General features: G+C 37.7%; 3 protein-coding genes across 8 annotated transcripts; 1 reads left to right on the forward strand and 2 right to left on the reverse strand.

The window, feature by feature from the left end:
- Positions 1-346: 346 nt before the first annotated feature.
- On the forward strand, positions 347-49,276 carry GPSM2 (G protein signaling modulator 2; the record flags this gene model as incomplete). Its single annotated transcript, XM_079726269.1, has 14 exons — positions 347-402; positions 9,896-10,117; positions 10,498-10,633; positions 10,991-11,133; positions 11,666-11,789; positions 11,903-12,018; positions 14,510-14,665; positions 15,776-15,884; positions 16,754-16,883; positions 32,516-32,586; positions 35,003-35,179; positions 37,482-37,641; positions 38,750-38,967; positions 48,465-49,276. 14 exons carry the CDS (start codon positions 347-349, stop codon positions 48,690-48,692), a joined length of 2,046 nt encoding a protein of 681 aa, XP_079582395.1. The 3' UTR covers positions 48,693-49,276.
- Positions 49,277-52,192: 2,916 nt separating this feature from the next.
- On the reverse strand, positions 52,193-65,445 carry CLCC1 (chloride channel CLIC like 1; the record flags this gene model as incomplete). 5 transcript variants are annotated; one of them, XM_079727558.1, is made up of 10 exons in its annotated part: positions 52,193-52,596; positions 54,066-54,407; positions 56,022-56,168; positions 56,451-56,548; positions 57,844-57,937; positions 59,302-59,442; positions 59,709-59,930; positions 62,548-62,655; positions 64,802-64,903; positions 65,305-65,445. In XM_079727558.1, the coding sequence occupies 10 exons, from the start codon at positions 65,431-65,433 to the stop codon at positions 52,336-52,338; spliced, it is 1,644 nt and encodes a 547-aa protein (XP_079583684.1). In that variant the 3' UTR covers positions 52,193-52,335. The 5 variants fall into 5 exon arrangements, with proteins under 5 accessions (XP_079583684.1, XP_079583682.1, XP_079583681.1 ...); XM_079727556.1 differs by having other exon boundaries at positions 59,709-59,780; positions 65,305-65,433; XM_079727555.1 differs by lacking the exon at positions 64,802-64,903 and having other exon boundaries at positions 65,305-65,433.
- Positions 65,446-81,037: 15,592 nt separating this feature from the next.
- On the reverse strand, positions 81,038-120,846 carry WDR47 (WD repeat domain 47; the record flags this gene model as incomplete). Of its 2 annotated transcripts, none has more annotated exons than XM_079697418.1 (14): positions 120,680-120,846; positions 117,042-117,125; positions 112,699-112,783; positions 110,115-110,917; positions 105,944-106,067; positions 100,482-100,660; positions 96,565-96,825; positions 93,422-93,497; positions 91,464-91,621; positions 88,179-88,348; positions 87,216-87,386; positions 86,175-86,306; positions 82,884-83,102; positions 81,038-81,180 (listed from the first exon to the last, which is right to left on the reverse strand). In XM_079697418.1, exons 1-14 carry the CDS (start codon positions 120,835-120,837, stop codon positions 81,038-81,040), a joined length of 2,763 nt encoding a protein of 920 aa, XP_079553544.1. In that variant the 5' UTR covers positions 120,838-120,846. The 2 variants fall into 2 exon arrangements, with proteins under 2 accessions (XP_079553544.1, XP_079553545.1); XM_079697419.1 differs by having other exon boundaries at positions 112,678-112,783; positions 120,680-120,840.
- Positions 120,847-144,179: the final 23,333 nt, after the last annotated feature.

Raw genomic sequence — 144,179 nt, forward strand, 5'->3', positions numbered from 1 at the left:
CTGTGAAGTTACCTGTGTGATTATATACAGCTTGGAAGTACTTTAGGTTATTCTTTGAAAATAGGACTTCAAGCAAAACATCTTGTATTCCTTTTGCAGAAATGTTGCTGAAGTGCTGCTGAAAGGGCCAGAGACGCAAGGATTTGGGACACATTTTGAACCTTTAAGCTGTCTGACATTGACCTCCTTTCATTATTAATAAAGAAGAAGCAGGAGCTTAGGTTGTATTAACACCAACTCATTAATATACTAACCGGACAATGTTCTGCAACGACTCTACATTGTAGAACTGGATTGGCACAAAATAAAATAATTTCTTATTATACCCAGCTTATAATATGATTCGATGGAGGAAAATCTGATAAGCATGAGGGAAGACCATTCTTTTCATGTTCGTTACAGGTAAGACTGCTGCTTTCTTAGTGGGTAATTTTTAATACTTATTTAAACGTGTATTTAATTCTGATCATTTCAAATTTAAATTTGAAAGTACTAAAAATATACTAGCCATAGTTAGAATCTCCTTTAAGCAGTGTTTTCTTTCTGTTGTGGTTGTTATAAGTTTTTATATCCTTTCTATAGGAAAATGGTAGTAGAGACCAATTATTTACTATAGTTTGTTTATTAATGTTCTGTGGAAGAGTTTATGAATAGTTACTTTAAGCTTTGTTACTCTTTATATAATGCAAATATAAAAATGAAATATATTTCTGAATCTCTGAGGGCAGAGAATGGATTTTGTAGTGTGGTTGGCTGAATGACCTAATTTTTCTGTTAAAATTTTTAGTGATCTTTTATAAATGAACTTTTAAAAAATGGGTATTAATGTTGGAATGGGTGGGTACTTTCTAAACATGATAAACTAATAGTTTAATATTTAGTGGTAAAACTGGGGGCCTCCCTGGTGGCTCAGTGGTTAAGAATCCACCTGCCAATGCAGGGGACATGGATTCAAGCCCTGGTCCGGGGAGATCCCACATGCCACGGAGCAACTAAGCCTGTGCGCCACAACTACTGAGCCTGTGCGCCACAACTGCTGAGGCTGTGTGCCACAACCACTGAAGCCTACACACCTAGAGCCCATGCTCCACAACAAGAGAAGCCACCACAGTGAGAAGTCCGTGCACTGCAACGAAGAGTAGCCCCTACTCGCCGCAACTAGAGAAAGCCCGTGAGCAACAACGAAGACCCAACGCGGCCAGAAAAAAAAAAATTTAGTGGTAAAATATTAATGACATTTCTGATACATTTAGGAAGAAAGCAAGAATATCTGCATCATCATTATTTAACATTTATTTTGGAAGTTCTGGTCATTGTACTAAACTAAAATAAAGACAAATATTAGAATGGAAGACAGTTATTAGTAAAGTGATTAGATATTAATAGATTCCTTATCAAAACTATTATAAGTTAAATATTATTGAATAATATTTAAAACCATCAGAACTTATGGCTTTGAATAGTATTCAAATCCCTAATGAGTGAAGATGTTTGATACCAAATTTTGGATGTCTTAACACATGCATAGGAAATAATGAGATTTACTGTCCTTTGCTTTGGTCCATGTTAGGGCATGGTGCCAAGGAAGTTTATATAGGTAAGCTGAGAGCATTTCTGTTAAAAATTTAAACTTTTCAAATAAAAGAAAATGGAAGACATTCACCATAATTAAAATGAGCTTTTAATAGAAATGCTCTCACTCTACCCTCTGGGGCATAGTTCCAGGAACCTCTGTATCCAATGTGAAGTCTTGCTGGTTTTACCTCCTAAATGTTGCTCAGATTTTATCCATCCATCTGGATCCTCCCCACCACTGCTACAGTTCAGTGTAGCAGTGAACTAAATCATCTTCCCTCCAGACTCCCTGCCTTCTCCATTCTCTCCACTTGGAATCTGTCTTTTAAATTTGCCTCTAGAGGGGTGGGATAGGGAGGGTGGGAGGGAGGGAGACGCAAGAGGGAAGAGATATGGGAACATATGTATATGTATAACTGATTTACTTTGTTATAAAGCAGAAACTAACACACCATTGTAAAGCAATTATACTCCAATAAAGATGTAAAAAAAAAATTTGCCTCTAGAGGGCTCTGTCTAAAAACACAGAGTTAACCATGTAGCCTTTGGTGGCTCCTAGTCACCTGTAGGGCAGAGCCACACTTAATATAGTACACGAGAGCGTCCATTGCCTGGCCTCTACCTATTCCTTCATCCTTTCTTCCTTCTAGTCCTCACCTTGCACTTTGAGCTCTGGTTCCCTGTGCATGACTCAGTGCCTTTGCTCATGCTACACCCTATGACTTGAATGCCCTTCCCACTTTCTTGGTTTAGCTAATTCTACTCAATATCTAAGATTCAGTTCAGAAATATTCTCCTCTTAGAAACCATTTCTAAACTCCATAGTTTGGCTATATGCCCTCACATATTGTGTGCATATCTCTTTCTTAGCACCAACTGTATTAAAATTCAGTGTATCTGTTTATATGTTTGTCTCCTCCTCCCTGCCACTCCCTTCTTTTCTTTTCTTTTTAAAATTTTTATTTTTTGGCTGCACCGTGTGCCATGTGAGGTCTCAGTTCCCCTGACCATGGATAGAACCCACGCCGCCTGCAGTGGAAGTGCAGAGTTTTAATCACTGGACCACCAGGGAAGTCCCCGCCACCCCTTCTTTGATCATTTAGCTCCCTTAGGGCAGCCATGATGCCTAGCCTGTGGTCTGGCTTGTAGTCCACATTTGATGGAATTGTCCATTGAACTTCACTGGACATAACCATCAGATGAACCTGGTAAGATGTTTATCTGTCTTGCTAAACGTTTTTAAGAGTGGTTTACTTCTTAATACTGTAACAATAATAGATAAGCAGGAGCGGATTGTACCTCTGCCTATAAGAAGGTCTTAGATTCATCCTTTTTTCATGATATAGCATAGGTCAAACATGGTTATACATTGATATAGGACTTCACCAAAAGAAATTTAAGACTCAACTGCTTGTAGTAAGACTATACCAAACAAATCTCTGGTTTCATCAGTGCTGTAAGATCAGCATTCTATACACTGACTGGATTATTGTATAACTGCAGGTAATAGTTTATATCCCTTGTGTTAGGAGTTATGGCCCAATATAGGTTATTTTTTTACTGTGGAAAACACTTAGCATGTAAAGTTTTATCCATCTGGTTCTTCCATTGAGGAGGTCCTCATCTATCTCTGAAGGAGCTTCTGTGGCACAATAAGTTTGTAATTTTGAAGTGGAATAATTCTTCAGACACTAAGAAACCTCCTGAGAGATATCAGAATGCTTTATGAAATAGTTTACAACTTATTAGTGGAGGCAGAGAGAAATGGAAACTGATAGTAAAATGGGATTTGTTTCTAAACTTTTAAAAAGTGTGCAATTGATTTTAAATAACTATCATTAAATTTTTTAGGAATGATAATAGTACTGTGATTATATATTTTTAAAAATTTATTTATTATTTATTTTTTGGCTGCGTTGGGCCTTCGTTGCTGCGCGCAGGCTTTTTGTAGTTGCGGCGAGTGGGGGCTAGTCTTTGTTGCGGTGCACGGGCTCCTCATTGCAGTGGCTTCCTGTTGCGGAGCACAGGCTCTAAACGCACAGACTTCAGTAGTTGTGGCACGCGGTCTCAGTAGTAGTGGCACACGGGCTTAGTTTCTCTGTGGCATGTGGGATCTTCCCAGACCATAGATCAAACTCATGTCCCCTGCATTGGCAAACAGATTCCTAACCACTGCGCCACCATGGAAGTTCTGGTTATAATTTTTGAAAATGGCTCCTTATCTTTTAGAGTTACATACTAAAATATTTACTAATGAAATTATATGCATTCTGGAATATACTTCAAAAGAATCTGAAGTTGTAGAGTGAGGGTGGAAGTAAAGATGAAATATATATTGATAATGTATCATATATTGGTAATTGTTGATGTAGAAGGATGGATGTATCAGGTTCATCATACTAGTTTCTCTAGTTTTATATTTATTTGAGAAATGTCCTTGTTCATACTTGTTACTGTGAATAACAAACATTTCAGTACTTTAATGTAAAAATTAGATTATTGCACATAAGTTGTAAAGGAATACAGTTTTGGTGTTGAATTCTTCAATTTTGATAGATAAATACAGTTGTTAATAATATTCTTTCTGAAGAATAGTTTGAGGTAATGTGGAGTGGTGGAAAGAACACTGTATTTGGAGACAAAGACAGGATTTCACTTCTCAGATTTGTCATTGTATGATCTTAAGCAGGTCACTGAGCATCAGTTTCTGCTTCTGTAATAATACCTATCTCAGAGCATCATTTTGAGAATTAAATTTGATATAATATATAGTTAGAATCACTTTAAAACTAAGTTACCAATCAAAATTTAAATTTAAATCAAGATGGTTTTGCACTTTCCCTTTTATAAAGTAAACTGGAATAATTAGATATATGTGGTAAATTGGATGGATGAAAATTGTTTATGGGGGCTAGGACTGGTAATGGAAAAGATCCACGCCCAAGTAGAACACATAGAAGGTGGAGCTAAGGGCTGTAATGAGAGTGGACTGCCACAGAAGACAGCACAATGGAGAAGGTGCAGGGCACTCTTGCTTTGATCTTAAGTCCTGAATCCCATCATTTATTCTTAATTAGTATGTAAGCCCTTAGAAGGGAGAGTCAGATTTGGACAAAATCGGTTATTAAATTTTTTAAAATGTTGTAGCATCAAGATTTTAATCCTCTTTTGCTTTCGTTGATATACTATAAACATAAGAAACCAAAAATAAGGAGATAAAAAAATTGAGTTGTAGAAGTAAAAAATAATAAAATATAAAAATTAAAATAAATTGAAATGACATGTTTGTGCAGAAGGTGAGGAATTAAAGCTATAATGTTCAGTCTGTTAACAAAAATGAAAACATTTCAGTCAAGGATAATAAGACTGTCTTTATAGTTATTAGAAATGTACTTTTTTGATTATGTAATTAAATAGGCCATTAGTTAGAATAAAAGAAACTTTGTATGTGGGATGTATTTTAATGGAGAGCTATTTTCCTGGTTTGTCTTCTACTCTGGGTATGTTCTTTGTTTCCAGCCCAACTGGTAAACAAATGAAGTAATTCTATTCTCTCATAGAGACAGAGAGGATATGAAATTACTTTCTCTGTTACTATTTAATGATCTTCTAAAAAATTTATAAACCAACCTGCTTTGGCTGTTTTGCAATTAGATAGGTATATTTGAGGTGTTGGAGATTTTGCCAGAATATTGACTTATTTTCCAATAAAATATACCAGAGCCATACTATGTCAAAATAAACTCTAATAAGCTAGAGAGTTTTGAGCTTTATTTTGGGCATTCGTTACTGAAATGACTTTTCTGAGGTAGGTTCTCCTGTAGGGCAGTCTCACCTCATGCACTTTAAGGACAGCTGTGTAGCCAGCAGGGTTCCAGGTGGCTATCACTATTTCCAATGAGAATTATGTAAAGTACCTTTTTAAAAATTTGTAGCTCTTATGATACCGTTCAGCCTTATAGCTAACTTTTGTTAGAGGCAACAGCATTTGGATTGATGGTTCCATTGTAATGTTGTGTAAGTTTAAGTCCAGAAGGTCAAATATTTGTGGTGAAGATATTTATTTGAAGAAGATGCTTCTGTGTTTTATATGGATATACTGTTATTAACTTCCAGTTTTTACATATGAATAGCGCTGACAAAAAATTAATCAATAGTTAATCTTAGAAAGAAAGGGAAAATTTTATTTGCGCCAACCTGACTGAGGATTATAACCTGGGAGACAGTCTTTCAGAAAGCTTTAAGGACTGTTCTGTCTTTGAGAGGTTAATGCACAGTCATAAAAGGTTTTGAGACAAAGGGTTTTACATCAAAGTAACATGTTGACAGTTTACGTAGTCCAGCAAGGTTTGAGTAGTGGATTATTGTGACCCTTACAGGATTGAGAAAGGAATGTTGTGTCTTTAATGAGTTACCTGCTGGCTCCAGGAGGAATTGCTTTTTTTTTTTTTTTTTTTTTTGGCAAGTAGGCATTCCTGTGTCTTCTAAGGGGGTCTAGTTAATGTATAATGCAGGTGCACAATGCACACTAAAGGGGAGAGGGTAATGGCTCAAATGGCAAAGAAAATTTTATGTTAATTTTTTTTGTCCTGCCTTAAAAATAATTTTGTTTCATCAATAGCCTTATCTCTAATTTCCTGGCCAGCAACCTAATCATCCTGAACTGATGGTTCTGGTGTGACTATTTCTCTACCTCTCCCTTGGTGAAATCATGTGCCATCATTTAGTATTCCATTGTATGGTGGCATGTAATTTTTTTTAAACAATACTCTAGTGATGGGCATTTAAATTGTTGGTAGTTTTTTGCTGCTGTGACTATCCTTTTACATATATCCTTTTGAATTTGTGTACGTGTAGCTTTAAGATAAATTCCTAACAGTGAAATTGCTTAATATATAATTTTTTCCATAATTGGTATCATGCTTAAATTAAATTTTGTTAATAGAAAAAAAGTAATGTATTTTATATGTAAAAATATCTTTTCCAATTTTTTTCCCTATGATAATTCTTAGAAGTTCAGTGGTTTTAGTATTTAGACAAATAAAGGCAAGTAGTTCAGGTACTTCATCTAGCGAAAATAAAACCACATTTTTACATATTAATCTTTTGCTGACTCATTTCTCCTCACACATGCAATACACCAGTAACCTCATAAAACCTTAAACAAAAAAAATCTTTTTTTCTTAACTCTTTCATCTTCAAAAATACAGTTCCAAAGGGCAGTTGTCACTTGCGAAAGACAAAAATAGGCTTTTTTAATTTGAAATGACCTATAAAGAAAAATAAATACAGCAATTTAAGGTTTCCAGTAAACTGATTTATTTTAAATTTATTTATTTATTTATTTAAAATTTAACATTTTAAGCAAAATGTTAAAAAGAGGTTAACTTTCAGAAAGAGCGGCATGGACATATATACACTACCAAACGTAAGGTAGATAGCTAGTGGGAAGCAGCCGCATAGCACAGGGAGATCAGCTCGGTGCTTTGTGACCGCCTGGAGGGGTGGGATAGGGAGTGTGGGAGGGAGACGCAAAAGGGAGGGGATATGGGAACATATGTATATGTATAACTGATTAAATTTGTTATAAAGCAAAAAAAAAAAAAAGAAAGAAACCCAACAGAAACTATAAAAACTCAATAGAGAAATGGACAGTGGCAGAGACCGCTGGCTATCACCAGGTATTTGTTCTCCCATTCTTCTACAGTAATAGGTTTTTAGCTCAGCAGGTAGGTGTCAGCTAGATTACATTTCCCAGACTCCCGGACAGCTCAGTGTGGCTATGTGACTAAGCTTCCGCCAGTCAAATAGGAGTAGAAACAATGTGTACCACTACTGGGTCATGACCTTAGGAGGAATGGGCTGGCCTTCTCCTGCCTGAATTCTATTTTTGTTGGCAGAGAGGAAGGCATGCAGGTGGGAGCTGGAGTAGTCACCTTGACCCAGGGACAGAGGCTGTGTGTTCAGGAAGGTAAATGAACAAGATAAGACGGATCCTCAGCATTTTGGCAATGCTACAGCAACCAGGACTGCCCTTGCTATTACGTGAAAGGGAAATAAACTTCCATCTTTATACGCCAAAAAAAAAAAAAAAAAGAGGTTAACTTTCATTATTTTACTTTGACCCATAAAGTGAGGGTGAAGTCACTAGTCTAACTGTGAGCAAACAGTAGCCTTTGGCTAAATCACCTGAATTATTAGAAAAAGATACCTGGATGTAAAACTTAAAAATTACCTGTCAGAGATGTCTACTTTCATCTGCTGATTCTGAGCCAGAAGTCTGCTTTGAACCTTTGTTAATTGGCTCTATTAATCTTAGTCCAGACTTTTCATTTAGCTTCACCTGGTTCATTTTCTACTTTCACAATTCCATTTTAATTTATGACTCTAAGGAAACTTGAAGTTTTATAGACTAAAAGACAGCACCTGAAGAAACATATTAATTGATCTGCTACTAAAAATACAAAGTGTAATCATATTTGAATGAGTTTAGGGTGAGTGGTGGTTTAACTCATATTTCCTGTTGAAGCAGTGATACTCAACCTGCCTTGTGCATTGGAATTACTTGGGGGCTTTTAAACAATACTGGGGACAGACCTCACACCCAAGGGAGTGGGACCCATCATTGAGTTTTAAAAAATGCTCCATGTGAGCTCTGCTGTTGTGCAGCCAGGATCAAGAACCACCACTCTGGTAGAGTTGCTCAAAGCTAATTGTAGTAAGGAATAATTTAGTGCTGCTCCAAATATTAAAATGCTTGATGAGCTAAATCAGAGTCTTCCAAAGGATGGTGTTATACCACTGGTGGTACATAAGGTAATTTTACTCGCTTTTTTTATTTTAATACTTCCATATTTGTTTTGAGGTGCATTAGAAAATGAATGTAAGTATCACATCAAACTCACAGTTTCGTAGATACTGCTTTGGATGAAACCAGATTTTTTTTTTTTAACGGCATGTGCCAATTTAAAGGAATTTGCCAAATTTTAGAAACACATTTAAGTGAATGATTATGTAGTACATAGACATGGCAGAAATCATAAAAATATTGAAGAAACACAATGGCAACTTCGGTGAAGGGCACCTACTAAAGGTTAGGATTAGAATCGGAAGTAATGGTGCTTTTTCTCCTAGATATATTTATAGTAACTTAATTTTTCTGGCTTTTAAAATTCAGTGACGGACTTTGAGAATTAGAATTTCTGCAAATCTTTAAATCATTGCTTCCTAACATAAAGTTTCTTAACACTTAGTTCTTTCATAGGAGTGTACCTTGCGCATCAAGATACTTTGCTCCTCTATTTTTCTAAGGTATAGGTGATCCTGTGGTGATAAAACGGGGAAGGGGGTGCTGGTGTGTGTGCTCATGCACGTGCATGGACACGAGTATGAGATAGGGTTGATGGACAGGTTGAGTAGATCACCTGCATACCTGGATAGAGAAGAGTATTAGTTATAGGACTTCACCTCCCACAGGCACCCCTATTCTCCCCAAACTCTCAGAAAGTCTGTAAGTCTGCCACAGTTCAGAACAGTTTAGGAAAAACTACTAGGTTCTCTGGTAAAGTAGGTTGCTCTGGGTGAGGCAAGTAAAATGAGCTCTGTCGATGAAAAAATTAATCAGTGGATCTAAGAAAGAAATGGAAAATTTTATTTAAGCCAAATTGAAGATTGTAACCCAGGAACACCTCTCAGAAAACTCCGAGAATTGTTCTACCTGTTTGAGTTATGTACGTTTTTGAGACAGAGGGCTGTACATTAGATGACGTATTATTGACATTTTACACAATCCAGATTTACACATACTAAGCAAGTAATGGGTCAACAAAGCAAGTAGTGGGTCATGGGGTCATCGTGGCCCCTTAAAGATTAAGAAGGAAGGTTATCTCCTAAGGAGTTGTGACCCTTGATGAGATTAAGAAGGAATGTTGTCTCCTAAAGATGTCTGGTTAATGCAGATGTACAATACACAATAAAGGGGAGGAAGGAGGCCAAATGGTCAAAGAAAAATTTTATGTTTAAATTTTTCTCATCTTGCCATAAAACACGAATTTTATTTCATCAGCTCCATATAGAGGTCTTTAGCTATCATATAAAAAAGACCTCTGTAGCTGAGAGACATTTGAATAGGCAAATAAGCATTTGCTATAAATAATAGTTTACTCTTTTATCAATAATGTGTATATACTTCAATTATAGAGGCTGCTGTTGTAAGCAAGAGTAGCCACAGTCCACATTTAAATTATATTACTGGAAGTTAAAACACTGTGGTGCATTTGTAATGTAATCTTGTAAATGTCTGTCCTATATAATTTTATAGAATGGAAGCTTCTTGCCTAGAACTGGCGTTGGAAGGGGAGCGTCTGTGTAAATCAGGAGACTGCCGTGCTGGTGTGTCCTTCTTTGAAGCTGCAGTTCAAGTTGGAACTGAAGACCTAAAAACACTTAGCGCTATTTACAGCCAGCTGGGCAATGCTTATTTCTATTTGCATGATTATGCCAAAGCATTAGAATACCATCATCATGATTTAACTCTTGCAAGGTAATTAATTTAAGCTGAATTCTCCCTAGATTAACTGTCACTTTAAAACACATTTTCATTCAATTAAAAAAACTAACAATTCAGTACATTTAGTGAGTTCTAATTTATTAGCATTGAATTTTAAAACTAATCTTTAGGCTGAATACAGTTTAATTAAGTAAATGAATAGTAGTGAAATGCTAGAGTTTAATTAAATGAATGAAAATTAATTAAATTTAAATACAGAAATGTAAGTTTAAGATTTTTATTTAAAGAAAGTTTCAAGGCTAATGGGTCTTTCTTACCTTAAGCATGTCAGCTGTTCTCTAGGGAAAACTGTATTCTGGCTGCTTTATATTTTAACACACCATTTGCCTTTTTTTCTTTTTTTTTCACCCTAGGACTATTGGAGACCAACTGGGGGAAGCTAAAGCTAGTGGTAATCTGGGAAACACCTTAAAGGTTCTTGGGAATTTTGATGAAGCTATAGTTTGTTGTCAGCGACACCTAGATATTTCCAGAGAGCTTAACGACAAGGTAATAAGGAAACATTAGATGGTAGGCCAAATGTTTTTATTGAAATTGCTTTGTGTTTTAATCCTGTTTAATTATACTGTAGTTTATCTAAAAGTTAATACCAAAAAAAAAAGTATTTGTAGAAAAATGGAAGAAAAAGAGAAACATAATGAAAAATTTTTAATAGATGAGAAAAAAGAACTAATGAGAAGTCCTTCTTTCATAGGTAGTCATGTGTTTGGTTCTGTATGGATGGCTAATGTAAACATTTCTTTCTCTTGACCGTAATATCAAGGATATTATGAATAAATATATGTGATAGCATTATAATACCTGGCCTCTGATTTCAAATTGTAAACTGCTGTTATCTTCATCTAGGTGGGAGAAGCAAGAGCACTTTACAATCTTGGAAATGTGTATCACGCCAAAGGGAAAAGTTTCGGCTGCCCTGGTCCTCAGGACGTAGGAGAATTTCCAGAAGAAGTAAGAAACGCTCTGCAGGCAGCCGTGGATTATTATGAGTGAGTAGCATCAGCAGTCATGTGGCCCACCCAAGCCAGTAGTAAGTTTTTAAGTTTGGCAAAGGTTTTAAAATCATAGACTAGTAAGTAAAATAAACCATCAAATCATTGCTAAAATGTTATAGTGTTGTATTAGAAGTAATCCCCTCCCTCCCCAGGAAAACTTGCATTTAAACTGCAGACCAGTGCCACTTAGTGGCACAAACAAGAAGCATCAGTAGTTAGTCTTAAGTTATTTGGAGTAAACTTAGTCTTTTATCAATAGAATTTCATAGAACTTTTTAGCTATAGGGGTTCTAAGATTAACTCTGTCCTGGACTCTGGGCAGAAACCTACCTGAATGTTTGAGTAAAATGTTCCCAGTTATTTCCTGTAATCACCCTCCAGCATAGCTATATCTTTTAAATGTGGCACATTATGGTTGTAAGCTTATTTAAGTATTTTTTTCCTGATAAAGAGTTTAGATTTGTAAATAAAGTCAATAAATGTTTTTCTCAAACTCATTTTTTCACAACTTTTTATTATCACTTAGGGAAAACCTATCACTAGTGACTGCTTTGGGCGACCGAGCAGCCCAAGGACGTGCCTTTGGCAATCTTGGAAACACGCATTACCTCCTTGGCAACTTCAGGGATGCAGTTATAGCTCATGAGCAGGTATGATGCAAGGCTTTGGAGCCAGGTCGTTTTCTCCATCAGTGTTTTGAACAGTGATTAGATTATTCTTTAGTTTTATTATAGTTACATCTAATTAAAATTTTCTGTTTCAGCGTCTCCTTATTGCAAAAGAATTTGGAGATAAAGCAGCTGAAAGAAGAGCATATAGCAACCTTGGAAATGCGTATATATTTCTTGGTGAATTTGAAACTGCCTCTGAATACTATAGGTTAGTGTAATATATCTGTAGATAAATGTAAAATGGGTAGTTATGCAATCCAAAGAATCATAGGCTTTGGGTTTAAAACTTTTTTGCTGCATACAAGCAGCAGAAACTTGGGCTTTCTAAGTCTCAGTCTTCTCATCTGTAATGGAAGATATCAATACTTGGCTTTTGGAATTGTTATGAGGATTGAATGAAAGAATATATTAAGCACTTATTTAGCACAGTACCTGGCACACGGTGCTCAATACATATTATTGTACCTAAGATTTAATAGCAGCAGTATGGCCCCTTTATATTTTTATTAGCTTTTATCTTTCAAACATTATTTTTAATGAGATTCTAAACACTTAAAATCCTTTAAACCTGTTTAGCATGTATGGTGTGTATAGTTATATGCTCCCACACCACCACCACCAGTTACGGCTTTGCAGAGAGGCCACAAGAAAGCTTGGTAACAAATAGATGCCCTAGTTTTCTCTAGTGATCACTGAATTTCCCGCCATCATCCTACCATCTTATCGAGCAGTTATCCTCCCACGCTCTCTGCCCAGCTTTGATCCTTGCTGTAAGCTGAGGCCCCGTTCACTTACTCGAGGAGTTAGTACTCCCAGCTTCTTCTGTGGCAGGGTCTCTTTAATCTATCTGTAGACTTGAAGCATACATGATAGCAAAGTTTAAACTGCTTCATATTGCCTGCCCTGTGCTTTCTAGATTGTTCAGAGTTTTCTCTAATTGGTGGGAACTGAAGGCCCATACAGACCTTAGGCAGAAGCCAGTTTGACTGAACCAAAGACACAGTCTTGATTGATTTATATTTTATTGTTGAAAAATCCATGAGAGAGTTCTGGAAAGTTCATCATCTAAAAAAAAAGGTAAAATTGCTTTAGGTCCATCCAAAAAACTAGAATGTCATCCCATCCTCCTTTAAACTTCAACTAATGGTTGATATTTGTTGGTTGACTAGTTATGACTAGTTAGATGTGAAATATCCTTCCAAATAAAGTACATCACTATATAAGGAGCATATGTTTTGATTTTAAATACAAAAGTTTCTTATATTTTAAATCCAAAACACATAGAAAAGTCTTAATAAATGATGTACTTGTATTAAATACTGAAAAGTTCCGTAATAAAGTGGATGGTGCCTGTCTGACTAAAGAAGCATGAGTATAAAGTAATGAAATTTACCCCTGCCCCACACACCCACAAACAGGTAGAACTCAGAACTTTACACATATTCCAAAAATACTGATTAAAAATATTTTTGGAACTCTTCTTTGGAATTGTTTTCAGGGCCACACAAGAAAACTCTCTTAACATTATAGATCCATAATAGAAAGGACAGAAAGCAGTAGTTTGGTAAACCTACTTTAGTAATTGAGTTTGGTTCCAGAAAGACTTCCAACCATTTACAAATTAGCTGTACTCTCAAAGAGTAACAGCGTGCCAGAAAGGGTTGTGCCACAGGGCCGGAAGCAATTCCCAAAGTCTTCCGAAAGTGTTTGAGAGGGCAGGCGATGTTAGAACACGCGGGTAGCCTCCCAAGGTAACAGCTTTAAAGGTATCATCATTAAACATACAATTTCAGGTTTGTTTGCTTAAAAAAAACTATCACATTATCATATAGTTATAAATGATATGAAGTATTTATACTGTTTGGCAGAAATTATAGGAAAGAGTCATTTAAATTACTGGATCCAAAAAGCGTCTGTAGATTTAAGCACTGATGATAATAATAACAAAACATATTAACATTTATTAGCATTTGTGAGCAAGATGCTATTCTAAGCACGTTATATATACTAATTCATTTAATCCTCACAAACCCCTGTGAGGTGTTTTCCCCATTTTATGTAAAAGGAAATTAGTGCATAGAGAGGGTGAGTGACCTGCCCCAGCCAGTCACAGAGCTACTAACTGACAAAGTTGGGATTTGAACCCAGTCAGCCTAGCTCTAGGGTCCATGCTCTTAATTGCTACACTAACTTCTCGTTGATTCCACAAGGTAGAATTTGGTTAATATTTAAATGTAGCATTTAATATTTTTCATGAATCAGTGACTAATGGCCTATACATAACAATTTTAACTAATTATTTTCAATTTTGACAAAATGTAAAGGCAACAGTATGATTGAAAAGAGAGGGTATGTGGACAAACTTACTTTATGTTATTGCACTGCAACAGCGAAAGTTTTTTTTTTTTAATGTTAAAAATACTGTGTTAATCTTTAGAGGCACCTGATCTCATGCATCTGTTCTCCTTTTCTCTGGGGAATTAATAGGACTCCTACATTTATTCTAAAAGTCTGGATTTGCTTTTTGTGTTTCAAGGACATTTTTTCATTTTATCTAGAAGTAAAGGAGAAAATATGGGATATTAGGATCTAAAACAAATTTACTTTAAAGGCAGGAGGAAAAGTGAGCTTTATTTTATGGTTATTATAGCCAATATAGTTATAATAGCCATTATGTAAGAATTAATTTCTTTTTTCAGAAAGACACTACTATTGGCTCGACAGCTTAAAGACAGAGCTGTAGAAGCACAGTCTTGCTACAGTCTTGGAAACACATATACTTTACTTCAAGACTATGAAAAGGCCATTGATTATCATCTAAAGCACTTAGCAATTGCTCAAGAGCTAAATGATAGGTAAGTTATATACCTTTTTACTATAGTTATGATAAAATATGGATACATTGTTGAATCCCTAGAATATTTCCTTTAAATTTCTTTTTTTGTTTCCTTTGTTTTCTTTTTAATTCCTTTTTAAGGTATTTCCTCTGTTTCAATAATGTCCTCTGTATGTTACTGTTTGAAGGGCTAGAGAGGATTAGAATGGTTCCATATAACCTTGAACCAAGATCAGTAAATAGGTCACAGACTCAATTGCCTGCAAAGGTCCTCCTGACTAGATCAGTGTGGAAATTGTAGTGAAATTAATAGGCCCAACAGTGTTAAGGGGACAGCTGCTAGTCAAGTCCAGCTAAGTGTTGCCTGGCAGGAATGAGGATCCAGGGCCACCTCTTTTTTCAAGAGAAGCTGCAAAGTCCTGGGTTTCCTATAAAATCTTCTGATTTTTAAATGTTGGTGGTTAATTCTTTTTTTTTTAAACTGTATGAAGAAACAGAGTATCTGTGCAGGACTTTAGTCTGTGATGTTTGCTTTAGTAGGATAGATTTTTATCTCAGTATGAAGAACTCTGTACAGTTATTCAAAATGAAGTATGCTACCTCAAGAGGTGAGCTCTCTCTTCCTCATGGTGTTCAAATACAGACTGAATGATTACAGACTGAACCCTGGGAAGGATGCCATGGAAAGAAAATGGGGTAGTTGAACTGCAAGACCTATCCCTGAGACTTTATTTATAATATACTGCATGTTTAAAAAGGATGTTTTCCATTTTAAAACTTGACTCTGAGTTCATTATTATCTGGTTATTCTAACACAGTCGTCCCTTGATACCTGCAGGGGTTTGGTTCTAGGATCCCTGTGGATACCAAAAGCCATGGAAGCTCAAGTCTCTTATGTAAAATGGTGTAGTACAGTCGGCTGTATCCGGGGGGTTTCTCAGATCATGGTTGAATCCACGGATGTGGAACCTGAAGCAGGCCATCTAGTATTATGATAGTTTGTTCTTTATAAGAAAGACCAAATAAATCCAAAGCATTGTTTATGCCTTTAATTACTACCAGATAGATTTTATTCTTCACACAGACCTCCTTTCAGATAACTGCATGTTAGCTTTGAATTATTTTGTAGAATTGGTGAAGGAAGAGCATGTTGGAGCTTAGGAAATGCGTACACAGCTCTAGGAAATCATGATCAAGCGATGCATTTTGCTGAAAAGCACTTGGAAATTTCAAGAGAGGTATGAAACTAAAAAATTATTATCTGTGCTATTGTGATTCACAGATCTGCAGCCCTATTATTTCTCTAGAATGCTCCTATATGGCTGAGTAATAAATTTAATTATATATTGTTCTCTTGGCATAAGAACTGCACAGAGCATTTTGAGATACAGATCAGCGGTATGTTTGCACTGGCCTTGATGTAGGAAGACAGGAAGGAAAGGCTGAGCATGGAGGAATGGGAGAATTACTAACATGTGCCTCCACTGTCCCCCCATCTCTACGTGGAAAAGTAGCATGGTATGAAAGGAAGAACATGGCTCTTAGAATCAAGGACTGCTTCCTGTTACAGTTCTGCCATTTGCTGGCTATTTGAGCTTGGAAGCTTTTCTGAGCATCATTTCTCTCATCTGTAAAATGGGAATAATAATAATAATATCTGCTTTGCAAATTGTTATACAGATTAGAGATAAAGTATATAAAAGTACCTAGTATAATGTCTAGTGCTAGCTTAATAAATACTGTTATTATAGGATGGAAATACAGTATTCTAAGGAAATTGTATTCATGTGATGCCAAGTTAACGTGTCACAGAGTAACCTACTTTATTATTTAAGGGGATCATAAAGATTAAGAGCAATCTAATATTTAGAGAAGTAAAGAATTGGTAGAATGTAATTATCTGTCCTCTTGTCATATTTTAGTAACTTTTCTTCTTTAAAATACTATTAATGAAAAAACCTATTTCATTCATAGTATTATAATTTTAAAATAACTATTTTCATCTCTCTATAGTTTCTTCCAGTTTTAGGTTGACAACATTTTCAACTAATCTTCACCATTCTTTACTTTAAATACTACTCTAAAGTATAAATGCTTGTGGTTGTAGGTTGGGGATAGAAGTGGTGAACTAACAGCACAACTCAATCTCTCAGATCTTCAAATGGTTCTTGGTCTGAGCTACAGCACAAACAATTCAATGATGTCTGAAAATATTGAAGTTGATAACAGTTTGCATGGTAAGTATTAGGTCTTCAAAACCCAATTTCTTTATCCTCAAGATTTACATTTAAATTACTCATCTCATGTTTACCGTATCCAGAGAGATATATAACATAGGAAGCTCAACTTTTATACTTTTTTGCTTTACCACTGTCCCATTAATTTATCAGTATGGAATACAGTATTTTATAGCTTTTATCATGAACTTAGAAATGGTAAAGGTAAACTATTTTGTTTAAAAAATTTTTAAATACACTTAAATTCTGTATCTCTAGGCTCACTCAAAAATTTATAAACGTGAAGATGTGAAAATTAAAACATTTTATTGTTTAACCTCTTTGTTTCAGATGTCTTTACATATTTGATTTTTGTTTAGCTTTTATTCCCCCCATTTCATTTCTAAGGGGGAATCTCAGGATTTTTTTTTTTTTAATTCAGAAAACCCAGAAATTCTCTTTAGGTGCTGATTTGGTTTTGACATTGCTATAAGAAAAAAATATGCTATAATGTCTCTGTTTCTAAGTGAAAAAATAAACACCTACTTTTGATTAAAAAAATAAAAAGGAACAAGAGTAGAACCACATTTTTGGATACCATCTATATGTAACTCTATGTGAGATCCATTTTAAAGATCCAGCCAAGGCTTAAAAAATTCTTAGTCTGAAAAATTACTGAGACAGATGTTTTGAACTTGGAAGTCAGTGAAAAATCTAGCATTTATCTTCCCAGTATCCTCCTTTAACCCATACAAAGAAAAGGAAAAAGAAAAAGAAATTAGTGGCTAGTCATCTAAGACTTTGAAAGAACATTTAATTGAAAAATGATACTGAAGTATGAACAGTATAGTAAACTGGACCGTGTACTTTGTAATTGAATAATGGGCTAAAAGGTTTTCCTGTGTTTAATTTTCAAGTTGGTTAAGTTGTAATAGCTCTCATATTTTAACAAATTATCACTTGTCCTCATGGACCGCTCTAGCTATAGACCTATTCCTTTGTTCCCCTTTACAACAAAACTTGAAAATAATATCACTGTTCCTTGTCTTTACTTCCTCACCTCCCATTCTCTCTTCAAACCACTGGACTCTGGCTTTGGCCCCATCATGATACTAAAACCTTTTCAAGGTTACCAGAGAACGCGATTTTACCAAATACATTGATCAGTTTTAGATGTCAGCATATTTGATTTCTCAGCAATATTTCCTGTAGCTGATCATTCCCTCCTCATAGTGCTTTGTTCGTTTGGCCTCCAGGATCACCCTCTTCTTCTGGCTTGCCTCCACCTCACTGGCCACTCTGTCTTCATAACTCCCCTCTCTTCCTCATCTTTCCAATCCTTGACATTTGTAGTACCTGGGGTTCTGTTGCTGGACCTCTTCTCCCTTCCCTCTTCCCTCTCTCCTCTGTCTTCTGTCCATCCATATCCTTCCTTCCTTTCTGATTTTATTCTTTTTCCTCTTATCCTGCACTCTAGATCAGTGCTTCTAATAGAAGTTTCTGTGAAGATGGTACTGTTCTGTATCTGTGCTGTCCAATATAGTAGCCTCTAGCCATATGTGACTGCTGAGCACTTGAAATGTGGCTAGTGCAAAAAGAAATGAATTTTTAAATATTATTTAACTTTAATTAGTTAAAGTTTTAAAAGCCACATGTGGCTAGTGGCTACTATATCAGACAGCACAACTCTAGATGATTTCATTCAGTCAGTTGGCTTTTATATCATCTATATGCTGATTTTCAAATTGATATTTCCAGTCATAATTTCTCTCTTGAGTTGGAGTTTCATATATTTAACATTTCCACTTGAATATCTAATTGGCATCTAAAACTTAACACATCCAAAATGGATCAATTGTTTTTTTCTCCCCAAACATGTTCTTCCTTCAGTCTGCCCTATCTCAGGAAATGGTACCATGATTCACACCAGTGTTCAGGCCAAAAACCTAAGGGCCATCCTTGTTCCCTTTCTCCCACCCACTCCTACATCCAACCTATCAGAAACCCTACCTTCAAAATATATCCCTATTCTCTCTTACAGTGTACACTGCAACAATCTTAGTACAAGCTGCCAACATCTCCCAGTAGAGCATTAGCCTTGCAACTGTTTCTTTTGTTTCCGCCGTTGATCCCTCACACTGACTTCCACAGGGCTGCCAGAGTGCTTTTTTAAAATACGAATCAAGTCATGTCATTTCTCTGCTCAGAACCCTCCAGTGACTTCCCATCATACCTGGAACCAAATCTTCAGTCCTCATCGTGGCTAAAAGGCCCTGTAATCTGGGCCCAGACTGCTTTATCATTTCCTCCCACACACCCTGCTCACTTTGGCTCCATGAAGACAGGTATTTTTTGGTCTCTTAGGTTCATTGCTGTATCCCTAGTGCCTAGAAAAATCTGCTGGCTAGAGGAACTGCAAGAAAACTTGTATAGGGACTTCTCTGGCAGTCCAGTGGTTAAGACTCCGTGCTTCCACTGCAGGGGGGCACGGGTTCAATCCCTAGTCGGGGAATGAAAATCCCTCATGCCATGTGGTACAGCCAAAAGAAACAAGAAAACTTGTATATTTCTGGTGTTCGCTCAGGGTGGAGAAAAGGAGTCTCCCATAAGGATCTGAATTCATAAGCCTGTCTACACACTGGTTTGGAATTTGATTTATTTTACCTGCACAGTATGAAAGCCCAATCCATTAAAGTGCTTTTGGGTTAGAAATACTCCTAGGGACTTAGCAGAAGTAACATCAAATATTTTCTGGAGGTAAGCAAGCCATCCTTTATCCAGGCCTATAAAGACTCACAACAACAACAATAACAAAATTACCAAATACCTAAAGAAACAAGCCAAAATGAGTAAGAAAACAAACAAAAGCAAAATCAGGTCACCAAGATCTTCAGAGCATAAAATGACTATGATTAAATGTTTACAGGAATAACAGAATTGAAACAAAGGAATAACAAAAATGATCATGCAGATTTGAACAAAATAATAATAGCTAACAATTATTGAGTGCTTACTGTGTGCCCAGGCAGTGCTTTGCCTGTTTCAACTCATTTAATCCTAACAACTCTAGGAGGCAGGAGAGGTTAAGTAAATTTCCTGGGGTTACCTTTTTAAGTGGTAGAGATGGGAGTTCAACCTAGTCAGTCTGGCTTCAGAGTCTGTCTTAGCTGATACTTCTAGCTTAATGTGATTTTAACATACCTCTCAGTAATTGATAGGTAAAAATCAGGAGTCAAATATCAGTAATAATATAGAGGATTTGACCAGCACAATTAATGGGCTTGATGTGTTTTTCAAATTGTGTGTTTGACCCATTTAATGAGTTATAAAATCAATCTCAGGTGTTGCAACTATCATTAAATACATACACACACATACATACATATTAATGGGGTTGTCATACATAATAAGGGCAAGTACTGTTGTGTGGAGATTTTGTTCTACATTTGTGTAAGTGTATTTAGGGTTGCAATGCAAATGTATTTTTTAAAGTTATAGTGGATCTACATTATTATGTTAGTTTCAGGTGTACAACATAGTGATTCAAAATTTTTATAGATTATATTCCATTTAAAGTTATTATAAAACATTGGCTATATTCCCTGTGTTGTACGATATATCCTTGCATCTTATTTGTTTTATACATTGTAGTTTGTACCTCTTAATACCCTACTCCTATCTTGCCCCTCTCCTTTTCTCTCTCCTCACTGTTAACCATTAGTTTCTTGCCTGTATCTGAGTCTGTTTTCTTATATTTATTCGTTTTATTTTTTTAGATTCCAAATGTATTTCTTAATATGGGTCACAGTTAAAAATATGGGTCACACTGATTTAATGGACACACAGAATACTGTGTCAAGCAACTAATCAATTCACATTCTTTTAAAACATTCATGAAACAGGTCTAAAAATTTGACCACATGCCAAACCAACAAATTTGAAGGAATCTGTATCACATAGATTTCATGCCCTGAGCACAGTGCAGTTCAGTTAGAAATTAACAAGAATATAATGTATAAAACATATTCATTTGAAAATACACACTTCTAAGTAACTTATGGTATGACTTAAGAAGAAATCATAAATTAGAAAATGACTTAGGACTGAATTATAATTTATGTTGATACAACTTACTTAGAGCAAAATTTATATTGTATCATATTTTAAAGGGAAAAAGACTCAGTGACCTAAGTATCCAGCTTTTAAAAAGTTAAAAACAAACCAAAAAACTCAAAAGAAAGTAGAAGGCAAGAAATAATAGCAGAAATTAATGAATTTAAAACAAAGATTCAATAGAGAGAATTTTTAAAAACCCAAATTTGGTTCTTTAAAAAGACTAACAAATCTACAGCAAGATTATTTGAGGGAAAAAAAGAGAGAAAAGGGGATATAATGTGGATGCAGCAGACATTAAAAAGATAAGAGATTATCCTGAATAATTTTATTTGAAAACCTAGGGGAAATGGACAATTTCTAGAAAAGCAGCTTACCAAAATTGAATCTAGAAAAATCTAATGGTCGAATGTAATGTGAATGGATGGCATCTCTAATGCCTAAAACCATAGGGAAACTTGATGAGTCATTTAAAATCTTTCTACTGAGAAAATACCTGGCCAAGGTGATTTTACAAGTGTGATCTACCAAACATTTAAGAAAATTGATTCCAACCTTCCATAAAATTTTATAGGTAACTAGAAAAGTGGGAACACTTTATCAGTCTTTCTGAGAATAGTATATCCTTGATATCCAAACTAGACAAGAACAGTATGTACAAGAAAGGAAAATTACAGGCAAATCTTTACTCATGAACATAGATGCTAAAATTTTAAACAAAATATTTGCAAACCAAACCCACAGTGTATTTAAAACAAATAAATAGGAATTCAAGTGGACTGAATATCAGGAAATCAATTAATGTAATATACCAGTAAACATAGTAAAGGAGAAAATAGCTCAAATATCCAAATATATCAGTAATTCTATTAAATGTAAACGTTCCATTTAAAGGACCAGGAATATCGGATTGGTAAAAGAATAAAATCCAACTAAGCCTGAAAGTAAAAGGATTGAAAAAACATACCATGGAAAAACTGATCAAGAGAAAGCTGGTACAGCTGTATTAATATCAGATTAAATGTACTTTAAGGCAAAAGACTTTGTTAGAAATGAAGACAGTCACTTCACAATGGTTAAGAATTCAATTCACCAGGAAGATAAAAGCCTTAAAGTTGTATGTATCTAGCAAGCCTAATAACAAAGCTTCAGTGTACATAAAGCAAAACTGACTAAACTAAAAGGAGAAATGGGAAAATCCAGAACCATAAGGGGAAATCTAAACACATTTCTCTCAGGAATTGCACCTATCAGAAAACTAAATATTTTAAAGGTTGTCAGTTCTTCCCAAATTGATATAAATTCAGTGTGCTGCCAAGCAAATAATGACAGTTTTTTTGTGGAACTTGACCAGGTCGTTCATGAATGTATATGAAAGAAAAAAGGGCTAAGAACTCAAAGCCAAAACATTCCTGATGAAAAACAAGAGAAGTGCTTTCTCTACAGATATAAAGATTATAAAACTACAGTAATGAAGACGGTGTGTTACTGGCATAGAGACAAATAGACCAATGGAATGGAATATAGAGTCTATATTTATAATCCTTGCATATATGGAAATTAATATCACACAAAAATAAATTCTTGATGGATCAAGGATTTAAGTATGAAAGACAGATTTAGAGCAATAATTATGATCAGCCAGCTAACACTTGCTGAATGCTTACTACTTACCAGGCATTATACTGACCCCTTTACAGATGATGGTGCATTTATCATCACACAGTGATCTATGAGGTAGGTATAGTTGTCCTTTACAAATGAGAAAATCACTGAGAGGTAGTTGCCCAAGGTCATATCACAATGAGTGATTGGTCTGTTCAACTCAGTATGCTGTACTACCTCTGAAAATAGAGGAGAATATCTTCATGATATCAGAGAGGGTAAGGATTTCTCAAAACACAAAAACAAAACCATTACGAAAAAGATTGACACTGAAATTAAGAACTTCATTTCATTAAAAGAAACCGTAAAGAGTAAAACACAAACTGAGAGGACATTTGCCACACAGATGATTAAAAAAGGATTTGTATCCTCAATTTATAAGAACTCCTATGAATTAAAAACAAGACAAATAACCTAACTAAAAGACAGGCAAAAGTGATGAACAGAAGAAACACAAATAGTCCATAAATATGTGAAAAGGTATTTAACTAATCAGGGAAAACCATAGTGAGGTAATATTGATGGATGAGGTGGATGAAAATTAAAAGGCCTGATAACACCAGTGTTGAAACAATACAGGTAATAGAAACTTTTATGCAGTGTTGATAGGAGTAGAAATTGGTTATTCAAAAGAGTAGTCTGGCAATATTCTGGTAGGGTTGAAGATGTACCAACCGTATGATCTAGCAGTTCCACTCCCAGTTACACTCATCTGTTATCCAGACTGGAACAAAGTCTTGCTCATGTACACGAGGAGATATTTCCAAGAATTTCTGTAATAATATTGCTTACAGTGACAAATGATTGGAAGCAACCTAAATAGCTGTCACCAATAGAAAGGATATATGCTTTCCTAGTCCTAAAATCGCAATGAAAATTAAACTACTCATACCAACTTGGATGAATCTCACAAACATGAAGTTGCTCAAAGAAAGCAAGTTAGAGAACATACACAGTATGAGACCACTTATGCAATGTTATATAATAAGCTCCATTGCTTAGAGATATATACATATGTAATGAAAATATAAAAACTTAGGGAGGAAGAGGGAAGTTATGGGGGGAATTACAAAAGGGGGAGTTAATGTGTTGTGGTTTCTTTTTCTTTTTTTCTTTTTGCTTCTCAGAGTTCTTCTATTTTACAAAGTAAGCAGCACATGATACACAATTTGACTGAAATAATTTTCAGAGTTGGAAAAGTTACAGATTTTTGTGACAAGAAAACCAGGGTAGGAACTACTTATGGAAAGAAGGCAATTTCTGGAGAAACTACGTTCCCTTACCCCACCCCCATCAAGTAAAAATCTCAAAGAAAGGGACTGAAAGGGTAGCAACTGGAGAGGTTTACAGATTCACTTTGTACGCAAAGAATGACTTTACATTTCATTACTTTCTAGTGCATCCAATTTCTTTAAGAAAAATTTTTTCTCTTTATGTGAAATAGCTAAGAATAAATGAAGTAAAAGGCTTGTTACAGATGATGATTCTTCAAAAAAATTTGTAGTCATAGTTCAGATTACCTTCTCAGTGACTATGTTTTCCAGTTAAACTCTGAGAGCCCTTCAACCAGCCTCATTATTTTGTGAGCTTATTGTTTTAGAAGATGTATTTATTTCATTCTTTATCTTCAAGAGTTTCTTATCAGGGAAGAAAATTCTTGACATCATAAACAGTAACAACCACATTATGTGAGTATTTGTTTTCTGATGGTATGTATTCAAAAGTAATTTAATATTTTTAATCTATTTCCTACAACACTATTCCCAGAATAAAACTGTCTGAATAGAATAAGGTGTGGGAGCCAGTTCCTACTATCACCATGCCTCAAAGAAGATCATTAGAGCACTTCATGTTTAAAATGGAGCTTATAAAGTGGAGCAACAATCATGTTTTTTAACATATTTATTGGAGTATAATTGCTTTACATTGGTGTGTTAGTTTCTGCTGTATAACAGTGAATTAGCTATACATATACATACATCCCCATATCTCCTCCCTCTTGCTTCTCCCTCCCACCCTCCCTATCCCACCCTTCTAGGTGGACACGAAGCACAGAGCTGATCTCCCTGTGCTATGCGGCTGCTTCCCACTACCTAGCTATTTTACATTTCGAAGTGTATATATGTCCATGCCACTCTCTCACTTTATCCCAGCTTACCCTTCCCCCTCCCTGTGTCCTCAAGTCCATTCTCTACGTCTGTGTCTTTATTCCTGTCCTGCTTCTAGGTTCTTCAGAACCTTTTTTTTTTTTTTTTTTTAGATTCCACATATATGTGTTAGCATACGGTATTTGTTTTTCTCTTTCTGACTTACTTCACTCTGTGTGACAGAATCTAGGTCCATCCACCTCACTGCAAATAACTCAATTTCGTTTCTTTTTATGGCTGAGTAATATTCCATTGTATATATGTACCACATCTTGTTTATCCATTCATCTGTCAATGGACACTTAGTTGCTTCCATGTCCTGGCTATTGTAAATTGAGCTGCACTGAACATTGTGGTATATGACTCTTTTTGAATTATGGTTTTCTCAGGGTATATGCCCAGTAGTGGGATTGCTGGGTCGTATGGTAGTTCTATTTGTAGTTTTTTAAGGAACCTCCATACTGTTCTCCATAGTGGCTGTATCAATTTACATTCCCACCAACAGTGCAAGAGGGTTCCCTTTTCTCCACACCCTCTCCAGCATTTATTGTTTGTAGATTTTTTTATGATGGCCATTCTGACCAGTGTGAGGTGACATCTCACTGTAGTTTTGATTTGCATTTCTCTAATGATTAGTGATGTTGAGCATCCTTTCATGTGTTTGTTGGCAATCTGTATATCTTCTTTGGAGAAATGACTATTTAGGCCTTCTGCCCATTTTTGGATTGAGTTGTTTGTGTTCTTGATACTGAGCTGCATAAGCTATTTGTATATTTTGGAGATTAATCCTTTGTCAGTTGCTTCATTTGCAAATATTTTCTCCCATTCTGAGGGTTGTCTCTTCGTCTTGCTTATGGTTTCCTTTGCTGTGCAAAAGCTTTTAAGTTTCATTAGGTCCCATTTGTTTTTGTTTTTCCATTTCTCTAGGAGGTGGGTCAAAAAGGATCTTGCTGTAATTTATGTCATGGAGTATTCTGCCTATGTTTTCCTCTAAGAGTTTGATAGTGTCTGGCCTTACATTTAGGTCTTTCATCCATTTTGAGTTTATTTTTGTGTATGGTGTTAGGGAGTGTTCTAATTTCATTCTCTTACATGTACCTGTCCAGTTTTCCCAGCACCACTTATTATTTATTTATTTATTTATTTATTTTTTAATAAATTTATTTATTTTATTTATTTTATTTTTGGCTGCGTTGGGTCTTCATTGCTGCACACAGGCTTTCTCTAGTTGCAGTGAGCGGGGGCTACTCCTTGCTGCGGTGCACAGGCTTCTCATTGCAGTGGCTTCTCTTGTTGGAGAGCACAGGCTCCAGGCACGTGGGCTTCAGCAGTTGTGGCGCACGGGCTCTAGAGTGCAGGCTCAGCAGTTGTGGCACACGGGCTTAGTTGCTCCGTGGCATGTGGGATCTTCCCGGACCAGGGCTCAAACCCATGGCCCCTGCATTGGTAGGTGGACTCCTAACCACTGTGCCACTGGGGAAGTCCCCCAGCACCACTTATTGAAGAGGCTGTCTTTTCTCCATTGTATATTCTTGCCTCCATTATCAAAGATAAGGTGACCATATGTGCGTGGGTTTATCTCTGGGCTTTCTATCCTGTTCCATTGATCTATATTTCTGTTTTTGTGGCAGTACCATACTGTCTTGATTACTGTAGCTTTGTAGTATAGTCTGAAGTCAGAGAGCCTGATTCCTCCAGCTCCATTTTTCTTTCTCAGTATTGCTTTGGCTATTCGGGGTCTTTTCTGTTTCCATACAAATTGTGAAATTTTTTGTTCTAGTTCTGTGAAAAATGCCGTTGGTAGTTTGATAGGGATTGCATTGAATCTGTAGATTGCCTTGGGTAGTTTCTGGTAGCATCTTTAGGATTCTCTATGTATAGTATCATGTCATCTGCAAACAGTGACAGTTACTTCTTCTTTTCTGATTTGGATTCCTTTTATTTATTTTTCTTCTCTGATTGCTGTGGCTAAAACTTCCAAAACTATGTTGAATAATAGTGGTGAGAGTGGGCAACCTTTTCTTGTTCCTGATCTTAGTGAAAATGGTTTTAGTTTTACACCATTAAGAACGATATTGGCTGTGGGTTTGTCATATATGGCCTTTATTATGTTGAGGTAAGTTCCCTTTATGCCTACTTTCTGGAGGGTTTTTATCATACATGGGTGTTCAATTTTGTTGAAAGCTTTTTCTGCATCTATTGAGATGATCATATGGTTTTTCTCCTTCAGTTTGTTAATATGGTGTATCACATTGATCGATTTGCATATACTGAAGAATCCTTGCATTCGTGGGATGAACCCCACTTGATCATGGTGTATGATCCTTTTAATGTGCTGTTGGATTCTGTTTGCTAGTATTTTGTTGAGGATTTTTGCATCTATGTTCATCAGTGATATTGGCCTGTAGTTTTTTTTTGTGGTATCTTTGTCTGGTTTTGGTATCAGGGTGATGGTGGCATCGTAGGATGAGTTTGGGAGTGTTCCTCCCTCTGCTATATTTTGGAAGAGTTTGAGAAGGATAGGTGTTAGCTCTCCTCTAAATGTTTGATAGAATTCGCCTGTGAAGCCATCTGGTCCTGGGCTTTTGTTTGTTGGAAGATTTTTAATCACAATTTCAATTTCAGTGCTTGTGATTGGTCTATTTATATGTTCTGTTTCTTCCTGGTTCAGTCTCGGAAGGTTGTGCATTTCTAAGAATTTGTCCATTTCTTCCAGGTTGTCCATTTTATTGGCATAGTGTTGCTTGTAGTAATCTCTCATTATCCTTTGTATTTCTGCGATGTCAGTTGTTACTTCTTTTTCATTTCTAATTCTATTGATTTGAGTCTTCTCCCTTTTTTTCTTGATGAGTCTGGCTAATGGCTTATCAATTTTGTTTATCTTCTCAAAGAACCAGCTTTTAGTTTTGTTGATATTTGCTATTGTTTGCTTAATTTCTTTTTCATTTATTTCTGATCTGATCTTTATGATTTCTTTCCTCCTGCTGACTTTGGGGTTATTTTGTTCTTCTTTCGCTAATTGCTTTAGCTGTAAGTTTAGGTTGTTTATTTGAGATATTTCTTGTTTCTTGAGTAGGATTGTATTGGTATAAACTTCACTGTTAGAACTGCTTTTGCTGCATCCCATATGTTTTGGGTCATTGTGTTTTCATTGTCATTTGTTGCTAGGTATTTTTGATTTCTTCAGTGATCTCTTGGTTATGTAGTAACATATTGTTTAGCCTTTATGTGTTTGTATTTTTTACAGATTTTTTTCCTGTAATTGATATCTAGTCTCATAGTGTTGTGGTCAGAAAAGATACTTGATATGATGTCAATTTTCTTAAATTTACCAAGGCTTGATTTGTGACCCAAGATATGATCTATCCTGGAGAATGTTCCATGAGCACTTCAGAAGAAAGTGTAATCTGTTTTTGGATGGAATGTCCTATAAATATCAATTAAGTCCATCTTGTTTAATGTATCACGTAAAGCTTGTATTTCCTTATTTATTTTCATTTTGGATGATCTGTCCATTGGTGAAAGTGAGGTGTTAAAGTCCTCTACTCTGATTTTGTTACTGTCGAGTTCCCCTTTAATGGCTGTTAGCATTTGCCTTATGTATTGAGGTGCTCGTATGTTGGGTGCATAAATATTTACAACTGTTATATCTTCTTCTTGGATTGATTCCTTGATCATTATGTAGTGTCCTTCTTTGTCTCTTGTAATAATCTTTATTTTAAAGTCTGTTTTGTCTGACATGAGAATTGCTACTCCAGCTTTCTTTTGGTTTCCATTTGCATGGAATATCTTTTTCCATCCCCTCGCTTTCAGTCTGTATGTGTTCCTAGGTCTGAAGTGGGTCTCTTGTAGACAGCATATGTACAGGTCTTGTTTTTGTATCCATTCAGCCAGTCTGTGTCTTTTGGTTGGAGCATTTAATCCATTTACACTTAAGGTAGTTATCAATATATATGTTCCTATTACTATTTTCTTAACTGTTTTGGGTTTTTAATTGTAAGTCTTTTCCTTCTCTTGTGTTTCCTGCCTAGAGAAGTTCCTTTAGCATTTATTGTAGAGCTGGTTTGGTGGTGCTGAATTCTCTTAGCTTTTGCTTGTCTGTAAAGGTTTTAATTTCTCTGTCAAATCTGAATGAGATCCTTGCTGGGTAGAGTAATCTTGGTTGTAGGTTTTTCCCTTTCATGACTTTAAATATGCCCCGACGCTCCCTTCTGGCTTGCAGAGTTTCTGCTGAAAGATCAGCTGTTAACCTTATGGGGATTCCCTTGTATGTTAATTGTTGCTTTTCACTTGCTGCTTTTAATATTTTTTCTTTGTATTTAACTTTTGATAGTTTGATTAATACTTGTCTTGGCGTGTTTCTCCTTGGATTTATCCTGTGTGGGACTCTCTGTGCTTCCTGGACTTGATTGACTATTCCTTTCTCTTCAAATATTTTCTCAGTGTCTTTTTTTTCTGTTCTTCTTCTGGGATCCCTATAATTCGAATGTTGGTATGTTTAATGTTGTCCCAGAGGTCTCAGAGATTGTCCTCAATACTTTTCATTCTTTTTTCTTCATTCTGCTCTGTGGTAGTTATTTCCACTATTTTATCTTCCAGGTCACTTATCCGTTCATCTGCCTCAGTTATTCTGCTATTGATTCCTTCTAGAGAATTTTTTATTTCATTTATTGTGTTGTCCATCACTGTTTGTTTGCTCTTTAGTTCTTCTAGGTCCTTGTTAAACATTTCTGATGTTTTCTCCATTCTATTTCCAAGATTTTGGATCATCTTTACTGTCATTACTCTGAATTCTTTTTCAGGTAGACTGCCTATTTCCTCTTCATTTGTTTGGTCTGGTGTGTTTTTGCCTTGTTCCTTCCTCTGCTGTGTATTTCTCTATTCTCGTTTTGCTTAACTTACTGTGTTTGGGGTCTCCGTTTCACAGGTTGCAGGTTCATAGTTCCCATTGTTTTTGGTATCTGCTCCCAGTGGGTAAGGTTGGTTCAGTGGGTTGTGTAGGCTTCCTGGTGGAGGGGAATGGTGCCTGTGTTCTTGTGAATGAGACTGGATCTTGTGTTTCTGGTGGGCAGGACCACGTCCGGTGGTGTGTTTTGAGGTGTCTGTGACCTTATTATGATATTAGGCAGCCTCTCTGCTAATTCATGGGGTTGTGTTCCTGTCTTGCTAGTTGTTTGGCATAGGGTGTCCAGCACTGTAGCTTGCTGGTTGTTGAGTGGAGCTGGGTCTTAGTGTTGAGATGGAGATCTCTGGGCGAGCTTTCACTGTTTGATATTACTTGGGGCCGGGAGATCTCTGGTGGTCCAGTGTCCTGAACTCGGCTCTCCCACCTCAGAGGCACAGGCCTGACACCTGGCCGGAGCACCAAGACCCTGTCAGCCACACGGCTCTGATGAAAAGGGAGAAAAAGAAAGAAAGAAAGAAAAAATAAAATAAAATAAAGTTAATAAAATAGAAAAAAATTTATTAAAAATAAAAAAGTAATTAAAAAAAAAGAGAAATAAAGAAGAGAACAACCAAACCAAAAACCAAATTGACCAATGATAACAAGAACTAAAAACTATAACTACTAAAAAATAAAACAAAACTAAATGGACAGTCAGAACCCTAGGACAAATGGCAGAAGCAAAGCTGTACAGACAAAATCACAGAAAGAAGCGTACACATACACACTCACAAAAAGAGAAAAAGGAAAAAAGAGTATATATACATATATATATATATATATATATATATATATATATATATATATATATATAAAATAAAGGAAGAGAGCAACCGAATCAATAAATTGCCAATGATAATAAGCTCGAAATAGTAAACTAAGATAAACATAAAACCAGAAACAAATTAGATACAGAAAGCAAGCCCCAAGTCTACAGTTGCTCCCAAAGTCCACCACTTCAATTTTGGGATGATTCGTTGTCTATTCAGGTATTCCACAAGTTGACTGAGAGTACATCAAGTTGACTGTGGAGATTTAATCCACTGCTTCTGAGGCTGCTGGTAGAGATTTCCCTTTCTCTTCTTTGTTCTCACAGCTCCCGGGGTTCAGCTTTGGATTTGGACCCACCTTTGCGTGTAGGTCGCCTGAGGGTGTCTGTTCTTTGTTCAGACAGGATGGGGTTAAAGGAGCAGCTGATTTGGGGGCTCTGGCTCACTCAGGCTGGGGGGAGGGAGGGGTACGGAATGCGGGGCGAGCCTGCAGTGGCAGAGGCCAGCGTGACGTTGCAACAACCTGAGGTGCGCTGTGTGTTCTCCTGGGGAAGTTGTCCCTGGATCATGGGGCCCTGGCAGTGGCGGGCTGCACAGGCTCCCAAGAGGGGAGGTGTGGATAGTAACCTGTGCTTGCACACAGGCTTCTTGGTGGCTGCAAGAGCAGCCTTAGCGTCTCATGTCCACCTCTGCTGTCCATGCTGATAGCTGCGGCTGGGACCCGTCTCTGGAGCTTGTTTAGGCAGTGCTCTGAATCCCTTCTCCTTGCACACCCCGAAACAATGGTCTCTTGACTCTTAGGCAGGTCCAGACTTTTTCCTGGACTCCCTCCCGGCGAGCTGTGGTGCACTAGCCCCCTTCAGGCTGTGTTCACGCAGCCAACCCCAGTCCTCTCCCTGGGATCCGACCTCCAAAGCCCGAGCTCAGCTCCCAGCCTCCACCTGCCCCAGCAGGTGAGCAGAGAAGGCTCTGGGGCTGGTGAGTGCTGGTCGGCACCGATCCTCTGTGCGGGAATCTCTCTGCTTTGCCCTCGACACCCCTGTTGCTGTGCTCTCCTCCGTGGCTCTGAAGCTTCTCCCCCGCCACCCCCGCCCCCGTCTCCGCCACTGAAGGGGCTTCCTAGTGTGTGGAAACCTTTCCTCCTTCACAGCTCCCTCCCACTGGTGCAGGTCCCGTCCCTATTCTTTTGTCTCTGTTTTTCTTTTTTCTTTTGCCCTACCCAGGTACGTGGGGATGTTTCTTGCCTTTTGGGAAGTCTTAGGTCTTCTGCCAAAGTTAAGTAGGTGTTCTGTAGGAGTTGTTCCACATGTAGATGTATTTCTGATGTATTTGTGGGGAGGAAGGGGATCTCCACATCTTACTCCTCCGCCATCTTGAAGGCACCCCTCACCCACCCCGTGGTTTATTTCTGAAGCTGGCTATCAGGTATCATGTATTTCTTATATTATGCCTTTTAAAATATTAAAGATTGAATGGGTATGAAAGTTCTTCATATTTAATGACAACATTTTGAAAAAATATTTTGAAGATCTTTTTATTTAACTTTTTTCCTGACTGGCAGTAAATCTGTCATCTAATGAGATCTTAAAATGGAAACGGGTAACTCAGAAGATTACTAATAAAGTATTGGGATGTTATTTTGGTTCTTACCTCAAACTTGAAGGCCTTATGTTTTCCTTATGTTTCTACTTACTTAAACCTCTCTACAGTTTGTTTGGGTTGTGTGTATCATATAAAACCAGTTATTATAAAAATGCCTTTCTAAATTAAGGGGTAGTTAGTAACCAAAGTTAGTTTCCAACCAAAACGTTAACTTCCTTACATCAAAACGTTTTAGAGGGAGTGTATATTTTATTTTAATTTAGTTGGTGTGGAAAATTATTATTCTTGAAAGAATACATGTTTCCTCCTTCCATGTGGGTTTTTGTAGCAGACTTTAAATTTGAATAACACAGTGATGCTGAATTTTCAGTCTTAAGGGCTCCCTGGCTTACTTAACTTTTTTTTACAAAGGTGCACGCCCCAAGTTTGGACGCCGACACAGTATGGAAAACATGGAACTTATGAAGTTAACACCAGAAAAGGTTGGCAGTTTTTATTTCTTGAACAATTATAACAAAATATTTTAGCAACTTTTAATTTAAATAAGTCTTGTCATATATGGGTATCACTTTAACATTTTCCTTTGAAAAGAATCGAGTACAATGCAAAAATAATGTGTATGGAATGCTGCCATCTGTTTAAGAAAAGTTTTATGCATATATATCCTTTGTAGATGCATAAGACATTTCTGGAATAATATATAAGATACTTCCTAGTAACGATTGCCTCTGGGAAGAGAATTGCTGTCTGGGTTAGGAGAAACACTTTTATATACTATTTTGAACTGTTTGAAGATTTTACTATTTTACCACGTACATGCATTACTTTGTTTTTTTAATTAAAAGAAGAACAGGAAAATCAGAAAAGGATTAGGAAGCTTTTTTCAACTAAATAACAGCAACATTATTGGCAAGATTAATGATATGTATGATCAAGCTAGTGTTTTTAGCTGCATTTTTGAAAAGCATTTTTTTAACAAAGGAATAACTGTTCAAGATGCATCTTCTCTAGGTTTTTTTTTTTAAGTAACAGAGAAGGGGCTTTATAATTGGAAAAAGGTTATTGAAGAACAAATCTAGGCTGCTTTCTTCTACCTCCATTTATCTTAATTTTACATTGTTAAGGTATGCTCTTACTCCTTTATGGTGTATTTCTTGAAACACTTTTTATAAAATGTGTTTATTGTAGTAACTTTGGAAACTTCCAACAAGGAAATTAAAATTATCAGTAATCCCACCTCCCAGTAGTAACCAAAATTAATGTTTTTGTATTTATTTGTCTTGCATTTTCATATGAATATCATATTATAGATACTATTTTATAAGACATAGTAATATATCAACATCTTTCCATGTAATGAAATATTCTTCTGCCCTATTATAATAGGCATATTATTTTTTAATATTGACATTTTTTGTGTAAGTAGTCTTCATAAGACCAACATCTGATTTGAACTAATATCCAATATTTTTTTATTCCAAACAGTTACAGTTTTTTTAAAACTTCTGGTTAACTTCTGAAGGGCTTTATGATTTCCCCCATATATTTACCTCTTATATTGGTGAGTGGTTCTCAAATCCTTAAATCTATAGATTATTTTTTTAAAAAAAACAGAACACAAAAAACTTAAGTCAATTTAGATCTCCTTCATTTTTCTAGTAGGTAGGAAACTAGTAATAAGCAGCAAAATTAATTTGGTGCATCTGTAGTGGTACCAACAGTAAATTCCATGAGAAGCTGACCAGATTCAACCCTGTAATTTTCCGAGCCTAATGATGATAAAGCTTATGTCTAATTTAAAATATGTTTAAGTGGAATTAGTTCTTTGTGATTTTTTTTTTACCTCATAATAAATATTTATTTATTTGTTTTAGTTTTGGCTGCCTTGTTTCTTAGCTGAGGCATATGGGCTCCTCGTTGTGGCACGTGGCCTCTCTAGTTGTGGCCTGTGTGCTCAGTAGTTGCAGCATGTGGGCTTAGTTGCCCTGTGGCATGTGGGATCTTAGCTCCCTGACCAGGGATCAAACCCGCATCCCCTGCATTGGAAGATGGGTTCTTAACCACTGGACCAACAGGGAAGTCCCTAACTTCCTGTTTGGAAGTCATAATAAAGTCAAAGAGTTCAGTACAGTTTTATCAACAAAAGATTACTACTGCTGTGTAAGTTTTAGATGTTATTTTTTAGGGTTATAAATTCTACATACATCCAAAATTTCCAGTTGTAACAGATTTCTAAGTAACTCATATCAAGAATAAAACTTTGGCTTCTTCTCTGACCATTTATATTTTATTTTTATGGACTTTTTGCAAACTTTGTTTTCTTTTCTTAGGTTTTTAAAAACCTCCATTTTAATTAATGAGAAATCCATAACACACATTTGGTACAAGCTGTTGAAAACAGTGAGTTAGGGACTTTCCTGGTGGCGCAGTGATTAAGAATCTGCCTGCCAGTGCAGGGGACACTGGTTTGAGCCCTGGTCTGGGAAGATACCACATGCCACAGAACAACTAAGCCCGTGCGCTGCAACTACTGAGCCTGCGCTCTAGAGCCCATGAGCCACAACTACTGAGCCCGCATGCCACAACTACTGAAGTGTGTACCTAGGGCCCATGCTTCGCAACAAGACAAGCCACTGCAATGAGAAGCCCGCGCACCAAAACGAAGAATAGCCCCCGCTTGCCACAACTAGACCCGCACATAGCAACGAAGACCCACTGCAGCCAAAGATAATTAATTAATTAATTAAAAAAGAAAACAGTGAGATATACTGGCAAAAAGGAATATATTAAGAGATCTAAGCCACTCACCCCCCTCCCCACATCCAATTACTAAATGGCAGTTATATATAGCTTTGGTGTTTTTTTTTCATGTCCTGCTTTCCATTTATAATTGTGTAGGTTCAAAACTGGAACAGTGAAATTCTTGCTAAACAAAAACCTCTTATTGCCAAACCTTCTGCAAAGCTCCTCTTTGTCAACAGATTGAAGGGGAAAAAATACAAAACTAATTCCTCCACTAAAGTTCTCCAAGATGCCAGTAATTCCATCGATCATCGAATTTCAAATTCTCAAAGGGTATGTTTAAAATAAGTTTTGAGTATTGTGTTTTGAGTTTTTTATATTCATACTGGACTTCTGTAATATATTTTTAGATATTCAGTATAAAATATCTTTGTTATTCAAAGAAGTCTTCTGTATTTTCCTATCTTTTCTGTGTTCTTCAAAGCTAGAAACTATAATTACTCCATTCATAGATAAGTTGCTCCACTACTTTGGGTAGTAATTATTTCTTTGTGTTTTAAGTCACTGTTGTTTGCAAAAATACTACTTCATTTCACCAGAGTGTCTCCCAGTGAAAATGTCCTCCACTCAGCCAAGAAGTCAGAACAAATGAAATTCAGATGTTCAAGGAGTTTTAAATACTAATTTAAAATGAAAAGTGTCTGCATGCATCAATTTCTATTTATTTCTGTTGTTAAAATTATAGAGTTAAAAACGATTTTGTTGAAAAGTGAGCATAGAAATCAGATTATTAAACATAAAAAAATATTTAGAAGTTGAAAAATACCATGGGTTTACTGGTAGGTATCAGGGGTATTTCTCCCTACCCTACACTCTGATAAAAAGATCAAAATAAATTACAAAGAAGATACTTCAAATTATCAAGTCCATTTTTCAAGCAGTTGAGAACCTTTGAAAAAATTGTTAGCCTTTTATTTTTTAACAGAAATTTGTGTTGGTCCTGTTGTCGGCATTTTTTTTTTTTTTTTTGTATCTGCACCCTTGTAGTGTCCTTTGCCTTGGTTTTTATCAGTTTTTTACATGTTCCTTACACATGTATGACTAACAAAAGGAGATTATTATTATTAAAAATACTATGGGGTATATAAAAATGGTCTAAGAATATTTTTGTAGATCTGGAAGGCATATCTTTGTCCAAGGTTTGAGGTCTTAACTAAGCCCACTTAGCCCAACCAAAAATGTCTGTATTTTTGGAGCCTGTCTTTTGATATTCAGAATTTTTAATTAGAGGCTTTTTGCCCCTAGGAAAAAGTCTTTTTGTTAGTGATTAAGACAGTTGACTATAGCTTATGTACATACTTATTCCCAAACCTCAAGCTTGACATGTTAAAAATTGTGCTGTCTCAAGCCCTCCTGTTTTCCTTACTTCAATTAAAGGGATACCATGTATACTACACTGTCACCCAAGCTAGGAACGCGGGTGTCATTCTAGACTCCCTCTCCTTCATTGACCACATCCAGTTAATCCCTGTATCACTCAGATCTGCCCTCACCACCCTCCCCCCACCTTTAAAAAAAATCTCTGCTACTGTGTCTTAGTTCTTAATGTACTGCTTTATCTCTTACCCAGATTTCTGGAATAGGCACCTGAACTGACCCCTTTCCTTCCATTATTAACCCTTGCAATCAATTGGAAGGGCCAGTTCTGTTTCTGTACAAAACCACTTAAAATTGGCTATTACCAGTGCTTCTCTTATGTCACATAGGATGTCTTTAACTTGTATGTCATACAGAGGTCCTTATGGTGGTCTCTTCTTCCCCTCCCCTTTTCACCACCCCTGCATATCCTTCAGTTCGTTATCCCCTAAATACTACAAAGCTTTGGAATTGCGCATTAATCAGTGTGAAACATCTCTACCCTGCAAATGCTTATTCACTCTCCAGGAACCGACTCAAATATCACATAAGTTTCTGCTGTTTCACTTAAGAATTAGTTACACCCTTCTCCCAAGGCTCATAACAGTTTGTATATATGTACTTCTATTATAATACTATCATTATGAAAACTAAAATAATTACTTTTATTAAACATTAGTTATTTTAGTTTTGAAGCTTTCCAAATAAAGTATAACTGGTACCCCTGTCTCAAATATTCATTTATTTGAAGTTTATATTTTTTCAGGATCTTCAAATCTTTAAATACAGTAAAAGACCTTAGAAATCACTATGCCAGGAAAATATACATGCTTTCTTACTTTTAATCAGTTCTTAGAAAGACTAGTTTACTTAAATTCTGTTGTAGAATCTTAGAACTGAACTTTGAACCTGGGGTACATGCCTGTATCACTGATATTTGCATAATTTATTCAGTATCTGTAGCAGTTCCCCTAAGTCTGAGGTACATTTATTTAGCTTTAGGAATACAAGGATTAAAAAATAACTAGAAATGCTTTTTGTCAGTTGGATTGAAATAACTTTTTATTACCAAGTGGTTGGCATCTTGTATAAAGAAAATGTCAATTTTTTATTTTTAATCTTCATCGTTTACCATTTGTATTTGAGGTATATATGATATTGTTTCATTGATGATCTAAGGATAATGTTGAAATATTTAGATTTCCTCTCAATATTTTAGAAAATCAGTGCAGATACTATTGGAGATGAAGGGTTCTTTGACCTACTGAGCCGATTTCAAAGCAATCGGATGGATGATCAGAGGTGCTGTTTAAAAGAACAGAACTCTGGATCAGCTTCAACAGCAGCTTCTGCCACTCCCCCCAGAATGATGCTACAAAGTAAGTTATCTGTGCTTCTCCTGCAATTTGATATTCTTTTGATTTATTTCTGAGAATTTAGGAGGTAAAGGAGCCTGAATCAAGGTATATCTGAAACGCTGGTATCTGTACAGTTTCAAACAAGGTTTTGTTTCAGTTCCCCTAAGTTTATCTGTATTTCTAGTCCAGTGCACTTTCTACTAACTATATCATACTGCCTCCCAAGTTTCCTAGGGGTTGGGGGAAAAAATCTAACTTTAAAAAACTAAAAATAATGAGGGAAAAATTATAGTTATACATACCTTATGATTACATGTAAAATGCAGATACTTCATATGTGGATTAAAAAAGAAAAGCCAAGACAGACTGAAGAGGAACCTATGGCTATGGCAGAAGCTAAGTCTTGCCCGGGCCTTTGAAAGGTCTAAAATAGGTTACTTAAAATTTTCGGGCTTCCCTGGTGGCGCAGTGGTTGAGAGTCCACCTGCCGATGCAGGGGACACGGGTTCGTGCCCCGGTCCGGGAAGATCCCACATGCTGCAGAGCGGCTGGGCCCATGAGCCATGGCTGCTGAGCCTGCGCGTCTGGAGCCTGTGCTCCGCAACAGGAGAGGCCACAACAGTGAGAGGCCCACGTACCACCAAAAAAAAAAAAGAAAAAAAAAAAATTTCTATTTCAGCTACCAAAAGACTTCCTCCCCCACAGACCAAGACTTGCCAGCAGCACTTAACTCGAAGTTTAGTTAGCTGAATGTCCTATCCAGGGCATGGGATAATAATACTGTCCATTCATCCTGGTCTGAGAAAGTATGTGAGAAAAGCAATTTAGTTACCTTCTGAAATCTAGCCCCATATCTTATAAAGTTACATATTGGGTGACATTAGATAAAGGGAAATATAGTCAAGTCCGAATTACCTCCAAGCGGACCATCTGAAGCACTCTGGGATTCATTCTTCCCTCCCCATCCATTTAGTCTGGCCCCAGCCTATCAGTGACTCTCAGTGACAAAGCTAAAGCAGGAGGGCACAAAGGGTGTTGGGAGTGAATAAGGCAGAAAGAAATTGTATGTATATAATAAATATGCTTAAATAACTTTATTATTTTTGGATTTTTTTCCCTCTATTCATAGCATCATCTGTTTCCATGGTGTCCCCCAACACAGATGAGTTTTTAGACCTTCTTGCCAGCTCACAGAGCCGCCGTTTGGATGATCAGAGAGCCAGTTTCAGTAATTTGCCCGGGCTTCGTCTGACACAAAACAACAGTCAGTCAGTACTTGGCCACCTGATGACTAATGACAACAAAGAGGCTGATGAAGACTTCTTTGACATCCTTGTAAAATGTCAAGTATGTCTGCATATTTTTGTCATTCCGTATATATAGCTCAGATGTTGTTGAGAGCTTTGGCAGTATTAGGATTCTAAATTGGGAAAAGCTCATTTTGTATTAGAAAGGCAATAAGTTGATTATTCAGGGGTCCATCAGACACTGTTTCTCCCTTATGGTCGCTTCGTATTTTGTGTTCCTTTTGGCTGGTGAGATGGGATGTTGCTAATGACTCCCTCTGAGCTGTAGTAGAGACTACAGGAAGAGCCCCTCTTCTGAATTTTCGGAATAGCATCAGAAGCAACCAGTGATTAATATGGAGAGAGTCTAGCTGGGGCCCTTTCTAGACAGCTTACCATTTGGGAGAAATGTATATATTGAGATAGCTTTCATATTTTAGCTGTTTTAATAATTATTAACCAAAGTGGTTAAGAAATATCTCAAATGGCTTGGACAGGACCATGAGAAAAATAATGCTTATTTTCACTAAAAAGAGACATTTCCTGTGCCTAACCCTAGTTCTGTGTTCTATGTCTCAGTTTTCTCATTCATAAAAAGATGAGATGATCTCTCATTCATTCAATCAAAATATTACCGAACACCTTTTATGCTCTGGGCACTATTCTAGATATTGGGGATACACTGCTTTTTAAAGGATCCTACATTTTAGCAGGAGAGACGCTGAATAAGAGTGTGTGTGTACAGATAGATAGATAGGTAGTATATGTCAGGTACTGATACTTGCTATAAAGAAAATTAAAGCAAGATAAAGAGGTAATGGGTAACCAGGGGTGGTGGTGGTGGTGGTGGTTGATGGAGTGTCTGTTTTAGACGTGGTGGTTAGGCAAGACCTTTCTGGGTTGACACTTGAACACAGACCTGAATGAGGTAAAGCAGTCAGCCATGTGCATATTTACTGGAAGAGCGTTCCATGCAGAGACAGCAAGTCCCCTCTTGGATACAGAAGCTTAGCAGGTTCAAGGAATGGCAAGGTGGCCAGTGTAGTGTGACTGGTGTAGAGTGAGTAAAGGGTAGAGGAAAGTGCTACAGGATGAGGATAGAGAAGTGATCAGTGCCTAGATCATATAGGCTCTTGTAGGCCATGATGAGGTCTTATGTTCCAGATGTGATAGGAAGACATTGGAGGGTTCTGGGAGATCATCCTGACCATCGTTGAAAGAATGTAGTGGCAAAGGGTGTTTGTTTGTTAGTAGGAAAACCAGCTAGGAAACTAATGTGGTAATAAGGCAAAAAATATTGGTTACTTGGACTAGCGTGTTGGGAGCTGTGATGATAAGTGGTCAGAATAGGGATATAACTTGAAATTATGGTTGGTTAGCAAGACCTGTTAATAAACTGGATGGAGGGTATGAGAAAGAGAATCAAGGATGATTCCTACCTTCTTGGCTTGAGTAACTGAGTAAACGGATGGTACCATTTACTGAAATGGAGAAGACCAGAGGAGAGACAGGTATGGGGAGAAAAGCAAGAGTTTTACTTTAGATATGTAAACGTGGGAAACCTAATTAGACATTCAAGTGGAATAGGCACTATTAAAATAAAATCCTGGAGCCCCAGAGAGAAGTAACTTTAGGAGTCATCAGCATATAGCTGGTATTAAAGCCCTGGGAAAGAGATTACCTAAAGAATAGATAAGGAAATAGGAAGACTAAGCCCTGGGCACTGGAAAACCACTAATTGGATAAAGGAAGATGAACCACTGAAGCAGGAAATCAGCCAGAGATTTGGAAGAAAACTTGGAGAGTGTGGTACAAGCCAAGTGAAGAAAGTGTTTAAGGAATGTTCATCTGTGTCAGATGCTGCTAAGAAGCTAAGTAAGATGATGGCTGAGCCTACTAGATATGGCAACATTTATAATTGAGAAAGATACTGTTTTAGTGGCATGAGGGGGCAAAGGACTGAGTGGGTTGAGAAAATGGGAAATGTAAAAGGGGAGATAGTACACAGAAAAACAGGCAGGCAAAGAAATGAATCATGAGTTGTTGGAGGGGTTACAGGATATAGGTGGGTTTTTTCTTATTTTGAGAGTTAGTATACAGCATGTCTGCAGATGGAATGATCATGTAGAGAGGGGAACCAGTGATGCAGAAGAGTATAGGATAAAGAACAGTTTTTGCATAGGTAAGAAGGAAAACAGAGTATATGTGTACAGATTTGGAGGTAGAAGCAAGTAGGAATTATCTCTGGTTGCTTTTATTTTCTTAGCAAAGTAAGAAGTAGAGCTATTTAAGGCAGAAGACCTAAACAGACATTTCTCCAAAGAAGACATACAGAGGCCAAGAGGCACAAGAAAAGACACTCAACATGGCTAATTATTAGAGAAATGCCAATCAGAACTACAGTGAGGTATTGCCTCACACGGGTCAGAATCCCATCATCAAAGTAAATACTAGAGAGGGTGTGGAGAAAAGGGAACCCTCCTACGCTGTTGGTAGGAATGTAAATTGGTAAAGCCACTATGGAGAACAGTGGCTTTGGAGGTTCCTTAATAAACTAAAAATAGGACTTCCCTGGTGGCACAGTGGTTAAGAATCCGCCTGTCAATGCAGGGGACACGGGTTCAATCCCTGGTCCGGGAAGACCCCACATGCCGCAGAGCAACTAAGCCCATACGCCACAACTACTGAAGCCCGTGTGCTGCAACTAGTAGCACAGCTACTAGAGCCTGCGTGCTGCAACTACTGAAGCCTGCGCACCTAGAACCCATGGTCCTCAACAAGAGAAGCCACCACAATGAGAAGCCCATGCACCACAACAAAGAGTTAGCCCCCACTCGCCACAACTAGAGAAAGCCCGATGCAGCAACGAAGACCTGGCACAGCCAAAAAAAAAAAAAAAAAAAAAAGACAATCCAATTCAAAAATGGGCAAAGAGGCACAACACTGTAAACCAACTATACTTCAATTAAAACAAACAAAGAACTAAAAATAGAGTTACCCTGTTATCCTGCAATTCCACTCCTGGGCATATATCTGGAGAAAACTCTAATTTGAAAAGATACATGCACCCCTACATTCATAGCAGCACCATTTACAACAGCCAAGACATGGAAACAACCTAAATGTCCATTGACAGATGAATGGATAAAGAAGATGTGGTACATAAATACAATGGAATACTACTTAGCCATAAAAAATGAAATAATGCCATTTGAAGCAACATGGATGGACCTAGAGATTATCATACTAAGTGAAATAAGTCAGAGAAAGACAAATACCATATGATATCACTTATATGTGGAATCTAAAACATGATACAGATGAACTTATCTATGAAACAGAAACAGCCTCACAGACATAGAAAACAAACTTATGGTTACCAAGGGGGAGAAAGGGGACAGGGGGAGGGATAAATTAGGAATTTGGAATTAACATATACACACTACTATATATAAAATAGATAACCAACAAGGTTCTACTGTATAGCACAGTGAACTGTATTCAATATATTGTAATAAACCATAATGAAAAAATATGAAAAAGAAAATATAACTGAATCACTTTGCTGTACACCAGAAACTAACACAACATTGTAAATTAACTATACTTAATTAAAAAGAAAAAAAAAGAAATAGATGGACTTCCTTGGTGGTCCAGTGGTTAAGAATCTGCTTTCCAATTCAGGGGATGCAGGTTCGATCCCTGGTCGGGGAACAAAGACACCCCACGTGCCAAGGGGCAACTAAGCCCACATGCCAGAACTAGAGAGCCCATGTGCAACTACAGCGCCCACAAGCCGCCACAACTAGAGAGAAGCCTGCACACTGCAACAAAAGATCCTGCGTGCTGCAACTAAGACCTGACGCAGCCAAAAGAATGAATGAATGAAAGAAAGAAAGAAAAATAGAGCCATTTAGCAGAGATTGAGGTTGGAGCATGGTAATCATGAAAAAAAAAGGAAGTGGAGTATAGTTGACTTGGAGAAACTAAAAGCATGCTGACCAGGGAAAACAGGGTTGCTGAGCTGTGCTGAGGTTCACAGTCATGGAACTAAGGCTGGTCAGTGTAGTTGTATATTTTCTCCAGTCATAACCAGCTGCTTAAGGAAGCAGAGAGATAGATTTAATCAAGCTTTGTATTGCCAGGAGAGTAGGATAGAGAGGGAGAGCAATGTCAGGAAGTGCTTTTAGTAACAGATTTTGGAACCTGGACTGTGTCTAAGAAGGGATGTAAGGAAAGGTGTGAAAGTGAAAAGTGGCAGTGGTCTCAGTGGATTCAAGAAATGCTGAAGTTACTTACCTAATAACACACCATCAACATATATAAAGCAAAAATTGACAGAACTGAAGGGAGAAATGGAGTTTTTACAATAATAGTTGAAGACTTCAATCCCCACTCTCATTATTGGGTAGGGCAACCAAGCAGAAGATAAGAAAAAACAGAGGACAACAACACGATAAACCAACTACATCTAACAGATTAGAATAATACGTAACAGAACAGAATACACATTCTTACATGTATATGGGACACTCTCCAGGACAGACCATACGTTAGGCCACAAATTAAGTCTCAACAGATATCTTAAGATACCATACAAAGTATCTTCTCCAACCAAAATAGGATGAAGTTAGAAGCAACGGAAGGAAAAATTGGAAAATTCACAAATTTGTAGAAGTTAAACCAGTGGGTCAAAGAAGAAATTAAAAGGGAAATTAGAAAATACCTAGGGACTTCCCTAGTGATCCAGTGGGTAAAACTCCGCACTCCCAATGCGGGGGGCCTGGGTTCGATCTCTGATCAGGGAACTAGATCCCCCCATGCATGCCGCAACTAAAGAAGCCCACATGCCGCAACTAAGTGTCCACGTGATGCAACTAAGAAGTCCACATGCCACAACTAAGAGCCCACCAGCACACAACCAAGTGTCCACATGATACAACTAAAGATCCTGCGTGCCGCAAGGAAGATCCTGTGTGCCGCAACTAAGACACAGGGCAGACTAAGTAAATATTTTTTAAAAAAACACAAAAAAACCTAGAGACTAATGAAAATGAAAACACAATTTACCAAAACTTATGGGATGCAGTGAAGGCAGTGCTCAGGAAAATTTATAGCTGTAAATGCTTACATTAAAAAAGAAAGATCTCAGATCAACAGCCTAACTTTACAACTTAAGGAACTAGAAAAAGAACAACAAACTAAACTTAAAACTAGCAGAAGGAAGGAATAATAAAGATTAGAGCAGAGGCAGATACAACAGAGAACAGGAAAAAATAGAGAAAATCAACAAAATCAAAAGTTGGTTCTTTGAAATGATTAACAAAATTGACAAACTTTTAGCTATACTAAGAAAAAGAGAAGATTCAAATTACTAAAATTAGAAATGAAAGCAGGGACATTACTACTGATTCTACAGAAATAAAAAGAATTATATGAGAATGCTATGAATGACTGTATGCCAACAAGCTGGATAATCTAGATGAAATGGGCAAATAACTAGAAACACAAAACCAAGACTGAACGATGAAGAAATAGAAAATAGATCCATAATTCATAAGGAGATTGTATCAGTAATTAAAAACCTCCTGACAAAAGCAAAGCCCTGGACTTGATGGCTTCACGGGTGAATTCTACCAAATATTTAAAGAACACTAATTCCAAAAATTGTACAAAAGGGAACATTTCCTATTCCTAAGTCATTCTATGAGGCAAATATTGCCCTGATACCAAAGCCAGTTAAGACTTTATAAGAAAACTACAGACCAATATCCTTTTTGAATATAGATGCAAAAATTAGCAACAAAATACTAGCAACCAGAAGCCAGTGGCATAGTAAAAGGATTATATGCCATAACCTGATGGGATGTATTCCTGGAATGCAAAGATGGTTCAACACATGGAAATCAATCAATGTAATATACCAAATTAATAGAATGAAGGAAAAAAACACAGTCATCTCAGTTGATGCAGAAAAGTCACTTGACAAAATTCAACACATCTTCATGATAAAAAAACAAACTAGGAATAGTAGGCAACTACCATGATGTAATAAAAACCATTTATGAACCACACACACACAGCTATCTTCATACTCAGTGGTAAAAGACAAAGCTTTTAAGATCAGGAACAAGACATGGATGCCCACTTTGCCACTTATATTCAACATAGTACTGGAAGTTCTAGCCAGTTAGGCAAGGAAAAGAAACAGAAGGCAGCCAAATTGGAAAAGAAGTAAAATGATCTGTTTGGAGATGACAGGGTCTTATATGTAGAAAATCCTATAGATTTCACGAAAAAACTATTAGAACTAAGAAGGAAAGTTACAAGATCAACATCCATAATCAGTTGCGTTTCTATACACTAATAATGAACAGTCCAAAAAGGAAATTAAGAAAACAATTCCACTTACAATAGCATCAAAGAGAATAAAATACTTAGGAATTAACCAAGAAGGTGAAAGACTTGTACAGTGAAAACTACAAAATATTTCTGAAAGAAATTAAATATGACATAAGTCCCTCCCACTGGAAGACTTAAGATTGTTAAAAAGTCAATACTGTTTTGACACCTGACATAATCCCATCGCTCCTCATTTGTGGGATAGTGAAGGAATGGTCAGATCAGTATACTGGTCTGACAATTATTTAATAAAGTGAAAAATTTTTTTAAAGTCAATACCACCCAGAGTGTGATCTACATATTTAATGCAATCCCTATCAAAAATGTCAGTGATGCTTTTTTACAAAAATTTAAAAATCCATCCTAAAATTCATATGGAATCTCAAGGAAACCCAAATAGCCACAACAATCTTGAACAAGAACAACAAAGTTGGAGGACTCACACTTCCTGATTTCAAAATTTATCACAAAGCTACAGTAATCAAAACAGTGTGATACCAGCAATAATGAGACCCAATGGAATTGAATAGACAGCCCAGAAATAAACACTCTCATATACTATCAAACAATTTTCAACAAGGGTGACAAGACCATTCAATGTGAAAGGAAGTCTTATCAACAGTTGATGTTGGGAAAACAGGATATCCACAAAAGAATTAAGTTGGACCTTTACCTAATACCATATACAAAAATTAACTCAAAGTGGATCAAAGTCCTAAATATAAGCGCTAAAAAACTATAAAGCTCTTAGAAGAAAACGTAAGGGGAAAGCTTCATGCTTTGGATTTGGCTATGGTTTCTGGGTTACGACACCAAAGGCACAGGCAACAGAAGGAAAAAAAGACAAATTGGACTTCATGAAAACTTAAAACTTTTATGGATCAAAGGACACCATCAACAAAGCAAAAAGGCAACCCACAGAAAATATGTGCAAATCATATAACATAAAGATTAATCTAGAATATAGAGAACTCCAAAAGCTCAACAACAAAAAACCTGATTCAAAAGTGGGCAAAGAACCCAAATATTTCTCCAAAGAAGATATACAAATGGCCAGTAATTACAGGAAATGATGCTTGACATCACAAATCATTAGAGAAATGTAGATCAAAACCACAATGAGGGACTTCCCTGGTGGCACAGTGGATAAGACTCCATGCTCCCAATGCAGGGGGCCCGGTTCGATCCCTGGTCAGGGAACTAGATCCCCCATGCATGACGCAACTAAGAGTTCACATGCCACAACTAAGACCTGGTGCAACCGAATTAAAAAAAAAAAAAAAAAACCCACAGTGAGATACCACCTCACGCCCATTAAGATGGCTATCAAAACAAACCAAAAAATGCAGAAAATAGCAAATGCTGGTGTGGATATGGAGAGATTGGAACCCTTGTGCACTGCAGGTGGGAATACAAAATGGTGCAGCTGCTATGGAAAACGGTATGGCAGTTCATCAAAAAGTTAAAAACAGAATTATCATACGCAGTCCCACTTCTGGGTATGATTGAAAGCAGGGACATGAACAGATATTTGTACACCCATATTCATAGCAGCATTATTCACAACAGCCAAAAGGTGGAAGCAACCCAAGTGTCCATCAGCAGATGAATGCGTAAACAAAATGTGGTGTACATACACAGTAGAATGTTTTCAGCCTTAAAAACATTCTGCAACATGGATGCTGAGAAATATGCAGTCACAAGAGGACAAATACTCTGATGCCTCTCATGTGAGCTAGAGTGGTCCAATTAACAGTGACAAGGTAGAATGGTGGTTGCAGAGGCTGGAGAGAGGGGAGAATGGGGAGTTGTTGTTTAATAGGTTTAGAGTTTGTCTTGCAAGATGAAAAAAGTTCTGGAGATGGTGGTGATTATTGCACAACAATATGAATGTACCTGATACTGAACTGTACACTTAAAAATGGTTAAAATGGTAAATTTTATATTTATTTTACCTCAGTTTTTTTAAAAATGATTTACTGGGGGTAGTACTGGGGAGCTTGATCTGGAAAAATAGGAGTCCGTGGTCAACATGAGATATTTTAAAATCATGATTTCAAAGACGGTGCAGTTATTGAGAATGACTGTGTCTGGCCTCTGACCATGGGAGCTAATGGATAAGGCAGAGAGGGCAAGGATGAAACACCAGAGGAGGGGAGGTCTAGGAACTGAAGCTCCTGAGTGTTGGGGAAACTTAGAAGACAGTGAAATGACCACGAATCGTGACGGGAGAGATGATGAAGAGTGAACCAGGTGTGTGTGGAGGGTGGGATGGCACTGACTAGGAATCCGGGAAGCAACGGCCCCTTACTGGGCGGTGGGGTTAAACACTCGGGCATGTTAGTGCACAGTGCCTAGCAAAACGGGGCACTCCGATGTCAGCCATCACATTCCTACTCATATTCTTGAGTTACAATACCAGACACTGTCCTGTAGACTTTTAAGTGCTTTCATTTGATCAAAAACATTTCTGACGTACTTCTAAAATAAGAATCGTAAGTCAGAACTTGAAGGAAAAATTCACTCTGGGTTATTTATTTCCTTAACAGATTTTATTACCTAAGACGAGGGTAGGCAAACTTTTTCTGTAAAGGGCCAGAGAAAATATTTTAGGCTTTTCGGGGCCCTATGGCCTTTGTTGCAACTGCTCAACTCTGCCCTTGTAGCAAACAGCCATGCACAGTTCATAAACAAACAAGCGTGGTATTGAAATGAAAGTACTGTTTACAAAAACAGTGGGCAGTGGGTTATAGTTTGCTGACCCTTGGCCGAAGACAGTATTTATAAGGTAGTGATGTAGGGTTTTTGTACCTCACATGATATTCCTAAGGATTTGGTACATTGTATTTGGCGATGCCTATTACGGTAAGATTATAATCTTGGACATGGGTGACCTTGCATCTTAACTAATCTTACCAAAGCCATGAAGCTATGGCTTCATAATACTTGTTATACACAATACTTGTTATGCTCTGATTATATAAGTCATTTCAAATAAAAGATCTTACTAGGTTTCAGGTCTAAAGATTGAGTAAATTTCTAAGAGGCAGTAAATGTTTAAAGCTACGTTTTGTTGTGAATGACAGACGTAACATACCTTGGTGCTCTCCTTCCCTGCAGTATTTGTATTTTAATCTCTTTCTTGTAAATTTTTAGGGATCCAGATTAGATGATCAAAGATGTGCTCCACCACCTGCTGCCACAAAGGGACCAACAGTACCAGATGAGGACTTTTTTAGCCTTATTTTACGGTCTCAAGCAAAAAGAATGGATGAACAGAGAGTTCTTCTACAAAGAGATCAAAACAGAGACACTGAATTTGGACCGAAGGACCTTGTGCAGAGTAATGCTCTGTTGGAACTTGAAAATTCAGGAAAAAAATAAGCAAACCACTAGTATACAATGAATATCTTTTTTAAAGCGACCTTATTTCCTTTCAGAACACTGCAGGAAAATTCAATCTATTACTTTTTTCCTTCAAAGGAGAAATTATAGCACTGTACTGCAGCTTAAAATGTTTTTAGCATGATGTAAATATTTAACCTTTGATAGCATAGTATTAATTAACATTCCTCTGGACACTCATTTCAGGGTAGAGGTGTCTTAAAAGGTGCTTCATCAACTTTTGTGATTACTGCTTGGGATTATGTTCTTCAGCAACTTGTCAGTTTCCTTTACATAGTATTTGTAAAGTAGGAAGTTAAATGAATCTAGCCTAGGATTTAATCCTCTTGCTGAGGTAGTTTTTTTTTTTTTTACTCTTAATTGACAATGGCTCTTTTTTATACCAATGTAGTGCGAAATTATGCTATTTCATAAAAATAATATACTTGACCAATGTGTAAAAAATTATACAGTCTATTAAAAAATCTAGATTTTTTTTCCACTAAGAAAGTCTCTATTTTCAATATAATTTTAGGCCAAAACCATTATAAAAGAAACTCTTAAAAATAAACTTCTTTAGCGTGTTTTGGCCTCTGTGTAATTTTTAAAATAACTTTTATATATATACATATATAAGTACAGATATGTATATATGTACATTGTGTGTGTGTGTGTGTATATATGTATATAAAATGGTTTAAAATTGTATGTTCTGTTGCAAAATACTGTTGTAAAACTTTTTTAGGACCTAATGTCAGAAAATCCAAAACCCTCATGTGACTCTGTCAAGAACCTAGGTCACAAAAATTAAGTACGAAAGACATAGGTTAAGCCCTCAGTTGTCATTAAGCCTCTTCCCAAAAACTGAAGGTGGTTTTACAAGGGGACATAATGCAACATGACATAAGTTAAGTTTAGCAAAAGTAAGTCAACAAGTCAACAGAGCTGGGCCTGGACTAAGGCTGAATTGCATAATACAAATGCCCACGCCTGGAACAAGCTGGCAACTCATTCACCTCTGGTTGCTTCTGATTCTACACAGCTGGGATGGGATCTAGGGATCTGGGCCTTTGTTCTTTCTAAAAATCCTCCAGGCGATTTTTATGGGCAGTGAAAAGCACTTCTACAAATAGCTAATGTTTTAAAAAATGAGAAGAAAGATAATTACACAATCTGGACTCACATTAAGGGCTCAGAGGAAAAAAAAAAAAGATTACTCCTGGTTCTGAGATCAGACACAAATTTTGTCAAAAGTACTAACACCTGGATTATATTATGTTTTATGTATTATATATAGGGTATAATGTCCTGGATTAGCATCCTTTTAAAACCTGCACTTAAATTCCACTGGGCTTTTTCTTACAAGCATATTTACTGAGCAAAGACAGCATACCAAACCACAATAATGTAAAAATAAGTGTTTATTTTGTGTATATGGTAGTTCTCAGACCCTGTAAATATTCAGCGTTACCCATTCCACTTAAAAACTGCCTTTGAAAAGCTATCTCCCCCACTCCGATTTTCCTAAAAGCTCGTTACTATAATCCTTGATTTTAATGATAAATATTGGCTAAACAATAAACCAGCCTGTTTCTTCTAGCTATAAACTGGCCTTGATATGTTCAATTTGCTTTAATAAGTCTTCCCTGAATTGCTGTCACCTTTCAACAGTACCTTGCTGCCCTGCTGTCAAAGTAGATTTCATCCCCAAATGGTTATCTGTAATGAAAGAATACAAAGGTGAACTTTTTCTTAAATTTTCTTTTAAAGATTCGTTTTTGGATAGATAAAAAGCAGTCAGAAGTGCAAAACAACATTAACTGTACTCTCACAGTTACAGTCTATCAACTGAGGCATTCATTTCACAGCTCAGAGGATAATTAGCACCTTCGGAGCATACAATCAGTGTGAACAGGCCTAGTCCCCAGATGACTTTATATTCATCAGTGTTCACAAATCTATCCCAAACTGCCGGCATCCCTACATGCCTACTATGTTATAAAGTTTTATATAAAATCCTTTTGCATTTCTTGGAGGAAATTACCTTTCTGATGAAATACTAATGTTTGCAGTACTAAGCTAGAAAATAATATTAACACATAAAATTAAATTGTTACAGGCATCTAAGTGATGCTTCTGGGAGCCAAAAAGGGGTATTTCTGCATTTCACGTAAAAAATATATCAAAAAGCAAATGCTGGGCTTCCCTGGTGGCGCAGTGGTTGAGAGTCCACCTGCCGATGCAGGGGACACAGGTTCGTGCCCCGGTCCGGGAAGATCCCACATGCCGCGGAGCGGCTGGGCCCGTGAGCCATGGCCGCTGAGCCAGCGCATCCGAAGCCTGTGCTCCACAACGGGAGAGGCCACAACAGTGAGAGGCCCACGTACTGAAAAAAAAAAAAAAAGCAAATGCTTTAAATACATCTTTTTTTCTGAAAGAAATGCCTGCATGAAAATTTTAAGACTATTCCTGACTGCTATCATTTTTAGTAAGCAGCTGAATATAAATTATAGTGTGAAGGTTAAGATAAAGGATACCCGAATATGTCTAATATATGTGCTTCCTAGTTAGATCTTGTGCAAAATTTATAAATTCTTTTAGAAAGTTTAAAATGAAGAATAGTTTAAAAATCAGAATAACTAATTTGAAATGTTGATTATATCACCTGTCTAGGGTTAAAAAAAAAATCCTACTCTGTTTTCCTTATTGTGGTATTTATTCCTCTCTTTGTATAGATCTCTAAAAATTAGAACTTCATATGGCTTGGACAATATGGTTTACTGTAATATAAATAAGATATAGTAATATCTAACAATCACAACTGCTGGGATTCTGAGTAACAAGGAAAACAGGTCTTATAAAGCCTGTGTACTTCATCTGCTGGGGAAATAAAGCCATTCTCAAAGGATGTAAAACTGAGATTACTGACTTAACAAGCTATGTAATCTAAATTCCCCTGACAATCTTCAGTTCTGTCTTAGCTAAGGATAAAGTAAAAGGGGTGATAAGGAAGCAGGCCCAGTAATAGCGGTAAGAGTTGAGAGATGAAGGCTGATCTGCAGGCAGCCTACACGAGGCAGACTGACACTGGTGATGCAGACTCCGTGGCTGCACTAAAATGCTGAAGTGAATGAAGAGGGTAAGCATGATTACAGTGACTTTCCTTAAATGTTGTTTTTGAGTACCTACCACTTGAAATATTCTGAGTCCAGTGCACAACAAATAATTCTGTTAACTAAAGTAGGTATCACAGGACTTCCACGAGGCAACACACACTTTGGTGAGTTGGTTCCTATATATGCCTGTAAACAACAGAACTTCTTTTTCAATGTCCCCTAATTCAAACTGGCCTCTTTGATTATTCAAAATCATTAATGCTTGCCATATGTCATCTATGAGATCCTGTTCCAGAATTAACACTTCAAAACTTTATAGGATGCATCTTAATATCAAAGAAAGATGAAATTAAACAGAGATACATGTGCGCTTGTTAATTCTGATTGTCAGTAAAAATACTGATGTTTAAGTTGGCACCTGTGTAGTAAATAACAGAATATTTGTAGAGAAGAAGAAATAGCTGTGAAGAGTATACTTTACAAAACTCAAAGATGACCTCAGAGCTGTGGTCCATGTCTGTGTTCCTCTAGCCACATGGGCTACAGTCTGGATCCCTTCCACACACCCTCACTGCAGTGCTTGCTGGGCTGGACGTGCTGCCTTCCTCTGGGCCGCCTGTGGCGTCAGTGCTGAGCTGGGCCTTTTCCACTGCAGGGGAACCTTCCACACTCTCTGGTATCTTTTGGCCAGAGACAGGCTTAGCAGACTGGCTGCTTTCAGTCAGTGTGCTTTCTCCTGAGATTCCACCAATTTCTTTGGGCTTTGTATCCAAAATAGGTGATTTATGCTACAAAGTAGAGAATTACAGTGTTTTAATTATTTAATTAACATAATGTGAAGGTTTGTAATAAACGTGTTCAACAAGTTCCCACACAAATCTGTTATAGCAAACGTTGAACTCTTTCAAGTCCTGGTTCCAGTGCTGGACTGTAATTATATAAATGTTATTAAGCCTCACAGAACTGTACATGGAGGAATGGGAAACTCGGGATATGCCAGGTGGTCTAGTGATGCAGCTTAAGGAAGGGTCAGGAAGACTGGTGACCAGTACTGCTAACTCCTCTTGCTAGGGAGAATAATTCATTCAACAAATATTTACTGAGCATACATTAAGTTCTAGGTGCTGGGGATACAAGACAACAAACAGACAAAAACCCCTGCCCTCCCTGGAATTTACATTTAAGCTGGGGAGAGAATCAGGCAATAAATTAACAAAGTATCATGCTGGGCGTGGGAGGGTTGGATAGCTGTTTAAATAAGGGCGGTCTGAAAAGATAACATGAGCAAAGGCTTGAAGAAATGAACCTTATGAATATATCGGGAACAGCATTCTAGATAGTGAACAGCAAGTACAAAGGCTTGAGTTCAAGGAATAGGCAGGAGGCCCTTGTGGCTGAAGGAGAATGAGGGTGGAGGGGGCACAGGAGGAGAAAGCAGCGTGGTAACAGAGGTGGGAAGCCCTAGGCCTCTTGATATCTCTGGCTTTCCCTTCAAGTGAGCCCGGAACTCACTGGAGGATTTTTGAGATGAGTGACAGATAACCATTAACTATTAAAGCTGAAAGGAACATCTTAATTTTCTAGATGCAGGCAGATATGTTTCTTCTAAGGAACTCCATGGGAAGGGATTCTACAATTCCCTAGATTCTGCTGCGCTTCTTACTATTTCTCAAAGGTTTGTGTCTGCAACCTAAACTTTGCAAATGACAATACAAAGTCCTCTCTCAAACAGAAATGGAAATGTCCCTTTAAATGGCCAATAATGGTGGAAAAGAGGCCTCACCATTCCATAGGTAAGAAGTATAGTCTAGCCACAGCCAACGACATAAAAGATTTGGGAAAGCGAGGGTTTTGGTCCTTTCCCAGCTCACTCTTCCATCTAGCTAAGGCTTCAGGGCTCTCCTGCGGGTTGGCTCCCTAAGGCTCCAGGCCTTCAGTGAGGACTTCTCTCTGATCTCTTCAAAGGTAGACATTTCAGTCATGCTCACTTGTTGGTTTCCTATGAAATGTCATTATGAATTACCATCTGTTCCAACAAATTACTGTTAAATACTATTTAACATAAAAATTAAATCTCATTTCTTCTGAGGAGGCTGGACTAAGTTTCGACCAGAAAGGGGGAGAGAGTGAATAATTATTATCACTGGTGATATAATTAACCATGAAAAGTAAGAGTAAAAGCACTTAACCAAAAGCACTATAGGAAGCACTTACACCTAGTATGAAGGGACAGCGAAATAAACAGTTGCTGACTTACACTGGGTACCACGTTGGGATGCTCTCTCACCTCTGCGTCTGGTAAATCAAATGCCGGAAGCACTTCAAGGTTCTTGTTGCCAGTCTGAAATCTCAAGTCAACATCTCTCTCTCTCAAAACATCTCTTCTACCCTCACATGTTTTGTCATTAGGGCCTTGCTCAATGGGGCCAATTTGGCCCCTATAATAGAAATCTGCATCACCTGCTCCACCATGGGGTCTATCATCAATTTCCTGCTGCCATCTTCTTTCACCTGGCTGAAGTGCCTGAGGTGGTTCTCTTTCAGGGCCACCCACATGTCTCAGCATACTAACTGATTTTCCAGCACCATAGCAGAAACTCTAGAAGGAAAAGAAATACATATTCCTGAGTACTTAATGGCTGACTTACAACGAAATTTTGAGGTGCTTTCCACGGTGCCAACAAAATTTCGTAACTTGTGGCATTTATAGACATAAACATCTTAATTTCACTGGGTTTTCTCTAGATTAATACAGGGCCAGAGTAGCCAATAAAATTTGAAAAATCGCCAAGTATTAAGTTAAGTAGACATTTCAATCAGCTGGACACATTTTTATTGAATTATAACAGCAGTTAAGCTAAAGCCTAGAAATTTAAAAGGTATTAATTGTCTGATCAGTGCTCATGTGTTGTCTATATTCACACGCATCATATAAGGTAAATGCTGAAAATTAAAGTTGTACACCATTATGTAAATATTCTCCTGTAGGTTTATTTATTTTTTACAAACTCGCTTTAGCTACAGCTAAAATTCAACAGGTTTTGAGTCACACTCCAAGGGAAAAACTAGGCAGCAGCTCTCAAAGTGTGGCCCAGGGACCCCTCAGGGGATCTCTGAGACTCTCAGGAATCTGTGAGGTCAAAAGTTTTCATAATACAAAGACATTAGTCTTCTTCACTCTCCTCTTGTACAGCAGAGTCTTGTGGGGCTAGAGTGACTGCCTCACTCCAATGGCTCATGCACTGTGTGCTTGTGTATACTTGTATTTTAAAAATTTCTGGTAAATATCAATAAATAAACCTCCCACAAACAAGTGCTCTTTGTGGTGTTCAATTCTGAAGAATACAGAAGGGTCCTGAGAACAAAAAGTTTGAAAACCACTGTACTAGAGATACTACTCTTTGAAGACAGAGCAGCAAAAGGCCTTTTCTTAGGCAGCAGATGAAGCAACAAGCAATGAAGGGATTTTGCTTATAATTTCAGTCTTAGAGACTAAACTACTACTATACAACTAATGTCACCTAACAAAACCATATCCCTAAACCAATGAATCCTAATCACAAGCCGAAAAACAAAACAAGAATAATTTTTAAATAAATAGACCATAGTGAATTTTGTATCCTTAAGGGAAGACAATTCTTTAATAATTTCCCCTGGCACATCTGTTCTTTGCATTTTGTTTTACGAGACAACTGTTTTATTAGGGTAAGGGCTGAAAATCAACCAAAAAAAGAGCTGAAGAGACCATGGATGACTGACAAGTAATACTGTAATATTCCTTAATAAATGTCTGCTCCTGGATCCCCCAAATTGTTTCTTAGTATACCCACCTCTTTCTACATCCCTTTCTATGTTAAACCCAATGTTCTTCTGTTCTCAGTGTGGCAAAAATTCAGACTGAAATAAGGTCCCCTTTCTCAAAGAGGACATAACTGATATCATGTGTATTAATTCATGAAGTTTAAAGAACAAATGTTAAAAGAGGGTATTATTCTAAATCACCGCTTTGACATCCACAATCAAACTTGAGAACCGTTTTCTTGCTTAGAGGAATGCACAAGTAAGTATAAACAATCATTTATCACTTAAAAATCATCTTTTCATACCATTAAGCATGACTTAGACTGATTCACAACATAAAAGAAACCTAATAATTTCAGAGTTGCCTTTTTTCTGTAAATCCTGTTAATTGTTAACAGTGCTATATACTAACCAGGACAGCTAATGCCATAATTATCAGCACTGGAATGTGTAGTAACACTGGAATCTCCTTCATGAGTGCTTTAATAAATTCACCAGCTCCTTTTCCAATATGCTTCAATGGCTCCGTGACAAAGTTGGTGAATGTAACTGCTAGTGCCTACAACAAAAGATAAAAACAACTTAATTTTTTTCCTCAAAGGATTGAGGCGTATAGAATAAGCCAAAATCGACTGTACTGAGGCTGAAATTATGAAATTCCATACATTTAAATGTTATCATATACTTTTCATGTGAAAATCCCTGTGTAATGGAAGTATTTTTTTCTAGAACAAAGGTTTATTATTAGCAAAATGATGGTAAAAAACACTAACAATTTTTAATAAATACAGAGACTTTTTACTTGCTTTGTGTAAGTAATTTTCACAAAATATATTCTAACCTTTGTTGGTGGGACCAGCCAAATAGGGTTGACTAATAAGAGCTCATAGTATTTTTGGCATGAGTCATCCTTATAGGTCCATGAACTTCTAAGCCATTCTATTTAGAGAAACAGACAAAAACAGTCATTTTTTTAAAAAGTCGCATTTCATTCCCAAATAAGCCAATATTTTAGTTTAAACTGTCCCTCTCCCCACAACCCCAACTTTAAATTGTTTTGCAAACAGACTCCCAGTAACAGTGATTTTAAAAAATTTCATCTTATGTCCAAAATGTTTATTTTAAAAATCCATTCAAATCATACAAGTCTTATACAGGTATAATATATTTTATTAAGATTTCTAAAAGGTAAACAATTAAAAACAGTTCTTTACACACACAAAGGAATCCAAGTAAAACTGGGGGAATCTGAGTAAGATTGGTGGCTTGTATCAAAGTTGATATCCTGGTTGTGATACTACACTATTGTAAGTATGCAAGATGTTACCAGTGGGGGAAGTGGGTAAAGGGTACACAGGATCTCTCTGTATTCTTACAGCTACCTGTGAATCTACAACTATGTCCAAAAAATTTCAATTAAAAAAGTCAGTTCTTTACTTATTTTACAAAATAAAGTAGAACATTAGTTCTCTCACTTTTTCTAAATCAGACTCATGTACATTATGTACTAGCATGAGCTACAGGAGGCATTTAGTTGTTCCCTGAAGCCTGGAGGCAAGGCTGGGCTGGTTTGGCTCCCATATCTTTTCAAGAAAATTAATTTTTTGGACACCTTGATTTGTTGCTGAGATTCTATTCTGGGTCAGTCATTACAGACTTGCATTTATAAAGAGACTCTGATCATTAAACCATTCCCACTGTTAGATACCTATAACTAAAGGCAGTCAGATACCTATAACTAAAGGCAGTCAACATTAGTGAGAATGTTCATAAAATCTGTAAGAAAAAGTAAAATAATTCCTAATAAAAAAAAAACAGTATAGTAAAGCTACAATAAGATTTCACAAGTCAATACAAGGAGATTAAATCGAAGATGGAAATGAATTCATATATACATTGATTCACTTCTCTAATAAACTTCTGCTGAGGACCCAGAATGTGCTAGACACTGTGCTAAGGACTAGATGAAAAAAAGTGAGTCTAATGCAGGGAGACAGATAATATAAGAGCCAGCAATATACACACTTTCTATCCCTTTCCTGTCACATTACATGAACACAAAAGTCACTGGTCTGAAACCTACGACTCTTCTTGCCTGTTCTGATACAGTCATGGAAAGATTCAGTCATGGAAAGCCTCCTTCTGGCATTTTATCATTTCTTTGTAATTATTAATATGTTTTTTCATTCTCAGAAATTTTACTCAAAATAAGGCCAAGGGAACCAACACCTTACCCAAGAGACTTCCAGTCCAATCCATGTTCTCAGCACACACATTGTTTAATGGCTCCATCTTGGCAACTTCAGCCTGATGCTGGGCAAAGGCTAGCTGACCAACACCAAAGGGAACCATGAAAGGCTGCTAACAATGAAGGTTACACCTACACATCCTAAAAACCTTAGTTCAAAGTGTGTCTTCACCATTCATCCAAACCAGATTATTTAAAATTTTTTCACAGAAAAAAATACATATTATTTTTTAAAAGTGGCTCTTTTCAGCTCATGGCAAAACAGTCTTAATGCAACAGGTAAAGAACTAACTACAATTGCCTTCTTTGTAAAGTAATTATGAGGAGGAAGGAAAACCTTTTCACTAAAAAGATTGTTTTCAAAATTAGTTCAAATATAGTTGATACCATGCCCCCAAATATAGCTATACATATTAAACGACTACTCATTCTCTTATACAATTCATGACAAAATGGTGTTTTTCTTTGGATGATTTTTGGCACAAATGACCAATATGCCTTTTATAAATAAAAGCCCTGGGGGAAATCATTGAGAGAACAATTTTCAACCAAACTACCTTCTTTCCTCCAATTTGTAAATACTTAGTTCTAGAAGCTATAGAACTTAGAGCTAAGGAAATATCACAATGATTTAATCAGATGAATTCACTGAAAATAGTCGGATACTTGACTCACCCTGCTAAAAAGGTCTAAAATTTTCCTTAAATGATTATGCTATTTTGACAGGAACAATAATGCTTCTTCAAATTTCTATATATAATGTGGTCCTGATTTTTAAAGAATTAAAAATTTGGAAAAAGTTTATAAAGAAATACTCAAAATATCGACAGTGATTATCTCTAGGTGGTAAAATTATAGACAATTTTATTTTATTTTTGGCCATTGCATGCAGCTTGCGGGATCTTAGTTCCCCGACCAGGGATCGAACCCGGGCCCCTGGCTGTGAGAGTGCCGAGTTCTAACTACTGGACTGCCAAGAAATTCCCTAGACAATTTTTAAGAATTAAATTTCTCTGTATCTTTCTATCTTTCCTATCTTCTCTACCATAAATATACCACTTTTATATTCAGAAAATAACCTAACTTTAAAAAACAGTATTTTGGTATCACTTCTAGCAAATAAAAAGACATACCCCAAATTACCTACATGAGAATTTTTCAAGTGTGTCTACATAACTCTATTCTGATTTAGCCGTCCAGATGCCACCCATCATCAGGAACTGGGTTATGAAAATCAGGACTGTACATTTTTCCCCACTAACTGGTCAAGGACCCAAAACACCAGGGACACCTGAGCAGCTGCCAATTTCCTCACCATCACCATCTCCAATCACTGCCTCCTGCCCTCGTCTGAGGCAAGATTATATACTAGCTCTAAATGGATTACAGTCTTTCATTATGAAATAACATTTGAAAACTTAAAAACCTTCTATCTATACAATACCTTATATAAATACATCCAATTCCATCCCAAACTGATGAGAAAACTGATGAATAAAACACGTCTCAACTGGGTGTACCAACGAACATACGTCCACAGCTCAGTAGCTACTAACATCACGATGCAGAGCAGACACAGAAGTATCTCAAAAACAGAAACAGAACAGAAAGAAGGGTCACTGCCAAGCCATCCTTCCCCCAAAAAAACACTGATCGTCAGCAAAAACAAAAGAACTGGACTTGAATATGCAAAATCATTTGTACCATTTTGCTGCATGTTCGTCAACCCACTATCAGTGACTTAGTATGAGTTCTCAACATAATTATGGTGGGGTTTTTAAAGTGTTTTAAAAAATAAAAACATGTTAAAAATAAAAACATGTTAATCATGTCCCCTTCATCCCATCTTACCATGAATACATTATATGGATCCACTCCAAAGAAATCTTCAAATTGCCACTTCCATGTTTCAAAATTATGAAACTTAAAATTAATTAAAATATCACTTAGTGCATCATCCAAGGCTCCTGGCTTCCAATCCCCTCCACTGAGAAACTTTTGTATTTCTAACAAGGTTTGTCTTTTAAGGATAATCTCGGCATCATAATGCACATCACCTTTGTTTTCATCAGGCTGAATTAAATTTGCCAAAAAAAAATAGAACAGAAAAGGAGAATTTTATCATTATATTACTCAATGAAATATTTTAAGACAAAAGCTAATTTGGAACTAAATATATAATTAGTTCACAGTATTTCACAGGTATAAAATAAGAGGAATAATATCTACCTGTCTGTCTCACAGGCCAACATGAAAACCAAAGATAATACACGTGAAAAACACTTCAAAAATTATAAAACTCTATGCAAGTAACATACAGTACATTTTACTAAATTACAGTTGATTCCTGCTATCTGCAGTACTTACATTCTAAAAAGTCACCCTGAACACTAGTTAGCAAATACTGAACCATGGCTCCTACAGGAAATACAGGGTTAGGTTCCTGCAAGCACATTTTCATCAACCAATCAATTCATAACCTTTTTATGTTACTGTTTAAAGACACCTTAATATAGGGACTTCCCTGCTGGTCCAGTGGGTAAGACTCCACGCTCCCAATGCAGGGGGCCCGGGTTCAATCCCTGGTCTGGGAACTAGATCCCACATGCATGCTGCAACTAAGAAGCCCATGTGCTGCAACTAAAAAAAAAAAACCATCCCGCATGCCACAACTAAGACCCAGCACAGCCAAAATAAATAAATAAATAAATAAATATTGAAGGAAAAAAAAGAAAGAAATTTTAAAAATAAATAAAGACACCTTAATATATATACTGTGGATCCATTAACACTGAGCTCATAGCCAACAGCACTATGACTCATGACTGAACTAAGCTTAACTAACAAGGGAAGTTTCTTTAAGGCACATCTCAGCCTTCTTGTGCTTAGGAACACTAGACAGCACAACACCTGGGAGATTTTTATTTTTTAATTTATTTTTTGCGGTACGCGGGCCTCTCACTGTTGTGGCCTCTCCTGTTGTGGAGCACAGGCTCCGGACGCGCAGGCTCAGCGGCCATGGATCACGGGCCCAGCCGCTCCGCGGCATGTGGGATCTTCCCGGACTGGGGCACGAACCCGCGTCCCCTGCATCGGCAGGCGGACTCTCAACCACTGTGCCACCAGGGACGCCTGGGAGATTTTTAAACAGCAAAATTTTAAAAATTAAAAAATGAAAGCCAGAAAAAATAAACAGACCACATAAAAGTACTTGTTTATAACATGAGAGCTAAAAACAAGAAGGCAAAAAATGGCCTTGTTTCACCTCATCTGAGAATGGGCTTACTGAGCAACTCAAACGTTTTGTCACTCCGCACATGTCTGAAAGTGACCACAAAAGCAGGAGTACTGATTCTGAGGTTACAAATAAAGTTTAATATTTGAAATATTCAAAAATATGGAATCCACAAATAATGAGGATAAACTATCATTATTTTATGATTCCGTTTATGACTTTCCATTTGCTGACACAGTTTTCAAATAGCCTAAAATTTGTAGCAGTACAAATAAGAAAAACAAAAAGGATCTCAAAAAGCAGAAAAATCTGGGTTTCCATAAATATGCATGACAGTCACAACTATATTACTGAGAGTTCAGGTTAGCAAAATCATTATAAACATTATCTTTTCTAATAGTAAATACTGATATTTATCTTAAAAAGTAAATATAAAATGAGAAAAACCAAAGTGTCATGTAATATCACAAATCATCAGTAAGTATAAAAAAGTGGCCATTGATTAATATTTCTAAAAAACCAGGAACGAAATATTCCAAGCATCTCCATCTTGAGGATTTTCTGACTCTACCTGTTTCCTCATCTATAAAATAGACTCTTTTCCACATTGCACTCAGTTATAAGACTCAAACTGAAGGGTGTACATGTGAGTACATCTGCTTTTACATCTCCAAAATAAGGTGGGATTACTATTCATCTAACACCCCCCTTTTTTAAGTTTTCTTGATGTTTCGACTCCTCAAAGTGAAAACAGTGACTCTAAAAAATGGAATCTTAACATTAATCATTAACAGTATGTGCCTGATATGTAATTTCTATAAAGCAGCCTTGCCACAGTAAACAGCTAGGGGGAAAAAACTACTTAAAACACACTTTTCTTTTTCTCAATATATAATGATATTACATCATCTGAATAAGAAAGTGTGGAAGTGGTAGAAAACAAGTAGTAAGGACTGGGATAGAGTTTCCTTACCAAGTCATGAGTTTATTAAGTTTCTAACTGTTCAGTAAAGTTCAAATAGCAAATTTAAAACAATCTCCCTCTGGACTTCCCCTTCACCTTCCAATACAGGGAGGCGTGTGTTCAATCCCTGGTTGAGGATCTAAGATCCCACATGCCGTGCAGTGCAGCCAAAATTAAAACAAAACAACAACAAAAAAAAACTCCCTCTCCCTCCAACTCAATTAAGTGGTAGGGTAGTGCACAGAGTAAGTAAATCCCCATGAACTATAGGAAAAAGAGGAGGGATCTGCACTGCTCACTTGCCTTCCACCAAACCACTGTAAAGCAGGCAGCTACCTTCAATCCTGCATGAATAGGTTTTGGTAAAAGGGTGAGTCAGGTATTCTCTGTTGAAGCATAATGATGCTTTGCCACTGCTTGATATAATGTGAAATTAATAAATAATGAAAATATCCACTACACTGATTAGTATCACACCACCAAATACTCACAAGGCCAAGCTTTCTGGTTTCAATTAAAATCTTATTTAAGTATCTCCTAAAAACAGGATTGCTTTGACTTTCATAGTCTTTTATCTTCTGTTTTTCACACTCATCGATCTGTAACCACAAAATAAATACAACATTAGTTAGCGTCAAAGTTTAATGTAATAAGCGTCAAGTTTCTAGCCTAGTGGCCCCATCGAGATCAAAGTAAGGAGCTCGTTATTTTTTATCAAGCTTGCATTAAAATGTAGATCTCACCTGCTTCCTGTGGGTTCTCTTTGCAAAGGGCAAGTAGGCCACAAATAAGCAACACATGTCCCACACTGCGCCCTAACTTGCAGTTTTCTTGCTGACTTTTGGCAATTTTAAAACTGAAGATCATGAAACAAGGAAGCAGAGATGACAAGCAGAACATCTGGACCAATCTGCCTCTTCCTGATTCCAAAGTAATGGTTTAACAAAGAAAGGAATGAAAGGAAAAAGGGGGGGAACCCCAGAAAGAGAGGACAAAGAGAAACAGGGATAGCATGAAGCCCGAAAATGAAGGACACAGCAAAGATTTTCTTGAATGTGCATATTACTTTTGGCCTTTTATTAATTTTTCCTGCCAACTATTGATCACCCCCTACCATATGTCAGGAACCATGGCTTCTCCAGAGTGTCCTACACATGGCACCCCCTCTGCACAGAGTCCTTTATTAGAACAGACTTCCTCTGAAATTAGCTCTACAAACACCACAGTGGTCTAGTCTCTGAGGGAGGGCAGTGCACATCTTACAGACATTTAGAACCTGTGAAAAGTACTTTTTACTTGAGTGTGGACCACAAGCTGCATGGAGCACTGAAGTGGGCTTCAGATGATAAACATACAATAACTGAGCAGCACACACAGACTCAGGACAGAAAGACACTCAAGAAGTCACAGGGGGCTTCCCTGGTGGCGCAGTGGTTGAGAGTCCGCCTGCCGATGCAGGGGACATGGGTTCGTGCCCCGGTCCGGGAAGATCTCATGCCGCGGAGCAGCTGGGCCCGTGATCCATGGCCACTGAGCCTGCACGTCCAGAGCCTGTGCTCTGCAACGGGAGAGGCCACAACAGTGAGAGGCCCATGTACCGCAAAAAAAAAAAAAAAAAAAGTCACAGGGCAGTCTCCTCTGCTTTCAGGTAAGGTTTACAAACCCTAAAAATTTTTAGTTTCTTTTTAAGAGAAACAATCTTTTAAGAGAAACAATTTTTTAAAAACAAAGACTAAAGACTCCATTTTACCAATCATGTTGTTACAACGTTTGAACCAAAGTCACAAACAATGGAATGAAAAATTTCAGAAAAAAGGCATTTCTCCATTTCCTAACATCCAGCCAAATTAATTCACTATACCACAAAATGCAGTTAAGACTGAAGCAAATTTTATCCAAGCATTTCTTTGCTAGCACTCGGGTGAGAAAACATTCACATTTGATAAGAACCACAAGCAGCTGCTTATAGATCTCGAATTCGGATATATCTGGATCTCAATTAAAAAGCCCTCCCAGTCTCTCAAGCTGGAAGCCTCCTTCATTCACACTATCCTTCCCTATCCTTTTCCCCTCCTCCCTCAACCATCACAACTTGCTTATTCTACCACGGAACAGTTGCACGCTTTCCTCTTCTCTTCACCCCGTCACTGGCTCAGTGTGAGCCTCCAGTGTCCCTGGACCTCTGCCATCCCCCCTATCCCAGCCCCCTCCACACTGCCACCAGCACCCTGCCTCACAACCAACTGAGGTGGGTTCCCACAGCATAACCTGTGTTCAAACTCCCCAGCAATCTTGACTTACTTCCTCTCTCATAAACTCTACTTCAGCCACATAAAGGACTGAATAAATGAATAGCTACCACACACTAAATTATAATAATCCCTTATATTTATAAGAGCAACTATTATGCTTAGAAACTAGCAGTAGAGCCATTTCTTCATTTGCTACATTTGTTGTTACTACAGCCCAGCATTGCAACAAGTGATAGAGCATCACCTTGTCCCATTCCTTGACCCAAGAAATTTTCAGTCTGGTAAAGAAATAATTACAGCATAGTGAGATGTCATTACAGCAAAATAAAAGTACTATTTTAAAAATCAAAGGCCAGAGTAACTAAAGAAAAAAAACCATATATATGTAAATTGTAGTTTAGATAGAAACACAAATAATGTTAGCAAAGATAGGAAAACAGAGCAATTTAACATATTATAAATAATACAAAAATCATGAATAAAAAAACCTAACCTTATGAGTTAAAGAATCAAGTCTGCTGTAACATTTTGACAATTCATCAGCATGTGATAAGTCAGGACTGACCTCTTCTTTCTCTGATATACCATACTTCACCTAAAGCAGAGGAGAGAGAGATTTTCTTTCTTTATAGTTCAGTTGTAAAAATAACCTACAGTTAATGAGACTAAAATTTTTACTTCATCATTTTATGGCTTTGCTCATTATATTCCTCAACTGTATTAAACCACCAAAAAAGTACGAGCCTCAAATTTATACACTAGCTAAGAACTAAAATCAAATTAGTTTGTTTCTCGACGGGCTTTACATTCAAATTTGAAACAGAAATAAACAGATGAGGTTGAAATCATCTTAGAGTAGGAGGCAAGAAGACATTCTGCATGATTGCTAATCATTGATATAGGACTCTCATAGCTCTGTGAAAAACAATAACAAAAGTAGACTATTTCCATCACAGGACTGATAAGGTGTTATACACACATGCATTTTTTAAATACCTGAGATTTTCTCATTGTTCCTGAAGCGGCATCATAGTTAAGCATGTCTGTGGGGTCAATCCAGTCATCATCATGAGCATAAGCAGTTATCAGCCACAGACATTCACAAAAGAGCACAGAACACAGCATCCTGCATGAAAGCTACAAAAATTAATAGATATAGTGAAGTATGATTACTTTTGGAGGAAACTGTTTTAATAAAAACAATCTACTTCCTTCTAGTGTTAAGATAATGCTTTCTTAATAATAACTGAAATAAAAATACTCAGTAAAGTGGTATTCTCATAAAAACACATACACACATGCACACATATTCTCACTGAGACAAAAAGTATACATAAGATTTTCTAAGTGATTCAGCAATTCCACTTCTAGGTATATCTCCAAGAGAAATGAAAATATACATCAACATAAAAACTTGTACACAAACATTTATAGTTGCATTATTCACAATAGCCAAAAAGGAGAAACAACCCAAATGTCCCTAAACTGATGAAAGAGTACCATACAGTGGAATATTATTAGGCCATAAAAAGGAATGAAGTATTGATACATACTACAACATGGATGAATCTTGAAAACATCATGCCATGTGAAAAAAACCAGTCACCAAAAACCATATATGATTCCATTGATACAAAATGTCCAGAATAGGCAAATCTATGGAGATTGGTAGGTGTGTAAGTTTGAGGATATAATAAGGGACAGAGGGGTGGTAGTTAAATGGTACAGGGTTTCTTTTTTTTTGACTGTAGTTGATTTACAATGTTGTGTTAGTTTCTGCTGTACAGCAAAGTGATTCAGTTATACATATGTATACATTCCTTTTTATATTCTTTTCCATTATGGTTTATCACAGGGTATTGAATATAGTTCCCTGTGCTATACAGTAGGACCTTGTTATTTATCCGTTCTATATATAATAGTTTGTGTCTGCTAACCCCAAACTCCTAATCCATCCCTGCCCCACCCCTTGGCAACCACAAGTCTGTTCTCTATGTCTGTGAGTCGGTACAGACTTCTTTGGGGTTTTTTTTCAATTTTATTTATTTATTTATTTTACTTTTGGCTGCATTGGATCTTCGTTGCTGCGCACGGGCTTTCTCTAGTTGCAGTGAGCGGGGGCTACTCTTCATTGTGGTGTGCGGCCTTCTCATTGTGGTGGCTTCTCTTATTGTGGAGCATGGGCTCTAGGCGTGCGGGCTTTAGTAGCTGTGGCACGCAGGCTCAGCAGTTGTGGCTCACGGGCTCTAGAGTGCAGGCTCAGTAGTTGTGGCGCACACGCTTAGCTGCTCTGCGGCATGTGGGATCTTCTCAGACCAGGGCTCGAACCCACATCCCGTGCATTAGCAGGCGGATTCTTAACCACTCTGCCACCAGGGAAGTCCCCGGTACAGAGTTTTTGATGAAAAACTCTGATGAAAAGTTTTAGATTGTGATGAAAAACGATCTAAAATTAACTGTGGTAATGGTTGTACATATCTGTGAATATACTAAAAACTGCTGAATTGTACAATTTAAATGGGTGAATTGTACAGTATGTGGATCATTTCTCAGTAAAACTGTTTTAAAGAAAACAGGTATTTGAAGCAAACCCTCCCCATCCCCCATTTTTTTTAACAAATGGGAATTTTTTTTTAATTTTTGAGTTTTATTTTATTTATTTTTTATACAGCAGGTTCTTGTTATCTATTTTATATGAATTAGTGTATATATGTCAATCCCAATCTCCCAATTCATCCCACCTCCCCCCATTTTCCCCCCTTGGTGTCCATACATTTGTTCTCTACATCTGTGTCTCTATTTCTGCCTTGCAAACCGGTTCATCTGTACCATTTTTCTAGATTCCACATATATGCGTTAATATATCATATTTGTTTTTCTCTTTCTAACTTCACTCTGTATGACAGTCTCTAGGTCCATCCACATCTCTACAAATGACCCAATTTCGTTCCTTCTTATGGCTGAATAATATTCCATTGTATATATGTAACAAATGGGAAATTTAAAAGGTGCAAAATTAAGATTCAAATGATGTGACTGTACTCTCAAACAGAGAAAACAGCCTGCTTCATCTAAGCCTCTGCATAAACACCCTCAAATCGTTTCAACACAGTATCTCCTCTATTCAAGTGTTCAACACAGTAGTCATTAGCCACATGTGGCTACTGAAATTTAAATTAATTAAAATTAAGTTACATTGAAAATCAGTTCCTCATTCTCACTTAGCTGCATTTCAAGTGCTCAGTTGTCGCATACGGCTAGTGGCTACCAAACTGGACAGCGCAGATACAGAATACTTCCTGTCAGACAGCCTCTCTTATACCTACTCTGAATATGGATCAGGTAAGGGATTTCCAAGATGAGAATGCCCTGGGCCCGGCCCGCAAATGGCTTACACTCTAGCTGCAGGAATAAAAGTAACTCCAGGCTAAACTAAACACTCTTTTGTGTTCCTGGTGTGCTCTGTTTCTTCTTCTAGAGTATCACACACTGAAATTAACCACTTACTGGTCAGTCTCATCCCTTAGCACCGTGGCTCTCAGTCTTGGCTGTGCATTAGAATCACCTGGGAAGCTTCTCAATCCTCCCATCTTCTGGCCACACCCCAAGCCAACTGAATCAGAATCTCCAGGCGAGGGACCCAGGCACTGGGATTTTTAAAGCTCCCCACCAGGTTCCATCACAATGAAGGTAGAAAACCACTGCACTGAAACGTGAACTTTTCCAGGGAAGGTAACATCTTACTCAAGTCTAAATTCACCTTCCCAATGCCCTCTCCATCTTGCCCCCTCCACCTCTCCAAGCCCAACACTCAGCCCAGTGGCCAGCAAGTGAAAGACATTCAGCAAATGTTTGTTAAGCCACAAATGCAAATGATCAAACCTCAGCAGGGATTCAAAGGGTTTTAGGGGCTCACAGGATGAAGAAGCACATCTGACTGGGAGAAACTGGGAAGATTTCATGGAGGAATGGGCATGGGAAATGGACTTTGAAGTATGGGCAACATTCTAAGAGTACGAGATGAGGGAGGCAGAGACAGAGAGGAAAATGTACTCCTCAGAGACTGGAAACACGAGGATGGACGTGGTGGAACACAGAGGTGGAGAGGTGGCTGTGATGACTTTGCAAAAGTAAAAACGCTTATGACTAACTTCACGGGCTAACAATAGCTTTCAAGGGTGATGGGAACTACATTCTGGGAAGATGAAACTAGCATTAAATGTACACTCAGAGAGTTCAACAAGGAGGCTTGAGTAGAAAAAGGATGTTGGTCTGAAAGAGTGATGTCGATGAGAACAGAAAGAACCCACTGGACATGTTTTAAAGATTAATTCTACAGACCTCAACAACTGAATGCACGTAGAAGGAAAGAAAGAGAACGATGGCAAACATGACTCCAAGGTTTTAAGGCCCACCAACAACAAACATGGTGCTACCGTTAACTTAAAACGGAAATTCAGAACGAGAATAAGGTTTTGGGAGAACGTTCAGCACTCTTGTTCAACGTTTACAAAATACCTGCTGGATACTGGGCACTGTCGTAAGTGACAGGGCTACCAGGAAACTAGACTAGCCAGGTCTTCTTTAAGAAACTTACACTCTAGTGGGGGATGACAATGAATTGGCAAAAAAAAAAATTTCAGATAGTGATAAGTCATATAAGGAAAATAAAACAAGACAATGGTGTAGATGGATTAGGTAATGCTGGGTATTTTACAGAAGGCCTCTGAGGAGATGAAACATGGCCTCAAATTCTCTATCATTTCCCGCACTGAGAGATGGAGTTTATTTCCTTTCCTCCTAAATCTGGGCTGGCCATGTGACCAGCCAAAACACTGTGGTAGAAGTAATGCTGTGTTGGTTCTGGGCCTGGCCTAACCTAAACCAGGATCAGCTGCTTCTACTTTATCACTCTGGAACGCCTGCTTTTGGGACACCCTCTTGGAACTCAGCCACCACGCTTTGAGAATCCCAAGTCACCTGGAGACACCATGTGCAGGGGCACCCTGAGCTCCCAGTTGGCAGCCAACATCAACGACCAGCTATGTGGGTGAGCCTTCTAGGTGGTTCCAGTCCAATCCCTTTGTAACTGAATTGGTGATCCTGCCAACATCATGTGGAAAAAAATAACTACCCAGCTGAGCTCAGTCAAACCCCACAAGCCACGGAATCATGAGAGATGATAAAATGGTTGTTGAAAGCCCCTAAACTTTGGGGTGGTTTGTTACACAGTGGTAGATAACCAACAACATTTAAACAGAAAAATGATAAGCTAACCTTAGGAAGATTTAGGAAAAGAAAACCCAGAGAGAGGGCATAGCAAGCATAAAGGCCCAAGCAGGGATTATGTTTGAAGCATTCAAAGAATGGGCAAGAAGGCCAGAACAACTGGGTCCTGGGAATGAGTTGGAGGGGAGAAGGGGAATAGGCCACAGTAATGAGTGTGGTTTTTACTCTAAGTGTAATAGGAAGCCACCCACTAGAGTTTTTTTTTTTTGAATTTTTGAATTTTATTCTTTTATACAGCAGGTTCTTATTAGTTATCCATTTTATACCCATCAGTGTATAAATGTCAATCCCAATCTCACAATTCATCACACCACCCCACCAGCCCCCCGCCACTTTCCCCCCTTGGTGTACATACGTTTGTTCTCTACATCTGTGTCTCCACTAGAGTTTGAGCACAGACGTGATAGAATCTGGGTTACATTCTAAAATGACTGGGGCTGCTATGTGGAGGCTGGAAGAGAAGAGCAAAAGCAAGAGACTAGAAAGAAGGATTTTCAGTAGTCCAGTTGAGAGATGAAGGTGGCATGAACTAAGACAGTAACAAAGGCGATGATAAATGATAACATTTTTAAAATTTGAGGTAGACATTACCACATGTGGTGAAGACCAGCTAACAGGTCACCAAGCACATTCCATCTTCTTCTTTCTGGACACATGGTAACTACACATCCCAGCCTGTCCTCCAGTTAAGTATGTGACAATTAAGTCCTGGCCAGCGCAACAGCAGTGGAAGGGATATGCAACACATCCATGAAAGCCTCCCACACGTGACCCTCCATAAGCTGGCCCCCTCGACCATCAGGGAATGGGGAGGACACTGAGCCCTAGAGGAGGGCGGCCAAACTAAAGGAGCTGGGACCCTAAATGACCACATGCAAGGCCACCTACTAAGTGGGAACATGTTTTTTGACTTTCATGTGAACAAAAATACATTTCTTTTATGGTAAGCCCTGAGATTTGGGGGTTTGTTTTTTTAACACCATCTTGTGCTACCCTAACTAATACAGAAATACACTGCAGAAATTGCTGGTAAACTGGATGTAAGAAGTAAGGACAAGAAAAGATTCGGGATGACATCAAGGTTTGTGACCAGGGCAACCAGGAGAATGGGAAACACTGAGGGACACTCAGGTGAGCAGATAGCAAGTTCTGACATATCAAGAGTTCTGTTTTAGACACAGTACATTTCAGATGCCTACTAATATCAAAGTGGAGATGTCTAATCCACAGTATGGAGCTAAGGAGAGGAGTGGGGCTACAGAAACACAGTTGGGAGCCATCAGGATGTAGATGAGGTTTAAAGCCACAGACTGGATAAGATCGCCATAAGATCCATTAAGAAGATAAAAGACCGAGTCCTAGGGCATGCCAACACTTGGAGGTCAGAAAGAAGAGGGGGAACTGACGAGACACTGTCAGTGAGTACTAGTAAGGCAGGAAGAAAACCAGGAGAGGCTGGTATTCCAGAAGCCATGTGAAGAAAGAAGGGAACAGATAACTATATCAAACGCTGCTGAAAGATCAGGTGATCAGAGGGCAGCAAACTGACCACTGGATTTGGTACAGCAGTTTTTAACAAAGTGTTAGGGACAAGAGCCTGACAGGAATAAAGGAAGAATTCAGGTAAAGGTTTGGGGTTAAGATGACGTAGTAACTCCATGCTCCAAAGCACTCCCCGGACTCCTACTTCTGGCCAAGATGGAGTAACAGGGACCAGATTTACCTTCCTGCCTGAACAACCAAGACAGAACCCTGCATAAAATATATGAGATGGTTTTCAAGAAACTGGACACCAGGCAAGAAAGAATGGTGGTCCTTGAAAGATGGGAAACAAACATGGACAGCCCTTTCACTGCCCCAGGCTACTGTCTTAAGTAACCATGGGCACCCAGAGGGGAAATTCAGGGAGAGCCCAGGAGCTGGGATTCTTGAGGAGATGGAGTTGAGTCTGGAGAAATCAAGGCAGCTGGAGTTCAGAAGGGAAATTTGCATAGAGACAGACCTGCAGAGGTCTGCAAAGGGTCCCTATTACTCCATCTTGGCCCCAGCTCCTTCAAAAACCCTTGAAATTTCCTGAGTGATAGGACTGTCTGTTATGCTAACGAGGTGCCTCATGGTGGGCTTCTAGATAGCTTCAGGTTGGGGAACGGTCATCCAAAAGACCAAGCACATGATTAGAGGGTTGGAACTTTCAGCCATCCAACCTCTGGGGATGAGAGGGAAGCTGGAGATTGAATTCAATCATGTGGCCAATGAATCAATCATGCCTATGGACTGAAACCCTGATAAAAACTCTGGACACTGAGGCTCAGAGGAGCTTCCCAGCTGGTGACACAGTGATGTGCTGAGATGGTGACACACCTGGATTCCATGAGGACACAAAAGCTCTGCGTTCTCCCCCACAGACTTTGCCCTATATGTCTCTTCATTTGGTTGATCTTCATCTATAGCCTTTATAATAAAACCATTAACTGTAAAACTTACAGTGAGTGGTTCTAGTGAATTACCCAATCTGATGAGGCCATGGGAAGCCCTCAATCTACAGCCAGTTGGTCAGAAGTACAGGGGGCCCCCAAGACATGCATCTGATGTGGGGAAAGTCTTGTAAAGGACTTTGCCCTTAACTTGTGGGGTGTGCAGTAACTGGATAGTTAGGGTCAGAATTGAACTGAATTGGAGGACACAGTCTGTATCAGAGGAATTGGTATGAGAACAGACTCCCTTGAATATTCAGCACCACACCGATCAGTGCACACATAGGAGGAAAGTACCTGAGGCATGAGAAAGAATCATGGAAAAGATTCAATTCAAAAACAAAGAGTAAAAATTAATAAATTAGAAAACATGTAGTAGAGGAGATAACAAAACCAAAACTTGGTTCTTTGAAATGATGAATAAAATTGATAAACCTATAGTAAGATTAATGAAGAAAAAGAGAAGGCCCCCAAAACCAATATCAAGAATGAAACAGGATAAATTCATTCATGATTAAAACAAAACACTTAGCAAACCAGGAATAAAAGAAAACTTTGTCATAGTACTACAGCAAGCATCACACTTGGTGGTAAATATTGCAACCCTTCCCTCTGAGATCAAGAATGAGACAAGGGAGAAGGTACTGGAGGGCTTCTGAGACTATGGCAATGTTCTACTCCTTCACCTGGATGGTAGTTACATAGGTGCTTGCTTTTTAATAATTTGCTAAGGTGAACATTTGTATTTTACACACTTTTCTGTATGTATATTTCACATTTTACAAAAGGTTTTTTCCCCCCATGGGAAAGACCAATTAAGATATAGTTATGCTTATTTGCAAGGAAGAAATAGAGACACAGATGTAGAGAATAAACTTATTGATACCAAGGGCGGGAAACAGGGGTAGGATGAATTGGGAGATTGGGACATATATACACTACTATGTATAAAATACATAACAAGAACCTACTGTATAGCACAGGGAACTCTACTCAGTGCTCTGTGGTGACCTAAACGGGAAGAAAATCTAAAAGAGAGGGGATATATGTATACGTTTAACTGATTCGCTTTGCTGTACAGCAGAAACTAACACAACATTGTAAAGCAACTATACACCAATGAAAATTAATTTTAAAAAAGTATTGTTACAGTCTAAACTGCATCCCTCCACCAAATTCATATGCTGAAGTGCTAACCCCCAGTTCTTCAGAATACTGTATTTAAAGGCAGGACCTCTAAACAAGTAACTAAGTTAAAAATGAGGTCATTAGCCCTAATCCAATATTACTCATGTCCTTATAAGCAGAAATTTGGACACAGGTCAGAGGGAAGATGATGTGAAGACACAGGGAGAAGATGGCCACCTGCAAACCACAGAGAGAGGTCACAGAGAAACCCACCCTGCTGATACCTTGATCTTGGACTTCCAGCCTCCAGAACTGTGAGAAAATTAATTTCTGTTGTCTAAGCTGCCCAGTCTGTGGTACTTCGTCAAGGTAGCCCTAGAAAACTGATACAAATTTCTTTAGACATAAAAAAAACTAATAAAGTCTACAACCCACAGACTCTTGATATGTTAAAGAAGTTTAACCTCAATGAGGAAAGGTGTGAATAAAAGAAACAACAACGAGCATGGGAACTGATCAAGCATATTGATAAATTTAGTAAACAACTGATAGTTTTTTTAAAAAACCTAACTTTCTATGTTTAAAAATGTAAAGCCAAAATACTAGGTAACAATAATGGTGGGGAAGGCATCCTAAAATCCCTCTCATGCTCCAGAGATGCTTAGAAATACTGGATAACTGTATAATTTACTGGGGAAAAAAAAGAGTTAAGCTAAGGAATAAAGCCTTGAGAAGACCCAAATACAAAAGAAGAGAGTAAAGACTAATGAGAGTAATAGAAGGCAAGCTAAAAACATGCAAAGTGTTTTATGCAAGAGGGGCTTAATTTGAAGAAGGAGGTATTAGTCAACTATATTAAATACTTCAGAGAAACTGAGAAAAATAAAGTTTGAAAAAAGCCATTGGATAGGTTAATTAGTTGGTCATCTGTGAACTGACTTTCATAGAATGACAGGGAGAAGCCTAATTCTAAGCAGTTAAGAACTAAGAAGGTGAATAGAGAACAGACTTGTGGTTGCCAAGGGGAAGGGGGTTGGGGGAGGGATGGAGTGGGATGGTGGGGTTAGCAGATGTAAGCTATTACACATGGAATGGATAAACACCAAGGTCCTACTCTATAGCACAGAGAACTGTATTCAGTATCCTATGATAAACCATGATGGTAAAGAATATAAAAAAAGAATGTATATATATGTATAACTGAATCACTCTGCTGTACAGCAGAAATTAACACAACATTGTAAATCAACTATACTCCAATGGAAAAAAAAAAGAACTAAGGAATTCCCTGGCGGTCCAGTGGTTAGGACTCCACACTTTTTCACTGTGTGGGCCCGGGTTCAATCTCTGGTCGGGAACTAAGATCCTGTAAGACGCGTGGTGTGCCCCCCCAAAAAAAAAAAAAAAGAACTAAATAGGTGACAAGGGGAGTGTCTGAACTGAGCAGAGACTAGGAAAAGATGGCAGTGTCTAAAATCAAGGCTACAGTTAAGGCTTTTCATAGGCAACAAGGTTTTACATGACTTCATCAATAGAAATGAATGAGGAAGGATGGAAATAAAGGTTCTAAAGCAAAAAGAAGAGAAGCTCAAAGTTCACTTTACTGTTTGATATCAAGAGGATACTGAAAAAGACCACTGGAAAGCCCAGAGTGTCCCTGTGCACGCAGAGGCTGGGATGGAGAATGGAGATGTGGAAAAACAGCACTAAAGGGAGCATTCCACAAAGGGAGATAAATCAAAAGCCTGTCAAGCAGCTGAGTTTTGACTATGACCCCCACAAAGTCACGCTATTGGCAACTATGCTATTTTCTCCAATAATGATCAGCAGATCCAGGGGTAGGGTTTAGCAATGCAGAAATGATGGAAGACCAGGAGGTGATGTAGAATAGTGAAATCAGCTGCAAAGTCAAGGCCTCCTGACAAATCCCTGTGGTCACTGATTTCTCCTTGAGAAATCCTTCAGATAACCTCACACTTCCTCCAAACAAAGCCACATCTAAACCTGGTGGAGATCTTGTTAAGAAACAGATTCTGATTCAGTAAATCTGAGGTGGGCCTGAGATTCTGCATTTCTAACAAGCTCCTAGTGATGGCAGAGACACTGGCCCACAGACCACACTCTGAGTAGCAAAATGTTAAGGAAAAGTAACCATCCTATGTTGGTGTAATTCAGTGGTGGCACCTGTTATTCTACCATTTGTCAGTAATAGTCTCTCTCCCTTAGTTCTATTTTTTAATAATTTTTTCATCTTTGTGTCTTTGACACTAATAATGTCAAAATTATTATACAACAGTAACTAGTGACTACTAGTGTGAATTACTATGTAATTTGATTACCACGTGCGAAGCCCTGTTACGTGCATTCATTCATTTAATCCTCACAAGAACTCTTAGAAGTAGTACTATTATTATCTTCATTTTATAGATTAGAAAAACAAGTAACTTGCCCAAGGCCACTCAGCTATTAGGTGGTCAAACCCAGACTGGCTCTACCTAAAACTGCCTCTCCAGGGCAAGATGCTAGTGGCCCTGTGGGGCTCTTCTGAGAAGATGGAGAGGAGGAACTGCGGGATCCCCACCTCCACAAAGCAGGAAATACGGAGAATGGGCTTTAACAGGAGTTACTAGACTGGACAGCTACCAACAAAGACAGAGATCTCCAAGGAGACTGCCAGCCACTGAGTGGAAATCGGCACAAAGGAGACACATCTGATTTCAATGAATTTACACGTGAAATGAGTAAGACAAAGCTAACTTGGGTATTAGAGTCAACTTCTGTATTAACCTAGAAGTAGCCTGGCATAAAAGTCAGGGTCTTGCAATTTAGTTCGTGTGCGTTTGTGTAGTCTCCTGGAACCATGGTTCTCAAACTTCAGAATATGCATTTCTAACGGTTCCTCGATGACTACGATGATGAGGCCAGTAATGGTGATAAGCTAGTCTGGGGACCACACCTTCATAACCACCATCATAGTGAAAATCGTCATTGTTTTTCACCACCCACTCATAAATATGCATCTCTAACTTTTAACATTCAAATTAATTTGGAGTTTTTGAAAACAACTACAACCAAATCCTAGCCATTCTGCTGACGGTATTTGTTCAGATTGTACCTAAAGTTTTCAGAGATAACTGAAGCCAACAAAAGTCAACGTTCGCTCGCGTCTCGCTTTGCCCTTCTTGCCCCTTTTCCCTAGGCCGCTCTCTGAACGGCGTAAAGTAAGAGCAACCGCGTGGCACCCAGAGTTAAGACCGCCAACTGGCCGGGGAGATAAGGGGGAAGGTTTCTCGCTCATCCCGGTCTGCGCCGCGCTCCAAAGTCCCCCGCAGGCCCGGGCGAGTTCGGCCCCCGCCCGGACAGAGGTCCCGGCCTCCCCTGCGTCGCCGCCCGCGGGACCCGCCCAGGCCTAACCGCAGCCTCGCCGCCGCACAAACACACCCGACCGGGCGGACTCACGTCTCTGGTCGTCAGCCTACCGCTCCGGGAAGACAAACACCTACCCGAGAGGCTGGAGAAGATGGCGAGCCGCCCCCCGGAACCGCCGAGCACTTCAGCTGGGGCCTAGCTCTCGCTCGTCCTCATCGACTCGCTCGGCCGGCAGCTGTACGTCCTTCCCGGGTGCGCAGCTGATTGGCCCGCCGAGGCGGCGGGGCCGGCCCCAGTAGGCTCGTTTTTAGGCCAGAGTTTTTTTTACCCTCGTCAGCCGAACTCTGCAAGGGAAGGCTTACATGGAAGCCAAATATATAAAACGGATACGAAGCGTATTTTCTTAGTATCGATTTATTTTATAAATTCTCGAATGTGTAACATTTGCAGTAAAACCCGGGAATCTATTTTGAGTATAATTTTTTAAATGGGGCATAATGAACGACAAACAGTAGTTCTAAAGTATTGGGTACTGGGGAGGGGTGGGGGAGTGTACGCTATGTGGTAGTTGGAAATAGTAAGTTTTCTTTTGATTTTATCCCTTACTGGCCTTGCAAGCTCAGAAAAATTCTCCAAAGAGGAAATAATGAGTTTTACACACTTGGAAGAAATGAGAGGTGTACGCAAAAGTTATTGGCAGCAAGTTTAAAAGTGAGTTAAAATTTGGTATATCATATAGTACACTTGAGTGTGCGTGTTGCTTATCACAATTTTTTTAAATTAAAATACACCGGACAGGGACTTCCCTGGTGGTCCAGTGGGTAAGACTCCGTGCTCCCAATGCAGGGGGGCCAGATTGGATCTCTGGTCGGGGAACTAGATCCGGCATGCGTGCTGCAACTAAGAAAGTCCGCAGGCCATAGCTAAAAGATCCCACATGCCACAACTAAGACCCAGAGCAACCAAAATAAATAAATAAATATTTTTAAAAAATACACCTGACATAAAATTTACCATCTTAACCATTTTTAGGTGTACAGATGTCATTAAGTACATTCATAGCTGTGCAACCATCACCACCATCTCCATGAATCTTTTCATCCTGCAAAGCAAACTCTGTACACCGTAAACAATTCATCATTTCCTCCCTGCCCTAGCCACCTGCAATCACCAAAGATACTCTATAACTTCGTATCTCTATAACCCTGACTGCTCTAGGGTACCTCATACAAGTGGAATCATACAATATTTGTCTTTTTGTGACTGGCTTATTTCACTTAACATAATATCCTCAAGGATCATCCATGTTGTAACATATATCAAAATTTCCTTCCTTTTTAAAGGCTGAATAATATTTCATTGTATTGTATACCACAGTTTATCCATTTATCTGTTGGACTCCAGTTTCTTGCACAGTTTGGCTTTTGTGAGTAATGCTGCTATGAACATCAGTGTACAATATCTTTTTGCGACACTGATTTCAATTATTTTGAGCATATATACCTAGAAGTGGGATTGCTGGATCAAACGGTAATTCTATTTTTAGCTTTTTGAGGGACCACTATACTGTTTTCCACAGCAGCTGCACCATTTTTTATTCCCACCAACAATGCACAAGAGTTCCAATTTCTCCACATGCATGCCAACACTTAGTTCTTTTGATAGCAGCCATCCTACTGCGTGTGCAGTGGTTTTCAACTGCATTTCCCTAATGATTAATGATATTGAGTATCTTTTCATGTGCTTATTGGCCATTTGTCTATCTTCTTTGGAGAAATGTCTATTAAAGTCCTTTGCCCATTTTTTAATCAGACTTTTTTTTTTTGGTTGTTGTTGAGCTGTAGGAGTTCTTTATATATTCTGGATATTAATCCTTTATCAGACATGATTTGCAAGTATTTTCTCTGATTTCATGGGTTGCCCTTTCACTGTCATGTCCTTTGGCTTATCACAATTTTTAAAAAAATAATTAAACATTAAAAAAAATGAAACTTGGGGAATTCCCCGGCTGTCCAGTGGTTAGGACTTGGCATTTTCACTGCAGTGGCCCGGGTTCAATCCTTGGTCAGGGAACTAAGATCCTGAAAGCTGAGCAGCAGGGCCAAAAAAATTAAAAATAAAATTAAAAATAAAATTTTTTTAAAAAGTGTAATTTGAATCAGACCTCTGAAGCTTCTGCCAGGGAGAAGCCAAGAACTTCTACACCGCCCTCCCATCCCCAGTCTCCTTCCCTGAACCCCCAATAGAGGATTCAGAGATTATAGATACTTCAGTTCTCGTATTTTCTCTTTCACATGAACCTCCAAGAATCTATTCACCTCCATGCAGAAGACAGTGTGGAGGCACAGGAAAAAGGACATAGGTAACCAGACAGTTACTGAAATAAGTAAGATAAGTTCTAGTGCTTATATCTAATGTACTGCAAAGTACAAATACCCAACATATGGGAGGATCTTAAAGTTTTCTCCTTGACAGTGATGGAGGTAGAATACATAATTTTATGAACACTTTTTACCATGAAGTTGATCTGGTCTACATCAAGAAATTGCCCTTTTTTTCTAGTTTTAAATTAACACTAATGGCCTGCTATAATATCTAAAATGTGTAAAACTAAGTATGAAAGTAAACTAAAGGAGACGGTGGCCTGTTTTTAGCAGAATTCCCTTCTGCATGCCTGAGAGGTAGGAAAACTGTACTGCTGAATATCCACAAGCTAATCATATTTTATTTCTAAAGTACTCGATTCAATGTATTTGTAGTCAGTTAGAATTTATATATTTTTCCCAGCTTTTATTAATTAACTTTTACAATATGTTCAGTATATATAGTTCTCTAGATAGTGAATAAAAGAGAAGACACACAAAAGACAGTTGTGAAGGATTGAAAAGTAAGTTACTATGAGAAATTTTAAAAGAAACTTAAGAAAGTGATTGTGGGGCTTCCCTGGTGGTGCAGTGGTTGAGAGTCCGCCTGCCGATGCAGGGGACACGGGTTCGTGCCCTGGTCTGGGAAGATCCCACATGCCGCAGAGCGGCTGGGCCTGTGAGCCATGGCCACTGGGCCTGCGCGTCCGGAGCCTGTGCTCCGCAATGGGAGAGGCCACAACAGTGAGAGGCCCGCCTACCGCAAAAAAAAAAAAAAAAAAGAAAGAAAGTGATTGTGGGGTGCATCCACTGGACCACACTACTGCCAAGTAAGCTGGAAAAAACAACACTCTAAACTGAAAACCACAGACACTGAGGAACAGGAATAGTTTAAGGTGTCAAGAGGTCTTTATTGAAATAATAGCACAGTTACACTTCTAATACCCTTTCCACTTGTATACAATAGATTAAAAATGCTTGCTACATACAGTGCACAGACAGTTCAATAATTAGAACCAACTCAACTGCATTTGAAATAAATAAAATAGGCTATTTAATAATTTAAAGTAAAATTACTGTACAATATGAAAATAAAGATACATAAATGTTAGGTTCTACAATGCCATAGAAATAAAATCATAATTCTGCATTACACAAAACAGTGCAAGAAAAGAATCCGAATAAGCTTTTGGAGTTCAAAGTTTAAATTTTCCATTTTAAATTATCATGCAGACGTAGCATTTCAAGCCACGCTATAGTCTATGGCCAAGTTTTTAATTTTGAAAAGGAAAAATGCTAGCTGGTAAATTTACTGTACCATCAAGTGTTGCATCACATAACGCTGCTGCTCTGCCTACAGTACAGTTTAGAAGGGAGGTATCTTGTTGCATCCAAAAAATTGAAATTAACAAGTTTCTGAAGCAAACACGTTTACCTTTTAAGCCTGAAACAAAATAATGTGACAAAAGAGTAATTCTATCCCTGGGTTTAAGAAAAAAGAAAAGGCCTATACCACATAATGAACTAAGAAGCAGTTTTCCACCCATTTTTAAACTCCATAGTGATCCTTAGTTAAAACAACAATGTAACTCTGGGGAGACATATAAAATTCTGATCTCTAGCTGACAAGTGATACAATATCATGGGATTGTGAGAAAAGCAAAAGTAATTTCTGAATATCTATGTTTAATCTGTGTAGAACTTGGTTGCATTACATGTAATAATACGCTTAAAGTATAGTTCAGTTTCAATGTGTATATAAAACTGTCATTTAGGCGAAGACCAAGGAATGCATTTAATACTAAACTGTAAACACATCGGCCACCTTGACTTAGAGTGCACACTGACAACATAAGAGCTCTTCCGCAGACTTTGGCAACAAGACTACATACAGCAGGTCACAGCAGCACGAGCTCACATGGAAGACTGAAAGCACTGCAGAATAACACCACCCAACAGCTCCTATCACAAGGATACGTAGTAATAAGGGGCCTCCTCGTGCTAAGACACCTTCCAGGTCAGTCCGTGTTCTTCAAATTTGTAATGTTCACAACTCAGTAGTCTTAATTCTGTGCCCTCACTGCATAGACTGACATTGGCTGTACTCTATCCACTGTATGTCCAGAGGGTTACAGTTCTGTCTGCAGAGGACGACAGGAAGGAGAGATCCTGGGTGTGCCACCTGCACTGAATGACTTTGTCCTTGTGTTCCCCCACCACCATGATAGGAAGCTGTTTAGTGAGGTCTCCTAAATTAAAGAAAAGAGATTTGACTTACAGTACAAAATATGTATAGATTTCATAGACTTCCTATTACTTTAAGACATTACAGTATATAAAAGCCTAATACATTAATATAGTACATTGAAAAGTTTAAACAGTTTAAATTACTGAAGACCTAATTATGTGAGCAGTATTTGGTAACATATACACAGCAACATGACACGGCTGCCACTCTCTCTTTGAAACTCTCTCCCCTTGATATACCCCTGACTTTAGTGCCACTACACCTCAGCCTCCTTTGATGTTTGTCCTCTTCTTCCTGAGTTAAAGTTTGGTGAATCCTAACAGTCAGCCTTCAAATTTCTTGTTCCCTTTATACCTCATCTCCTATGAAATTTCACCTAGTACCATACTACCACAGCCATTTATATACTTAAGATTCATGCACATTTCATCTCCAACCTTGACTTCTCACCTGAGCTCGACTAGTAGACCAACAGCTATCTGACATCTCACTTGACTGCCTTGACAGTCATCTTAAGTATAACTTGTTTAAAACAAACTCTTGATTTTCTTGCCTAAACCTGTTCCTCTCCCTACCTGTCTTCCTCATCTCAACGGTACCATCTGCTTGCTCATGCCAAAAACCTAGGAATCAGCACTGATTCCTTTTTCCCTCACTCCCCAAACTTAACAGAAACAAACTAAAATACATCCGTAATTCAGTCACTTCTTACTACCTCCACCTTTACAACCCTAGTCCAAGCCACCATCATCTTCCACCTGAATTGGTCCAATCGCTTCCTCACAGATATTTATACTTACACACTCTCCCTATAATTCAAAATTATTTTTAAAATTTACAGACCATATCACTCCCTATTTTAAATCGTCCAAAGGATTCCTATTATGCTTTTTAAAATGCCTACAAAACCCTGCCTCTGATTTATTCTCCTGCCTCTCTCTCCCTCGGTTCACTAAGTTCCAGCCACACTGGAACTTAGCAGTGTCATGAGCAAGCCAAATCCATTCCTGCCTCAGCACCTTGACCGTGCTATGGTCTGTTCCTAGGGTCCTGGCACTGCTTGTTCTTCTCACCAGGTCTCTGTGCAAATGGCACCTCGCTGGTGAGACCTACTCTAGCCTGTCCAGCACAGTCTTCCCCTAGCCACCCTGTCACTCTCTCCTGCCTTGCTAATCATTTAACAGCACTTGCCAATACCTAAAATTACACTGTTTACTGGTTTGCTTTTTACTGACCTCTAAAATGTAAGCTCCATCAGGAAGAAAGTTACCTGTCTTATTCATCTCTCTGTCTGTCCCTAGTTGGTACACAGTAAATATTTGCTTAATGTATGTTTAAAAACAAAACTAGATACTGAAGATATAATTATACAGATTATACACTATGTTATTTTAAAGTAGCAGCAGGAGTATTGATACATAAATGTATATTTTAACATCTACCATCATTGAACTCAAAATGACTCAGTATAAAAAATGTTGATTCTTTTAAATACTGTAAAAACTATTTAAAAATAAGACTATTTGCTCAATTTAATAATTTGTTACAATTCTCAATACATTTACCAAGTAATTTGCTCAGCAGAAGCTACAAAACTAAAAGTTGAAAATGTTGTATAGTCAATCACACTAGATTAACATAAAAGAAAGATTCCAAATAGAATAGGAAAGACTAAAAAAAAGGAAAGAGGTCAATTTCCATCACCTTGTAGGTCTGTCACCTTTATTTTCATATCATAGGATCCTGTTAGCAAGTAGTGAGCTCCAGGAGAGAATCGAACAGAGCGAACATCACTGGAATGAGGGTGGTAACTCTGTACCATTCTTCCTCCTCTTATGTCATATAACATGCAGCTGGAATCTTCTTGTCCTGTGGCTAAGAGACGGCCACTGGGATCTACAGCTACAGATGCCACTGCACTGCCTGTATAGCAGGAGGAATGGAAGGTTCGATATGCAAAAATCAATATAGCTAAACTACAACAGCTACTTATGTTCACTGAACCATACACTAAAGATTTAATGTAGCTTATCAATACTGTTCCGTTATGGAAAAATCCAAACTGTCAACCAATAAATACTTGCATCCTTTTTTTAGAGGATATGTGAAGCAAGATTCTGTGAGAAATGAGAAAGCTCCTTTTTTTTGTCCTTTGGGGAGAACCCCCTGGAGCAGCATTACCTATAGTGCAATAGATGAGCCACTTTTCCTAATGCAGTGTTTTCATTACTGGGTAAGTGTCCAGAAATTCTCCCATACCCAGCTCAGAGTCTAGTTGGGGGAACAAAAGATTAAATAACAAAATATGTTTTAGGACACAGTGTGGGAAATATCTCTAAGCAACATATGATTAACCGCCAACAGGAACTGAACAGAAAATAAGCTCTGAGTCTACAGGTTGGACCCTTGACTCTAGGCCACGGAATAATGCCTCCATGGGGGTGCAAACTGGTTCTCAGAGGACAAAAAAATCCTAAATATTAACAATGGTTTGTAACCCTTCGAAGTTCAGCCCTACCAAACCAAAATCTCATTCCTTAGTATTTAATTTCTTTTGTTAGGAAAAAATTTAATTTTGTTTTTCTCCTTAAGGAAAGCAATAATGATAAGGTTGAAGAGCACTACTCTAGACCAAAGTGGCCTGCGAAGACTTAACAGAAAAAAGGGATATAAGTTAGATCTTGAAGAAGAGTAAACAGTATAAATAAGAGAGAATGTGTTTACATGTATTACACATATATGTAATTAGAAATAATCTTTGTTTGAATTTTTGATAGAGAAAAGAAGAGGCTATCAGGAGGAATTACATGAGAAACTGTTTAAAGGAAAGGAATAAAAACGTTTAAGGATAGGTAGCTTAGTTTGACTGCAGTTACTTGCTTTCACAAGTTAACATAAAAGGTAGCTTGTAGCTGAGACCTAAGGGCAGGTTAGGACCAGACCGTCAAGCATCTTGAAAACCAAACTGCAGAGTGTGAGCTTGTTCCTGTACACAGCCCAACATCACTGCAGGTTTCTAAGCAAGAGATTTACATGATCCAAGGAGTGCTCTGGGAAGATTAATCTATGTGAAAATGTGTATCAAATTAAAATGGACAGACTATAGAAGGGAAACCACTGGAAGACAAGATAGAATAGTAGAATAATGAGAGAATAAGGGCCTGAATGATGACATGTAGACAGATTTCAGGAAAAAACTGAATAAAGAATCAACAGTCTTGTCAATTAACTGCCTGGATGGGGGCAAAAAAAGAAGTGAAAAATGAGCCCCAGATTTCAAATCTATGTACACAAGGAAATAAGAGAACCATTATCAAACACAGAGAAAATGGGAATAAGAGCGGATTTCCAGGGGAAATATAATGAGTTTAGCTTTACAAGTGCAAAGTTTATGGTGCCAACAGAAATCTAGGTTCATTTACTCAACAAAGTTATTAGATCACTACTCCCTTGGGCCAGGCACTATGGTAGATTTTCAATCTACTCTGAGAAATAAAACAGATATGACTGCTGCCTTTGTGAAACTTAAAATCTACTGAAGGAGACCAGCAATAAACACACAAATATATAACTTTAAATAGTGATGAGAGGTATAAAGGAGATAAACAAGTTCGAAGATAGAAAATAATGGTAAGGTCCCAATTAAGGCAAAGAAGACCTTTCTGGCAATGTGCTAGTAAAGCTAAGACCAAACATGAGAGGACCTGACCATGAGCAGACAAGTGGAAGAACATATCTGGTTTGATTCAAAGTATAGAAAAAGGTCCATGAAAGTTGAGAGAATAGATAAAGCATTACAGAGAAAACAAAAAAATTAAGAATATAAGACAGGTCTTTTCACTTGGAATAGTACCACAGAACTGCTATTAAAAAATACAAAGGCAGGGCTTCCCTGGCAGCACAGTGGTTGAGAGTCCGCCTGCAGATGCAGGGGACACAGGTTCATGCCCCGGTCCGGGAAGATCCCACATGCCACGGAGCGGCTGGGCCCGTGAGCCATGGCCGCTGAGCCTGCGCGTCCAGAGCCTGTGCTCCGCAATGGGACAGGCCACAACAGTGAGAGGCCCGCGTACTGCAAAAAAAAAAAAAAAAACCTACAAAGGCAGAAAAGGGACTCTAAAATAAAGACAATGGCAGAATACTGTCACTTTTAGATACCAGTATTTTATTTTTTTTTTTTTTTTTTTTTTTTTTTTTTTTTTTTTTTTTTGTGGTATGTGGGCCTCTCACTGTTGTGGCCTCTCCCGTTGCGGAGCACAGGCTCCGGACGCACAGGCCCAGCGGCCATGGCTCACGGGCCCAGCCGCTCCGCGGCATGTGGGATCTTCCCAGACCGGGGCACGAACCCGTTTCCCCTGCATCGGCAGGCGGACTCTCAACCACTGCGCCACCAGGGAAGCCCTAGATACCAGTATTTTAAAAGGTGATATAACACAAAGAGCAGTAGTCTCAGTTTACACGGAGCAATCTATGTTAAATTAAAAAAGCGAGGCACGTGTCATATGCTACCATTTGTGTCTGTGTATATGTGTGTTTAAAGGAGAAGGGAGATTATGATATACAAACTTTTGCTTATATACTTAGAGAATATTCCTAGAAGAATAAATAAGAAACTGGTCCCTTAGGGAAAGACACCAAGAAACAGGAGTGGGAAGAAAATGTTTTACACCCTTTTGCTCAATTTTTGCCATGTGTATGCAATTTAAAAAAATTTTTTTAAAAGGTCTGAGTTCTAAAACGGCCCTGCTAACAGAATAATCAGGGCATGATATTTAATCTCCTCAGGCCTTGGTTTCCTTAGCTGAATATTATTTTTACAAATAAAGTAACAGATGAAAGCATTTTGTAAGAATTTAAGGTAATCAATAAAATGCCAAGTAGTTAGTTTCTATTGTTCCTATTGTTTTTTAACATGTTTTGCAGGAGAGAAGAAGTAAGTGCAATCTATAAAGTTTCTTTCTCATATAAATTTATTTAAATTCCAAAAAAACCTACCAGTTCCATGGAATGTTGTGCCAACAACACGAACACAGCTTGGTACACGGAGATCCCAGAACCTAACAGTCTTATCTTGGGAACCAGACGCAATCATCCAGCCGCTCCAAGTGTAAAGCGCTAAAATATGCCCTATAAAAGATCATATAATCAGTTATTACTGTGGAACAGTATTTTTCTATAACACATTCAAAGCTAAGTACTCCTTACTGTTGAGCACGTCTAATCTAGTTAATCAAATATACTGTGTGGCAGGGATTTTCCATATATATCAAATACATTGGCAATTTTCAAAAAATTGAATTCAGTAAAAGGCACATCAAAACCATGCTGTATAAACTTAACCTTTTTTGGTGAGTCAAATATTTCAGGACATCATAATTAGTACTGAAAAAAATATTATCATTTGAAATTAGGGCAAATTTTCCAAAGAGGAAGCAAAGGATTGTGGGATTAGATCACCAGCTTTGGAAGGGACAGACCTGTTCTGCCATGTTTGGCAGTAAGATAATGAGCAAGTCATTTTGCCTTTTCAAGTTTTGCCTATTCCACATTTAAGATGGAGATAGAACTTCTGGCCTTATAAGGTTGTTGTGAGGATTAAATTAAGGAATTATGTGTATAAGTAAAGGAAAATGTTAGCTATCATTACTGTGTTGTTATCCAAAGTTCACAATTTAGATTTTTGAAATAAAAATTTCCTGTCCTGGGCTTCCCTGGTGGCGCAGTGGTTGAGAGTCCGCCTGCCGATGCAGGGGACACGGGTTCGCGCCCCGGTCCGGGAAGATCCCACATGCCGCGGAGCGGCTGGGCCTGTGAGCCCTGGCCGCTGAGCCTGCGCGTCTGGAGCCTGTGCTCCACAACGGGAGAGGCCACAACAGTGAGAGGCCCGTGTACCGCAAAAAAAAAAAAAAAAAAAAAATTTCCTGTCCTGAAGAAATCCCTTTTGATGCAATATACCCCCATTAATGAAAATGCGTAGGGGGAAAAAGCATGGGATGAACAAAAAGAAGAGTAGCATCTGAGACTGATATCACATACCGGTATGCCCGCTCAGAGCATGGAGGCCCTGTCCTCTTTGACAATCGGTTGTATAAATGTTACAATCCCCTGCTCCAGCACTTATCAAAATAGCTCCACCACTTTCTGGGCCTTCCATAAATGCCAAGTCTCTAATTGTCCCATCATGCATACTAAATTCCAGATCCGGTCCTGAAACAGCAATAAGAATTTAAAAAAAAGACGCTGCTCAACTTACTGTGATAATTTGAGACTGCTAAACTGCCTCCAAACTGACCAAGAGTAGTAGAACGGTAGAGTAGTATGGTTTATATTTTCATTTTGGAATTGATATAATAATCAATTTCACTTTACTGAGTAAAAAAAGTCAAGAAATCAAAATACCAACTTGGTTATCATCATCACTAAAACAGAGCTATATGTAGAGTTACCTTCTTGGCTTTTATCCCAAAGAAAATGAAAGAAAAAGCAGATACTCTCTGGAAAATATTCACTAATACGATTCTGGAAGTTATATAAAAGTTATTTTTTGCTGACAATAATTTTCTGAGGATTAGACACCACCTGGCCACCTTGTAAGAAGTGATTAAAAAAGAATAATGCCGGGCTTCCCTGGTGGCACAGTGGTTGAGAGTCCGCCTGCAGATGCAGGGGACACAGGTTCACGCCCCGGTCCGGGAAGATCCCACGTGCCGCAGAGAGGCTGGGCCCGTGAGCCATGGCCGCTGAGCCTGCGCGTCCGGAGCCTGTGCTCCGCAACGGGAGAGGCCACAGCGGTGAGAGGCCCACGTACCGCAAAAAAAAAAAAAAAAAAAAAAAAAGAATAATGCCAATGCCTCATGAACACAAGCAATTAGAATGTAAAAAAATTCTTAATGGTATATTCTTAGATTTTACTAAAAACAATACAGAGCTATATCAGAGACACATGGGGAAACATAAAGAACACACTGGCAAGCTACTGCTTACATACTCGGCCCCTACCTGTTGCATTACAAGTCTCTGCATTGAAGGGCAGCACTTTGACATATTTGTCATTTGATCCTGTCGCTAATAACTGTCCACAAGGACTCCAGGCCACACAGTAAATGGATCCTTTGTGATGTTTATTCCTTTTAAAACGTACCACTGGCTGCTTAGGGATGTCATGTGCACTAGAAAGAAAAATCACAAAAAGATATTTCAATTTCTTGCTTACTAAGGTTAATGAATGTGAAGTGAATGTGAAGTTCTGCATTATGGTTGTTCTTGAGGGAGGGAGCAAAAAAAGTATCAGACAATACGTTAATAATTTTCAAACTCTTAGATGAAATAAATTTAAAGCATATTTAAAATCCAAAAGTAAAATTATTAACCATTATTATACTAACCTTAAGTCTTATTTCAGACCACATAGGGAAGAGGATATTTTTTAAGTCTTCATTTCACATATTTTCATATATTTTTCAATTCCCAGAAGAATTTTAAAAAGAGCTAATGATGCTTCTAATTCAAAAAGTTCAATAAACATTTATTAAACATATAATATGAGCAATTGCCTGGGGCTGGGGGAAGGCAAAGGTTAGAGAAAAGGACAGAGAAAAAATAAAAGCGGCAAGAGCTCTGTCCTGAGTTTAATATCTGGCAGGGGTAGATGTTTCATGACTACCCACATACACTAAAGCAAGTATAAATATTATAGTCCAATACAAGGTACTAGGCCTTAAAGGACAGGGAGAACTATTACAGAAAAAGATGAAGGCAGGAAAACTGCTTCAGTGAAGATAATATATAGTGGGGAGACCAGCCCAGCATGCAGCATGGGAAAAAGTCTGTAGGATTGGCAGGGAGAAGCCTGGGGCATTCCAGAGACTGAGTGGGACAGACATGATGGGTGAGGAGCAGCAAGCACAGCTGGGGAAGGTCCTAAATGCCATGCTCCTCGATAGCTTGGCCTTTAATGGGAGTCTAACACTGGTTTAGTGGAGTAGTAGCATCTTATTTGTACTTTAAAACATAGACTAATATTAAGATACTATAGGTATAATGATAACATCAAGTCTATGTAAGAAAATGTACATGTTTTTGGAGATTCATCCTAAAGGGTGAAATGACAAACCTAAGATTAAAATACCTTAAAATACTTTAGTAAACAAAAAGGATGAAGAAATGTGACAAAAATCTTGACAAATGCATTTCAGTGTACTAATCTCTACTTCTGTGTATGCTTAAAATTGTCATAACTAAGAAATTTTTAAAAAACAATAATATTGATAAATCTTCAACACTTACACGGTGCTTAATAGTGATAGAGAAAATAAATCAGATCAAGATTCTCTTTTCAGCTGCACATCCAGTTCATTGCCAGGGCCAACCAATTCTTTCTTTAAATGGATTTTACCTCCATCCATTTTGCACTGCCATCACACCGGCCATTGACAACAGCCTCCTACCTTTCTCCTAGCATCTAATCTTATTGCCACCTGACCCAGAGTTTACATCACAATACTGTTCTGCTGAAAAATTTCAGCAGCTTCCCACTGCACTCACCATAAAATCCAAAATGGATACAAAACTGCATAACTTAGTTCATATCTATCTCTGTAGCCTCATCACACTACAGCTCACAATACTCCAGCCGATCTGAACTTGTTTTGGTTCCTTAAAAAGCCAAGCTCTTTCTCACGTCATGTTTCCTCTAATTACTATCTTCTCCCTTCTCTTCACATGGCTAGGTTCTACTCACCCTCAGATCTCAGCTTTAACACCTCTTCTTCAAAGAGGTCCTACTCTGACTCCCCAGTTCCCTCATCTCCCGTTTTACTATGTTACAGCACCTTGTACTTTCTCTTCATAGCACCTACCACAATGTATAATTACATTTATTAGTGTGCCTATCTCCATAATATCCATCTTCTCCACTAAGACAGAAGTTCCATAGGTCAATGAACATGTTTGTTTTACTCACAACTATCCCCAAAGCCTAGCACATAGAAGGAGCTCAAAATATATTTGTTAAATAAATGAATTTATTTTCATAAAAATCAGTTTCTTCAAGGGAGTCTATGAAACATCTGTGCCAGCATGAGAAATACAAAAGAGGAAAGTCAATTTAAGATCAGATTAACCTTAAACACACAAAGTCTTTGGCTCTGCCTACATAATTGTTTTTCTTTTCCACACCCTGATCTGGAATTCTGCCTATTCTCTCATATAATCCTACTTAACTAACACAATGAGCACCAATAAATTATATTACTATCATCTAACATGATCCCTATTCCCCTTCCCAACCTTTAAATGCTACTGCAGTCAAAAAGCCTAAATTTCTAGTTTCAGATACAGAGATATACCAAAAAATGCAAATAAATAATCGCGCCCCTCTGTTCTCCAAACTGGGGTTATAATAAAAAAGCCTAAGGGTTGTAAAAAGTTTCCAAAACATATTATGACATGTACTGCTTTTTATTAAAAAATTTTTAAAGATGTGTAGCTTGTTTTGTTTGAGTGTTTTTGTCTACTGGTATGAAAACTATTCCATTTGTGGCCATTTCTCTAACCACAAAATCTACCAAATAGTTCTTGATCTTTATAATGCCTATTTATTTTGATAGTAAAAGCCTTGACAAATAAATTGACAAAAAAGAGTTCAAATTCGGTTTTCTGTGAGATTATATCTAAGGTATACGCTTTCTCAGTAACTTTAAAGAATTAGTTGTACACCTAACACATAAGGTCATGTGCCTGGTTTTTTGCAACATATGCCTTTAAAGATATATCTCTTATTTTCAAATCCCATAATCTGTTAAAACAAGAGACTAAAATCAAAATTAGGTTGACCGAATGAAAATTGAATCTTTCTTGGTCAAAATGGTCAAATATCAGCAATTTCATATAGTTCAACCTAATACTTCTTTGAAATTATTAGTATAAGACATTTTAAATTTTCTCCAAGTCTATAACCAGCAATACTTTGTCTTTATGTAATTAAGCTAGAATAGAAGGATCTTGCATATTTTTTTAAAAATTAACAAAAACCATGTAAATAAAGAAAACTAGACTATTGAGTGAACATGGCCTAATCAAAAACATTTTATGAAAAACAACTTATAAAGTTAATCGATGATTCTTATGTATATTTCCTAAGTATTGAAAACAAAAATGTAAAAGCTTAATAAAAGGAAAAGAAATAAAAATTAAACACTACTGAATGGCAATTCTTAAAAAAGGGACCATATAGCTAAATTAAAAACTAAAGTAAGAATGGCACAATAAATCATCTATCCTTACCTTGGATCAATTACTTCTGGATATGCACATACTCTCAGAGTTTTTGAATTTGAACCGACGGCATATAGACCACCACCTGGATGAAAAGCCACTGCTCTAACAGCTTGTGTGTCTTCTAGGGTATTAATACAAACAAACTGCTTTTTTGTTTTGTCATCCTATGGAAAGAATGAATATAAAAGTCATTTTATAAAAAAATGAATTTGAAAGAATTTGTCTTTATCTCATTTTAAATTCATCTGAACTGTATTATTCACTTCATCACTTTAATGTTCATAATCTACAATCATACATTCTTTTGAATGGCAAATCCAAATTAAGCCCAATTTTTCTATTTTTGCTACTCATTGCTAAACTAAGCTCACATAGATCACAGACATTCAAGTTTTTCTTCATTTACTATGACAAAATATAAGAATATGCATTCCCATATTAAGTTCTCTTTAACTGTCAAGGAAAAAAATAGCCCACATGTATAGTTCTTACAAAAACAGAAAACTGTTCATGTTTCTAAAAGTAGGAAATATAAAACACTATTATTTAATCATTTTAGGGCTAAAAAAAAAGTTTGCCATTATCTCCAGCAATGAATACTTTAATATTTCAAACTCAAATTGTAAAATACCCTTTTAAAACTGTAAAAATGATTTTAATCAGAACATTTAATTTCAGCCTCATTTCTATTTTAAACTGTCAACCTGTCTATCCACAGCCCTCTTCTGAGGAAGGCAAGTTGAAACAGCTCTGTGTAAAAGCTTTGGTGACTGCTATTATTGGTATCATTTGAAACCACCCTGCTACCCTGACCAGGACTGGACCCTGGACCTGGAACAGAGCCCTCCAGGCTGGTTGTGGTGCACAGACCCAACCAAATTCTGTCTTTGCGTATGTACTTGACATTCATACGTTCCAAAGGCAAATCACTTCAGCTCTGGTTGTATGCTGAGAGCTCTAGAATCCATAGTGATTATATCAATGAAGAGACTGTGCATCTCCCTACCCAAACTTTTATGTATTCAGCAATACATCCTCATAGGGGAGTAGGAGTTAAACCTAATATATTACACTCTGTTTGTCTTACGTAACTGAATTGAATTCTTGTATTATTGGTATCAATTTATTTGACTAGAAATACTACATTTTCCATTAATCCATATACAAGAAAGGTGACTGTTTACCAAATGAATAGCATGGGTAGATAAGAGAAAAATGGAGGGGAATGACTAATTGATTAAATGGCCGATAGCACATTAATAATAATTACTAAGGGTTGCTTTACAGCAGAAGTGGCAGAGCCAAGATGAACTTTACCTGCTCTTCTCCATTGTATTTAAATTTTTTTTAAATTTGTTGCCATTGAAAAAATAGATTTCACACAAAAATCTAACCTTCTAGCTTTTCTTGAAAATCAAAAGAACTAGAAACACTAGGCCAGCATATTTCTTTGTGCAAGGGACAAATATTCCTATGTACTTATCACAAAAATAGTCAACTTTATTCATTTATGTTACCTGTTTGGCCCCATAAGCATCTGAAATAATTATTGTTTATGGGGTTAAAATTTGAACTAGAGAAAATAAGATAGAGTGAAGGTGTATACTGGTTAGGGAAGGATATCTGGTTCCAAAGCAAAAAACAAATGCATTGATGAGAAGTCCAAAGGAGTAAAGATATAATAATACCTTAACTAATTAACCACAGGGTTCAGGGAGTAGTGACACAGCCCTAACTCATGCGCCAAGATCACCACTGGACAATTAATATGAATACTCTCAAAATGTGATTTCTCAGGCAACCCCGTCACTTCACTCAGTGAAAGCTCAACTACCCTGAGGTAACTACCAGCATTAACAATAATGACTATTTCTAAAGGTTGTTCTTTCTTTAAATTGAGAATTCCTTGACAAAATTTGCAAGTAAATATAAAAATAATGAACCTTCCTTCCCCTAAGTATTACCTCTTCCCCTCTTGATCTTGACAGATTCCCTGAAGAATCTCCAAGAGGTGGCTTAATGACCGAATGTTCTGATGAGCTGTGTGAATAGAAATTCAAGTACAGTTTACTCTGAATATCAAAACAGAAACTAATTTGTCCTTTCAATCTCTAATATTTATTTTTTTGGCAAATGACACCCACTGACTCCAGTCATAGTTACTCTCTGGAGCCATTTATTAAGAGGCTCTGGACTCCATAACACAAAGCATAGTTAGTTGTAAGGAAGGAATGAGAAGCCATTCTAGAAAAGAGATTAAGTCAAAGTCCACAAATTTTATAGTCAGATGTCAACTACCTTTTCCCTGCTTAGTTCCAGAATCCTGGTTGCTATGCTTAAATCCTAACCCAGGCAGGAACCTGGATTGCTCTTTAGAAAAAATTATCTGGGCCATGAGAAAAGACTAACAGAAACTGGACAGTTCAGGGTCCCACAATAAAACAATGTTTCCATTTAATCACTTTTTGGTGAGGCCAACAGGTAAACACATGCATCCATACATGTGGCCCTTCCTTCCAATCAGCTTTTTTAAAAAATGCCTCACTCCCAATAGTCAAATGCTTGAAGAAAGCATCCTAAATAAAAAACAGAGACTAGGGTCTTCCCTGGTGGTACAGTGGTTAGGACTCCATGCTTCCACCACGGGGGCACGGGTTCCATCCCTGGTCGGGGAAATACGATCCTGCAAACCCTGAAACACAGCCAAAAACAAAACAAAACAGAACAAAAAAAACGAAGAGTAAAATAAACAAGAAAGGAATTTGGAAGAAGGAAGACAATTAAGGAAACAAAAGCTACAAAAATATAATTAAAATTCTAAGAAATATAAGGGGAAATAATGAATCCAGGAAACAAGAAAAATATCTATTAAAAAATATAAGGAAGGGCTTCCCTGTTGGCACAGTGGTTGGGAGTCCACCTGCCGATGCAGGGGTCACGGGTTCGTGCCCCGGTCTGGGAGGATCCCACATGCTGCGGAGCGGCTGGGCCTATGGGCCATGGCCGCTGGGCCTGCACATCCAGAGCCTGTGCTCCGCAATGGGAGAGGCCACAGCGGTGAGAGGCCCATGTACCGCAAAAAAAAAAAAAATATATATATATATATATATATATATATATACACATATATATATATATAAGGAAAGTTAGAGAATAAGAAAGAGCTTAGAAAATAAAAATGATACCAGAAAAAATTAATCAATAGAAAATGGAGGTAAGAAAATTGCTACGTAAATGCTTTCAATATTCTAGCACTTAAGTTTCCAGCTTAAAAGAGCCCACGAAGTATCCAGCAAAATGAAGTAAAATAGACCTACTCTGATGTGTATCATCATGAAGTTTTAGAACATCAGGGAAGACAAAGTCCTAAAAAATCCCGGAGTGGAAAAAGCAGTAGTCCTCATACAAAGGATCATACCACAATGGCATCAGACTTTTCAATATGTATGTGAGCATGTAGCAATGACTCTGAAACTCTGAGAAATGATTTCCATTCTAGAATTCTATACTCTGCTATACTAACAAGTCAAATGTGAAATACTTAGACATGCAAGATCTCAGAAACTTCTACTCTGATGTACCCCTTTTCAGAAAACGACATGAGATCCTAAAACAGGGGATCCAATACAGGGAACAGACAAAGGAAACTCCAAGGAGAATGGTGAAGGAAAGTCCCAGGACTCTCTAGGCCTGAATAAAATGACTTAGAAGCAATGAATATAAAGTGAACCAGGAGTGATCTTGGAGGGGTTTCTCCCAGGGGGAAAAAAAATGGAAAGAGAAAGTACCTAATATTTATTACTGTAATGAGGAGTTTTATGATTTTACAGTTCTGTCACAGCACCTGCAGATAGTTTAGTACCAAGAAAACTAAGCATGTATACACATGCACATGCACACCAAAAATGAGGCAATTACTCCCCCCATGAAAAACAAAAAAGTTTTGTGAAAGGAAATAAATTCATATTATATGACTCAGTTGTAAATAACATTTACATGGCCATAGTAATGTTAACACTGAATAACGATTTAAACAAAAATTGATGTATATTAGAAGAAGGTGTAGACAAAATTAATGTGTTGTGGGTAAGGTATGGTAGCTAAATCTAATTGGCAGGGAATCAAGGGATAATAAAAACAGCAATAGAAGCAGATTATTCAGAAATGTGGAGATACATAGCAAAAGAAACAGCTAACTAGGCTGAAAATGGCAGCCTAGTGGAAACAGAAGTCATGGACCAAGATGGGTAAGAGAGGGGATTCTGTTTTGTTTTAAGTCTTGAAGTGCTATTTGTCCTTTTAAACAATGTATGTATATTACTTTGATAAAAATAAAAACCAATTTTAAAATTTGAGTTCTAGTTTGGGGGGTACACAAAACAAGTGTTATAGGAACTGTAATAAAGAAGCAAATATTAGATAAACTTATATTCTTAAGTATAAAACTATAGAGTTTTTGATACTAAATGGATAAAGCTAATTCCTGTAAACATCCAAATGCCAAAAGCAAGTTATGCATTTTAAAACGAACTACTCCCAAAGGTGTTTAACGTTATAATAGAGGAAGAAAATGCTCAACTATTCCCATTGCATAAATTAACACTTGTCTACTGATAACAAGATGAAAATTTTTCTCTGACTACTGAAAACATAAATATGCAAGAAGTCTCAATTGCTGTAACTACCAGAGTTGCCAAGACTGTCTTGCTGTAATCATTCCACCATGTCAGAAAACATCTTCTTGTGCCCTGGATGTCTGTGAATTAAAAGATTATTTGTTGAAAGGTACCAATGGCAAGGGAAAAACCTGGGGAGAAGATAAAGCCTAAAACTGTATGATCTGAGTAAGATGGCTTATAAAAAAATAGAATTGCCTTAGTGGTGGTAAGAAAGCAAAAAGAAAAATAGGAGAATAAAGACTATTAAGAGACTCAGAAGTTAGTAGAAGAGAATATAGATAAATGAAGGCAGATCAGAAAAAAAAATTTGGTAGGTAATGAACTATAAAAACTTTCATTTGTAAGGCTCCGAAGAGAAGTTCAACTTTCCAAGTCTATTTATTAGTATGAAGTTAACATTTCCAGGTCTAACAAAGTAAAACACTTACATTTGGTTTCCACAAGAAGGTGATTCCTCAAGAAAAGGTGTGTGATTTATTGATCCAGGATTACTAGGAGTGCTTGTGTGAATATCTGAAGCATCATGTGTTAATCTCTGACTAGAGTCTTGGGATGGTGTAGAAAAACTAGTGATGGAAGAATTATTAGATCCATTGCCTTTGTTCCCATTACATTGCTGGTTGAGCGCTGGTACCTCATTACCAAGGCTATCCATTCCAATATTTAATTCACCTAGCTTTTGAATGGACCTATAAAATAAAACAACGTAATTATATTAAAATAAAAACTTAGTCATATTCCTAGCATATAGAAGATTGAAAATTTGAGAGGGTAAATACATGCACATATAACATATAATATATGACAAGTTTAGTACTAAAAATTACCATCATCAGTTTAAGACATAACCAAGAAACTGAAAGAAGATCCAAATTTTCCTATAGTATACCACTGTAAAGGAGATAGGCATAATGGGTATCACTGATTTTTTTTAAAGCACCTTTTGCCATAAAAAAACAAAAAAAATCTGTTTCTTCTCCAGTATAACTTTGGTTCAATTTTCAACATGAAAATTAATTTCCCAAAATAATAAAAATATCACCACTATCAAATTTCTCACCAACAAAACAAAACAAGCCATTTTCATTTCAACTGTCTAGCAATGTCATATCAACTAAGAAATGGATGACTAGAGCAGGCCATGATGGGACAAAGTCAAGTGGCATCCTTATTATCCACACATTCACTCATTCATTCATTTATTCATTCTACAAAAACTATTTGCCAGGCTCTGATCTAGGCACTAGTGAGATAAAACAGGGAGGAAAACAAGGTGGCCTTGGGGTCTTTCCCTCACCGCAAGTCTCCCTACGTCAGGGTAGCCTGACTCCTTATGCTGGACTCAGGGCTCCAAAGGGCACAGAGGAAGCTGCCAGGTTCTCTTAAGATTTAGACCAGAACTGGAGAATCACTTTCTCCAGCCTAGATTTAGTATGAGAGAGGACTACATAAGGGATGTAACTACCAAGGGGTATTGTGGCTCATTGTATTTTCTAATTTATCTACATTAAACATTAGTGTTCGTGTGTGTGCTTGTGCATGCGTGCATGTGTATGTTTAGGTCTTAAAAAATACTTTAAAAGAGCAGTTTAATATTATTAAAGGAATTGGCAGCCATTACTAAATATTTATCAGTTAAAATGTTTAACTAGACAGTACTTCTAATCTTCTATGAAACACTAATCCTGTGAAATGCTCCCCATAAAAAAAGAGCCTGAGTCAAATAAATGTGGGAAATGCTAAGTATAAAGAATCTAAAATGCAAATTTCATATTGATTCTCTCAAAGTGGGGAGGATGGGGAAGGGGCAGAATATGCCTATAATAAGTGCCAATTATTAGTAACAGAAACAAAATATCAAGAGGTATAAAGTAGTGATACAGTGCTGTTAATAATAATCCTATCACGCTTTAGTTGATTTTTTTCAGTAAGCTCTATTATAGAACATGACTCTTATTTCTCTGCCTCTTTCTATGTCTCTGGGAAGGAAGAAACAAAATTTAATTCTGGAAACTGTGCTCTGCTGCTAGAATGATTTGGAAGACTAAAACATTAAGGGGAAAAAAGTATATTTTAATTTCTAGATTCTATCTCTATTCAATTTGTCCTTGGTATTAGTCAGGTACTTTAATGTCCTGGTACAGGCTCAGATATATAAGGTCCAGAAAAAAAGGATTGAACTATTATTTTAAAGAGTTAGAAAACGGATAAGAAAAGGTTAAGACAACAACAGAGGGCTTCCCTGGTGGCACAGTGGTTAAGAATCTGCCTGCCAATGCAGGGGACACAGGTTCAAGCCCCAGTCTAGGAAGATCCCACATGCCGCAGAGCAACTAAGCCCGTGCACCACAACTACTGAGCTTGCGCTCTAGAGCCTGCAAGCCACAACTACTGAGTCCTCATGCCACAACTACTGAAGCTCACGTGCCTAGAGCCCATGCTCCACAACAAGAGAAGCCACCGCAAGGAGAAGCCCGTGCACCGTACGAAGAGTAGCCCCCCGCTCACCGCAACTAGAGAAAGCCCGGGCGCAGCAACGAAAACCCAATGCAGCCAAAAAAAAAAAAAAAAGACAGCAACAGAGAATTTATATGAAACTAATTTACAAAAACTTAGGATAAACACCCATTCATATTTATTTATAATAGACCTGGTTATCTTATGGATTTTTATAACATACTTACCTTTAGTACAATTTAAAATTCTAATCTCTAAAGAAATTGAGAACAGTTGATAAATAATAAATATGCTCTAAACTGAAACTAAATTATAAGAAATAATTTGAATTCTATTTATAATTGTCTTTAAAGGAAGAATAAACCATCTTGAATAGTTTAACTTTTTTTCTGAGAAAGGACATCTTACTACTACCAGAATCACAGAACCTTGCCACTTCATGTTCTGACTTAATGCTAGGTATCTGCTTTCACTGAAAAATAAAACAGTCAGGAAGTCAAACTGCAACCATGACTTTTACTGATATGAAAATGACATCCAAGAACTAGAAGTAGCAATTCATCAAATTAGGATAATTCTTATAAGCCACTGACTTGATCAGAGGTGATAATTAAACAACCCTCAAACTGAATGTTCAGAGGCCTACCTAGACTCTATAGATTACCACTATACAAGTTCCTTGTGTGAAGGTTTGAAGACAGGATCAGTTTCAGGCTCACTGACTTGCATAACACGCAGAGTGTCAAGCAGATTACTTCCAATATTACTGAACCAAGTAAAGACAGTTGCCGCTGCATTACCATATTATAATCATGATGATAGCCAACATTTATGGCATACCTCCTATATGCTAGATACTATTCTAAGTAATTTTTTATGTATGTTAATTCAATCTTCCAACAACCCTTGCTCATTTAAATATACATAGTCAGGCTTCCCTGGTGGTGCAGTGGTTAGGAATCCGCCTGCCAATGCAGGGGACACAGGTTCAAGCCCTGGTCCAGGAAGATCCCACATGCCACGGAGCAACTAAGCCCGTGCACCACAACTACTGAGCCTGTGCTCTAGAGCCCACTAGCCACAACTACTGAGCCCATGTGCCACAACTACTGAAGGCCACGCTTCTAGAGCCCACGCTCCACAACAAGAGAATCCACCGCAATGAGAAGCCCGCACACCGCAATGAAGAGTAACCTCGGCTCGCTGCAATGAAGACCCAACATGGCCAAAAATAAATTAATTAATTTTTATAAATAAATAAACAAACATACAAACATATTCTGGTTTACTGATTTCTAAAAAAAAAATGTTACCATATATTTACCTCCTATAGTTAAAAATAATATAAGTTCATACTGTCTTGGCAGAAATTATAAGAATCATTTTAATATACTGAATTCAATAGAATCTGAAAGTTTAAGCTCTCAAAATAACAATAAAAATAACAGGTAACACTTAATATAGTGCTTACTCTAGGCCAGGTACTGTTTTAAGCACTTTACGTGGATTAACATGTTTAATCTTCATGGCAACCCTGTGAAATAGATGAGGAAACAAGTAAATAGAAGGTAGTAACTTCCCCTAGGTCCTCAGCTACGCTGGGACAGGGCTAGATCCAGAAGTAGTCTACTTCCAGGCTGTGTGCTGAAACCACCACGCTCACTGCTCCCTTTGCTTAGATGTGAAAGGCCATTTAAAGGGAAGAAGGACAAAACTAGATGAGCCCTCAGAATGCTGTGACTGGAAGAGATTAAGTAACTCCACACTATTTGAAACACTTAAAAAGCCTTAAAATTTCAAACTATACATGGCAAGTAGCAGTTGCTGCATGCTCTTAATAGCTTTTAAATAATTTCTTATATTTAAAAAAGTGACTAAAAAGACCGACCTATTGAGGAATTGTTCAGTAAGATTCTGCTGCTGATCAGGACCATCCTCCTGATTCACACCTCCTTCAAGCAGCATCTGTTGGTATATCTGTCGCTGTTGCTCCTTCTGTTCTAAATGCTGTTGATAGCGTAATCTTTGCCTATAATATTCTTGAAATTGTTCTGTTGAATCTCGAAGCTTAAAAATATTAGAAAAAATAATATATTTGAGCAGACTACAATTGAATATGTCACCACTCAACAGATAGCTATAAGTAACAATCAGAAAATACTTAATATATTGGCTCTTTGAAAAATAACATAGTATCCATGAGTCTTAACAGTCACGTAGATCAGATCAGTTAATTTGCTGAATTCCACAGCAAGAGATTGACCAAAATGAATGGTCATCCTGGATCCCTAACACCAAATAAAAATACAAGTTACAGTTGTCATAAGGGAGACATAGATAGAGAATACAAATGTAGATAAAGACAAACACAAATCTATCTATATTACTAGAAAAAAAAATACTTACTGAGGGACTACATTAATATTTAATAAACACAATATTAATCTTATCCAACACACTTAATTTAAGCATGTAAGTGGCTTAATAGGTTACTCTGGAGGGAAGCTTATAAAATTTCCCTCAAAAACAATACTTTAATTCAAACAGCCTTTCACAAGAAAGTAGAATAAATGGGTGTTAAACTTAGCAGTCTCAACATTCCTTCCTCACTCTTCTAGAAGCCAACTTAAAGGACTTAGATATCATAGTGAATTCAAATATTGGCAAAGAAAGACTCCTGCCAAGCCGGAGTCTGGTCACATTACACAGGTCACGTGAACTGGAACAAATCAGTCATCTCTAAACTTGGCCAACACTGATAAGAAGCTTATCTAAGAGTCTTGTACTGCTAATTAAAGCTAAAACTGTCTCCCTTTTCCAGAAAATAGTAACAGTCCCCCTTTATTTCATAACTTATAGCAATAACTCTGAGACAAAATTATCTGTATGTCCTTTAAAAAAAATTTTGTGGTAAAATACACATATTGTAATTTTAACCATTTTCAGTGTACAATTCAGTGGCATTAGATGCATAGTGTTGTACAACCATCACTATTATCTATTTCCAAAAATTTTCATCACCCCAAATAGAAATTCCATAACCATTAAGCAATAACTCCCCATTTCCCTCTCCCCCTAACCCCTGCTAACTTCTACTTTCTGTCTCTATAAATTTGCCTGTCCTAGATATTTCACATAAATGGAATCATACAATATTTGTCCTTTTGTGTCTGGCTTATTTCACTTAACACGATGTTTTAGAGGTTCATCCAAGTTGTAGCATATCATTCCTCTTTATGGCTGAGTAATATCCCATTGTATGGATATATCACTTTCGTTTATCCATTAACCTGTGGATGGACATGGGTTATTTCTACCTTTTGGCCACTATAAATAATGCTGCTATGAACATGGATGTACAGATATCTGTTTGAGTCCTTGCTTTCAATGCCTTTGGGTATATACCTAGAAGTGAAATGACTGGGTCATACAGTAATTCTATATTTAGCTTTTTGAGGTACCATGAAACCACAATGACAGCACCATTTTACATACCAACCAGCAATGTATGAGGGCTCAAATTTCTCTATTTCATCATCAACACGTGTTATTTTCCATTGCTTTGATTTTAGCCATTTTAGTAGTTGTGAAGTTATATTTCATTGTGGTTTTGATTTACGTTTCCCTAATGACAAGTGATGTTAGGCATCTTCTTCATGTACTTATTGGCCATTTATAGACATTTAGCCAATTTGCAGAAATGTCTATTCAAGTCCTTTTTTAGATTGGATTTTTTTGTTGTTGAGTTGTAGTAGTTCTTTACATATTCTAGATATTAAACTCTTGCCAGATAAATGATTTGCAAATATTTTTCCCATTCTGTAGGCTGTCCTTTCACTTTCTTGATAATGTCCTTTGATGCACAAAAGGTTTTTTTAAAAATATTTATTTATTTATTTTGGCTGCCCTGGGTCTTAGTTGTGGCATGTGGGATCTTTAATTGCAGCATGCGGGCTCTTAGTTGCAGCATGCAGACTTCTTAGTTGTGGCACATGTGTGGGACCTAGTTCCCCGACCAGGGATCGAACCCGAGCCCCCTGCATTGGGAGCATGGAGTCTTACCCACTGGACTACCAGGGAAATCCTAAAGTTTTTAATTTTGATGAAGTCCAATTTATCAGTTTTTACATTTGTTGCTTAAGCTTTGGTATCACACCTAAGAACACATTACAAAATCTAACGTTATGAAGATTTATCCCTTTGTTTTCTTCTAAGAGTTTTATACTTTTAGGTCCTATACTTAAGTTGTTGATCTATTTTTAGTTAATTTTTATATATGGTGTGAGGTAGAGGTCCAACTTCATTCTTTTGCATGTGGAAATCCAGTTGATCTAGCATCATCTGTTGAAAAGACTATTTTTTCCCCCACTGAATGGACTTGGCACCCTTGCCAATAATCAGTTGGTCATGGATATACAGAATTATTTCTGGTCTCTCAATTTATTCCATTGGTCTATATGCCTATCCTTATACAAGTACCACACAGTTTGGATTACTGTAGCTTTGTAGTAAGTTTTGAAATTATGAAGTGTGACTCCTACAACTTTGTTCTTCTTTTTTCAAAATTGTTTTGGCTATTCAAGGTCCCTTGCAACTCCATATGAATTTGAGTATTGGCTTTTCCATTACTGCAAAAGAGGTGGTGAAATTTTTACAGGAATTGCATGGAATCTGTAAATAATACTGGGGTAGTACTGACATCTTAACAGTATTAAATCTTCCAATCCATTAACACAGAATGTCTTCAATTATTCAGATCTTCTTTAACTTCTTTCAGCAATGTTTTGTAGATTTTAGCATACAAGTCTTTCAACTCCTTAATTTATTCCCAGATATTTTATCCTTTTATATGCTGTTGTAAATGAAATTGCTTTAATTTCCTTTTCTGATTGTTCATTGTTAGTGTATAGAAACACAACTGATTTTTATGTGTTGATCTTGTACCCTGCAACTCTGCTGAACCTGTTTATAAGCTGTAGTAGCTGTCTTGTGAATTATTCATGATTATACATATAATATTCATGTCATCTGTGAATAGAGGTAGCTTTACTTCTTCCTTTCGAATTTATTTCTTTTTCTGGTCTAACTGCTCTGGCTAGAACTTCTAATAAATGTTGAACAACAGCGGTGAAAGCAGGCATCCTTATCTTTGTTCCTGACCTTAGGGAGAAAGCTTTTACTCATTAACCTTTGAGTATGATGTTAGGTTGGGTTTTACATAAATGATCTTCACCATGCTGAGGAAGTTCCAGTCTATTCTTAGTTCTCTGAGAGCTTTTATCAGCAAAGTGTTTGATTTTGTCAAATGTCTTTTCTGCATCAATTGAGATGATTGCATGTTGTTTCTTTTTTTCCTTCATTCTATTAATGTGATGTATATTAAACTGATTGATTGCTTTTTTATGTTGAACCACCTTGCATCCTGCAATCAATCCACTTGGTCAGAATGCATAATCCTTTTAATATGCTGATGGACTTGGTTTACCAGTATTTTGTTGATTTTTGCTTCTATGTTTATAAGAGGTATTGGTCTGTAGTTTTCTTGTAATATTTTCACTTGGTTTTGCTATCAGGGTAATGCTGGCCTCACAGAATGAGTTAGGAAGTGTTTCCTCCTCATATTTTTTGGAAAATTTTGAGGATTGTTAACGCTTCCTAAATGTTTGTAGAATTCACCAGTAAAGCCATCTGATCCCAGTCTTTTCTTTGTTGTGAAGTTTTTTGATTACTGATTCAATCTCTTTACTCATTATAGATCTGTTGAGATTTTCTATTTCTTTCTGAGTCAGTTTAGTAATTTGTGTTTCTAAGGAATTTGTTCATTTCATCTAAGTTATTTAATTTGTTGGCTTACAACTGGTCACAGTATTCTCCTATAATCTTTTTCATTATTGTAAGGTTGATAGTTTTATTTTTGATTTTAGTTATTTGTGTTTTCTTTTTCTTTGTCAGTCTAGCTAAGGGCTTGTCAATTTTATTGATATTTTCAAAGAACCAACTTTTGGTTTTGTTGATTCCCTCTGTTGTTTTCCTTTTCTCTATTTTATTTCTCTCTCTTCTAATCTTTATTATTTCCTTCCTTCTGCTAGCTTTGGGTCTAGCTTGCTCTTCCTTTTCCTAGCTCTTCAAGGCATAAAATTAGGTTATTGATTTGAGATCTTTCTTCTTTTTTAATGTAAGCATTTGCAGCTATAAATTTCTCCCTGAGCACTGCTTTTGCTGCATTCCATAATTTTGTTGTATATTTGGTATGTTGTACTCATTTTCATTAGTCTCTAAGTATTTTCTAATTTCCCTTGTGATTTCTTCTTTGATCCAGTGGTTGTTTAAGAGTGTGTTGATTACTTTTTACAAATTTTGGATTTTAAAATTTTCCTTCTGCTATCAATTTCTAGCTTCATTCCACTGTGGTCAGAGGAGATACTTTACATGATTTCAAATCTTTTAAAAGTTATTGAGACTTGTTTTGCATCCTAACACATGGTCTATCCTAAAGAACACTGCACGTGCACTGGAAAAGAATGTGTATTCCACTATTGTTGAGTGTTCTATAGATGTCTATTATGTCCAATTGGTTTACAGTGTTGTTCAAGTCCTCTATATCCTTACTGATCTTCTGTTAAATGTTCTATCCATTACTGCAAGTGGGGTATTGATGTCTCCAACTATTATTGCAGAACTGTCTATTTCTCCCTTCAGCTCTGCCAATGTTTGCCTCATATATTTTGGGATTCTGTTGTTTTGTGCATATCCATATGTACTTTTAAGAATAATTTTTCTACTTCATTCTAAATATTTAGTCAAAACCAAAAAAACTTATTCAACTTATTAAACCTACTTACCCCTTATAAGTGGGGATAATATATATAAGATAAAATTTACACCCTATTTCACAGTACAATTTCCTTCCCAAAGCACCACAGAAAAATAATCTGGAACTCTAAAGGCTTAGATAAAGTATTATTCTATATTATAAACGTCATAATTTCTTGCTCATTAAATCTAATTAGCAAAATACAGAGCATATATCTTAAAAATACAAGCTGTCCACATTTAATGCAAGTTCAATTACGTGAGTGCTCAAACATGCAGAAGCAATGTCAACTGTGATATTTTAAATTGTTAATAAATCCATCCATTAAAAATGCTCCAAAATATACAGTGATAACTAAAAATACTATAAATTCTTAAGGAAGAGGGGAGAAAATGATCTAATAAATAAGAAAATCTAGATATTCTCTCTCCTACTCTCAAATATCAGAAAATTCTTTTTAAATTCTATCCAAGCAAATAGTATTACTTCTTACAAAGAGAATAACTCTAAAAGACTCAAGGTGTAGTAAGTATTACCTCATTTTTTTCTTGCTTAGCTGGTCCTGAATTCTGTGCTCCATTTGCAGGCTCTTTTTCTGAAACTGAACTCTGGCCCAGGATTTCACTGCTGATAGGCCGCTGTGCCTCAACAGGTGTATCACTTCAGGGCAAAAAAACAAAAAGGAAGAGGTAGGGGTAAAGAAAAACATATTGTAGTTAGAGAAATTTTAATTTTAAAAGTGAATATTTAGCCTAAGTGTTTATCAAATGCACAAAAACAGATTTTTAAATTTACTTTCTTCTCTTAAGTACACTATGTAAGGGATTTTTTAAAATAGAATGTGCTTATAATGGAAGAGCACTGCATTATTAAGCAAGGAGGGTAGGGGCTCCCATCTAAAATAATGTGTGGGCCTTGGGAAAATCACTAACATTCTCTATGGCTCAGCTTCACCTACAAATTAATAGGTTAGATGACCTAATGCCTACATTCTCTTAAAGAACTCTTAATCTGTTATTTTGTTATCCAAACATCAATTTTCTTTCCTCTATTTCAATAAAATTTTAAGAATAGTTGAGATTTTATTAAAAGGCTTTCTTTATTTGCATTTAACACAAAAGCTAAACATACCTCTTTCAAATTAAAAAAAATTTTATACTAATTATTTTTATTTATTTAAATTTTATTTAAAATTTATTTTATTTTTGGCTGCATTGAGTCTTTGTTGCTGCACGCAGGCTTTCTCTAGTTGCGGCGAGTGGGGGCTGCTCTTCATTGCAGTGTGTGGGCTTCTCATTGCAGTGGATTCTCTTGTTGCAGAGCACAGGCTCTAGGCATGCAGGCTTCAGTAGTTGTGGCACATGGGCTCAGTAGTTGTGGCTCGTAGGCTCTAGAGCGCAGGCTCAGTAGTTGTGGCACACTGGCTTAGTTGCTCCACGGCATGTGGGATCTTCCCGGACCAGGGCTTGAACCGTGTCCCCTGCATTGGCAGGCGGATTCTTAACCACCACACCACTGGGGAAGTCCCCAAATATTTTTAATGTATACTAATTAGTAAGCTTGATGTCTTATGTCAGGTTGTTCCTAACAGTCTTCTAAAATACTAGCAATTTCTAATTTTCACAGTTATGCTGTTCAAAGTTTTTAATAACTAAGATTATCCAAAGATGACAAATACCACATTCACATAGATTACTTATCAGTAAAAGGCACCACAGGAACAAGTAAAAAAGTAAAGTGATTTTTGTCTTCAATTAATTTGATTAGGACATGACTTCCTAATGGCCTCTCCGGGCAGAAGTATGTAAGACATATCAAAATATAGGTCTAGGGTTTAGAAAAGCAGAGCTAGACAGTTATCTTCACAAAGGCACCATTAGTTAGGAGCCTAGTAGTCTTAAGTACTTAAACATACATACACACACATGCACCCTGAGGAGGAAGTAGAAAGACCTGGGAAGAGTTTTCAGCTACCAGACTGTGCTGTAAGCTGCTAATGACCATAGGAAGCCCCATTTTAGTCCATAAATTGAACTTGTAAGAGTTATTAACTGTATAGAGATAGAATAAAACAACCTTTATAAAGTAACATTTGATTTAATTTTGCAATTTATACAGCACTTCCACATGCATTATCTCATTTAACTTGCATAATAACCTGTAAAATAGGTTAAAACTCCCATTTCACACATGAGGAAACAGACTCAAAAAAGTCATTTTCCCAAAAATACACAGTAAATAAAGCTAGGACTTGAATCCAGGTCTTCAGACTCCAAATCCAATGCTGGCACATGTATGAGAATAGATCTTTTTTCCTGCCATTTCATTTTGAGACCATTATATTGTATAGTCACAGCTTGTGTATTTCAACTGATTTTTATTACTTTTTTATTTTGAGTTGGTTTCTGTTCGAGTAAAAAGATATCCTTCAAAATGCCACACACTCTTTTAAAAACTTTTCTTCTGTGTTTTATCTTCTTCTTCACCATAGTAACTCAATCATATCCTGGGGATGCAGCACAGTGCTAGCACAGAGTAGACAATCAAATATTTTTAAATGAATACTGACTTCAAATTACCACAAGCAGGAATCTCTTTATGTTGCATTTTAACATAATTGATCTAACTGAGCTTTCCAATATTTTTTAATTACACCTAAAATATTCTTTAAAACCAGGTAAACTTTTTTCCAAAGTAAATTTTTATACTTTATCCACGGCACAATAGCTCTCCCATAGTATGTTATTAGTAGCCCTTTTGACACACTGTACTTTCCAAGGGTATGAATCCTGAACAGGGGAAATTGATATTTATTAAGCACTAAGCACATGTTTACCACTCTGCAAGTCAACACTCTATTTTATAGAGGAGGTCACTGAGGCTCGGAGAGATTAAGTAACCATCCCAAGATCACACAGCTAGAAAATGGCAAGGCTACAGTTCAACCCAAGTCTGACTCCAAAGACCATGTTCTATTCATTGTTCTACACTGCTTTGTCTCATAAGTTTTCCAATTTCAGAGACATGACAGATGTTTTCTGGGTTATTACTACTGCTCAGCTAATAACACATGTATTACTTACCTTTTGACATGTCACGTTTTACCCCACTGCTTATCGATAATGGTCTAATAACTTATATTCCACTTCTTTCCATCTTTATTCAGTCATTCCTCAATTTATAGTAGTTTCTTTACATAGGGAATAGCACATGTAGAGTCAAATTTGGCTGGATTTTTGTGTGTCTTTTTTCTTTATAAAGACAATCCCACTGGTGCACAATTCAAAACATGCTATTCATTATATCAACCAAGAAGATCCTATCATCTCATGTACTCAGAAGAATATAAGCAGTTCCCCCAGAATTGAAGCCCAGCATCCCAGACAATGAGAATTTTCTCTAAGGGGATCAGAAAGCCCAAGAAAACTTTAAGATAGTCTCTACCAATGCTCAAGATTCTCTATTCCTTTAGGATTTAGATAATAGGATGTTCCTATATTAAATTATATTCATTCATTTTTATCACTAGATATCATCTTTATATTTCAAATATAAAATACAGAGCAATAAGATGCCTTAGGAAGTCACCCTAGGCTTTGGGATGTCCCTCACTTAACTGATCCCAGAATCCTCTCCTCTCTTTAAAGAACATTAAAGAAAATCATACCCACCCACCTCAACAATCTCACAGCAACTTAACAGAAAATGCTTCCATAAATATTTATCCTGTAATTCTTGTGCCTTAACCCTTAACTAAAGATCTCCTCCTGTTTTAGTTAGAAACAGAAATTCCAAGTCCAGTGCTCCTTCTTCAATAAAGAATGCCTTCAACTAGCCTATATGAATAGTAAAAGGTTTAGGTTTAGTTTTTGTGCTTTTAATAAACTTATTGCAGTCGATAGTAATACTTCATAGCATCAACTCTGAGTATAGGAAACCAGGATGTGTCCCCAGTGGGTTTCCTGGAAAATGGAGGCAGGAAGTTTCCTAAGCCTTGAAATAAAGAACTGCTAATCAGGAAATTATTATTTCAAGCCAGGTTTGAAGGAAAAACTGAGTGGTAGTCTTAATACTTAATTTCCCCATGTATGTATATAAAGAATTACTAAAAAAAGATAAGTGGAAATAATCAGAGATTTTTATACATACATGTTCAATACGTAATATTTATGGGAAACAGTCTACTCTCCTACAATAAGGAACTAGGTAAAATCATGATCCAGTCATACAATGGAATACTGCACACACCATTAATCACTGACCTCAATAAATGTTTAAAAATATGGGAAAAAGTCATGATTTATCAAGTAAAAAAAGCAAATTATATGAAAATATATATAGCACCTTCTCAATTTTTAAAAATGTATTCATAGGAAAAATGTTGGTCATCTAAGTGCAATATTGTGTGGGATTTTAATTCCCTTATTGATACCCTTCCATATTTTCCAAAATTTCTTCAATGCACATGTACTGCCTTTATAACCAGCAAAATGATAATACGGGATACAAAAATAAAGGTTTTCCCTGATAATTGTAATTATCAAAATTTTTAAAACACCTTATAAATCAAGTTTTAAAGACTAACTTTCAACTAAATGGACTTGAACATTTAGAAAACACACACACACACACACACACACACACACACACCAATTAGATTATCTCACACTTGTGGAGCTCTCCCAATTTTCATGAGCAAATACTTACCGTTCAGGGGATTCTTCATAAATACTGTGACATTCTGTATTCTCAAGCATGAGACTTCTACTGAGGTTTTGTACCCCTGGATAATGGAAGTTAGCAAAGGAGTGTGACATTGGAGAAGTTTTGTTCCCAAGGTCTGAAATTCTCTTATCGTGACTGGTTAGTCCACAAGTGAGACCATCTAAAGCAGGATTCAGAGAGCGGGTCATATAGGCATCAGCTGATTGAGGCCTTCTCATTGGAGATGATGGATAGGGAGAAAGTTTGCTGATAAGAGGAGTCAAAAGATCAGCATATGCAGCTTTTGTGGGTTTCAGAAGTTTGTCAACATGAATATTAAGCATTTTCTGTTCAAAAGCACAAGAGAAGACCGAAGATGGGAGATTCTGAAGCCATGACAATAAACTCAGATCCAAATCATCACAACCATTACCACATAAGAGGTCGATGCCAAGTAGTACTTCACTTTCTGTAATTTCTTCTCCAGTTGCTTTACTTTGACAAAATTCTACACAGCATTCATAAAGTAGGCCCTTCATTACAAGCTGAAATAAACGATTGTTACTTGCTTTAAAACCAGCCTCACTTAGCTTCCTATCAGCAGGGATGAATTCTGCAACCATGACACAAGCCTCTTCAAAACAGTGAACTCGTGCAGTGCTGGGATTCCAGTCCTTAAATTCAGCATGATTGGTCAGACGAGGCAAAGTCAAAAGCAAACAGAGCTTGCTGTAATCATCTTTAGAAGGACAGTACTCTTCTAGGGCATGTAAACATTGCACAGCTTCTTGCATGGTAAATTCCAGCTGTAAGAAAAACATAAGTGATTGCCATAAAGAGAGATATGAAAACAATGAGAGTATTTTATTCAAATATAAAGACACTTTACGAACTTTCACAAACTGTTCAATTGCAAAAGGATAAACTCATGTCACAGAATACTCATATAATTGTGGGCTATTTAACAACTTTCAAGTCAGGAACCAAAATGTTTTTTACTCCTAAAATAAAGGTTTTAAAATTTGGTTATTAGCACATTAAACTTTTACCTATAAAAAAAGTGTTGTAATTCAGACTTAATACTATCATTTTCAAATGTATAATTTTTTAAGAGTAAGGATAATTAAGTTTTCTAGCAGTGAAACTGAAGCATGCCAAAATTCAATTATTTATTATAGCTTGCTATCACTCCAGCTTACTCAAAAAGCAAAAGAGCCATTCTCAAACTTACCTTAGGACAAATGTGTGTGGGAAAGAAAGCAAATCAAGAAAGGGAACACCTACAGTTCATTTCTACAAAAACAGTGCAGAGACAGAACAAAAGGAAGCTTAGCTGAAAAACAAATTACAATAATTTGTATAGTGAATATTATCTTAGGATCATAAGCTTTTGATGATGTAAGGAACCTTAGAGCTTGCATAGCACAGCTTCTATATCTTACCTGTGGGAAAAGTTAGGGTGCAGTTTTTTGGGGTTTTTTTTTTACATCTTTATTGGAGTATAATTGCTTTACAATGGTGTGTTAGTTTCTGCTTTATAACAAAGTGAATCAGTTATACATATATGTATGTTCCCATATCTCTTCCCTCTTGCGTCTCCCTCCCTCCCACCCTCCCTATCCCACCCCTCTAGGTGGTCACAAAGCATAGGGTGCAGATTTAACCTAAGTAATTCAGTTGGTTAGTGACGAAGACAGAATAAAAATTCTTATTGACTAATATTCCAGTGTTCTTTCCACTTTTTTCTTTTTTTTGGCCACAACATGCAGCACGCAGAATCTTAGTTCCCTGACCAGGGATCAAACCCGTGCCCCCTGCAATGGAAGCATGGAGTCTTAACCACTGGACTACCAGTGAAGTCCTTCTTTCCTCTTTTAAACATCATTATCTGCAAACATTTCTCTATTATTTCAATGATTACTTACTGGCACTTAATAAAAGTTTCTTTGGTTTTGGATGCAACAATACTAATATTAAAACTTTAAAAGTATCTCTCTAATCAAAAAGAATTTAATATCATTAAATCTAAATTGTTATTAAAAATACACACTGTATTAAAAAAACACCTTTGGGGAATTCCCTGGCTATCCAGTGGTTAGGACTCTGTGCTTTCACTGCTGAGGGCCCAGGTTCAATCCTTGGTCAGGGAACTAAGATTCTACAAGCTGCACTGTGCAGCCAAAAAAAAAAAAAAAAAAAAGAGTTAAAAAACACACCTCTGGATCAAAGAAAGTACTGAAAAGACAGAAAGAGGAAGTAAACATAATCCACTTCTGGGATAAGAAAAGAAGCAATGATGGAGAGTCATCAAGTCAAACATCTTTTGCTATCTATATCACCTTAAACAAGAGGGGAGCACACACTCTCCAACCAGACAGCCACTCATTTATCATCTTTGCCTAAATCACAGAACAAATTCAGAAGCACTACAGACTGAAAGTACTACATCTGCAAAAGAGCAGATCTTGCCCCATACCTGCTCATAAAAGCTTTGAAAACTCATGATACTAATCTTTTGCTTTAGTGAATAGAATACTTATGACTGAAACAAGACTGTGGCGCAAACCTTTAGGAATAAAAATCTTACATGCTGGGGCTCATCTTCTGCTGACATTGCATTGTTAACACATAAAGCTTCTAAAAACTTCTGCTTCAGGATAATATAACGAAACCTGTGAAAAATAAAATATGAAACATTAAAATGATTAAAATCTGAATTATAGCAATGTCGAAGACTAGAAATGAAACTCAAGTTCCTAAAGCAAAACAAGCCAAGATTTTCTTATAGGACTAATTATTTCTTTAAAAGAAGACTTTAAAAAATTAATTTCCCAATGTCTCATAAATCAAATGTACTTATAAGTTACTGTAAGTACCTTTGCTTTCAGAAAATTCTTTAATTATTTTACAAAGCTGATCACACTGAAGCCATAATTAAAATAATTTCAGTAGCAAGTAATCACAATTTAATACTCAAAGGAAGGATTTCTATTCGCAATATTAATTCTAAGCAATCAAGTTTTCATGGAAGATGTCAAATGTCACCTAATATGAAATCAAAATCCTTTATATTCCAAATATTTTATTTCCCAAAATATGTCCTCTTTTCTTTTCAAACATGAGAAAGGTCTAATAAAAAAAGAGCTGAAAGGATAGGAAGGAATGAACAACATTGCTAAAAAACCATAAGATAACTATAGACTTAAAACTTTTTAAAAGGGATTATTCAGAGAGGGGAAGGGAGTGTCTACCTGACTTCTCTATGAATCAAAAAATGTTGAGGGCTTCCCTGGTGGCGCAGTCGTTGAGAGTCCACCTGCCGATGCAGGGGACACGGGTTTGTGCCCCGGTCCGGGAAGATCCCACATGCCACAGAGTGGCTGGGCCCGTGAGCCATGGCCGCTGATCCTGCGTGTCCGGAGCCTGTGCTCCGCAACGGGAGAGGCCACAGCAGTGAGAGGCCCGTGTACCGTGCGAAAAAAAAAAAAATGTTGAATGCCTTAAGCACTTTAAAGAAAAGTGTTTCTAAGGGCTGAAAGAAAATAATAATGAACTTCACAGTCATTCTTTCAACCACTGTTGTAACAGCAAATATGTGTCCAATAAAACAAAATCCCTGCCTTCAGGAAGAGGGTCATCTAATGGAAGCAACCCAAGTACCCATCAACAGATGACTGGATTAAGAAGCTGTGGTGCGTTGCGTGCATGTGTACACACATACACACACAATGAACTATTACTCAGCCATAAAAAAGAACAAAATAATGCAATTTGCAGCAACATGGATGGACTTAGAGATTGTCATACTGAGTGAAGTAAGTCAGACAGAAAAGGACAAATATCATATGATATCGCTTATATGTGGAATCTAAAAAGTGGTACAAATGAACTTATTTACATAGAAATAGAGTTACAGATGTGGAAAACAAACTTATGGTTAATGGGGGGAAGGGGAGGAGGGATAAATTGGGAGATTGGGATTGACATATACACACTACTCTATATGAAATAAATAACTAATAAAGATCTACTGTATAGCACAGGAAACTCTCCTCAATACTCTGTAATGACCTACATGGGAAAAGAATCTAAAAAAGAGTGGATACTAACACAACATTGTAAATCAACTATACTTCAATAAAATTTTTTTTAAAGTCACACAAGGAAGCAGAAAAAGAATGAAATATTGCCATCTGCAAAAACATGGATGAACCTAGAGAATATTGTGCTTACTGAAATAAGTCAGACAAAGAAAGACAAATACTATATGATAACACTTATATGTAGAATCTAAAAAATAATACAAATGAATATATATACAAAACAGAAACAGACTCACAGACACAGAAAACAAACTTGTGGTTACCAAAATGAGGGGGGGGATGGGGAGGGATAAGTTAGGGGTATGAGATTAACAAAGGCAAACTACTATACATAAAATAGGTAAGCAACAAGGATTAATGGTATAGCACAGAGAATTATACCCAATATCTTGTAATAACCTATAATGGAATATAATCTGCAAAAATACTGAAACACTATGCTGTATACCTGAAACTAACACAATATTATAAATCAAGTATATTTCAATTTTTTTAAAAAAAGAAGATGGTCATCTAATAAATTGCATGAAATATGTATAGGATTCAGCAAGATTTCAAAGGAGTATGAAACCAGGTCTACCAGAAATACTGAGAGTCTTACAAGAAATGACTCTTGGAAGATGATCAAGAATGTGTTATGTAAAGGCAGAAGATGATGTAAGAAACAGTATCCCAGATAAATGAAGAATGTATAAAAGCAAAGAGTGGGGGCTTCCCGGGTGGCGCAGTGGTTGAGAGTCCGCCTGCTGATGCAGGGGACACAGGTTTGTGCCCTGGTCCAGGAAGATCCCACATGCCGCGGAGCGGCTGGGCCCATGAGCCATGGCCGCTAAGCCTGCACGTCCAGAGCCTGTGCTCCTCAACAGGAGAGGCCACAACAGTGAGAGGCCCGCGTACCACAAAAAAAAAAAAAAAAAAGAAAAAGCAAAGAGGTATCAAATAGCATGGTTTACGGAGAATCAGAAACTAATATGAGGTTCCACTTCTGATAATGGTGGAGTAACTTGTACCTGGCTAACCTTTCTGCAAATAACAATTAAACCCTAGATTAAGTACAAAAAATATTTGAAAGCACTGAAGAAAAAAAAAAAGCTGGCATAACTAGAGGGAAGTCAATCCTTGAAAAAGGGAACTTTAGGGGGTAAGACTGAAGGGTATAAGGCCTTCCAGCTGAGGGCACTCCCCAGTCCACACAGTGTGAGCTAGAACTCAGGCAGAAAGCTGCAGTTTTACAGGCTTTGGAGAAGTCAGGCTTTTGAGAAGTTCAGCTGCCAGAACAGCTGAAAAGTGGTGGGCAGGGTAGGAGGATCCAAAAAAAGAGGAAACCACAATGAAAAATACACCAAAATCTACTGTATAAACTGTGCCTAAATCCTTGGTCATCCCTAAAACTGAAGATGCAAGGGAGACTCCAAAGAGCCCAGGGAAAGCAACAGATTGAAGGCTAAATAACTGAGCAGAGATTTCATCTGGTGTCCACTAGGTGAGGGACAGAGTTTGCATTCTGAAGTACAACAAAGTAAACTCCCTGCATGAATAAAAATCAGTACCTTCCAAAGGAAGATAACAGAAATCCAGAGTTTCAACAATGAATCCCAATGTGCAAAATACATTAAAAAACGACTAAACGTGAAAAAACAGTGACTCATAGTTAAGAGAAAACGCAATCAATAGAAACTGAGCCTGATATAACCTAAAAGTTGGAATTAGCAAATAAGGACTCTTAGTGAACAAGCAGTTACTAAAAATATGTTCAAGGGCTTATTGGGAAGTACAGTCACAATGAACAAACAGATAGGAATATCTCAGAGAAAAATTATAAGTAAATTCTGCAACCAAAAAGTACAATATCTGAAATGAAAAATTCATTGTTTATGAGCAGATTGCTAATAACTGAAGAAAGTGTCAATAAACATTAAGGTAAATCAACAGAAATAATCCAGACTGAAGAATACACAGAAAAAATGTTTTTCTTAAAAAAGGAACAAAGCCTCAAAACTGTGGAACAATATCAATCTGTCTAATATTGTATACTTAGAAGAAGAAAAAGGGGCAGAAAATATTTTTGAAGATATAATTGCCAAAAACTTCCCAAACTTGATGAAAGACATAAACTTATAGATCCAAAAAGCTCAGCAAACCCCAAGCAGGAAAAAATACAAATAAATCACACTTAGGCACATCAAAATCAAACTGCTGAAAACTAATGACAAGGAGAAAATCTTGAAGGCAGCCAGTAGAAGAAGAAAAGAAAGAAAGAAACATGACATACAAGAGAATTAAGGATAACTGTTTGTCAGAAATAATGGAGGCCAGGAAACAACGGAATGACATCTTTATATTCTTTGTACTATCATGAAGAAACAACTGCTTCAGACATGGCCCTTGTGATGTTTTATATATAGACACTGTTGACTAAGGGGTTTATATATCAGATGTTCAACTAATTGAAGTACATGCAAGCTGTCCTCTAGAAGTTCTCCAACTCAATGGGATTGAGTGTACTATTTGCTAGGAAAGTTAATAGTCTTGTTTTTAAATTTTTTTTTTTTTGCGGTACGCGGGCTTCTCACTGTTGTGGCCTCTCCCGTTGCGGAGCACAGGCTCCGGACGCGCAGGCTCAGCAGCCATGGCTCACGGGCCTACCCGCTCCGCGGCATGTGGGATCTTCCTGGACTGGGGCACGAATCCGTGTCCCCTGCATCGGCCGGCGGACTCTCAACCACTGCACCGTGCCACCAGGGAAGCCCTAAATTTTTGTTTATTGTTTTGTTTTGCTCATCTTCTACCAATGATAAGACACTAAAAAATTCAGATGAAATCTTACCTTTTTTTGTCAAATTTTTCCATACATTCTAGAGGCTGAATGAACTGAAGAACTTCATCCCACTGACCATCAAGGATTAGCTGCCTATATAAAGAAAAATCCACACATGCTATCAAATTTGTGTTACACTAATTAAAAGCAGAAGAGATGACAAGATAGCATTAGAACTTCACAAAGCAGGTAATGAGAATAACATTTTACTTGGTTTCTCAACCACTATAATAAACTTCCTCACAACTTATGTGTAACAACATATGCTATATGAGAAGAATTTGTGAATCTGCACCCACTCCTCATTCTAAAATGTATTTTTTACCTATGTAAAAACACTGAACTAAGTCTAAAAGTTTCTTTATTTCCCCACTAATCTTATAGTTTAAAGTTATTCTGTATTATTTCGGGGCCAGTGTGTTGGTATGTTCCAGTCTCACTAAGTCATTGGTTCTCAACTGGGTGCAGTTTTGCCCCCTGGAGAAATCTGGCACTGTCTGGGGACATTTTTGGTTGTCACAACTAGGGTGCGACTGGCATCTTCAGGGTATAGGTCAGAAGTGCTGCTAAACACACTACAATGCACAGGAAAACCCCCACACTCACACAACAAAGAACCATCTGGCCCAAAATGTTAACAGTACTGAGGTTGAAAACCCTGCTCTAAACTGTGAATTCAACATCTTTGAGTCATTTAACACTAAAGTTTGTATTCTGAGAATGAAAATAGTAATGAATAATATCATATTTCATCCTACTTAAGTAGTCTACGGGAACTTCTAAAAGTTGTAAGGCATTCGGATTACTGTTCTTCTTTTATAAAAGTAATTTCCCTATTTATGCTTTTTAGAACAGAAAATTTAAAAATAGGCAGGAAGTTTTCCGGGGTGGAGCCAGGGAGGGTGGGCGTTTAGGCTGCACCGACCCCTCAGACCCACTCCAGGAGACGTTTGGAACCCAGGACATGTCGGGATTGAGGAGATACGAGGTGGCGCTGGAGGCTGAGGAGATCTACTGGGTTGTTTCTACTTTTTCCCCTGGCTGCGCATGTGGTGGAGGGAGCAGAGCTCAGCGCACCCTCGGGAGCAGAAGCTGGAGCCTCTGCGGGGCCTGATAAGCTATCTGTCCAGCGGACTGGGCACTGCTCCCCAGCGCTCCGGTAGCAGCCTCCCCCGCCGCACCCCCGCTGCCACTGCGCGCATTAAAGATTTAAACCGAAAAAAAAAAAATAGGCAGGAAGATCGACAAAAGATTGCCAACTTTTGATTCGACAAAGAATGAATATTAATAAAAAGCAATCACAATATGTATCATAGTCATTTTATAAAGGGACATTTTATTTTATTTTATTTTTTAAAGGTTTTTTTAAAATTTGTTTATTTTATTTATTTATTTTTGGCTGCATTGTGTCTTTGTTGCTGTGCACAGGCTTTCTCTAGTTACGGTGAGCGGGGCCTACTCTTTCGTTGCGGTGCACGGGCTTCTCATTGAGGTGGCTTCTCTTGTTGCAGAGCACGGGCTCTAAGTGCTCGGGCTTCAGGAGTTGTGGCTCACGGGCTCTGGAGCACGGGCTCAGTAGTTGTGGCACACGGGCTTAGTTGCTCCGCGGCATGTGGAATCTTCCCGGACCAGGGCTGGAACCCGTGTCCCCTGCATTGGCAGGCAGATTCTTAACCACTGCGCCACCAGGGAAGCCCTAAAGGGACATTTTAATATTTCAAAAGTAAGAAGGACACAATTTCAAAGGCCGGCAGCCCTTTAAGATGAATACATTTAGTTTAATGAAAAACTTACTATCCTGTAATTTCACCTAAGACCAGTAAAACTTCATAACAAACCATCAGGTTTCTGCAGGGGGATATCTGAGAGCCACTGCTAAATTCCAGAAGTAGCAATGACAGAGCCCAAAGAATACGGCCTCAGTACTGGTTCTTGACTATATCGTTGACTAAGCTCCCTGGGGCTGAATGACATTCATAATATCTAATACAGGGAAGTGAAATGAGTTTAAATAAACTCTAATATAATAAAGCTTTTTAAAAAGCTCCTTCTTCATGAGTTAGAAACACTTCATTTCTTAAGGCTTTCCTAGTCACAAAATGCTACATATCCAAGAATCTGTACTCCTTATCAAGGACATTTGGTATCACATAAGCACAGAATACATTTCTGCCTGGAAATTAGGGTTTGTCTTTTTCTATCCAATTCAAGGAAGGATATATTTAGCTTTCCATTTTGGCAAACATGTTAATTCCCTTTTGCTCTGTAATTCCACTTCCAAGAATCTTGTTTTAAGGAAATAATTCAAGATACAGAAATAGTCACATGTATGAAAGATGCTCAGTAGAGCATGTATTTAAGAAAAACTGCAATTTAATTGTCTAAAAATAGGGGAATCATTAGGAAATTAAGTAGATCGAAAATTTTCAAAGCATAAATTTGTAATCACATAGAGAATTCTTATAATGTTAATGGATAAAGCAGTATACAAAATTCTAAATACAACAGAATTGTTTTTTTTTCAATATGCACAGAAAATTATCAGTAGTATGTGTGGATGGTGGGCTGATTTTTCTTCTTTATTTTTCTATATTTTCTACAAAGAATATTTTATATAACGAGTATGTTTTACTTCTATAACATAAAAAAGGTATTTCAGAAATATTTTTTTTAACTTTACAGAGTCTCTGATTTCTTAATTTTTTTTTTTTTTTTTTTTTTTTTTTTTTTTTTTTTTGTGGTACACGGGCCTCTCACTGTTGTGGCCTATCCCGTTGCAGAGCACAGGCTCCGGACGCACAGGCTCAGCGGCCATGGCTCACAGGCCCAGCCGCTCCACAGCATGTGGGATCTTCCCGGACCGGGGCACGAACCCATGTCCCCTGCATCGGCAGGCAGACTCTCAACCACTGCGCCACCAGGGAAGCCCAAATATTTTTTATGATGATGCCACAAACACAATAGAGTTGTGCCTCTTTTTAATGAATCTCTGGATCTTACTCCTGAAAACATTCTACAGAAAACTTTGTTTTGTAAACGTTCTTTATAAAAATAAACATTTAGGGCTTCCCTGGTGGCGCAGTGGTTGAGAGTCCGCCTGCCGATGCAGGGGACGCAGGTTCGTGCCCCGGTCCGGGAAGATCCCACGTGCCGTGGAGTGGCTGGGCCCGTGAGCCATGGCCGCTGAGCCTGCGCATCTGGAGCCTGTGCTCCGCAAAGGGAGAGGCCACAACAGTGAGAGGCCCGCATACCGCAAAAAAAAAAAAAAAAAAAAAATAAACATTTAAAAAACTATACTTTGGGGCTTCCCTGGTGGCACAGTGGTTGAGAGTCCGCCTGCCGATGCAGGGGACACGGGTTCGTGCCCCGGTCCGGGAGGATCCCACATGCCGCGGAGCGGATAGGCCTGTGGGCCATGGCCGCTGGGCCTGTGCAACCGCCTGTGCTCCACAGCGGGAGAGGCCACATCAGTGAGAGGCCCGCGTACCGCAAAAAAAAGTAAAAAATAAAAATAAATAAAAAAATTAAAAACTATACTTTGTCTTTTCATGATTACAGAGGTCTATCCATACTGTACCTATTATCTTATTAATACTTAACATTTCTTGGAATGAGCTACAAACCTCACAGTGCTAATGAAATCATACCTCAGGAAAAGCATATCATCTGAAAATAGGCCATTTATGACTCCACTTTCCTTCTCAAGGGCCAACATACTAATGTGAAGCTTCTTTGAATTCAAGAAGTCTAAAATTAGCTTAATGATTTCAACCTCTTTTACATTCACTGTTTCTTCAGCCGTCATGTTGATAACCTAAATATTAAACAAAACAAAAACAAAAATTAGTTCTATTATTTCTAAGCATTATTAACTACCTGAAAACTACACATAACAAGTTTCTTGGAAGTATTTAATACAGTTATTCTAAGTGAAACTAATGTAATATTTGTCAAAACCAAGTCATTCTTTAAGGTGTGATATAGGAATGGCTATGATTTTAAGTCCTTATCTTTGATACACAATGGATTGATATGAAGTTTGTAATTTGCTTCAAAATAATACAAGAAGAAGCATGTGGGAGGAAGTAAAGATAAAACAATAATCACGACCATTAAAGTAGGATAATGGGTAAATGAAGGTTCATTATATTTGCTATGGTCTAAATGTTGGTGTCCTCCCAAAATTCATATGTTGAAATCCTAACCCCTAAAGTGATGGTATTAGGAGGTGGGGGCTTTGGGAGGTGATTAGGTAATGAGGGCAGAGCCCTCATGATTGGGATTAGTGCCCTTATAAATGAGACCACAGGGACTTCCCTAGCAGTCCAGTGGTTAACACGCTGTGCTTCCACTGCAGGGGGCACAGGTTCGATCCCTGGGTCGGGGAACTAAGATCCCACATGCTGCGCGTCTTGGTCAAATAAAAAAAATTTTTTTAATAATAATCATACGCTGCGATCTACTGAAAGTCAGCCCTCGACACAAGGGTTTGTCGCTCCCGCCGCCGCAGCGGTGGCGGCGGCGGGGCCCGGGGCGGGGCTCGGCGTCCGTTTCTTCCTTCCTCCCTCCCTCGCTCTCCGGACTCCCCCACCCAGCACCCCGCTGGCGGCGTCCTCGGCCCACCCTCGGCGGCTGCCCACCGTCCGCGCGATGGGAGCGGCGGCGGGTCTCGGTGCACATGTTCCCGAACCGGCCCGCGCCGGTCGGTCGGCGGAGGCGCCCGTCCCGCCGGAGGAACAGGGGGTCGAGAGGGAAGGGGGCGCCCCTCGCGGCGCCCCCCGGCCTCGGCGCACCGCGCCTCCTCCCCACCTCGCCGTGGGCCTCGCCCATGGGCTGGACGGGGAAAGGGGGAGGCGGGTGCGGACCGAGAGGCGGTGGACGTCGCAGGGCGGCCCCGTGGGCCCCTTTCCCGGGGGGCCGTGGGGGCCGGAGGGGCGGCGGCACGCGCGTGCCGCCGAACGCGTCCGCTTCTGGGTCCTCCGCCACCCTCGGCGCGGGGGCGGGGGCCGGGGTTCCCGGCCGCTTGCGGCCCTTGGGCTCTTCCTAAAAAAATCATCATCATCATCATCATCATCATAAAAAATAAGAGACCCCAGAAAGCTAGTTCAACCCTCTCTGTGAGGATAAAATGTGAACTCAGCAGTCTGCAACCGGGAAGAGGGCTCTCACCAGAACGGAACTATGCTAGCACCCTTATCTCAGACTTCCAGCATCTACTGCTGAACTGTGAGCAATAAATTAATGCTATAAATAAACCACCTAGTCTATGGTATTCTGTTATAGCACCCCAAATGAACTAAGACAATATTATTTTGTCTACTCCTACATACGTTTAAAATTTGCCATAATAAAGAATATTTTAAAAAGTCACTAATAACCAAACCATGTTTGGCTATGCCCTACACACTAATTCAATAAGCACTTATTGTCTTTTCTCTGTGATAGACACTATCCTGTATTCAGGACACACTGGCTCTGTCCTTAAGAAACTTATAGAGTGTAGCAGCAACAAGTAAAATGTTGTACCCTATACTTTGGAACCAAACAAAACAAGGTTGGTTAAAATGTGCAACTTTAAGTCATATTGGTACTACCAACTAAACATCAGTGATATTTCAGCTCTCTCAAATCCCTTCTCTCACCTGTAAGTCTGCAGTGACACAATTGAGCACACAGGTTAATTCATCAAGAATTAGAACTAGGAGGAATTCTGAAGATCATTAGATCAACATTCTCATTTTAAAGATGAGGCCACACAAGTTAAATGGCCTAAGTTGCTGCAGTTTTCAAATGTTCACGCTCAGAGCAGTACAAAAGACTAGCAAGCTAAGCGGATTAGCTGCAAACAAACCTCATCAGATGAAACAGACTGTAAGCCTATCTTTCTCACAGAACCGATCATCTTCTCACAGGACCTATCTTTAACCAAATTCACAGAAACATAAATGTATGCATGTATGCACATGGGTTTATTTTTTGTCTACTATTTTGACAATTTATTTCTTCATAATGAGAAGTACAAACATCTAGCAGACTAGAATGTTCATCAGATGAATACATTTTCTCTCTTAGGTGGAGAAGGTGGTAGAGTAAACAAGGGACAGAGCATGGAAAAATAATTATGATTTAAATATTTAATGACATCAGACTAAGCTAATCTCATACATCCATCTCCACAATAAGGACATGCCTACCTCAGGAAACAGACAACTCACAAATCTCTCTCCCCCAACAGGCCAGCCACCCAATTCCTCATGCTTTGGGTTTCCCTTTATTATCTTCTGAGCTGACCACCCTTCTGTTCATAGACTTTGTCCAAAAGACTTTGTACAATAAAATTAATGATATTTCCATTCAATAAATTCTGATCATATTTCAGAACTGTGTCTCTGAGATTAGCAATTTTAGCATTCCCCAAATCTTCAGATAATTCTTACTAGAAAAGAATGGCTTTTGCTAATTTAACGCTCAGAAAATTAATTGTAAACTCCCCTCGAATCTTAGAGGGCACTTCACTTAAATCACCATATACCAATCACACAACTTAATACAGAACTGAGACTATCATTTTCTAATGTTCAATACATCCAATGATATTAAACATTTTATAGGCCTCATATTATTCAACATTCAGTCTAATAGTAAGTAACTCTGGAGTTACTACGAATCTATGGCAATAGTCCCACAAGTTTCATGCTGCCATCATTTCTGATTAATAAAGCCTAAGAGAAAAAGAAGTAGTATATTCTTACAGATACATATTTTACATTGACTTTATATCTAGATTTTGAATAGATACAAAAATATATCTTAATTACCCTAGAATTATTCAGGGTTTTAAAAAATTCATTTAAAAAGATAAGTTTTAATTCTATACTGTGGAATTCCCAGTAGAAAAGTATGATATTTTAATCACCCAATCCAGAATTTTAACTCTTATAAACTTTACTGTTGCTGGATACAACATAAAACATAGACACATAACGTAATGACTACATCTTAGAATTATTCTTTTGTAACCCACCCCGTATTACTGAAACATTTGTAGAGGCTCCCAAAATCCTAGCTATATAATTTAGAAATTAGATATGTATATATTTTTAAATATAACATAAAAGCATGATTCATGAACATTCTTTAATCTCCTTAAACTATTAATCACTACAAAGCTAGAATTTTTTGCTAATTCAGAGGAGTAGAATTCAATAATAAATGCCTCTTCCCCCCCCCAGGGGGACTACAAATCAGTAAGATTTAACTAGCTTAGGAACCACTAAAATTATTTTTTAATCAGATGTACAGTATATAATAGGTGTTATAAATTAACACTTACTAACTTAAGAAGCAAAAAAATCAATGAAGAAATGTCTCTAAAAAAGTACAGAGTAGATGCTTTTGTTTGCAACTGTTCTAAAAGCTATTCAAGAGAATTCCCTGGCGGTCCAGTGGTTAGGACACTGTGCTTTCACTGCCGAAGGCATGGGTTAGATCCCTGGTCAGGGAACTAAGATCCCACAAGCCACGTGATGCAGCCCAAAAAAAAAAAAAAAAAAAAAAAAAAAAGCCATTCAAAAGGATAAAGCTCTGGCCCTTTAATCTGACTATTTAGCCAGTCAGCCTTGATAACATCTTAGGTAGACCTGCCAGCCCATGGTACATGTGAACAATTACTCATCAGCCACAATTTATATAGGACCAACAATAAAGTGTATTCCACTGAAAACAGAAAACAAAATGGGGGAGGAGGAATCAGAGTGTTTCAGTATTTCCATATTAAATGATAGATTTACTGTAAAAAAAATCACAGAAACATGAACGCTATGAATTTTCCTTTAAGAAATAAATGTTTACTTATATTCAATATCTGGACTAAGTGAGGTAAGGAAACGAGAGTTTTCTTTAAAAATAAATATATCTGGAAACCAGCTGGAAAGTGGTTAGTATTTTAGTACTAATATACAATTAACACCTACAGAAACTAAATTCCAGATGGCGTCTCTATATGGACTCCTGCTGATTACTATCTTAGCGAATCAAGATTAGAAGAATTTATGAGAAGGCAAGAAATAAAATTATTTTTAGAAATCTAAGATTAAAGGTAAAATGTTAACAATAGATAAGAAAAAAAAGAATGGTAATAGAAATATATTGATTTCTATGTATATTTCCATACATAGATACGGAAAAAGTTTCATGAAAAATATATCAGTGGTAGCTTTCTAGCCAAATATAAATAGATATTTAAATGTTCCTTTGCAATGAGGTTCTTCTTCTACTTACTTATCATACAGATTAGAAAGGAAGAAAAATGCACAAGCCTAAGAATGATTCAGAAGCATAAGGCTGAGAACGATTCAGAAGCATAAGATTAAGGGAATTAAGGCACAGCCACTAAATATTTTATAATCAAGAAAAAAGTGCATAAAAAGGCTCCATTAATCCCCATCTCCATCCTAAACAATAAACACCACTTTCTTTAACCTTCCAAGAATTACAGAGTGCCTAACGCTGAACAATAGTCCTTTACCATTCCAGTTTACAGGCAAAAATGCAGATAAGGAAATAAAGTACTATGAAGCTTTTTCATAAAATATCAAACTGCAACATAAGACTATGGTACTTTTTCCTTAAAAAAAGAAAGAAAGAAAGAGTGAGAAAAAACTTGCTAGCTATCTCTTTAATAAAATAGCATTCCAAAAACTTATGTTGCTGCCAGATCATTTAATTGTAAATGTCTGGTCCTTCAGGAATATAAATGTGACATTGCAAGTCACAATTTCTATGGGCCTCAATTTCTTCATACATAAAATAAGAGGGTTAGTTTGGCTAATTTCTATGATTTCCCTTCAACTTTTATAATTTGTTTTAACTCACATTTCAGTAACAGGAAGTATATATTCTTAGGGGGAAATAGAAAGTCTGGAATAATCAGAAGTCTCTGATCCTTAGGTCAATTTAATAAGAAGAAAGAAAATAGACTTGTTTTAGATCATTTAAGTAAACAAACAAAAGAAAAGCCCTTCTAACTGCAAGGCTCTGTCACGTCTGCTAATCAGCTAACATGGATGCAGCATGTGTCCCTTCTTACTGTTGACAGCTGTTCTCTATTCATCAATTATTTTAATTTACCTTCTGGAACTGTGAATGATTTTTGGTGTGAAGAACAAGTTATGTTTAAAGCAGGTGCAGCTTTATATAGCTATAAAAAGAAAAGAATCAATTAACATAAACAATATGTTGTGTATATGCATAAAATATCTCTGGAAAAAGACACAAGAAATTGATAAAAATGGCTGCCTCCAAGAGGGGAAACTGGATAATAAAGAATAGAAATGGAAGAAGACTTTTCACTATATACCCTTTTGTACCTTGTCAATTTTGTACCATATACAATTATTACCTATTCCAAAAAATTGAAATATTATACATGAAACATAAGTAATGAATTTCCAATTGCAAAAAACTGCAAAGAACTAGAAATATAATGAATATAATGTATTCATTATGTATATAATGAAGCAATAACATTTCAGAGTGATCTGTATTTCTTTTATAACCTGAGACCTCTTCTCAGATCGGATTCAAATATTATTTCAATCTTTCTTTATGAGATTAAAGTATTTGAATTATTTCCATATTTGAACCCACAAGTATTTTAAAAAACATACTTAATTACTAAAGTACTAAAAATGCACAAGATAAGCAGACACAGGCTGTGTAATTGATTCACATAAAAACCAGAAAAGGTGGACTTCCCTAGTGGTGCAGTGGTTAAGAATCCACCTGCCAATCCAGGGGAAACAAACGGGTTCGAGCTCTGGTCCGGGAAGATCCCACATGCCGCGGAGCAACTAAGCCCATACGCCACAACTACTGAGCCTGCCCGCCTAGAGCCTGTGCTCCGCAACGAGAGAAGCCACCACAATGAGAAGCCTGTGCACCACAACGAAGAGTACCCCCCCGCTCATGGCAACTAGACAAAGCCCGCGCGCAGCAACAAAGACCCAAAACAGCCAAAAATAAAAATTAATTAATTAATTAATTTTTTTAAAAAACAGAAAAGATAAATTTTAAAATTGCTAAATTTGGCACTAAAAATGTAAAATGTAAATCTTCTATTTAACAGAAGTTGCCATAAAGTTAAAAGGCAAGGGACAAAGAAGGACCAAATACAATACATATAAACAGCTTAGTGACTACCATCTAGAACATAAAAATAGCATCTTCAAATCAATATCTCCCCCAAAATTCCAGTTGAACAATAAGCAAAAAATCCAGACAATTCACAGAACTACAAATAACCAAAGAATTTATGAGAAGATGTTCAACTTCACTAGTAATATTAAAGATACCATTTATGGAAAAATTAAAAAGACCTGATAATATATAGTGTTGGCAAGAGTGTAAATGCCCCTTCATACGCTGTGTTAAGGATATAAATTGGGACAGACTTTTCTCTTTTTTTTGCCTGTGTTGGGTCTTTGTTGCTGCACACAGGCTTTCTCTAGTTGCGGCGAGCGGGGGCTACTCTTCATTGTGGTGCACAGGCTTCTCATTGCGGTGGCTTCTCTTATTGCAGAGCACAGGCTCTAGGCACACAGGCTTCAGTAGTTGCAGCACACGGGCTCAGCAGTTGGGGCGTGCAGGCTCAGCAGTTATGGCTCACAGGCTCTAGAGCACAGGCTCAGTAGTTGTGGCACATGGGCTTAGTTGCTTGGCGGCATGTGGGATCTTCCCAGACCAGGGATTAAACCCATGTCCCCCGCACTGGCAGGCAGATTCTTAACCACTGTGCCAACAGCGAAGTCCTGGGACAGACGTTTTGAAAGAGAATTTGACAGCATGAAATTTTCATCTACGAAAATTTTAAATGCATATACTCTTTGACTCACCGATTCCAATTCTATTTCTAGGAAACTATTCTGCAAAAATACTTGCAAATATATATAAAGATACATATACAAAGATGTTCCTTACGATTTGCTCGTAATAGAGAAAAACTAGAAATAAACTGAGCTCTCATCAATAGGAGAATTGTTAAATTACGGTAAATTCACACTATAGAATACTAATGCAGTGACGTAGATCTACTGTACCTTAACAATAAAAAGGCACATCACAGAACAATACAGCTGTCAATAAATATTTGTTGAATGGATGAATATAAATAGGCCAATTTATCTTTTTTAAAAGGGAAGGCATAATATCTCTGTGTCTAAATAAATGACAAAGAGAGGACTGGAGGGATACTTATCAAACTGTTCAGAGTGGTTACCTCTGAAGAGAGGAATGAGATTGGATAGAGGGCAGGGAACTAGGAAGGGAAAGGGGTTGAAGGGAGTTTTTTTACTCTTTATCATTTGTACTATCTGAATGGTTTACAACCAATATATATATATATTCATGCATTACTTGTACATTTATACATACATTTCTTATATAAATAAAATTTTTAATTTTACACAGAAAAAACTGTGAAAATGAAAAAAATTATAGAATTAGATCTCAAAAGTTCTCTTCTATATCAAGGTACCAGGTAGAATAGAATCCCAAAGATAGGATCAACTGCTATATTTACAATGCAAAAACTATTGGGTACAAAAACTATTCTAGGATCTTTACTTATATTGTTTAATTGATCTTTATAACAATCTTACGAGATTGGCAATTTCATCCCCATTTTACAGATGAAGATACTAAGCTTTGTAAGGTTAAATAATTAGCCCAGTATTTATATTAAGGCTTAACATCTCACTAGCAGCTGAATACTTCTTTCAGAAGTGTGTCAGGACATAAATTCTGATATCAACATCCCTGTCAACACCATCCAGCAAATCTCTTAAAAGTACCTGAGGGAAGCTATTTAATTGTGTAACAAAACAAAGGGGCAAAGAGGAGGAAAACATATATATATATTTAGATTAACTTTTAGATCAATTTTTCATTAGTTCCTTAAACATCTGGGCTGCCTTACCTTGACAGGCAAGAAATTGCCTCCTCCTCCCCAATTCATATCCTAAGCTTTGTAACAATGAAAATTAGAATTTCTGACTGTGAAAGAGTAAAAGAAATGAGAGACATAGAGGAGAGGCAAAGAGAGACAGAGAGATACAAATAGGAAGGGACAAAAGGAAGGAAGGAAGGAAGGAAGAAAATACAGTAGACAAAGGTTAAAACCCTAGAACAAGATTGGAACCATAAGTTGACCAGATTCTAAAGCTCTTCCTACTGTATCACACTGATTCCCAAGAAAGGGAAGGGCATCAATACTTTACAAAAGCAAGGAAAAACATAAAATGGATAGAGTCATCTAAATATGCCAAAATGAAAAACCTTCATTTTACTGAAATAATATATAAAAATTATTCCAACAGAGATCCATAGTTCTATGATCAAATTATTTTTCTATTAAACAATGTTAATAGGGTGGGTAAACAAGCTAGAAGTCTACATTAATAACAATCTAACCAGACTTTTAAACATACCCTTTTAGCTAGAGAGACAAAATTATTAGCTCAACTGTGTCAGAAACTAAAATGAAATTAAAGATTATTTTTTATTTTAGAAGATCTCTCCAGGTCCAATAAAATATACTTCCTAACCCTACTTGATAAACCACACTTAATTTTTTTTTTAAGATAAAGGATGTTCGTTTATTTATTTATTGGCTGTGTTGGGTCTTCGTTGCTGCGCGTGGTCTTTCTCTAGTTGCAGCGAGCGGGGGCTACTCTTTATTGTGGTACGCGGGCTTCTCACTGCGGTGGCTTCTCTGGTTGCGGAGCACGGGCTCTAGGCACGCAGGCTTCAGCAGTTCTGGCTCGCGGGCTCTAGAGTGCAGGCTCAGTAGTAGTGGCGCACAGGCCCAGTTGCTCCACGGCATGTGGGATCTTCCCTGACCAGGGCTCGAACCCTTGTCCCCTGCATCGCCAGGTGGATTCTTAACCACTATGCCACCAGGGAAGTACCAAAGGAGTTTTAAATAGTTTATTCCTTAAATTATCACAGCACCTTATCGTAAACATTCAAATGTTTATTAAGCAAAATTTCAACCTATAAAAACACACGTAAATAAGAAATGTGGAATTGTTTTAAGATTAATATTTATACCAAAAATTTTAATTTTAGACTCTAATCACAAATTAATGCTACATCAACTAAGATCAAAGTGAATATTCATATAAATTCATATAGTATTCTTTATTTGCTTATTTGTGTGTTTTTACCTTATCTGTGGTAAAAGGTATGCTTTATCTAAGAACACAATTTAACCTTTCATTATATGATGAAATCTCTAGTATAGTTTTCTGTCACACCTAAAGCCAAGGTATCAAAAGAGTGCTTTAGGGCTTCCCTGGTGGTGCAGTGGTTGAGAGTCCACCTGCCGATACAGGGGACACGGGTTCGTGCCCCGATCCGGGAAGATCCCACATGCCGCGGAGCGGCTAGGCCTGTGAGCCACGGCCGCTGAGCCTGCGCGTCCGGAGCCTGTGCTCCTCAATGGGAGAGGCCACAACAGTGAGAGGCCCGCGTACCACAAAAAAAAAAAAGCTTTTCCTAAAGTTGGAAAGAAGACTAACCCAATTCTATTTCCAAGCTCTCAAAATAATGTAAACAGCAAAATTTACAAAAATTTGCAAACAATATATACAGTAAGGGGTTAATATCCAAAATATGCAAAGAACTCATACATCTCAACATCAAAAAACAACCTGATTCCTGATTAAAAAATGGGTGGAGAATCTGAACAGACATTTTTCCAAAGCTATACAGGTGGCCAACGGGCACATAAAAAGATGTTCAACACCACTAATCATCAGGGAAATACAAATCAAAACCACAATGAGATATTACCTCACACATGTCAGAATGGCTATTATTGAAAAAGACAACAAATAACAAGTGCTGGTGAGGATGTGGAGAACACGGAACCCTCATGGACTGTAGGTGAGAATGTAAATTGGTGCAGCCACTATGGAAAACAGTACAGACATTCCTCAAAAAATTAAAAATAGAACTACCATAGGACCCAGTAATTCCACTCCTGGATATTTATCTGAAGAAAATGAAGATATTAATTAGAAAAGATATATGCACCCCTATGTTCACTGCAGCATTATTTACAAAAGCCAAGATATGGAAGCAACCTAAGTGCCCATCAGTAGATGAACTGAGAAAGAAGATGTGGGGTGTGTGTGTGTGTGTGTGTGTGTGTATTTTTTATATGCACACACACACATATATATGCACAATGGAATATTACTCAGCCATAAAAAAGAATGAAGTCTTGTCATGGATGGACCTACAGGGAATTATGCTAAATGAAATAAGTCAGACAGAGAGAGGTAAATACTGTATGATTTCACTTATATGTGGAATCTAAAAAACATAAAACAGAAACAGTTATACATAGAGAACAAACAGGTGGTTGCCAGAGGGGAAGGGTGTTGGGGGAGAAAAGAAATAGGTGAGGGAAATTAAGAGGTACAAATTTCCAGTTCTGAAACAAATGAGTCATGGGTATAAAATGTATAGTGTGGGGAATATAGTCAATAACTATGTAGTATCTTTGTAGGGTGACATATTGTAACTAGACTTATCATGGTGATCATTTTGAAATGTATAGAAATATCAAATCACTATGTTATATAATAGGAACTAACACAGTCTTCAATAATTATACTTCAATTATACTTCAAAAACAAAAAAACAAACTCATAGGAAAAAGAGACCAGATTTGTGGTTACCAGAGGTAAGGAACAGGGGAAGGGAGAACTGGATGAAGGCTGTCAAAAGGTACAAACTTCCAGTTATAAGATAAACAAGTACTAGGAAGGTAATGCACTACATGATAAAAATAATTAACACTGCTGTATATTATACAGGAAAGTTGTTGAGAGTAAATCCTAAGAGTTCTCATCACAAGGGAAAATATTTTTTTCTATTTTTTAAATTTTATATCTATATGAGATGATGGATGTTTACTAAACTTGCTGTGATAATTATTTCATAATGTATGTAAGTCAAATTATTATGCTGTACACCTTAAACTTATCCAGTGCTATATGTCAATGATATCTCAATAAAACTGGAAGAAAATGGATAAATAAACAAACAGGAAAAAATGTTAAACCAAAATGGACATTAAGGCACCAATTTTAGCTCAGTTCTATAAAGCTTTCTCAAAGATTTTATGTAAGTTCCATTTTCTTTTTCAATAGATCAACAAAAGTCACAAAACATGGCACTTAATCATAGAAACTCATTCATTTCACAGAATTCATTATTTAAATCAAATATATCAACTATAAATAGTATAAAAATTTTACGTCCTTTTTCATGTAGTACTGTTTCTCTATAAAATAGAGTGTTGACTTGTGAAATGGGATCAACCTCCTAGTAGAGTGGCAAGCATGTGATTGGTGCAATATAAATTTATCCCCTTGGGGCTTCCCTGGTGGCGCAGTGGTTGAGAGTCCGCCTGCCGATGGAGGGGACGCGGGTTCGTGCCCAGGTCCGGGAGGATCCCACATGCCGCGGAGTGGCTGGGCCCGTGAGCCATGGCCGCTGGGCCTGCGCGTCCGGAGCCTGTGCTCCGCGACGGGAGAGGCCACAACAGTGAGAGGCCTGTGTACCGCAAAAAAATAAAAATAAAATTAAAAAATATATAAATTTATCCCCTTTAGAACTCATAAGGTAAGGGCATTGTCCTTAGGGTTGCTAATAACATGCTATGGAAGAGCTACTGTGCTACAGATAAAGTATAAAAATTTACTCTGGAAAAAGTTTACCTTTTTTTTTTTTTTACCTTGTTTTTTAAAAAAATTTTAGGTGTAACTTTGAAACACTGGGAATCCTGATTAGATCAATTATGTTAAAGATGCCACATGGAGAGACTCCTACTTGTGGTAACATGTTTGAAGTATTCATTTAAAAATACTTGTGTCTATTATGTGCTGTCATGATGCTGCATCCCTGGGATACAATGATTGAGTTACTATGGTGAACAAGAAGATAAAACACAAAACAAGGGCTTCTAAGGGAGGGTGTGGTGTTTTGTAAGGTATCTTTTTACACAAACAAAAACAAACTCAAAATAAAAAGGAAGAAAAATCAGCTGAAATATGTAAGCTTTGGCTATTCAATGTAATGGTCTCAAAATTAAATGGCAAAAAAAAAAAGTATTCTCAGACATGGTCAGCACTGGATTTATAACCTGAAGACCTGGATTAAAGTCTTCTGTATAAAAATAATATACATAAAATATAAAGTAAAGAGTATCATAAAAAATTACAAATAAAATGCCACAGAAGTTCTGAGGTATCTTGCTAAGAATGGGTCTGAAGGATTGTTAATATCCTAACATGCAGAGATGGGAAGGAAAAAGTAACATTATTGTGAAAAAGTAACTAACATTTATTGTGCATCCACTATGTCAGATCCTGTGCTAAATACTCCCATCCATCATCTATATAACACTCACAACTCTCCAGTTTCATTTTACAGATGATTATACTAATACTCTGAGACGTCAGTTACTTGTCTAAGGTCACACTGCAAAAAGTGCAGAAGCAAGAATGGGACGACAGGGTCTAAAATCCTGTGACCTTTCCACTATAACATTCTAACATATACGGGGTGAAAACAAAGAGAGGATAGTTAGGATTCAATCTTGAGGCTAATGTCAAAGTTTTAGAAAACGGAATTCATCTTATTTCCTGTCTTATGTAGTGATTTGTCATTTATTAGCTGAGTAAGTCTAAGGCAATGCTTCTTAAACTTTTCTCTAAGGACAGAAGAAACTGAACCCATCCCCACAGAGCCCATAAGCATAAAATTTCTTTGAAGTCTTTGAATTTTACCTAGAAATTAGTGTGAATATTACATTCTCCATATATCTTCTGTTTAATATAAAAACACTATTTTTTATCCAACTCTTCACGTGAAATTGATGACAACTCCATTAGTGTGTGCCATGTTCTGTGACGACAGATTTATCTTTTGGCACATTGCAGCTTATCGCTAACACTCCTATTTGAAAAGCAAAGGTCAGGGGGGATAAAGTAAGCTATTTCTTGATTATTCAAAAACCAATGATGCACACTGAGGATTATTTAACACCAAATGAAATTCAAGTAAGAGTTATTGGCCATAGCCTTATTTTCTAAAATATGAGAACATCCTACTGAAAGCAGGAAAGCAATCCTGACCCACATATAGGGAGGAAACACCCTTTTCAACATGTCACCACAGTAATAAAGAACCTCTGCCACGGAGTAAAGACGCATCTTAATAGTTTCCATGAGCCTTTTTAAGGCCACTGTAAGGTCCTGGACCTAGAAATGCTAAATAGATCATGCAGAAAATTTTAATTAGCCATGTCAATGCTTCATTCTGTTAAAAGGTAATCAACAGATGCCTTAAATTTTTTTCCAAAGTGCTTTCAAATACTTTATTTTGTTCAACTTCAGAGCTCATTCCCAGACTAATACAATAGCAAGTACTATCATCTGGAAATTAAGTCAATAGTAGGGTAAGTAGCTCTTCCAAGATTGCAATCAGTAGCAAAGGGAAACTTAAATCCTAGAAATCTGATTTCCAGCTTACTGAGCTACTGAGGAAAACTGCATCTTTTCATACTTATTTTGCAGCATATATCAAAGCATATCACACACTATTTAGTAAGTAACTAACTGATAAACTCGATTTCACAAACAGAAAAAGAGGCTGAACACAATTATGTAACTAGGAACATAAGATAGTACCCCTGCTCTCTTATGATACATTCCTAGTACTGACTTTAAAAAAAAAAAAAAGAAAAAGACAAGAATTAGGAAGTGGGAGGGTGGGAAGAAAACGGGTTAAAATTCCTTCACAAAAAAATTGCATATCCATAATGGCATCAAATTCAAGTGTGTGTGTTTTTCCCCTAACAATATACTGTTATGGCTTAATTGGTTGGTCACTAAAATAATTTTTCTTTCCTGTGTGGAAGCAATCTACCCACTGAAACCTAAGGTAAAACTGTTCATTACATTTTCCTCCTAAACGAGACCAAAGAATATGTCATATAAAGAAAAATGGGCTCTTAGGCGTTTCTCCTTTCTAGTAAAATTTCAAGGCAACACGTACCAACACTGGAGACAAAAAAAAATCTACTTGGATTTACTGTGAAGAAAAGGTTTATAGCATATTAAAGCCTACATGTTAATCTCTGTGCCATTAACTTCTTGAAGCATTCTAAGAAGTCCGCAGCAAAGGGAGGGAAATAAGTGTTAGGATCACAACCTATGAATGCGGGTGGAACAAAGACTTCTCCCTTCATTATGCAGAGAGAACCAAGTTGCCAAAAACACTCTGCTCAGATACCATGCGTGGTTACTGACGGCACCTCTGGGTACAGAAAAGAAAAAAATCAAATGCTGGTCAAAGGCCGCCCCTGCCTGCCCCCGCCCCTTTCACCCCGCCTCGCGCCAGAGCTGCAGCCCCAATCTCTTTCTCCCCAACATAAGAAAGCGGCTTAACCCTAAGAGTTCTACAAGCTCCAGTTCCCGTGTCTCCTACGCAGACGCCCCCGGGGCACCGGTCCAACCCGAGTTCCAAATCCAGTCGCTGCCCCCCTCCGCGACCCCGCCCAGACCCCCAAAACCCTGCTGCCACTGACCACTGACGTCAGAAGGGCCAAACCCGGCCCCCGCGGGGCTGCCCCAGCCCCGCAGCGCTCTCCCCTCCTCCCGGCCAAGGCGTGCCCAGAAAGGGACGCGAGCGCGTCCCTCGGCTGTCGCTCGGGCTCGGCAGAGGGGCGAGGAAGGAAGAATCAGCGCAGTCAGCCGCCCTCCCGCCCCGCAGCAGCAGCGAGGTGGGCACCAACCCTGCGCTGGCTTACTGCTCAGGGGCGGGCGGTGCCAGGGCGAGGGCCGTCGCTCGGCCCCCGGAGCCGGGATGGCAGCGAGAGAAAGGTGTGGTTCAGGAGCGGCGGCTTCCCGTCGGGGCCTGGCCCCCATCCGTCGGCGCCGGGGCCTCACCCACGACCCCAGTCGCCACCCAGTCAGCACCCAAACCTACCCAAGACCCTTCTCCGGGGCCGCGAACGCCGCCCTTGGGGGTCGCCACGGTCGCAGCCCTGTCAAGTGGTGACAGGCGGTGACGGGTGACCATGGCAACCCGAGGTGTGCAGCGCGGCCCGACCCCGCCTCCGCCTCCCGAAGTCGCTCACCTGAGGGCTCCGGGACGAGCCCGGAGAAACCGCGGAGGAGAAAGCGGCGCTGAGGCCGGAGGACGGGGCCCCCAAGCGGCGGGCTCTGGGCTGGAAAGGGAGTGTGAGGGCGGCGGTCTGGGCTCGGCGTCGGTCCTGCCTCCAGCCGCCCGCGCGTCAATCCATCAGCTCGTCAGTCTGTCTTTCCTCCCCTCTCCCCCTCCCGGGCCGGCGACCGTCCGCTCAGCCTCTCACACACTGCGGTTGTCAAGCGGCGCTGCAGCCGAGCACCAGCCCCGAGCCGCAGCCAATCGCCGCGCTTCCCCGAGGCGCCTCAGGACCCCGCCGAGCGGGGCGGCCAGGCAGGTGCCTGCGTCGAAGGGAGAGTCGGCTGGGCGGGCGCTATCCCGGGGCACGGTGGGGACTGGTCTGGTGCACTGGCTCACCGCTAGCGCTCCAAGGACCCGCTGGACTCGAAGGAAAAGCCGGCGCGGCGACTGCGTGAGAGACCAGCAGCCGGCACGCAGACAGACCCTTTGGTGGCTGGTAACCCCGCGTCCCGAAATAGGGCGGAGGGGGTTGTCTCCTCCGAATCGAGAGTCGTCTGCGCATTAGAAGTGACTCTTAAGACTCCTCCCTGTTGATCTATTAATAAGGGATAACGAAATAAATCTCGCCTCCTTCTCCTCTCTCTGCTTTTCCAGGTCCCACTTCCTCCCTGAAGACTCCAGCAGTTTAATTCCCCCTTCTTGATGCTTGAAGTATTTTTGTTATTTAACACTTAACACATTCACTGTTTTCCATCACCCGTTTTGGTTGTAAGCCCCATGACAGCAAACCTCACTAGTTCCCACCCTATCGGTGCAGCAGCATTCCACAAATATACCTGATGTTCAACAGAGCTGAATTCAGCATTCAGGGGTAAAATCATGTAGAGCTAACGAAAGAATACAGGACACAAACCTGTAAGAACTTGGTCCTCACAAAGGCTAAAAGCCAAGAGTAAGTGGGGCCTCCCAAAGTGAGGGAAATGTAGCAAAAGGGACTGTAATAAACATCAGAAACATTTCTGGAAAGGAAGAATTTGACCAAATTCAAGATAAAAGAAGCTATAGCTTGAGGAAAAGTTTCTAAGAAAAATATTTACAAATTGATGGAAAACAATTTAAGCACAGAAGCTTAACTGCAAAACTTCAATTGCTTAGCCCTGATTAACTCCTGGAAGAAAGTCTTCATTAAGAACGCTCTCAGAGATAAGTGACAGAAAAATAAATGTAAACACAAGTTAATGTTACCCAGGGTCTTGACGTTAAAAACACAGCAACAACAACAAAAACTTTACAGAACATATAAAATGAAAAAGTGGGCAAATATGTCTTGAAAATAAATAGTCTGTTGATTATTTTACCAGTATAGTTTACCTGACAACTCGCTTCTCAATCTTGATTCTCAAACAATAGCAGTTACAAGAACCAGCATCACTTAAATCTTCAACTAAATCTAGAAACAGTTACTAATCAGGAACAATCTGAAAAACATTTGACCACCTAATAGGGGCAGAGTGCTATAAAAAGGAAGAACCTGACCTTCTGGCACTAGATTGGCTTTGGTGTTCACTACCTACAAAACAAAATGCTTTGCCTATATTCTCATTTAAGCCTCACAATCTCCCTTAAAGTGCCTGTTGATTATTACCATTTTAGAGATTAAGGGAAATAAATCACCCAAGGTCAAACAGCTGATAGGTAGCAGAGCCAAGATTCTAACCATTCTGAATCTTATAAAACCTTCTTAATCTACTCCACCTCACTGTGTAATAACTGGAAATTTTAGCTTGAAGAAAATGGACTTTATTCTGACAAGGCAGAGGGAATAAGAGGTCTTATTCATGTTTACATCCCTCATGCCCTAGGGCATAGTGTTATTTGCATCTAAGTTTTCAGTAAATAGTAATCAGAATTATTGGAAGCAGATGCACAACCATTATATTTCCAGAAAAGGGGGATGGGAGGAGGAAAAGAACCAGGCACTGAAATACAAGACATCTGGTACATCTTATCACTTGTACACTGATAAATGCATTGACTATGCATTTGCTTCCTAATGTAACATCAAGTTTTACACTACAACCTTAATAGCTGTTAGTCTAAGATATCACCTTTCCTTCTACACTCAGCCACACTGGTTAAGATTAGATCTTCTTGTCTTTCACTCTAGTTGCTGTAAAGCAGCGAATTGTTCAGAAAGGACAAGCCTTTCTTAGATGAAGGGCTGTCCTCACATCCTGAGGTACTGCCTCAATCACTCACCAAATATATAGAGTGCCTCCTCTGGATCAGTAACTAGGCTAGGTATCATTTGAAAATGCAGGTTCTAACTTGACGGAATGATTCATGGTGCCTTGTGACTCAAATAAGCCTATAGGCTAAGGTGGACCCGTTTTAATCCGATTCTCAAATCTCACTTCCAAAAGGGAGAATAAAAGGTTTTGGTGTTTCCCCAAAAGTAGAAAGGAAGCTGAGTACAAACCTAAGTAAGGAAACCTTGCCTCAAGTTGTTCAGGGGAAGATCAGTGGGTATAAGGGAATTTGTTTTAAAAGCTCCACTGTCATTAGAATGCATACTCATAAATATACACATCAAAGAGCTGTGTGCTTCAGAGCCAGCAGTGCTCTGGTTCTGGGAAAACAAAGTACCACCACGCTGCGTCTCCTTCAAACAGGTTCAAGGATTATGAAGGTAGAATACTGGGTCTACCAGAGCTCCTCTCCACACCCCTAAATAAAAGCTTAAATTCTATGCGGATGGTTGAACCCAGTAAAGAAACATACCTTCTTGTTTCAACATAAAAAATGTATGATTTTATTTATATTAAGTACATATCTTAATGTTATATTGAAAACAAAAGTAAATAAAATAAAATACTTGTTTTGGAAAGAAATACTCAACCTATTTAAATTAAGTCATTGAAATAGTTCAACAATTTTTTAAAACTAGAAACTATGTGTTAGGAAATGTTAATAATATGTTGGTAAGGGGGAAATCTCCCCCCTATCCTTCTTGAGTTTTTTTTGGCTGGTCTAATGATTAAATTGACACCAGACAGATTAACAGGAGAAATAAATGAATTTAATTACCTATGTGTGGGAGTCCATATGAATATGAGGCCCTAAACCAAGTTAGGCAATTGAGGCTTACATGCCATCTGAGAAAAGGAGAAGGGGTTAGGGATTTGGGACTCCAAAGGGGAGGAAAACACTTTACAGTAAGATGGGAAAATGTTTGGTAAACAAATGTTTGCTGGGCTATGCAGAGACAATGGGACACAAAGAAGACACTGGTCTCCAGGCCCTGAAGAGTTCCCCTTACCACTCTTAGCCCATATTCTGTGTAGGTATCTCTGGCAATGGTGCTCTTCCTGGACCAGGCCCTTTATCTAAATTCTTTTAGGCAGTTAGGGGGAGGTAAAAAGAAAGACTTCCTGAGTCTTTTGTTTCTTAAAATAAAATAATGTTTCTTAAAATAAAATAATGCTCATGCCAAAGAGAAACATTTTAGGGAGGCACATTTTGCTCCCCTACCATCCCACCTTTAAAACTTCCCCCAAGAAATTTCATAGTCCAGAAGCTGAGTTGGAAGATTGTTTTATCTCACTGAACCAGTCTCTTAGTCCTGACAATAGATTAGTTCAGTTAGACTCATTTTAGGAGAAGGTGATTCAGGTGGGCTCCCCAAAATAGGGCTGTGGTGCAAGTAAACAGGCATTTAATGAGGCATTTCTATGGGGACAAAATAAAACAATGGTTAAAGACTGGAGCAGACACATAATCCCAGTTCCTGGGATCAGAATGCAGCCAGTGGAGATTTCTAGATGTCCGGCTTAAAGCATATTCAGATGGAATAGGGCAGGCAGTGACAATTTGACAGATTTTCCTGGTTTGTCACTTGAATGTCTTTGGTGATGTCATCAGGTATACCAGTAAACTTTCTGAGTGGCCCACATAGCAAGAGGCACAAAAAAGATTGTCTAAAACATGAGCAACTGTGGTGATTTCTCTGAAGTTTATATCAAGTTTTCTAGTTTTAGTCTGCAGGGCTTCAGGAGAAAAGGCAATTCTCAATAATTCCAAATCAAAAGGATGAGAAAAAGCAGACATTAGTTCAGAGAGTTGTAGCTAGATATGAGGAAACTAGAAGAATTGAGGATCTAGTCCAGTTTATAGGTAGAAAACAAACCTCAAAGACAATGGACAGTATTAGAAGCTAATATCCACAGTGTATTACGGAAACATAAATTTCCTCTCTAAAATCATGTTTTTATACGTTTATTTATTTATTTGTTTATTTTGGCTGCATTGGGTCTTCGTTGCTGTGCGCGGGCTTTCTCTAGTTGTGGCGAGCAGGGGCTACTCTTTGTTGTGGTGCGCGGGCTTCTCATTGCGGTGGCTTCTCTTGTTATGGAGCATGGGCTCTAGGCGCGCACACTTCAGTAGTTGTGGCACGTGGGCTCAGTAGTTGTGGCTCGATGGCTCTAGAGCACAGGCTCAATAGTTGTGGCACACGGGCTTAGTTGCTCGGCGGCATGTGGGATCTTCCTGGACCAGTACTCGAACCCGTGTCCCCTGCGTTGGCAGGCAGATTCTTTACCACTGCGCCACCAGGGAAGTCCCATCACCCTAATTTTTTACCAAAGGTAGTCAACTTAAGACAAATTTGTTTGTAAAATAAGTTTAGTTTCAATAAACTTGGCCTGTTTATCTACTTAAATACAGCAAGAATTGCAACTGACCATGTAGGCCCTCCTAATCTGCTTTGTTGGAACCTTTCATAAGGAATTTCAGACTGGACTTTTTTTTTTTCAGATTGGACTTTTAAATGCCTCTTGAGGCCAGAAAGTCAAGCCAAGAACTTACCATCACAACTGTCTGTAATACCTATATATTGGGGTGAATTCCTCTCTTCTCAAGGTCCCCCAAATATCCTGAGGTTCCTGCACCTGTCAGGAATTGACCTTCCTTACTCACCTGGTAAGTTTGCTGGGAACCCTGTAAGCAAGGTACCAGTCTGTTTCTCCAAGGGATTTTATTGGCTACATAAAATCAACCTTAGTTCCTTAAAGTGTTCTGGTCATATTTCTGAGTCTATGCATGTCTCTCTCAAATATGACAATCCAATCATAGACTTGGTAATATGACCTATGTGTCTAGGTGTATCCTGTTACAATAAAAACAGATTCTTACTGAACTTATGAAAATAACTATTGATACATTGCCATGAAAATAAGAATACTCACTGAGAGTTTCAGAATCCTGGAGGGATCAAGTAGGGAGAAAAAGTTAAATGTTTCAATTCTGCTTACAAAGGTATAACTTACCAAGTTGCTCTAAGTCATAGTTAGCTTAAGAAGAAAGGTTTCTTTGTATCTGGGGGAAAAAAAGACTAAAGAACCAGCCATATTTCAAATAAAAAGTCATAAAAATTATAATAATAAGTTTATTCAGTCCCATGTAATTAATTCTGGTTCTGTTGATCTTTTGTAAGGCAGTTTATGAAGGCATCATTTTCTCCATTAGGGCCCTATAAACTCTTGTCCCGTCGGTGGTATGATTTGAAAGTTATCAGAAACTTGATTCTAGAATACTTGTTAGATTCCTTCCCATGAATTTCTCTGAAGGTGAAACACATTTGCAGGAAGGTTTTGTAAAATCACCTGAGGAAAACAATAACTATCTGTAAATGATAAAAGACTTAAAAATGACCATTGTTAGAGTTCATTTGATAAGGCAGTGTAGGTTTTTTTATGATGTACAACATTTAAGATAACAACCAAAATTATGATGACATTATACCAGGACATATCATATTTTTAGGAATATCACATAATTTCTGGAACACATAATATATAACTGTACAGACACAACAAAAAGAAGGGTTAATGTTACTTATTTGACAATGCTTCCCATGCAATTTAACATATCAAATGAGACTAATTAATTTAACATTTCCCTTTTTATAAGGAGAGAGGACAAATCTTTTGAAATGTCCCAGGGTGCCTCTGGAATATTTCAAAGTTAGATTAAGGTCAAAAAGACTTCATTTAGAATTTAATTTCAGGAAGTTTGTCAAGAATACCAAAAGGTTTTAAAACATTTGGTCAAGTAGGATTACAGGTCACTGTGAAACAATACTTAGTTATCCATTTAACAATAGTGACAAAGATTTTTCAGGCAGATATAGAAAATTACACAGTTCTGAACAAAACTTAGTTCTTTTAGTATCAAGAAAACTCAGTTTAGTTAAGTAACCAAAGACCTGATGAACACAGAAAATACAGGAAATTATTTGGAAAAATGCAGATTATTTTTAATTTAATGTGATTATTTTAAATTTAATGTAATTATTTTTAATTTAGGCAGATTATTTTCTTTTTTTAACACCTTTATTGGAGTATAATTGCTTTACAATGATGTGTTAGTTTCTGCTGTATAACAAAGTGAATCAGCTATACGTATACATATATCCCCATATCTCCAAAGCCTTTTAGAATTTCTTATCAAGAGCAGACCAATAGTCCAATAAAACTTTGTTCTTTTATCAGAGAGAAAACCAAATTCTAATTTTGCACAGGCTTACTTTTGTATTAAAACTCATTTACTTAAATAAATTTATTCCAATCTTAACCAGTCCTGACCACACATAAAATTTCTTCCCAAAGATTCCTTTTTTCACCATTCTTCTATAACTTTCTATGTCTATTTTAGTTTGTCTCTTGTTCTCTTTCTCATTTAGAAATAATCAGTTTTAGGACAAAGGCACTTTCATTTCCCTCAACAAAAATGCATCTCCATATCTCATACCTTTTCTTAACCAAAAATACATCTTCTTTTTCTTGCATACAGAATTGTTTTCCTTATTATTTCTAGCAGCTTTAGTCACACATGTAATTAGAAACCATAATTTCTAGTGAAAATAAAGAAGTAAACAATTGTGAATGGTATTAGCATTTTGTGACTTGGTGAATTTATAAATACCTTTTATAATTTATAGAAACATGTACCCTTGTATTTATTTTTTAACATCTTTATTGGAATATAATTGCTCTACAATGGTGTGTTAGTTTCTGCTTTATAACAAAGTGAATCAGCCATACATATACATATATCCCCATATCTCCTCCCTCTTGCATCTCCCTCCCACATTCCCTATCCCACCCCTCTAGGTGGTCACAAAGCACCAAGCTGGTCTCCCTGTGCTATGTGGCTGCTTCCCACTAGCTATCTATTTTACATTTGGTAGCTAATTTTTGTTTTTATTTTTATTTTTTGGCTGCATTGGGTCTTCGTTGCTGTGTGCAGCCTTCCTCTAGTTGTGGTAAGCAGGGGCTACTCTTCATTGTGATGTGCAGGCTTCTCATTGTGGTGGCTTCTCTTGTTGCAGAGCACGGGCTCTAGGCGTGTGGGCTCAATAGTTGCGGCAAGCAGGCTCTAGGGCGCCCGGGCTTCAGTAGTTGTGGTGCATGGGCTCAGTAGTTGTGGCGTATGGGCTTAGCTGCCCCTCAGCATGTGGGATCTTCCCAGACTAGGGATCAAACCCATGTCCCCTGCATTGGCAGGCAGACTCTTAACCACTGTGCCACCAGGGAAGTCCTGTACCTTCTTAAATAGTGCAGTCTTTCAATGTGGCACAGGAAGTGGTTATTAATAGACAAAAATTTATGTTTACTTTCTCTGCAAGAGGAAGATAAAAGTAGATAGACATATATTCCATAACTAATATTGTATTACTTTATCTTATTTGGAAATGACCTAGATATTCAATGAGTTTCCATCATTTAATTTAACTTAGCAAAACTCTAAGGTTTCAAGTTACCAAAAGAATTCTGTAAAGTATTTTTAAGTACACATACCATGACACATAATTATTGTTAACAAGTTCACCTAAAAACTTTTTATCTT

This window comes from Hyperoodon ampullatus (assembly GCF_949752795.1).
Source record: "Hyperoodon ampullatus genome assembly, chromosome: 2".
NCBI lineage: Eukaryota > Metazoa > Chordata > Mammalia > Artiodactyla > Ziphiidae > Hyperoodon > Hyperoodon ampullatus.